Below are 138,171 nucleotides of genomic sequence, written 5' to 3'. Positions count from 1 at the left end.
TTTGTGTTGAAATTATGCAAACCATTTAAATACAGAGAACAAGCCGACTGTCTTTTTTTAGAAACTGCTAGCGTGATGGCGACCTTCCATTACCATAAACTCATATCCTTCTTTTTTTAAATTTAGAATACCCAATTCATTTTTTCCAATTAAGGGGCAATTTAGCGTGGCCAATCCACCTACCCTGCGCATCTTCGGGTTGTGGGGGCGAAATGCACGCAGACACGGGGAGAATGTGCAAACTCCGCATGGACAGTGACCCAGAGCCGGGGTCGAACCTGGGACGCCGGTGCCATGAGGCTGCAGAGCTACCCACTGCGCCACCGTGCTGCCCTCCATAAACTCATATTCGTAATGACAACATCAAATCTTGTTCACACAGGGAACAAAATGTCAAACTATTCACCTTTCGCAGAACTGTCATGGCGCATTTGGCCCATTGTGTCCGTGCTGGCTGTCCGAATGAACAACTCAACTAAGTAACATTTCCCCTCCTCCCCATAACCCTGCACATTCTTTGGGTATGTGCACTTTCAATATTCCTCCCCGATTAAAGTTTCCACTAAAATTATGTGATTCAAACAACTTAGACATTTCTAATGGAACCTTTGAGAAATTGTCAAAGGTCCTCACTCCAGCTCTGAAGACAACAATGGTGAAATCATTGGCTGATGGTTCAGATCAAAGAATTACCCCCTTCCAAGCCCAGCCTACCTTGAATGAATTCATCTCAAACCAGTGATATCTGGGAAAGATTCCAATTGTATTTCAGCATTCACAGTCTTTAGAGAGGGGAAATCGCAGGCAAGATTTCTATTCCTGACTGCAGACCAATAGTCCTGCTGCAAGTATGTATATGTGGAAGGTGCTTAAGAGCACGATTAGATTCTGCTGACGTTGGCTGACATTTAAGGCTGGATTTCCCCCTGGGCTGTGGGACCCAGACAAAATAGGGGTCTTAAGCCGATGTATGTCAGTAGGGAGATTGGCATAGTGATATTCCCAGAGGCGGCCTCCTAACTAGACATCTCGGAGCTCTCCGTCCTCACTGATGCTGCTGGACAAAACCTTGCCAGCTCTGCCAGGAGAGGTAGATATGCTGAGGCAACAGGTCAAAGGGTGGGGGGGGGGGGGGGGGGGGTAAAGTAGTTGACTCCTTGGATTTGAAGGGGAAACAAACCTGGGTGGCCAGTTGGGGCAACAGGGTATGCCTTTCCTACCCTCTTTGGGGACATAGTCACCCAGACTGGTGTTAAACTGGCAGACCATGGACATGGTGGTGAGTCAGTTTGCCACTGGCCGGCAAGCCCTCTAAATTGCCCCGAACTGGGGCCTTAAAGATCTTAATTGAAGTCTGCTTTGGTGGTGCAGGCAACTAATCCACATTCCTGCCTATCTGCTCTGTCAGCCACCTCATGAGTTTGAACATCTCTATCAAATTACGTCTTAGCCTTTTTATCTCCAAGGTGAACAGTCCCAATATCCCAAACTATCCTCATAACTGAGGTTTCCCATCCCTGGAACCAGCCCAGAACTGTACAAAATGTTCCAGCTAAGGTCTAACTCGTGTCTTGTATAAGTTTAGCACAACATCTTTGCTATTGTACTCTATGCCCCTATTAATAAAGCTATGCTAAACAATAGTATGCGTGTTTTATTAACTGCTCTCTCCACCTGGCTGCCACCATCAATGATCTATGCATATATACACCCAGGTCCCTCTGATCCTGCACCCCTTTAAGAATTTTACCCTCACATTATATTGTCTGTCCATGTTCTACCTAACAAAATGCATCACCTCACACTTCTCCGCATTGAACTTCATCTGCACCTATCTGCCCATTCCACCAACTGTTTATGTTCTTCCGAAGTTCCACACTGTCCTCTTCACAGTTTATAATACTTCCAAGTTTTGTGTCATCCACAAACTTTTAACTTGTCTCCTGCACACCAAGATCATTAATATATGTCAGGAGTCCCAATATCGACCCCTGGGGAACACCAATACAAATGTTCCTCCAGCCCAAAAGATATATGTTCACCATTATTCTCTGTTTCTTATTATTGAGCCAGTTTTGTATCGACGCTGCCACTCCCTTTTATTCCACGAGTTATAACATTTCTCACAAGTCTATTGTGTGGCACTGTATCGAATGCCTTCTGAAAAGTCCATCAATATAATTTCACCACTACATCAACATCTCCCCAAGGACGAGAGGGTTGTGTTTTGCTGAGACGCTAAGTACATTTGCCCTTTATCCTCTGGAGATTTGAAGAGTGAGAGGCGATTTCATTGAAATATGCAAGATTCTGAAGGGGCTTGACAGGATAGAGGCTGAGGGATTGTTTCCACTGGTTACAGAATCTAAAACACAGGGTCACAGACTCAGGATGAGGATCCGATCATTTAGGACCGAGGTAAGGAGAAATGTCTTCACTCAAAGGGTTGTGAATCTTTGGAATTCTCCACCCCAGAGAATCGTGGATGCTCCATCGTTGAATACATTTGAGACTGGGAGAGACAGATTTTTAGTCACTTGGGAAGCAAGAGGTTTGGGGAACGGTGGGAAAGAGGAGTTGAAGCTCAATCTGAGCCATGATCTGGTTGAATGGCAGGGAAGGCTGACAGGTCATATCGTCTACTCCTGCTCCTATTGTGTTTCTGGGTTGTGAATGACCTCATGTTTATGGAAAACCAGTCAGGATTGCATTGGAATAGTCAAGACAGAGCTAACAAATTAATATGTGAGTGGTTCAGTGGCAGCTTAGTTGAGGCAGGGGTGGAGTGGGACAATGTTATGGAGATAGGTGATCTTAGTAATGATGTGAATATATGGATAGAAATTAAACTCAGGAAATATGTGACCAACGTTGTGAACAGTTTGGATTTACCCTCAGACAGTTGCAATGGAGAGGGAAGCAAAGTTGTGGGCTGGGGCGGGGGGGGAGGGGGGGGGGGGGAATGGGGTGCAAAAATAATGGCTTGATTCTTCCCAATGTCAATATTTAGATTGTGGAAATTTCTGGTCAATCAGTTCAGGAGGTTGAACAGCCAAACGATTTAGAGACAGTGGAGGGGTTGAGAGAGGGGAGAGGTCGAGCTGTCATCAGTGCATATGTGAACATGCTGTGTATTCAGATGACATTCCCGAGGGAAGTGTGTAGATGAGAAATAGAAGTGGACCAAGGATAGAACCACGGGGAACTCCAGATGTAATGATCTGGGAGCAGGAGGAGAAGCCATTGCATGTCATTTTCTGGCCATATCTGCATAGATAAGTATGGAACCCCGGCTGTGCAGCCCACCCAGTTGTACATCATTGGAGAGGCCTTGGAGGAGGGTGTGTGATTGATCATTTCAAAGTGCTGCAGGCAGGTTGAGGAGGGATAGATTAGATTTCTCACAGTCACATAGGATATCATTTGTGACAACTAGACCACTGGGTCAATATACCGGAGGATTATGGATGTCCATGGAACTTTGTCCAGGCAGAAATCAAGATGAGAAGTAAGTGATTTAAAAATAAGTTTAACATGGGAATGGCTGGGAAGGGATTGTACTGAGGTTAAAGAGAGAAGAACATGAAGAAATGTGACCAAGCATCCAAATTCTAAGGTACATAGACAGAGAATTGATCAGGCAATTCATGTTTTTTCCTATCTCTGTCGCCTGGGGGAAATAAAATTCTTGTCAACTAGTTTGCACCTCTGCCCTGCCCCTCCTGATTTGATCTGAAGTTTTAGATTGATTTCACTTTTCATACAAAATGACATTTATACTCACATTTATATTTTAATATTTAATTTGTAATTGTACCAATTATTTTGCATTCCAATCAATAAATGCTCATGTGTTATTCTTTCGCTAATCACAAATTGTGATCAATGTTTATGAAGTCCAAATTAAAAAATGCTTCCTACTAAAGCTCAGATTTTATGTTTTATTGTTTCTTCGTTGTTATTTTATTTCCTTGTTGTTTAAAATTTGCCAACCTGTCAAATAATTTATTCATCAAATAACACAGCTCGATGTAGTCCATCCCAATATTCTTCCTCTTCTCCAATATCAGGTGCATGCACTCTGGTGGGCCAGTGTCATATTTTTTCATTCTCCACAACAAACACCCTTAGTCGCCTCTAAATGACATCATCATTTAATGGCAGTAGATCTATTCACACTAAGAACAGCACCATCATTCATTTTGTATTGAATCTTGATAACAGAAGACACTTCCATTAGTTTAAGTTGAATTTAGAGCCAAGGAAAAGGCTACCATGTAAAGCTGAAGTTGACTTGTCGTTGTGCTATTATTGTTAGGCAACAGATACAAAATTCCCGACCAGGAACACACTATCTTGTCTCTGACCATTCACCAGGAACAGACAATCTTGTCTTAACCATTCACCAGGAACACACTATCTTGTCTCTAACCATTCACCAGGAATACATTATCTTGTCTCTGACCATTCACCAGGAACACACTATCTTGTCTCTGACCATTCATCAGGAACATACAAGCTTGTCTCTAACCATTCACCAGGAACACACTATCCTGTCTCTAATCATTCTCAAGGAACATACTATCTTGTCTCTAACCATTCACCAGGAACATACTATCTAATCTCTAACCATTCACCAGGAACATGCTATTGAGTCTTTAAGCATTCACCAGGAACATACTATCTTGTCTCTAACTATTCACCAGGAACACACTATCTTGTCTCTAACCATTCACCAGGAACACACTATCTTGTCTTTAACCATTCCCCAGGAGCACACTATCTCGTCTCTAACCATTCACCAGGAACACACTATCTTGTCTCTAACCATTCACCAGGAACATAATATCTTGTCTCAGACCAATCACCAGGAATACATTAGCTTGTCTCTAACCATTCACCAGGAACATACTATCTTGTATCCAACCATTCACCAGGAACATACTATCTAATCTCTAACCACTCACCAGGAACATACTATCATGGCTTTAACCATTCACCAGGAACATACCATCTAATCTCTAACCATTCACCAGGAACATGTTATTGAGTCTCTAACCATTCACCAGGAACACACTATCTTGTCTGTAACCATTCACCAGGAACACACTATCTTGTCTCTAATCATTCACCAGGAACACGCTATCTTGTCTCTAACCATTCACCAGGAACACACTATCTTGTCTTTAACCATTCACCAGGAACACACTATCTTGTCTCTAACCATTCACCAGGAACACACAATCTCGTCTGTAACCATTCACCAGGAACATACTATCTTGTCTCTAACCATTCACCAGGAACACACAATCTTGTCTCTAACCATTGACCACAAATTGCTGCAGTTTTCAAGCCATTCATTTCATTATCAGTAATTTAAGCAGATGTTCCAGTAATAACCAAATATAAGGGACTATTTTCAGAATGCTCGTTCCTGGTGTTCCTTGACCACTCAGCATGCTCCATGCCGATTCGCTATTAATTAATTTTAAAGTTTATAATTTGGAAGGTCCATTTGTGAGAATGATAAGAACAATCTTGTATTGGAATTTTTTTGTTACCCTCAAGGTAGTCAATTCTCAAGTTCTGTTTTAGGGTATTCAGTAACATCTGTCTGAGGCCACAATCTCAGGCAGTGCCCGTATCCAGTTTGGCAAAACTGAAGAGCAATCTCTGTGGAGCTTTCAATCTGGGTGTAATAACAACAGACACAGCTCACAGTTCTCATGGCATTCATGCACTGAATAACTAATGCAGACTGTCATGTATAGGGTTTCATTAACTCAGTCACATATTGGCCGAAAATCTTAGGTTAAAAAAAATCAGCCAGCATTCTATCAGGAATGTTGGGTGGGATTCTCCGTCGGCTGGCGTGTAAATTGGGAAACGCAATTTGGGCGGAGAACCGGTTCCGGCGCTGAATTTGGGGCGTGTGCCTGTTTCACAGCAAATCGCAATTCACCGGCACTTCGACAGCTCAATACGCTCCAGAACGCAAGTCCAGTAAACACCGTTGGCATATCATTAGTGGGCCCAACCCGGTGTTCTCAGGGTCCTCCGCAATTCTCCGCCTCCGATGGGCCAAATTCCTGACGGCACGGTTCACTTGTGCATTTAAAACCCGTGGTGATGAGGGAGAGAGAGAGGAGGTAGGACACAGTGAGGTGTGACCGTGGGCTGACGGTCCAGACACTGGTCGGGCTGGCTGGAGTGAGGGGGTTGCTTCCTGGATTGGGGGGGGGGGGAACGTGACGGGTGAACTGGCTGTGGGCCGGGGTGACCCCCGCGGCAGTACCCCGGCACGGATGGCCATTGCCTGCAAGGCAGCCATCTTGCTGTGCATCCCACTGACCACCCACCTTGGCCCCTGGTTCTGCAGAGAGACATCAGCCGTATGGGAACCCCCACCCCCGCAATGCACCCTCCACCATATCACCCCCAACCTACCGTCACCACTGGGAGGGACAGCAGGTGGCCCACCCCTGGCGAGGGCATCGGTGGTGATGGGCACCGACGGGGTCAGAGGTGGGGGGGGGGGGACATGAGGGGGCAGTCTCCGCAGTGCCAACTGGGGGAACACGTAGCCCGTTGCACCTGGTTGGGAAAGAGGTACGCACCATGCTAATATGTCGGCCTTTCATCCCCTGCAGATAATGGATATTGGAATTCAACCAGCAATGGTGGCCTTCGAGTTGCCGCAGCCTCGGGGGATACCCTGCGGCTGTACGAGCTTGGGCTGCTCAAGAAGGAGGAGGAAGCTGCAGCAGTGGAGCATGCCAAAGAGGAACAGAAGGCAGCCATCCAGAATGGAGAGCCGGCCGCTCAACAGGCCGAGGAGGAGGAGAAGATGCAGAGAAGCCGCGGCATGAGGCCTCGCGTGTAACGACAGCGCCTGTCATTTGAAAACCTGCCAGACCGGGCATGCCGTCGAAGACTCTGGCTGAGCAGGGGGCAGTGCGACATATCTAACAGATCATGGCGCAGCTGGCACTGCTGGCGTATGGGGGAGGAATCCCGCTCCCGGTGGCCGTCAAGGTGACGGTCGCCCCGAACCTTTACAGAACGGGATCCTTCCCGGCGCCGAGTGGGGACCTGTCTGGGATCTCACAGACCTCGGCGCACAGGTGTATCCGCACCGTCATGGAGGCCCTATATGCCCAGGAGGCACAATGCATCCAACTGAATGTGGACCGAGCCCACCAGGCTGCCCGGGAAATGGGGTTCACCTCCACCGTTGACATGCCCCAGGTGCAGGAGGTGATTGATGGGTTGCATGTCGCCCTACGAGCACCTGCAGATGACAGGCCAAAATGGGTTCCACTCGCTGAACGTGTAGCTGATATCGGACCATAAGCTGAACATCATGCACGTCTATGCCCAATACCTGGGCACTGTGCACGGCGCTATTATCCTGGCACACTTGATGATTCCTGACAGCTTCGAAATTCCTCCCTGGCTGGGGGATTGACTCCTGGGCGACAAGGGTGTCCACTGCGGTCGTGGCCTATGACACCTACTGGAGGCCACAGACTGATGCAGAGATCTGCTATAACCATGCCCATGCAGTGACCAGGGGCTTAATCGAGCGGTGCATTGGCATCCTGAAGATGGAGTTCAGGTGCCTGGAATGCTCTGGAAGGGCTCTCCAGTATGATGCTGAGAGGGTCGCCTGTATTGTGGTGGCCTGCTGCGACCTCCCCAACAGCAGAGTGGTGATGTGCTGGAGGAGGAAGATGAACACCAGTTCTCATCCAATGAGGAGGATGTGGGGCAGGGCGAGGGTGGGCAGGACATGGGGCCCAGGCAGGCACGGGAGGCCGCACGATGTGTGCGCCAGGGCCAACATGCACCCGAGGGTCTGATTGCTCCCAGGTTCACCGACTTGGGGGCTGGGGGGGGGGGGGGAAACGGGACGTTGGGGGGGGATTGGACAGGGGCACGGACACCGCATACCACCACCCCCACCCCCCCTCAAACCCCCACCGCCAGCCTGCAACCCCCTCTGTGCCACATACCTGCCGCACTACATGGTATTGGCCCTGATGTGGCAGGAACGCCATGTGTGGTCCATGGGATGGAGGATGATGACAACCCGCTCTGCAGTGAGATCTGGTGCTCCGCACTGTATGACAACGTCTGACTCCTGTCCATGGTAGCAATTTCCACCATGGTGATCTCTGCATGCGAGCTGGCCATTCCATCGGATCCCTGGGGTGACAGTGGCGGGGACGGTCGAGGGGAGGATGGGGAGCCCAGGCCACACACAACATCCACCCATTGCAACAACCCCCCCATCCTCGCCCCATCTCTGGCCAGCCCACCCCTCACACCCACCTGACAGAGCACCGGGACAGGTTGTAACAGTGGTAACGGGTATTTGTGCGCTAGCCCCTATAACTGAACTGTGCCCTGCACCCGTGCCAACTTAACTAGTGTCTAACTTCCTGACCTTACGGACCCTAATGCTACATCAAGGTGAATCCCCAGATGGTACATCTGGAGTGGAGATGGCCTGCTGCGATTCCTGCCCTGCTACCTGAGTCCCTGTTGTTGGCCATCTTGTGGGGCGACTGGGCCTGGATGGGCCCCGCTGCTGCTCAGGTGTCCCAGGTGGCGTGATGTCGCCCTGTTCTGCCTGCTGCCCACCAGATGCACCAGGGACAGGAGGGAGTCCGAGGTGCTGCAGTGTTCCGGCACCTCCCCTGCAGGAATCACCAGCATGGGCCCCATCACCTCTTCCTCCCTCGGGGTGACCGATGGCCTCAGTGCGATGCCATGGGATGGCGGTGCGAGCCGAGCTATCCCCTGAGACTCCCCCGGCCAATCCTGGAGTCCCACTCTGGTCTCAGCCAGAGTCTGTATGGTCACAATCATTGAGCACCGGGAGTGGACCATTGCCGTCTGGGACCGCGCCCCATCACCCATTGAATGTGCCACCATCTTCTGGGTCTGTGTCACATCAGCCAGTGACTGCGCCATCTCCCTTGGGCACTGGGCTGCCACCTTCCTCTGGCACCAGGTCTGCGCCATGTCGACCAGTGCCTGGGCAATGTCGCCAACATTCTCAGCCATGGCCCGCTGTGTCTGGGCCACGCTCAGGAGCGCCGTTGCAATTTCCAGGTGGCTCTGCCACGTGGCTGCCTGACCTATCAAGTGTGCTGCTCCCTGCAGGAGAAGATAGCCCATAATAGACGGAAAGGGCCATGAGAGGGGATGGGGTTTGAATCCCAGAGATTCGAGTCCTCACCGTCTATGAGGAATGAGCCCTGAAAATCATGGGGTTGTTTGAGGAGAGAGAAGTGACCGACAAGAGAGGTTGGTCTGCGCCAGAGAGATGAGGATCCACTGTTCCTTCACACAGATGACCTGAGTTGTTGATGTCAGAAAAAATGATCCTTCCCTCTCACTGACCACATGTCCATTGTCTCATAGGATCTCCATCTGATGAAGCCGGGCCATGCAGAGTCATTCCCCCACCCGCCCAGCGCCCAAGAGAACACTTCGGAGGAGAGCTCCGAGAAGACCATTGGTGAGACGTCACGGCTATCACCTGCCCCTCCCACTAGCACAGAGATACACACTTTGGTGGGTGACATTAGTGGACTGGCTTCTGGTACACAATCTGGTGAGCAGCCCACAGTTCCTTGTGCACTGATGCGACCATCAATTCATGCGAAACAAAGAGTAGAAGTAAACTGTGGCTTTAAAAGACTAGAACAGTGCCTGCCTGTGACTGCTCTGCTACTGAGAGCCGCCTACAGGGCTACTGATCTTTATACCTCCCCTCAAGGAGTGGAGCTAGGGGCGGAGCCCACAAAGGCACCAACATGGTTTATTACAGGTAATACCTTACAATGGTCCATAGGTGGATCCCTCATGGGCAACAGCGTGCATGGTGAATGGTTAATGCAATACGTTCACCACATTCACCCCCTGTTAAAAAAATGAAGTCCGGCGGGGGTGAAGGGTTCACAAGTTCAGCCTGTCCGGCGCCCGGATCGTGCGCTGTGATCGCCGAAGCTCTGGTATCACAGCTGGCCTGGGTGCCGAAGTCATCCGTGTGGGCGTGGGTAGTGAAGTCGCCGGTGCGGGCACAGATGCGGTCTCCGGGACCGTGTCTTCTGGAGCTTCATTCCTGTGGGTCGGTGAAGGGGGAATGGAGGGCGGGAGGGGATGCGGGTGCCATGTAGAGATGGGGGCACTGGTCAGCGTACGTTGGGCGAGGTAAGTTGGGGTGGTGATGGTAGTGGAACCTGCGGGTGCCAGGTCCCGGAGGGAAACCGTATGCTGCCGGCCTTCGGGGTGTACTGGGGATTGCTGTGTAGGAGCTGGACCCTCTCGACCAGGGGGTCGGACTTATGGCTCCTGACGTGTTTGCGGAGTAGGACGGGCCCCCGTGTCTTCAGCCAGGACAGGAGCGAGGCCCCGGGGGTGAATTTCCTGGGGAAAACAAATAGACGGTCATGAGGGGTGTCATTTGTGGCCGTGCAAAGGAGGGACCTAATAGAGTGGAGTGCGTCGGGGAGAACCTCCTGCCTGTGGGAAACTGGGAGATTCCTAGACCGTAGGGCCAGGATGACGGCTTTCCGGACTCTCGCACTCTCCTTCTCTACCTGCCCGTTTCCCCGGGGGTTATAACTGGTAGTCCTGCTGGAGAAGATGCCCTTACCGAACAGGTACTGACGCAGTTCGTCGCTCATGAACGACGAGCCCGTCACTGTGAACATACGTGGGGAAACCAAACAGGGTGAAGACACTATGTAGGGCTTTAATGACGGTGGCGGCGGTCATGTCGAAGCAGGGGATTGCAAAGGGGAAGCGGGAGAACTCGTCAATGACGTTGAGGAAATACGTGTTGCGGTTGGTGGAGGGGAGGGGCCTTTGAAATCGATGCTGAGGCGCTCAAAGGGCCGGGATGCCTTTACCAGGTGGACCTTATCCGGTCGATAGAAGTGCGGCTTGCACTCCGCGCAGATCGGGCAGTCCCTGGTCATGGCTCTGACCTCCTCAGCGGAGTAGGGCAGATTGCGGGCCTTGATGTAGTGGAGAAGCCAGGTGACCCCTGGGTGGCAGAGGTCATCGTGGATAGCCTGGAGTCGGTTACCTTGCGCGCTCGCGAATGTGCGCGGGACAGGGCATCTGGGGGCTTGTTGAGCTTCCCAGGACGATATACTATATCGTAATAATAGGTGGAGAGTTCGATCCTCCACCTCAAGATCTTATCATTCTTGATCTTGCCCTGCTTCGTATTATCGAACATGAAGGCTACCGACCGTTGGTCGGTGACGAGGGTAAACCTCCTACCAGCGCGGTAGTGCCTCCAGTGCCGTACGGCTTCCACGATGGCTTGGGCTTCTTTTTCGACCGAGGAGTGTCGAATTTCGGAGGGGGGTAAGGTTAAGTGAAAAAAATGCTACTGGCCTGCCCGCCTGGTTAAGGGTGGCGGCGAGGGCGACCTCTGACGCGTCGCTCTCCACCTGGAAGGGGACGGACTCATCCACCGTGCGCATCACGGCTTTGATGCAGCTGAAGGTCTGGCAGGCCTCGGCCACCAGTGGGAAGATGGTGGCCTTGGTTAGTGGGCGGGCTTTGTCCGCATAGTTGGGGACCCACTGGGCGTAATAGGAAAAGAACCCGAGGCAACTTTTCAGGGCCTTGGGGCAGTGGAGAAGGGGGAGTTGCAGGAGGGGGCGCATACGTTCGGGACCGGGTCCTAGAACTCCGTTTTCCATGACGTAGCCGAGGATGGCTAGTCTGGTTGTGCGGAAAACGCATTTCTCCTTGTTGTAAGTGAGGTTAAGGGTTTGGACAGTTTGGAGAAATCTCTGGAGGTTGGTGTCGTGGTCCTGCTGGTTGTGGCCGCAGATGGTGACGTTATCCAAGTACGGAAATGTGGCCCGCAGCCCGTACTGGCCCACCATTCAGTCCGTCGTTCTTTGGAAGACCGAGACCCCGTTTGTGACGCCGAAGGGGACCCAGAGGAAGTGGAAGAGGCGGCCGTCTGCCTCAAAGGCCGTGTAGTGGCGGTCCCCTGGGAGCTGGTGGTACTGTCATGTGAGAGTGCCTTTGAGAGTTGGATGTTTTGGAAATGTACCTTTGAGAAATCAAGCTGATCATATTACCGAAGTGATGTCACAGGGGGGAGCTGAGCTCACTTCTGCTTTTTGGGAGTTTTAGTTTCAGTTTGAAGAAAGCTTGGGTGTGGCTGTGAGCTGCATTGCTGGCGATCTCTGCCATGAAGGACTATCTCTTAATCCTTTGGTGAAATCGGAATTGTAAAAAGGTCTCAGTATTGAATATAAATCTAATGTGCTTCTGTTTGAAGGATTTGTTAAGTCTTTTGGATGTGTAAAGGAACAGTTTGCAGGATTGGGTAGTATTGTATTATTTTCGGGGTTATCTTTGTAGTAAGGGGTGTTAAGAGATCCAATGTTTATTTAAAAGGTTAATTTGAGTTCATGGAATAAACATTGTTTTGTTTTAAAAACCACGTGTCCATAATTGTAATACTATACCTGGAGAAAAAGCCGTGTGCTTCAAAAGGAACAATCCAGTAAAGGTGGGGTTTGGTTGAACTCCGTGATACATTTTGGGGTCCTGAAAACACCTCTCCCCATAACAGTACGCAGACTTCAGATCCACCGTGGCAAACACCTGGTAGTGTGCGATCTGGTTAACCATGTCCGCTATCCGGGGAAGGGGGTACGCATCGAGGTGCGTGTACCGGTTTATGATTTGCTGTAATCTACAACCATCCGATTCTTTTCCCTGGTCCTGATGACCAACACCTGAGCTCTCCAGGGGCTATTGGTAGCCTCGATGATCCCTTCCCGCAAGAGTCGCTGGACCTCGGACCTGATAAATGTCCTGTCCTGGATGCTGTACCGCCTGCTTCTGGTGGCAACTGGCTTACAGTCGGCGGTGAGATTTGCAAAGAGCGGGGGAGGGTCGACTTTTAGTGTCGCGAGGCTACATATGGTGAGTGGGGGTAGGTGCCCGCCGAACTTCAGGGTTAGGCTCCTGAGGTTGCACTGGAAGTCCAGGCCCAACATAAGAGGGGCGCAAAGGTCGGGGAGTACATATAATTTAAAATTGGCTTACTCGGCACCCTGTATTGCTCGGGTTGCGGTAGTGCACCCTCGGATCTGCACCGAGTGCGACCCAGAAGCGAGGGAGATGGTTTGATGTGCCGGGAAGATTGGGAGCGAGCAGCATCTGACCATGTCTGGATGAATGAAGCTCTCCGTGCTCCCAGAGTCGAACAGGCAAGGTGTTTCGTGTCCATTTACCCGGATGGTCATCATGGAGCTCCGGAGGTGTTTGGGTCACGACTGGTCAAGGGTGACCATGCTGAGTTGCGGGTAGCCGGTGTGGTCGGAGATGCTGGGGCGGTCCCAACATGGCTATTCCCGTCGGTCGCACGTGTCGGGCGGCGTTGCAGATGACGGACCCCGTCGGTCACACGTGTCGGGCGGCGAGGAAGATGGCATCCAAGATGGCGGCCCCCAAGAATCGCACGTGTCGGGCCGCGTGGCGAGGATGGCCAAGATGGCGGCCCCCATGAGTCGCACACGTAGTGCGGGCTTAAAGATGGCTGCCCCCACGGACAACATGAGGCCGATAACGCGTCGGGGGGGGGGGTGGGGGGGGGGGGGGGGGGGCCGAGTCGGCAGGCAACTTGCGACACTGCGGGCCTGTGAGTCTGAGGGTCGGGCCTGCGATTTTGAGGGTTTGGACCTGGCCAGGCAAACCTTAGCGAAATGTCCCTTTTTTCCGCAGTCACTGCAGTTCGCGTTCCGGACCGGGCAGCGCTGCCTGTGGTGCTGATGATGGCTGCAGAAATAGCAGGGTAGCCCCCCCGTGTTGGGTGGGCAGCTGCGTGGCACAGGCCTGGGGTACTCTTTGGTCGGGGGTCCACGAGGGGGTCGCGTGATCAGACGGGAACGCGTTGAGGCTTTGGAACGCTACTTCTAGGGAGGAGGCTAGCTTTACTGTCTCTTTCAGGTCTAGGGCACCCTTTTCGAGTAGGGGCTGTCTTACGTAGCTGGACCTGACTCCAGCCACGTAGGCGTCCCGGACGGCAAGGTCCATATGTTGAATGGCCGTAACGGCCTGGTAGTTGCAACTTCGCGCAAGGACTTTGAGGTCGCGTAGGTAATCCTCCAGCGATTCCCCGGGGCGTTTGCGGCGAGTAGTGAGGAGAGGCCGCGCGTACACCTCGTTCACTGGCCTTATGTATAGACGCTTCAGCACCGCGAGGGCGCCCGCGTAGGTGGAAGTTTCCTCGAGTTGAACAGAGATTCAATGGCTCACCTGGGCGTGGAGGAGGCTCAGCTTCTGATCGTCGGAGGCGGAAGGCGAGGAGGAGGCGGCGAGGTAGGCATCGAAACAGCAGAGCCAGTGCGAATAAATCCCTTTTGCTTCGAGTTCCAGTCGGTCAGGTTTGAGGTCCGATTCCATTGTGGTGTTGTACTGCTCTTTATACCTTCCCTCAAGAGGTGGAGCCAGGGGTGGAGCCCACAAAGGCACCAACATGATACATTATAGGTAATACCTTACAATGGTCCATAGGTGGAGCCCTCATTGGCAACATCGTGATGCAGATACATACATGGTGAATGGTTAATGCAATACGTTCACCACATGCTCATCAGGTGGAGGAAGGGTAATCCAAGGGAGACAGCAGTCGGAGATCTGCTGAATCGCAGGACTCAGCTGAGTCTCAGCCAGATGTCGAGCCTCTGGACAAGGTTCCCAGAGCTGATGCAGGAGAAAGGACACAACCGTGAGATTCAGAACGGGGTGTCAGTGACATTCCAGTGACTGCAAGGCCGATTGGAGGAGTCCCAAAGGCAGCAGACACAGGAAATCATGTTGACAATGCGTGGCACCGAGGCTAACACTGCTAGGGCGCTGGCCGCAGAGGAAAACCTGGAGCATAACACCCGTATCTGGAATGGTGGTGTCCGAGGCATGGTTCAGTCTGTGACGACCATGGCTGAGAGCCTCAAGTCCCAGTCGCGGAGGGATGTGTCCCAGACACAGATGGACATTGCCAAGGCACTGCAGAGCATGGCCCAGTCACTGAGGACCATCGCTGAGGGTGTAAACACCATGGTGCAGACAATGGGGAGGCACCAGGGCTGGCAGAGCCAGAAGACTCAGAGGCTTCTGGAGCCCACTCCAGCTGCCTTCATCCCATGGATTCCCCCCCAAGTCCCAAAGGACACTGTCAGAGACTAGGAAATGCTGAAGGTTAAGATGGAGCCTGCCGCCAAGGAAACTACAGCAGCCTCCATTTTTTCTGAACCACCCCTACTGACACCGCGCATCTCACGGGCAGTGGGTAGAATAGGGTGGCAAAGGGCAGCACGTTGGCGCAGTGGGTTAGCCCTGCTGCCTCACGGCGCCGAAGTCTCAGGTTTGGTCCGGGCTCTGGGTCACTGTGTGTTGAGTTTGCACATTTTCCCGTGTTTGCGTGGGTTTCGCCCCCTCAACCCAAAGATGTGCAGGATAGGTGGATTGGCCATGCTAAATTGCCCCTTAATTGGAAAAATTTAATTGGGTACTTTAAATTTATTTTTTGAAAAGAATAGGGTGGCACAGCGATGTCAGTGACACCGGTAAGTTGGTTGAGCCCTCACCTCTCCAGGCCCTGCAGAGGACGACCGCCAAGGGCATCAAAGGACACAGGGCACAGAAAGCAACAGGCTGCCTCCACCTCTGATGTGCATCCTAGTAGTACCACTAGACCACAGAAGGTCAAGAAGAGTGAGGAGCACTGAGTAGGCATTGCGGGAGTGGGTGGGAGGGGGGTGCGGTCTCTATCTGCAGCTGGTGGGGGGGGGGGGGGTGGGGAGCAAATGGAAATCTCTCACAGAGAAATGCTCACTATTAAAATGTGTCACACCTCATGAATGTGAAGTCTCTGCCAAGGTAATCTTCACAGGGGGCCTGGCCACACCCCTGCCCCCCCCCCCCCCCCCCCCGTTGCCCTCTGCTCTCCACACCCCCAACCCGGGCACAGTGGTCCAAGATCAAAAGAACCTGTGCAGGCCCCATTCAGTGGATGCGTGTGAGTGGGCTGTCAGCAGAAAGTCAGGTGTTGGACTTTTGTAGAAACTGAGGAGCACCAGAGCTTAGACATAACGTGAGAACATAAGAACTAGGAGCAGGAGTAGGCCATTTGGCCAGTAGGCCAGTGACCTTTTATCCTGACTACTTCTAGTTTCCACCCAAATGGATTCAACCTTTTTCTCTATATCATCTCTCACTATTGCCCTGATGTTATCCTGAAATATCAGTGCTACACCACCTCCCTTACCTTCCTTTCCGTACTTCTGAATAATCTGTTACCCCATGATATTTAACTCCCAGTCATGACCATCCTGCAACCATGTCTCTGTAATTGCCACTAAACTATACTCATTTGTGATGTAAACTCATTTACCTTGTTTCAACTAGTACGAGCATTCCGGTAAAGTACCCTTATGCTAGTTTTTATGCCTTCTTTTTGAAACTTAACACCTTCATTCTTCCCTTTAGCTTTTTCATAATTTTCCATGTAATTGAACCCACCTCCTCATGTGCGAACCTGCTGCTTTGCTTCCCATTAACTTTTTTAAATTTTTTTAGAGTACCCAATTAATTTTTTCCAATTAAGGGGCAATTTAGCCTTGCCAATCCACCTACCCTGCACATTTTTGGGTTGTGGGGGCGATACTCAAGCAAACACGGGGAGAATTTGCAAACTCCACACGGACAGTGACCCAGAGCCGGGATCGAACCTGGAACCTCAGCACGTGTATGGCCTCAGCATGGCCGCAGTGCTGCCACCATGCTGCCCTTGCTTCCCATTAATAATTACACTTCCCGTTTTACCCTTCCCTTCCCCCCATTTGTAAGTTTAAAGTCCTTGTGACCACCCTGTTTATCCTTTCCGCTAGAACACTGGTCCTAGATCGGTTCAGGTGGAGACCGTCCTAACGGTACAGATCCCTCCTGTCCCAATACTGATGCCAGTGCCCCATGAAAAGGAATCTCTCTTTCCTGCACCACTCCTTTATTACTTCCCTAATTTTCTCATCCCTATTCCAATTTGCACGTGGCTTGGGTAGTAATCCAGAGATTATAACCCTTGAGGACCTGTTCCTTAATTTAGTTCCTAGTGCCTGATAATAATAAACTTTTATTGTCACAAGTATGACGTTACTGTGAAAAGCCCCTAGTCGCCACATTTTGGCGCCTGTTCGGGTAAGCTGGTACAGGAAATGAACTAGCGTTGCTGGCCTAGTTCTGCATCACAAACCAGCTGTCTCACCCAGTGAGCTAAACCAGCCCTAGTCCCACAACAGGCCCTTTTTCTTAGTCTCACCTAAGTTGTTTGTCCCAACGTGGACCAGAACAACTGGATCCTCCCTCTCCCTCTCCAATATCCTTTCAAGCCGGTCAGGGATGTGCCTCACCGTGACACCAGGCAGGTAACATACCATGTGGGACTCTCGATCCTGCTTACAAAGGATGCTATCTATTCCCCTAATTATAGAATCCCCTACAACTGCCACTTGTCTTTTTCCTCCTCCCGCTTGAATGGCCTCCTGTACCACGCTGCAGTGGTCAGCGAGCTCATCCTCCCTACAGCCCTTTTCCTCATCCACATAGGGAGCAAGTACCTCGTACCTGTTGGACAAGACCAAGAGCTGAGGCTCCTCCATTCCTAAATTCAGGATCCGTCTACCTGCCTCACTTGCAGTCACACCCTGCTGTACCTGACCACTGACCGAATTTGAGGTACTTAATCTATTTGACCGCCTCCTGAAACAAAGCATCTAGGTAAATCTTCCCCTCCCAGATGTCCAACAGTGTCTGAAGCTCAGACTCCAGCTCATCAATTCTGAGCCGAAATTCCTCAGTCAACACCTGCTGCAGACGTGGTCACTGCAGCTTGCAATGGGATCTGCCAGCTCCCACATCATGCAGCTACAGCATATCGCCTGGCCAACCATCTCGACTTAGTTCATTCATTTATTAGTTTTGCAGTATGGGTTTTCAAATTTAGCACAGATTCCCCACAAGTTGGGCAGCACGGTAGCATAGTGGTCAGCACAATTGCTTCACAGCTCCAGGATCCCAGGTTCGATTGCCGGCTTGGGTCACTGTCTGTCCGGAGTCTGCATGTTCTCCCCGTGTCTGCGTGGGCTTCCTCCGGGTGCTCCGGTTTCCTCCCACAGTCCAAAGATGTGCAGGTTAGGTGGATTGGCTATGCTAAATTGCCCTTAGTGTTGGGTGGGGTTACTGGGTTATGGGGATAGGGTGGAGGTGTGGGCTTGGATAGGGTGCTCTTTCTAAGAGCTGGTGCAGACTCGATGGGCCAAATGGCCTCCTTCTGCACTGTGACTTCTATGATAACAGGTTCCTGTGACGTCACCTATTCAGTTTCTTTTCAGCTTCAGTGGAATCACATTGGGTTATCATCACTCTCCTGCCTTGTGTAGTGACCCACTGACAGAACCAACACAGGCCCACCACCCTGGAGACATGTTACATAGACCCGTGGAGGGGCATCAGGCTGGTCGCGGAGGGGGTGGGTGGGCTTGCGGAAATGGGTGGGGAGGGAAATGGGGGCTGGGAAATGGGCGACAGGGTGGGAGGGGGGTGTTGAACTGATGGGCACAGCTTCGTACTTGGATAATCTGGGGACAATGAGGGCCTCCCTGGCCCTCCTCGCATGTCGGACCCTTGCCGCTGCCTGTCCTCCATCCTCCAGCTCTTCCATGCAAAAAGACAAGGAACCATCTTTAGCTTGAAGTGGCAAGAGGACAGTCTAACTTGGCCTCCTTGTGAGATCCCCAGCATCACAGATACCAATCTTCAGCCAGTGTGATACTCGTGAAGTGACCAAACACACCAAAGGCTGTATCCCAGCTTGGGTAGTGAATATGTGAGCTCTGAAATAAGCTGTTCCAATAGAGCTAGAACACTGGTATTTACCCCAAAAAATGGAACATCGCCCAGGTATGTCCTGTCCTGAAACAGTGGGTTTAGTCTACCATTAGTCTACTCCCAATCCTCAGCAAAGTGATGGAAGGTGTCACTGACAGTACTATCAGTGACGGGCAGGATTCTCCTTTCCGGAGACCAAGTCCCCACGCTGGTGGGAAAACCGGCGCAAACCACTCCGATGTCAACAGCCCCCGAAAGTGTGGAATTCTCCGCACTTCTAGGGCTAGGTGGACGCCGGAGGGGTTGGCGCCTCGCCAGCCGGCGCCGAAGAGACGGCGTGATCTCGCGCATGCGCGGAACCGCCGGCGTGTTTTGGCACATGGGTGAGGGCTTCTCTTCTCCGTGCTGGGCGGAGCCCTACAGGTGCCGGTGCGGAAGGACGGCCGCTCAGCCCATCAGGGCCTGGAGAATTGCCAGGGGGGCCGCTGCCAACGGCCCCCGATCTGCGTGGCGTGAACCCCGTCCACTTGCCTGAATGAGTGCAGCTCTCATATCACTCTGGAAATTTAACACCTACCAGGACACTCATTCCCTCCACCACTGGCACGCAGTACCATCTACAATATGGTTCTGTTAACGGCATCTTTCAAACCCACAATGTCAGCCACCTATTAGAACAAGAGCTGCTGACACATGACAAACAAAAAGCATCCGTGATGCTGCTTTTAAAAATTTGTTCTTGTGTATCCATCGGTCGCTTTGCTCTTTTCAGTTACAAAGGCACAGGTGATGCTTCTGACTTCTCTCACATTTATCTGCGTTAAAGTTCATTTGCCACTTAACCAAAAATTTGTACGTTTTCTAAGGCCCCCTGGTGTTGCTTCGAATGTGTTTATTTTAAGACACATGGCTCCTGAGGTTTGCCAATGGTAGATACCAGGTGAGTTGGCATGGACAAGGTAAGGTGAAAGTGTGTTGGGTGGTGGAATGGGTTGGTATGAGTTTACGCCAAGTTTGGCATCAGGGTCTGAAACAAAAATCTGAACTGCAGGCCTCCAATTTTAAAGGTTGGGTTCAGAGATTTGGAGATTCTCCCATCAATGCACCCAGGCTGAGAGTGAAAATTGGATCACTGACTGACTCAATGCCATTACTACATTCAAAGCTTTCAAGTAAATTACAAGGAGTAGTGATCCTGTCACAGACCCTCGTGAAACACAGCTTTCTGCCATCTTCAAATTTGCCTAGCTACCCATTACTCACCCCCCCATTCCTATTTTGAGTTTAGCTAATTTTGTTATCCATGGGGGTGTTGGGGGGGTGGTGTGTGTGTGTGGGGTGGGGGGGGGGGGGGTGTTGTTGGGTTACGGGTATAGGGTGGATACGTGGGTTTGAGTAGGGTGATCATGGCTCGGCACAACATCGAGGGCCGAAGGGCCTGTTCTGTGCTGTACTGTTCTATGTTCTATATAAGAAATGTTGGTGTGGCTGATGTTATCCATCATCTAAAACAAAGTGACAGTAGAATCTATCGTGGAATTAAAATACCGTATTATTGGCAGGAATTAGTTTGTTAACATGAGGGCACCCTCCTCCTGTTAACAGCTTGCTGCTAAAATAGTTGGTTTTCGTTCATAGGGAACATAAGATTCCCCTATGGAAACTGCAACCTGTTATGAACTCAAATAAAGAGTTGGTACATAGTCAAAATTATAACATAATTTTGGTAGGGTGGCAGTGGTCTTCAGGCTAGGTAATAAAATTTATTTTGTGCGGCTCAGCATTTTGTATTTACATACCAAGTGGCGGCACGGTAGCACAGTGGGTAGCACTGTTGCTTCACAGCGCCAGGGTCCCAGGTTCGATTTCCGGTTTGGCCCACCGCCTGTGCGGAGTCTACACGTTCTCCCTGTGTCTGCGTGGGTTTTCTCCGGGTGCTCCAGTTTCCTCCCGCAAGTCATGAAAGACGTGCTGTTAGGTGAATTGGACATTCTGAATTCTCCCTCAGTGTACCCGAACATAGAACGATACAGCACAGTACAGGCCCTTCGGCCCTCGATGTTGCACCGACATGGGAAGTCAAAAACTAAAGGCCATCTAACCTACACTGTTCCATTATCATCCATATGCTTATCCAATAAACTTTTAAATGCCCTCAATGTTGGCGAGTTCACTACTGTTGCAGGTAGGGCATTCCACGGCCTCACCACTCTTTGCGTAAAAAACCTACCTCTGGCGTCTGTCCTATATCTATTACCCCTCAATTTAAGGCTATGTCCCCTCGTGCTAGCCACCTCCATCCGCGGGAGAAAGCTCTCACTGTCCACCCTATCTACCCCTCTGATCATTTTGTATGCCTCTATTAAGTCACCTCTTAACCTTCTTCTAACGAAAACAACCTCAAGTTCATCAGCCTTTCCTCATAAGATTTTCCCTCCATACCAGGCAACATCCTGGTAAATCTCCTCTGCACCCGTTCCAAAGCTTCCACGTCCTTCCAATAATGAGGCGACCAGAACTGTACGCAGTACTCCAAATGCGGCCGTACCAGAGTTTTGTACAGCTGCAACATGACCTCATGGCTCCGGAACTCAATCCCTCTACCAATAAAGGCCAACACACCATAGGCCTTCTTCACAACCCTATGAACCTGGGTGGCAACTTTCAGGGATCTATGTACATGGACACCGAGATCCCTCTGCTCATCCACACTGCTAAGAATTTTACCATTAGCCAAATATTCCGCATTCCTGTTATTCTTTCCAAAGTGAATCACCTCACACTTCTCTACATTAAACTCCATTTGCCACACCTCAGCCCAGCTCTGCAGCTTATCTATGTCCCTCTGTAACCTGCAACATCCTTCCACACTGTCTACAACTCCACCGACTTTTGTGTCGTCTGCAAATTTGTGTCGTCTGCAAAGTCCCAGGTATCAACCCATGCTGCCAGTTCCCCTACCTTATTTTGTATACTCCTGGCATTGAAGTAGACACACTTCAAACCACCTACCTGAACACTGGCACCCTCCTGCGAAGTCAAATCTGTGCTCCTGACCTCTATACTCTCAATCTCCCGTACCCCAAAACTACAATCCAGGTTCCCATGCCCCTGCTGAATTAGTTTTAACCACCCCAAAGAGCACTAACAAATCTCCCCCCCAGGATATTGGTGCCCCTCAGGTTCAGATGTAGACCATCCTGTCTATAGAGGTCCCACCTTCCCCAGAAAGAGCCCCAGTTATCCAGAAATCTGAATCCTTCCCGCCTGCACCATCCCTGTAGCCACGTGTTTAATTGCTCTCTCTCCCTATTCCTCATCTCACTATCACGTGGCACGGGCAACAACCCAGAGATAACTCTGTTTGTTCTCGCTCTGAGTTTCCATCCTAGCTCCCTAAAGGCCTGCCTGACATCCTTGTCCCCTTTCCTACCTATGTCGTTAGTGCCAATGTGGACTATGACTTGGGGCTGCTCCCCCTCCCCCTTAAGGACCCGGAAAACACGATCCGAGACATCACGTAACCTTGCACCTGGGAGGCAACATACCAAACGTGAGTCTCTCTCGCTCCCACAAAATCTCCTATCTGTGCCCCTGACTATTGAGTCCCCAATTACTAATGTTCTACTCCTTTCCCCCCTTTCCTTCTGAGCAACAGGGACAGACTCCATAGTGTGGTGACGAAGGGATTTTAACTGTAACTTCATTGCAGTGTTAATGTATGCCTACTTGTGACAATAATAACAATTATTATTATGCATTTGGCTAACTAGTTAAGTCTGCTACATAATGTGATTTCCCATTAACATTCACAAATAAAAGCATGGACAGCCAAATGAGCTTTACACAGCTTCAAATCTTTATTAGTATTTTAAGTACAGCAAATACAATCCATAATTCTCATCATAATGCATCATAAAATTATAAAATTCATAAGGCACTTGAGGTAAGTGATTATACAAAGGCAAATTGTTAATTTACTTTCACACCCCTGAGACATGCAGAACATACATTCTTCTTTAAACACAGATTGTACACTTTAATGCTTTTAATAATTCTATGGAAAAATATTGTAACACACAAAAGGTCATAGGTTACGAGAATAAATGGGTATGTGTCAGAAATTAAGTTCTACATGAGTCTGATCATGGGGTTTTATAAATTAAGAGTGAATTTGTCAACTGAACAAATCTAGTCCGTCTAGGATTGAGGTGAATGTGTTTTTCTAACCCAGTCAAAAGCCTCCACTGGTGTTTCTGAGTGAGTGAGCGTGCTGCTTGGCATGGCTTTCCGCTATGAAAAGCTTGCAAGCCACATGTTGGATCACTTCTCTGTGCTGATGTAGCTGCTCTTACCCAAGGCACTGGTGAAGTCAATGCTCTCAAGCTGCTGGTGGAGCAGGTGTGGAAAAAAGTGGGATACGATGGTGAAAAGGGAAAAACTTTAGATAACAATGAATTTAATGACAATTATCAAATGATTGTAAGCCAATATTTAATTTGATCTTTAATTTGAGATTCTTTCTATACCCAGTGTAAATTAAAGATATTAAAATAAGGAAGAGTAGACCATTCAAAACATTGTGCACGTTCCTGCCATTTAGTTATTGCCTGCCTGGTTTCTATCTCCCCCCCCCCCCCCCCCCAAGTGGTTCGGCAATTTCCTCTCTTGCCTCCTTCAGTATTCTGGGGTAGATCCCATCAGGCCCTGGGGACTTATCTACCTTAATATTTTTCAAGACGCCCAACACCTCGTCGTTTGGATCTCAATGTGACCCAGGCTATCTACACACCCTTCTCCAGACTCAAAATCCACCAATTCCTTCTCTTTGGTGAATACCGATGCAAAGTATTCATTTAGTACCTCACCCATTTCCTTTGGCTCCACACATAGATTCCCTTGTCTGTTCTTCAGTGGGCCAACCCTTTCCCTGGCTACCCTCTTGCTTTTTATGTACGTGTAAAAAGCCTTGGGACTTTCCTTAACCTTATTTGCCAATGACTTTTCGTGACCCATTTTAGCCCTCCTCACCCCTTGCTTAAGTTCCTTCCTACTTTCCTTATATTCCACACAGGCTTCATCTGTTCCCAGCCTTCTAGCCCTGACAAATGCCTCCTTTTTCTTTTGACGAGGCCCACAATATCTCGCGTTATCCAAGGTTCCCGAAATTTGCCGTATTTATCCTTCTTCCGCACAGGAACATGCCGGTCCTGAATTCCATTCAACTGACATTTGAAAGCCTCACACATGTCAGATGTTGATTTATCCTCAAACATCCGCCCCCAATCTAGGTTCTTCAGTTCCCACCTAATATTGTTATAATTAGCCTTCCCCCAATTTAGCACATTCACCCGAGGACCACTCTTATCCTTGTCCACCAGCACTTTAAAACTTACTGAATTGTGGTCACTGTTCCCGAAATACCCCCCTTCTGAAACTTCTACCACCTGGCTGGGCTGATTCCCCAATACCAGGTCCAGTACAGCCCCTTCCCTAGTTGGACTATCTACATATAGTTTTAAGAAGCCCTCCTGGATGCTCCTTACAAACTGCCCCATCCAAGCCCCTAGCACTAAGCGAGTCCCAGTCAATATTGGGGAAGTTAAAGTCTCCCATCACAACAACCCTGTTGTTTTTACTCTTTTCCAAAATCTGTCTACCTATCTGCTCCTCTATCTCCCGCTGGCTGTTGGGAGGCCTGTAGTATACCTCCAACATTGTGACTGCACCCTTCTTCTTCCTGATCTCTACCCACATAGCCTTGCTGCCCTCTGAGGTGTCCTCCCGTAGTACAGCTGTGAGATTCTCCCTAACCAGTAGCGCAACTCTGCTACCCCTTTTACATACCCCTCTATACCGCCTGAAACATCTAAATCCTGTAACGTTTAGCTGCCAATTCTGCCCTTCCCTCAACCAGGTCTCTGCAATGGCAACAACATCAGAGTTCCTAGAACTAATCCAAGCTCTAAGTTCATCTGCCTTACCCGTTATACTTCTTGCATTAAAACATATGCACTTCAGGCCACTAGACATGCTGTTTTCAGTAACATCGCCCTGTAAGCTCGTCCCCAGAGCAATACTGGCCCTATTCCCTAGTTCTCCCTCAATGTTTTCATCGTCTGACCTATTGCTCCGGTACCCACCCCCCTGCCATACTAGTTTAAACCCTCCCGTGTGACACTAGCAAACCTCATGGCCAGGATATTTATGCCTCTCCAGTTTAGATGCAACCCGACCTTCTCATACAGGTCACACCTGCCCCGGAAGAGCTCCCAGTGGTCCAGATAACGGAACCCCCCCCCCCCCCCCCCTCCTGACACCAACTGTTTAGCCACGTGTTTACCTGCTCTATCTTCCTATTTCTAGCCTCACTGGCACGTGGCACAGGGAGTAATCCCAAGATTACAATCTTAGAGGTCCTTTCTTTTAACTTTCTGCCTTGCTCCCTGACATCCTGCTGCAGGACCTCATGCCCCTTCCTGCCTATGTCATTAGTACCAAAATGTACAATGACCTCTGCCTGTTTGCCCTCCCCCTTCAGGATGCCCGCTACCCGTTCGGAGACATCCTGGACCCTGGCACCAGGGAGGCAACATACCATCCTGGAGTCTCTTTCACGTCCACAGAAGTGCCCATCTGTGTCCCTGACGATAGAGTCCCCTATGACTATTGCTCTTCTGCGCTTTGACCCTCCCTGCTGAACATCAGAGCCAGCCGTGTTGCCACTGCTCTGGCTGCTGCTTTTTCCCGATAGGCTATTCCCCCCAACAGTATCCAAAGCGGTATACCTGTTCGAGAGGGGGACAACCACAGGGGATTCCTGCAATGACTGCCTGCCCCTTCTGGTGGTCACCCATCTCTCTGCCTGCACCTTGGGTGTGACCACGTCTCTATAACTCCTATCTATGACCCTTTCCGCCACCTGCATGCTCCTAAGTGCATCCAATTGCTGCTCCAACTGAACCACGCGGTCTGTGAGAAGCTGCCATTGGTTACACTTGCTGCAGATGTAGTCGACCGGAACGCTGGAAGTGTCACAGATCTGCATCTCACAGTTGGAGCACTGCACCCCGCTGAGAGATATTTAAGCACCAATTAATGAATTTAAAAGAAACTCTTGAATTATTGTTAGATTGAGTTACAATTAACTATATGGTCCTGACGCTAGATGATTTTTGCTGTAAAATTAAATGGTAAATACCGATCACTGCCCTCAGGTTTAGTTACTCCACTATCTAGTTAATCAATTAATTTGTTTTGCAATATTATTTTTTTCACATTTAACAGATTCCCAACGAGCCAATTGGGTCACAGCTTTACTGTGATGTCCCTTCAGTGTCCCCCCCCCCCCCCCCCCCCCCCCCCCCACCACACACAATTTGAAAAGGTAATAAAAATCACTTATCCTCCCAGGATGCGCTCTGGTTCTCTCCCTGCAGATTAACAGTTACAGGCCAGAAGAAAGAGAACAAAACGGTAGGGAAAAAGCACCTTCTCCCATTCTGCACCAAATTACCTCACTGCACCAAATTACCAAGTTCCAATTCCCACTCTAGATGTGTCTCACTAACTCAGACATCATGATATCGCTTGGCACAATCTATTGTATTGGCCACCAACTAGTGGGAAAAATGAAAAGGACTATTTTATTTTTAAAATGGGCTGTCTCTTTCTGAAAACTTCAGGACAGCCTCTAGCTAAAACAAAGCAATCAGTTACAGACCTTGCATCATATTTTCATTTAATGGCAAGTTAATTCAGAAATGTTCACACCCTTCCTGTAAAGGGAGCGTTATGAGAAAGTACTAATAAACTAACAATCTCTACAATTTAACAGTTATACAGATGCTATTTCAGTGCAAGGAGAGGGGAGTTAGCACTTTACTTCAGTAAATAGGTATGCACATTTCTACAGAACGTGAACTCATCTGCATGAGGTGATGACTGCTATCTGATGGTTACTTGTCTAAATTTACTGTATGGAAGTGTAATATCAAGCGTTTGACATGATAAAACATGCAGGCTTATCCACTCATGGATAGCCAAAAAACTGTCGAAATGAAGCAAGAGAATTATTTAGTAAACAGGTTTTCATATTCTTTGATGCACTAAGACAGTTGTTCAAGATGTACACAGACTGTACTGAAGTTTTCACAAGACCCAACAGTGTTGGTTCACCTTGTCCAGCAGCAACCTGGTGATAATCCTGCTGGGATTTACAAAGTTTGGTGGTCAGGAAGAGTCACATCCAAATAATGTAAAAGCCGCTTAAAACCCAAACTGATACCGGAGTGTAGTAAAGGGGGGTATTTTCCAGGCCCGATTGCCGCGGGAATAAATCCTGTTATGGCTGCTAACTCTTGTGAGGGGACCATTAAGGGATTTGCTCCAGAGCGATCTCGGAATAAAATCCCCCCCCCCCCCCCCCCAGCGACGTAATCAGGTTCACAGCCACGCTGACTAACGTCAATTTGAATGGATTAACATACGACTAAACGGAATAACGGTGTATCTTCCGTGGATGTCTGACGTCACACCAGTGGGAATCACGACTGCTCTCCAGCAGTTGAGATGGCCATGGCGGGGACGTAGAAGTCAGTGTAGCCCCCGGGTGGTCAGGGACATGGCAGGGCGCAGAGTCTCCATGGAACCCCTTTGGGGGTGGGATGCCTGCGGTGGTTGAGCAGCACTGAAGCCCCAATGCCGCCAATGGTAGGTGGCGGGGGGGCCTTTCCTTCCACATTGAGATCGGGGTACCCTTTTTGAAATCTGCAGAGCTGGACTTGCCTGTATCTTTAGGCCCTACTCCTCAAGAATGGCGAAGCACACTGTCCGTGTGGAGTTTGCACATTCTCCCCATGTCTGCGTGGGTTTCGCCCCCATAATCCAAAGATGTGCAGGTTAGGTAGATTGACCACGCTAAATTGCCCCTTAATTGGAAAAAAAATAATTGGGTACTCTAAGTTTAAAAAAAAATAACGATGCAAATCACGCCCCCCCCACCCCCGGTTTTTTTTTTTTGCAGAGGTTTCAGAGCTCTGGAAAGAAAATCTGATTGCCACAAGTGGCAGAGTAACAGGTAATATTTCTTTTTCATTCTGTGCCTGTCACTGATAAGGCCAACTTCATTCCAATTCTCTTCCCGTGGTTGGTTTACAAGTGCAACAGGTGATTAAGAAGGCAAATGGAATTTTGTCCTTCATTGCTAGAGGGATGGAGTTTAAGACTAGGGAGGTTATGTTGCAATTGTATAAGGTGTTAGTGCGGCCACACCTGGAGTATTGTGTTCAGTTTTGGTCTCCTTACTTGAGAAAGGACGTACTGGCGCTGGAGGGTGTGCAGAGGAGATTCACTAGGTTAATCCCAGAGCTGAAGGGGTTGGATTATGAGGAGAGGTTGAGTAGACTGGGACTGTACTCGTTGGAATTTAGAAGGATGAGGGGGGATCTTATAGAAACATTTAAAATTATGAAGGGAATAGATAGGATAGATGCGGGCAGGTTGTTTCCACTGGCGGGTGACAGCAGAACTAGGGGGCATAGCCTCAAAATAAGGGGAAGTAGATTTAGAACTGAGTTTAGGAGGAACTTCTTCACCCAAAGGGTTGTGAATCTATGGAATTCCTTGCCCAGTGAAGCAGTTGAGGCTCCTTCATTACATATTTTTAAGGTAAAGATAGATAGTTTTTTGAAGAATAAAGGGATTAAGGGTTATGGTGTTCGGGCCGGAAAGTGGAGCTGAGTCCACAAAAGATCAGCCATGATCTCATTGAATGGCGGAGCAGGCTCGAGGGGCCAGATGGCCTACTCCTGCTCCTAGTTCTTAAGACAGACTTTGTCTGGTCCCATGGTTAGTTATTCCTGGAACAGGTCCCAAGAGGCTTATATAGATTGAGGGGCGCCACTACACATCAAGCATGGCTGACCAGGAGTCTCTCCTGCACTTACCATCAGCTAATGGCATGTTGGACGGATTTTCAAGTTAACACACAACCTGTTGGCAGTACCATGAACCTTCCTTGGCTATCAAGTCCTGAGGTGGAACTCTAACCTGGAGCTATTAGCTCAAAAGCAGAGACGCTACCTACTGCACAAGATCTCCCTTCCAGCATTTACTGCCCATCCTTAATTGCCTTGAGTGGGAGGGGTGAGGTGCCTTTGTGAACTGCTGCAGTCCATGTGGTATAGGTACATCCCACTACTGTTAGTAAAGCAGTTGTAGATTTTAAACCCAGCAACAGTAAAGTAGCCGCAATACCGTTTCAGGTCAGGACTGTTTGTGGTTTGGAGGGGAACTTGTTAAGTTGTGGTATTTTCTGGTGTCTGCCGCACTTGGCCTTCTGGGTGAAAGACGTTACAGGTTAGGAAGGTGCTGTCAAAGGATCCTTGGTGAGTTGCTTGTGGATGGTACTCACGACTGCCACTGTAGTGGAGTTAACGTTCAAGGTGGTGAATCAAGGGGGCTGTCCTCGCCTGGATAGTGTTGGGTTTCTTGAGTTTTGCTGGAACTGGACTTATATGAAGAGGTGAAGATTATTTCTTCACACTCCTGATTTATATGCCTGGTAGATGGTGGACTGGCCCGTGTCAATATTTGTATTTCATTCTGCTGCCAAAAAAGTTACTTGCCTCAATTATACACTTAAATAATGTTGACAATAGTGCAGAATTTCTGGGCCTAAAGATATTAAACTAACGAATATAAGCTGTGACATCAAGCTTGAAATCAAGTGCCGACACTTCGCTGAAAAGAGAGATTTTGCTGAAACTTTTCATCCTGGACTAATCAGGACAAATGCAAGATTGTCAAATTTCAAATAATCCCAGCAATTTATACCACTGAGCTGATTGGGTGGTAAATCAGCTCTGGTTGGTCGAGACACTGCCATGCAGAAAACAATGGGGAACTGTAGGCTCCTGCGCTTCCAGGTTATTCTTTCTTCGCTGCACTAGCACTCTACAGTTCCGGCCCAGCCCAGAAATGGGAATATATAAACAACTGTCCCACTCCTACAGCTGGTCAATTTTTGTTAAAGATTTTTCAAATTTACTGGGCTGGATTCTCCGAAATTGCAGAACGCGATCGGCCGGCGAATCGGCTTTGTCGCTGATTTCAGATTCTCTGGACCCCCCAACAAGACGGAATCGCGGCGCCCGCCTTGCGACCCAGAGAATCGCATTAGGTGCCCCGCCGACTGATTCTCCGGGGCCTGAGCGATTCTGCGGCCCAGATGGACCGATTTCTCCAAGGCGTGGCTCTAACCACCTGTACAAAATCATGATACCGGCGTGCTGGGTGAGGTGGCTGCGAGAGGAAGTAGAAGTTGGTGTGGGGGACTGCGGGCTCCCATAACGGACACCGGCCGTGGTTTCTGTGGGGTGGGGGCTCTGCCAGGGTCCGGGGGGGGGGGGGGGGTTAAGGGTGCGGGGACAGGCCGAGCAGTCGGGGAGCCCCCTCCATGACAGGGCGGTGCCCACGTAACGGGCTCCTTTAAGGCAGCCATCTTGTTGGCCACCCACCCTGGAACGGCCTTATGAGTGGGTGCCCCCCCTGCCCCTGGCCACCCCACTCAAACAGCGGCACCCACCGAGGGGGGGGGGGGGGGGGGGGGAAGGTCCACGGTCACACCGACAGCAGCCCCCAGTGCGGGCAGTGCCATCAAACAGTGGCCCTGGCAGCAGGGAGGGGCGCCAGGAGTGGGGGCACCGATGGGCAGGGCCAACTGGGGCGAACATGTAGCCCATGGCACCTGGTTGTGCATGGGTCCATGCACCATGATGACATGTTCTCCCCTCACCCCTTGCAGATTACCATGCTTGGGAAGCAACCAGCAATGTTGGTCGCCGTGGTGGGAGCAGCCGCCCTGCATGCAGCCCTGTGGCAGCGTCAGTGGAAGCGGCTGAGAGAGGAGGCGGAGGCTGCAGCAGAGGAGTGGGCAGCAGAGGGGCAGGTGGCAGTCCCCCAAGCTGGAGGGCCGCCTGCCCAAAAGGCCGAGGAGGTGGAGGAACGGGACGAGGAGGAGGAGCAACAAGACGAGGACAAGGAGGCGGAGGTGGTGGTGTCAGGGAGGCGCCTGATGAGGCCTCGCGTGTACCAGCGCCGCATGATCATTCAGGAACTCCCGGACCAGGCATGCAGGAGGAGGCTGTGGATGAGCCGGGAGACTGCTGGATACATCTGCCACATGATGGCACACCTAGCACTGCGTGGGAGTGAGGGGAGGACACCCGCTACCGGTGGCCGCCAAGGACCATGGGAATTATGGCCAAGCCAGGACTCAGACAGATACACAGCCTATGCGTATCTAAAACACAGGTAACCAGACCTGACCGAAACCACCACTCGTTTATATTTCAATGGCCCATTTTCCCAGGACAATAGAACTCCAATCAAGCAACCAGTACAGCCACAGACTGATCGTCGCCACTCCCTTGATCAGAAAGCACAACTGCCAAGGTCAATGACCACTAAGGACTCGTCCAGCTACCAAGGCACCCGCCCCTTTATTGGCCAAAATCGAAGAGAGTGACTAGAGCCCTGACGAACTATTGGGTCCAAGGTTAAGGACTGCCACAAAGAGCGCGAAATCCCAGAGGGATAAAAAAGAGCGCAGCCATATGTTCGTCTCTCATGGATCCTGCCTGTGCCTACCCAATTGCAGCAGGAACAGCCAGCCAAGTTCAAGACCAACGATCGCTACCTGACGGATGAGCCCAGCAGAAACAGAGCCACTTTCTTCGAACCAGCCAAGTGTAATCCAGAGAAAGGCCTTTATCCATTTGCACAGTGCCGGTCGCCCTTGGTGCCGCCCAGTTCTGGGGTGGGGGTGGGGAGAAGAGTCCGAGGTGCAGCGCTGTTCCGGTACCTCCCATGCAGGAGTACCCAGCACAGGCCCCAGCACCTCCTCCTCCCTCAGGGTGCCCAATGGCCTCCGGGCTTCTCCATGGGTCGGGGGTGCAAGCGCCGCCAATCCCCGAGGCACACCCGCCACCTGGCACTGTCAGTCCTGGATGCCCCTTCTGGTGACTGCGCCATCTCCCTCTGGGTCTGTGCAACACAAGCCAGCACGTAGGCAATGGCGCCAATGCTCTCAGCAATGGCCTGCTGAGCCACACTGAGGAGCATCACTGCAATCTGCAGCTGGCTTTGGCACATGGCTGCCTGCAAAAGGGCAGTCCTGTACTGGGCCACAGCCCCCGCCTACACAGATTGCCCCAGGCCTTGCATAACCTGACCCATGTCCACCCCCACTGCCTCCACCGCGGACGCCACCTGTGCGGCATTGGCCTTGGTAGCATGCAGGCTGGCTTCCAGTACCTGCAGATGCAGGTGGAGGAGTCCAACCGCTCCTGCAGGCAATTGGACTCCTCCACCTGCGTCTGCAGGTACTGGAAGCCAGCCGTCATCCCCATCTCTAGTCTCTGACTGCACCTGAACTATGGGTGGTAATGGATATTCCAGGAACCCGGACCCATCTGGGCGGCAGCTGGTTGCCGGGAAAGGGTGCCCTCCAACCGTCCGGCCCCTCAGCTGCTCCTACCACCACCGGCTGTACCGGTGCGCACCAGTGAGTGTTCCAGAAGACTCTCCACTAAATAACTCCCAACCAAGGTGATAGTCTCTGAGACGGTGGATGATATTGGAGATAGCAGTGCCGGAAAGTCTATGTCCTCATCGGATCCGTAGTCCGGGGTCTCCTGTGTCGTGGTGTGCTGTGCGTCCGTCCCGTGTAGTGGTGTGTTGTGTGTCCGTCTCCTGTGTCGTAGTGTGCTGTGTGTCCGTCCCGTGTCGTAGTGTGCTGTGTGTCCGTCCCGTGTCGTAGTGTGCTGTGTGTCCGTCCCCTGTGTCGTAGTGTGCTGCGTGTCCGTCCCCTGTGTCGTAGTGTGCTGTGTGCCCGTCCCCTGTGTCGTAGTGTGCTATGTGTCTGTCCTGTGTCCTGGTGTGCTGAGTCTGTCCCCTGTGTCCTGGTGTGCTGTGTGTCCATCCCGTGTCCTGGCGTGCTGTGTGTCTGTCCCGTGTCCTGTGTCTGTCCCCTGTGTCCTGTGTGTCTGTCCGGTGTCCTGAGTCTGTCCCCTGTGTCCTGGTGTGCTGTGTGTCCGTCCAGTGTCCTGGCGTGCTGTGTGTCTATCCCGTGTCCTGTGTCTGTCCCCTGTGTCCTGTGTGTCTGTCCCGTCTCCTGAGTCTGTCCCCTGTCCCCTGGAGTGCTGTGTGTCTGTCCCGTGTCCTGGTGTGCTGTGTCTGTCCCCTGTGTCCTGGTGTGCTGTGTGTCCGTCCCCTGTATCGTAGTGTGCTGTGTGTCCGTCCCCTGTGTTCTGGTGTGCTGTGTGTCCGTCCCCTGTATCGTAGTGTGCTGTGTGTCCGTCCCGTGTTCTGGTGTGCTGTGTGTCCGTCCCCTGTCTTTCTGTCCCCTGGGTCGTGGTGTCCTGGCTCGTCTCTGGCAGAGGGCTGTTGTTCCGGCTACCCTCCCCATCGGTGCTTGGGTACCTGGGGGACACTGGCCCTGGCACTGGCTGGGGGCACCGGATGGGCTGGCACTGCAAGACACAAGTCTCCTCATATGACATTCCTGCCATCAGAGGTATCAGTCTGGTGAAACTTCACTGCACTCCCTCTATGGCAAGAATATCCTTTTTAGATAAGATCATCAAAACTGCACATAATACTCCAGGTGTGATCTCACCAAAGCTCTGTATAGCTGCAGCATGACATCTTTGTTCCTGTACTCAAGTTTTCTTGCAATGGAGGCCCACATTCCATTTGCCTTCCTAACTGCTTGCTGTACCTGTAAGTTTGCTTTCAGTGACTGGTGTACAAGGGTCCCTTTATACATCACCATTTCCCAATGTATTCCCGGCCATTTCCCAATCTATTTAAATAACCCATTTAAATAACATTGTGTCGTTCTGGGCAGGATTTAACTAAATGGGAACAAAGTCCAATGGTAAGCACATTTAACCACTCGCGTGTTTCCTGGCGTCCACAGCGCCGAGAAACACAGCCATATAAAATGGTACCCAGATTAGGTAGGGGTCTCAGCGGAGAATGCGCAACCAAGGCCACACATAGCCCCGTTTTGTTCACTGAGAATCTCCGCTCGCTGGAACTCCTCAGGTGTAGCGAGAGATCGGAAATTGGCGTTCCAATCTCTGAAGCCCCTGAAGCGACCCCCCCAAACCCTGGCCCAATCGCCACCACGCACAAAAATGCCAGCTTGGCAGTGCCAACCTAGCACCATGGCAGTACCCCTGCCAGTGCCACCTGGGCACCTTGGCAATGCCAGGTTGGCATCTAGGTGGCACTGCCAGTGTGCCAAGGTATCACCCTGCCCAAAGGGCATACAGCCGGGGGCCTCTAACCCCGCCGCGCCAGATTTCTGGTTCAGCATGCTGTCGGGATTCTCTGTTTCGCTGGCTGGTCAATGGGGTTTACACCTTGTTGGCCAGCCCCACGCCGTCAGGAATCCCACGGGCTGCTGCCAAAATGGAGCATCCCGACAGCAGAGAATTTAGCCCCATGTCTCAATAAGGTCACCTCTCATTCTTCTAAACTCCAATGAGCATGGGCCCAATCTACTCAACCTCTCCTCATAAGAGCACTGTACACTCTAACTGTGGTGTGACCAGCTGCCATCCACAGAGATCTTATCCTTGCGGATGCTCCAATGACTCCAGTTGCAGTTGCAGCTTGAAACAGGCTTAGGAAATAGGAGCAGGAGTAGGCCATTTACTCCTTCAGTCAGTTCTGCTATTTAATGGGATTACTGCTCTCATCACTCACTAAGACCACACAATGCCCTTATCACACAATTATCAGCTCACAATTACGGCAAGTTACATGCAAGGGAAAAGAATTTGAGCTCAAGAGCGGAGTTAAAAGTCTAATAGGGTGTACTATGAAATGGCTCACTTCAGCAAATTCTAGGCCAATGTTTTTAACATCCATGAAGTGCTATAAAATTGATATGTTGCATATCTAGTTTCAATGCCTTGCAACAGGCTTAGGAAATAGGAACAGGAGTATGCCATTTACTCCTCGAGTCAGTCCCGCTATTCAATGGGATTACGGTAAATTGTCACAGTAACTTCAATGCAGTGTTAATGTAAGCACTTGTGACACTAATAAAGATTATTATTAGGATACCTGTTTTGGTTCTGTAACCTGAATGGCCTTACCTCACAAATCCCATCAATCTCAGTTTTGAAACTTTGAATTGGCTGAGCCAAAACAGCTTTTTCTTTGGGCGGGGGTTTGGGGGTGGGTGGGTGTGCAGTGCGGGGGGAGGAATAATTAGTGGGGGAGATTTCCAGATTTCTACTGCCTTTTGTGTGAAGAAAAGATTTCTGACATCGTCTAATTTTAAGGTTTTACCTCTTATGCTTAACACTGCCATTAGAGGGAACAGCTCCTTGCTATCTATCCAATCAACTCCTTTAATTATCTCAAATACCTCAAAGTTAATCACCCGTAATCTTTTATAATAGAGAATACAAGCTCAGTTTATGCAAATTATCATAATTTACTCCTTATAGCCCCAGTATTATTCTTGCAAAAGTGTGCCAATCCAAAGCCGATAAACATTTCTCATATCTGTACTTCTCTTGTGATTGGATAAAATTCTTGATTGGAGAGTGTGACCTCTTCAGGCTGCTCGGAAAGGAATGTTCTATTGGTTACCCAGTGGTGTAGTTTCATGTCTTCTCTGCTGGTTCGGAGGACTCTCTTTAACACTCTCACCTGGGGAGGACAGAGTGCAGAAAAAGCTCTTTGATCTTCAGAGACATCCAGGATTCAATGAAGCATGCGTGATACGTTATACAAGATGTGAATCAGTTTTGAATTTATATGCCTTGCTCGATGGATACAATCTGCTTACACTGCACATCAGTCTGCATGAATGCAGTTAAATACAAGGTGACTTTTAAATAAAAATAAGATGCACATTTTTTTTTAGTAGCTCAGGTACATTAATTATTCTGGGGAAACAACGGCATGGTGGTTTTCTCACTGTACTAGTAAACCAGAGATCTGGGGCAATACTCTGGGAACCTGGGTTCAAATTCTACCACAGCAGATGATGAAATTTGAATTCAATTAACAAAAATCTGGAATTAAAAGTCTAATAGTGACTATGAAACTATTTTTGATTATCGTAAACCCCGTCTGGTTCACTAATAGCCATTAACCCATTGGGGTGGGAGGATACAGTGGCACTGCTGCCTCACAGTGCCTGGGACCTGGGTTCAATTCCGGCCTTTGGTCACTGTGTGGAATTTGCTCCCATGTCTGCATCGATTTCCTCCCACAGTCCAAAGATGTGTAATTTAAGTGGATTGGCCAGGCTAAATTGTCCAAAGCTGTGCAGGTTAGGTGGAGTTATGGGAATAGGGTGGGAGGAGTGAGCTAAGTATGGTGCTCTTTCCAAGGGTCGATGCAGACTTGATGGGCTGAATGGCCTCCTTCTGCACATTCTATGATTAAGGAAAGAATTCATAGAATCCAGACAGTGCAGAAGGCCATTCAGCCCAAATGCTGTCCCCTGCATTCAGCTATTCTTCCAACACAATTGCCAAGACTAATATGATAAATACGATATAGGATGGCACGGAATGAGATCAATGCATTAATTGACATGTGACGGCGAAAAAGGAGGAAAATAACACAGGAATAGGATCAAGCTATTCAAACCCTTGAGCCTGCGCCTCCATTCATAAGACGTAGGAGCAGAAGTAGGCTATTCAGCCCATCGAGTCTGCTCTGTTATTCAATGAAATCATTACTGATCTGATGGAATAAACTGCAACTTTCCCACCTTACCCCATAAACCCTCGATTCCCTTACTGATTAAAAATCTGTCTATTTCAGTCATGAACATACTTAATGACACAGCCTCGACAGTCTTCTGCGGTTAAGAATTCCAACCTCAGATTTCTACCCTCCAAGAGAAGAAATTCCGCCTCAACTCATACTTAAATGGGTGACCCCTTACTCTGAGATTATGCCCCCTAGTCCTAGACTCTCCCAGAACCCGTACCAGCCTCCCCGAACAGGCGCCGGAATGTGGCAACTAGGGGCTTTTCATAGTAACTTCATTTGAAGCCTACTTGTGACAATAAGCGATTTTCATTTTCAGAAGGGCAAACAACCCCTGTGACACTCCACTAAATATAGGTTGCCATTTTGAAAATGTCCCTCTCATTCCAACCCTGTCTTCTATCCGTTAGCCACTCCTCTATCCTTGCTGATATATTACCCTCAACACCATGAGCTATCCCATTAACCAGATTTCGTGCGGCACCTTATCAAAAGCTTTTTGGAAATCCATGTATATTACAACTACTGGTTGCCGGTTATCCATCTTGCTCGTTACCACATCTGTCATGTGAGAGTACCTTTAAGAAATGGGTGTTTAAGAAATGTACCTTTAAGAAATGGAGCTGCTCATGTTACTGGAGTGATGTCAGAGTGTGGGTGGAGCTGAGCTCTACTTCTGCTTTTTAGTTTCAGTTTGAGAAAAAAGCTTGGGTGTGTCTGTGTTTTTCATTGAGCTGCATCTAGAGTTTAAACAAAGCCCTGTACTGTTGATCTCTGCAATCCAAAGACTATCTATGGAACATTTGGTGAACCCAGAATGAATAGCCTACTTCTGCTCCTACGTCTTATGAATGGAGGCGCAGGCTCAAGGGTTTGAATAGCTTGATCCTATTCCTGTGTTATTTTCCTCCTTTTTCACCGTCACATGTCAATTCATGCACTGATCTCATTCCGTGCCATCCTATATCGTATTTATCATATTGGGTAAAAGGTCTCAGTGTTGAATGTAAACCTAATGTGCTCCTGTTTGAAGGTTTCTTAAGTCTTTTGGATGTTAAAAGGACAGCTTACAGGGTTACTTAGGGTTGTAGTCTTTGGGGTTGTATTTGAATTAATGGTTGCCTAGATGTTCACTGTTTGTTTTAAAAAAAGGTGAACTTGCGTTCATAGAATAAACATTGTTTTGTTTTTTAAAAATACTTATCCTTTTCTGCTGTACCACACCTGTAGAGTGGGCCATGTGCTCCCCATACCACAATCTATTAAAAGTTGTGGGTCAGGTGAACTCCATGATACACTTTGGGGTTCTCTAAACCCTGATCCATAACACATCAAAGAATTCTAATAAAATTGTCAGGCATGATTTCCCCTTCATGAAGCCATGCTGACTCTGCTTGCTTGATAATGTGATGCATTTCTAAATGCTCTGTTATTACATCCTTTATAATGGACTCTTAACATTTTCCTAATGATAGACATTAAGCTAACTGGCCTATTCAACCCCCCTATTTGAAGCCCCCAATTTTAGGTCTCCCTTTTTGAATAAGGCATTGACAGTTTTCCAATCCTCTGGAACTTTTCCAGGATTTAACGATTCTTGGATGATTACGATCAATGCATCCACTATCTCTGTAGCTACTTTTTTTAATATCCTGAGAGGCAACCCACCATGCCCAATGGACTTATCAGCCTTTGGCTCCATTAGTTTCCCTTTGGCTTATGACGAAACTTTGCTACATTGTATGCTTTTTCTTTCAGTTTAATACTATCTTTAATTTCCTTACAGCACCAGGTTAAAGCCCAACAGGTTTGTTTGGAGTCATTGCTGCGCTTCGAAAGCCAGTGATTCTAAACAAACCTGTTGGTCTTTAACCTGGTGTTGCAAGACTTCTTACTGTGCCCACCCCAGTCCAACGCCGGCATCTCTACATCTTAATTTCCTTGGTTAACGATGGTCAATTTATCCCCTTCCTAGAATCCTTCCTCTCCACTGGAATACATCATTGTTGTGAGTCATGAACTATTTACATTGTCTTTTCCAATAAATTTCTTTCCCAGTCCACTCCAGCCAACTCTATCCTCATTCCTTTATAATCATCCGTACTTAAGTTTAGCAGTCGCTTCTGATCCAGGCTATAGTATTTGTGGCCGTCTAGACGTTTCTGATTAAAAGCTTATGTAGGAAGCATCTGGACAACTTTCTTGTGCAGTTTGTCTCCTTCTAACTACTAATTCGCCCTGGTGCATGTTCTAATGTGTCAGAAGACAACCCACAATATGAAACAATGGCTTTGACACGAGTTCAAACTATAAAAAGGATAATACATACCAGAAAGGGTAAACGTTTACTAATGCAAGTCTCTGCCATCATGGGGAGATGTTGAAGTTGAATGCGGCAGCATTATTTTTCCTTGGTATGGCTCTCTCTGTACTGGTGTAGGCTGACAAACCTGGATTTTAACAATACCGATGAATTTGGGTTAATATTGACGGTAGCACATTTACTGCTACTTTTAAATCATGATTTGAAAGGAGGGGGGAATTTTACGTTCATTATGCTGAAGGATGTTAGTTGTGGAGAGTGAAACATTCTTTACTGTTTTGTACATCAAGCATTCCCAAATCAAATGTAGCACAGTCATATTAGCCATTCTGACATTGCCTCTAAAGGTTTTGAATGGTGTGGAGGTGGGTATGCAAGCCTCAATACAGGCAGTGCCATGGCAAAGTATACCTCCCCAGACAACACAAATAATAATAATAGCCCCATGCTAAAGTAAGGGGCTTAGCCAAATTAACATGCAATCCCAATTTAAATAAATGTTTCCAGAGTTCCAGCCGAAAATTCACCATCTGGTCAACAGATGCGGAAATGGATTTGACGACAGGAGGCCACAGACTGGAACATTTGGACGGCCACAGGAATACACTGGCCATCAGACATAGAATCCCTACAGTGCAGGAGGAGGCTATTCGGCCCATCGAGTCTACACCGACCCTCTAAAAGAAGACCCTAACGTAGATCTAATCCCCCACCCTATCCATGTAACCCCACCAAGGGACAATTTAGCATATCCAATCCATCAAACCTGCACATTTTTGGACTGTGGAAGGAAACCCACGCAGACACGTGGAGAACGCGCAAACTCTGCACAGAGTTTCCTGAAGTCGGAATCGAACCCGGGTCCCTGGCACTGAGGTAGTAGTGCTAACCACTGTGCCACCATGCCGCCCAAAGTCAAAGCATCGCTGGAAGAAACCTGGAGAGGAATGAGAGGGAGAGTTGGAGAGTAAATATAGAGGAGAGGGTAGGAAGCAAGCAAGGTTCAAGTCCTGATTCTCCTAGCCACTTAGGAAACAATTTTCTTTTCTTAAATCTACCTGCTGGGTCATGTCTGGCCTTCACCCACCTCCCCAAACCTCATTCATCGCTGTATCAGGTTTGCTTCCTGAAGGTGTTTAGTTTATCGACTCAGAAGAGCAGTTTAAGATTGAAAAACAGCAGGAAGGCAGCAGGATCAGAGGTGGTACGCGGCTCGCCCCATTTTAATATCAACACTGCTTGATTTCAGTGAGGCAGGGCATTAGAAGGTAGCTAAAGTCAGGGCCAATTTGTGCTAAGTTAGGGACATTTTTGGGCTGCAGATCCATAACAACACGGGATGTTTACAGCTGGTAGGGAGATATGACCACAGAATCCGAAAAATGAAGGGACATGTTTAGGGCTGCATTTCCACTGAGTCGGGTGACTCAAGACCCCTTTAAAATGGTGGTGGGAGGCCCAACTCCATTCCCAGGGTTTCTGATTTTCGTGAGTGCCTTTTAAGGGCCGCTCCAGGTCCCAAACTCTCACCCTGCAATTCCGACCTGGCTGGTTCCATTGCGGAGACAGACATGCCATAATCCTCTGCAATTTTCATACAATTGGGTAAGCTTTTCAGAGTTAGGTTCACAGTGCAGTGTCGTGGACCATAGGTGCATGAGGGAACCTTTTAAAAGTAAATTCAGAAGTGCCCCCTCGTGCATCCCCTTACCCTGCCATGGCAAAGTATACCTCCTCAGACAACACAAATAATGATCATAGCCCCATGCTAAATTAAGTTCCACCACCCACACCATCAAATGTGGACAGGCTAGGCCTGCATCCATTGGAGTTTAGAAGAGCGAGAGATGATTTTATCAAAACATTTTAAGTGGATGCTGAAAGGATGTTTCCCATTGTGGGAGACTAGTAGGGGGCATAGTTTAAGAAGTCTCCCATGTAATATGGAGTTCAGTAGAATTATTTTCTCCCAGAGAGTTGGAAGTGTTTGGAACTCTCTTCCCCAGGGAGCATTGGAAGCAGGGTCACTACATATTTTAAGACAGAGGTAGATCCTGGGGGTTACCTTTGACCAGTAAATGAATTGGACTAACCATATAAATACTGTGGCTACAAGAGCAGATCAGGGCCTAGGAATCCTGCAGTGAGTAACTTACCCCCTGAACCCCCAAAACCTGTCCACCACCTACATGGCACAAGTCAGGTGTGTGATGGAATACAGTCCACTTGCCTAGATGAGCACAGTTCCAACAACACTCGAGAAGCTCAACATCATCCAGGTCAATGCAGCCCGCTTGATTGGCACCCCTTCCACAAACATTCACTCCCTCCACCATTGACGAACAGTGGCAGTTGTGAGTACCATCTAAAAGATGCACTGCAGGATTTCATCAAAGCTCCTTCGGCACCTTCCAAACCCACGACCACTGCCATCTAGAAGGACAAGGGCAGCATGGGAACACCACCACCTGGAAGTTCCCCTCCAAGTCACTCACCTTTCCGAGTAGAAATATATTGCCATTCCTTCACTGTCACTGGGTCAAAATCCTGGAATGCCCTCCCTAAGAGCACAGTGGTGTACCTACACTACATGGACTGCAGCGGTTCAAGAAGGCAGCTCACCACCACCTTCTTAACAACAATTAGGGATGGGCAGAAAATGCTGGCCTAACCAGTGAAGCCCACATCCCATTTTTAAAAAAACGAATAAACAAAAAAGATAGCTTGTGACTGACAAGTTAGTCAAAGGTCATCAAAGATAAACAGAATGTGGAGCTGAGCCACAATCCGATCAGCCATGATATTATTGAATGACGAAGCAGGCTTGAAAGGCAGGACCTATTCCCGCTCCTAATTCATTCGTTTGTATGTAAACATGTTAGTGCTGACAGCAAGCTGGAAAAATCAGCATCTGGGAAATGACTCAGCCACAATGTGAGTAGAGATTTCAACGCTATGTAACAATTTTATTTAAAAGCAATCACTGACCTGATCACGTTGCTTGATTCGTTTAAAGACATACTCTGCAAAGGGTTTCCGTGGAATATACTTCCCGTCCCCCGGCTCAACATGTAGAATTCCATCTTCATACACCACTTTACCTCGTGAAATGGTAACCAAAGCGACTCCATGGCAGACTAGACCTTCAAAAATGTTGAAATCAACAGCCTGGTGATGTGTTTTGGCTGAAATAGTCCTATTTGTAATTGAAATATCAAATAAAAACTACAGTAAACTGAAAGGGAGATGAAAATTGCACCACTGATATAAGTAGAAATGAAAAACGGCCTGTTGAAGTTAGCAATAGATTGAACTCTTAGCTAGCCAATTATTGTTGAAAAGAGAGACAGTTATCAGCAAGGTTGAAGTTCTAGACTATCAACCAACTTAGCCAATTGCGAATAAAGAATCTCCAGCAAAGGCATTTTTTTCCCCATCCCTACACCATTACCTTCAGTTCCCCAAGACTCTAGCCTTCGGTCTTTGTCCTTCTTCATCTGTGTGCTGCCACTTGGTAACACCAAAGATGTAGGCCATTGTTTGGCAAAACCCAACTCTACCACTTGTCCGGATTCCTCACTCTCTTTTCAATTTCATTCCCCTGCCCAGATTGTGAGCTGGATTGTACGAGGAGCCTACTGCTCGCCAACCTCCCTTCTGGAAGACTTTTAAAAAGCCTGCCCTACAGCAATAATATGCTGGGGCAGCATAAACACACTGATGGTTGCTCGTCCGCTCCTGCCTCAGCACAAAATGGCACCCTCGGGCGTTGGCTGATTTGATTGGCCAGCTGCTGGGGTTGCAGAATTCCCACAAACGTCATCGATGGCATCTGGAGGGCAGCAAGTCCCAAGAGTTTAGAGTGTGAAGGAATTGGGAACCCAATGGAGGGGGATCGGGGAGGGTTCAGAGGTTAGGCATGGAGGAACGAAGCATGGGTGCCCGTTGCCAGGTGGCACAAGTCCAGTCCATTGTTTCAGGGTGACTTAGACTTTTTGTTTTCCTATTTGATACTGTTGTCAACTTTGAACTCCAAAGTCTCTCCATCACAGAGTGATTATTTTTAATACCACAATATCACCCACTTCTGCCCCATCTCATCCCATGTTCCACTGTAACAATCATCCATGCCTTTATCATTGCCAGGCTTGATTCCGGTCTTGCTCTCCTTTCCCTCCCTCCCTCATAACTATAGCTCAGCCAAAACTCTGCTCCCCTATCCTATCATCTGTCCACCAATCACTCTTGTCCTTCCTGATTGGCCTCATCACTCCCTATCTCTTTCTTATAACTCTCTCCAAACTCTTCAGTCTAACTTCTGCACTCTTGCTCAACCCTACCTCATTTTACAAAGGGTGACAACATAGATAGTAAGAGCTACATTAAGGGAGTATGAAATTTATTTTGCGAGCATCTCAAAAATCAGCACAGAAAATGTTTACAACTGTATGAGGAAATGGAGATGGTCATGCTAAATACGGACACAGGCATTCTTAAGGCTGACAGGGAAAGCTGATGGTGTGTTTAAATAAATCATGTGGGTTACTTGCATGAGCAGAGAAACAGAATATAAAAGTGATCATGCTCGAACTTCATCGATCACTGATTAGTCCTCTGCTGGAGTATTCTGGGCACCACACCTCAGGGAAGATGTAAAGGCCGTGGTAAGGAATACAGAGGAAAACTCTAACTGTTGATTTTGCATAACTATAGGTTTACCAGGGATGAAGGGCTTTAGTTACAAAAGACTGGGTAATTTAGGATTGTTCTTCTCAAGAGGGAGGTCAAGAGGTGACCTAATAGTGATTCACAAGATGATGAGAGGTTTTGATAAGACTAGGTATTGAAAGGCTATTCCCTCGGGGAACCAATGTTTCAATAACCAACGGTCATTGATTTAGAATAACCATCTCAAGAGATGAGCAGAAATTCTTTCACTCAGCTGTCAGAATCTGGAACGCTGATTCCATAAATAACTTACAGGGAATTAGCCAGGTACTTCAGGATGTTGAGTTTAGAAGGATTATTATGCACATAGAGCTGGGTCCATGGGACTAAGCCTGACTTCTTGTTCAACGTGCCAGTGTAGGCACAATGGGCCGAATGGCCTTCTTCTGTACTGTAAATTTCTATGGCTCTGTACTTAGTTTTAGTTGGTAGGCACCGAAGAATTCTGAGCAGGTGGAGCCCTGCTCGTTCGGAACCAATTTTTCCTACGGGTCCTTAAACATGGATTAGGGCCTATTTAACAGATTCAAAAGGATCGGATACTTGTTTTAGGCAACCACTTAAAAAGTGAACCACACCGATTCAGCACTGGAACCAATATCAGTGTAGAGTGGGCGCAGACCGTCTCACTGCTAAATCGGAGTCCTTTGCCCCCATTGTATTCCCAAAATAGGTGTCCAGTGCACACCAATTTCTCGCCCAATGGTTTCAGCAAAAGGAACTGCAGTTCTCCTCTCGTCAGTTAGCTTACCTGACAGCACACGGGTCCCAGATTACAATATCAGCATCAGAGCCTTTGGCTATTTTTCCTTTCCTGGGATAAAGGTTAAAAATCTTTGCTGCATTGGTACTGGTCACAGCCACAAACCTATTCTCATCCATTTTACCACTGTGCTGAAAGGAGAAAGGGATAGAAGTTTGCCAGTTCTCTCAAGACCTCCTAACAAAAACACAAAAATTAAAAATTTTACTACGCGATGCATCAGTAATGGAGTGTTATTGCTGGCAAATAGAAAACTAAAGTTAACCTGATCTCACCTAACTGTAGGTGGCTCTCACTTTTAAAGTGTCTTTTTGCAGTGGTTTGAAGGATAATACACTCAGTGCAAATTCACACTGGCAGCAATGAGTCATGTAATGACCACAGCCGCTTCCACCACTGATGCTGCCGAAATCATTTTGATTCAACACAACAGGGATGACATCCTGTATATTCATTTTAAACAAAAACAATTGTTTCGGTTGGACTCTGATTTGAGACACCGGAAGCGCGAATCGCGATCAGACAGAGAATTGCGAAAAATTGAAAAAGGTTTGCTACAGGCGAGTAAAATGAATGTGTTTCCACGATTTGTTTATTTTTCAATGTGTGGTAAACCACTGTTGCACCTGTATTTGGTGATGTAAGGTAGGACCTGTATTACATGTTCGCCGGTAGCCCCTGCCTGCTGGCTCCGCCCAGGAAGAGGAGTATAAATATGCGTGTCCTCTATTCAGCAGCCATTTCGCCAGCTGCTTTAAGAGGCCACGCATCTTACTACAATAAAGCCACAGTTGTACCCAATCTGAGTCTTTGTACAATTGATCGTGCATCAATTTATTGCAGTAAGATTTTCTACAAGACGGACCTCCGAATCAAACCAGATCGCCTGCAGCTGGATCCGCAATCAGCCGACGCCAGAAGAGACTTTAATCAGTGGCTAGCTTGCTTCGAGGCTTACATAAACTCAGCGACCAACACACCGACGGAGGCTAAGAAGATACAGATCCTGTATTCAAGATTGAGCTCCAGTGTGTTTCTGCTGATCCAGGACGCCCCGACTTATGCGGACGCGATGGCGCTCCTCAAAGAGAACTACGTGCAGAAAGCGAACTCACTCTTCGCCAGGCACGTACTCGCCACTCGCTCTCAACTCCCTGGTGAGTCCATTGAAGACTTCTGGTGGGCCCTAATCCCACTTGTCCGGGACTGTGACTGTCAGGCCGTCACGGCCACCGAATATTCTAATCTCCTCATGAGCGATGCTTTTGTAACGGGGATTGGGTCGGACCTTATCAATATGGGGATTGACATATTTGTTACTGATTATTGTTTATTAGTGATTACTGTTTATTGTGGGTGGGTATAAATTTGGGAGAAAATGCAAAAAAGCAGGAGAATAAAGAAATTTTTTTTTTTTTTTAAAAGAAAAAGGTTTGCACCTGTGCCAATCCTTCGCTGGCAAGAAAATGGACGTTTACGCCCCGTGCCAGCAGATCCACGAAAAACCATCATTTGCATGGATTTCAATATTAGTGTGTTGGATATTTCATGCGCCACTCTTCAATGAATGCTCCGCCCCTCTTAGGTGGAAGACACACGGGTGCAAATTGGTGCAAGTATTTAGAAGCAAGGCCTGGCGCCATGTCTACTGAGGAGCAGCGAGAAGGTAAGAAAATTCTTCAAATACTCTACAAAATTGTTAGGCTTACTGGAGGGTGGCTTCCTGGGCCAGAGGGGAGTAGCAGGGAACGACTTGGTCAATGGACTGGGGGTGTCCCCGAGAGTGGCCTGGCTCAGACTGCCATTGCTGCAGTATATGTTTTAAACACACCCATTTGGTGCTACTTAGAGGACCCTGACTGTTCACTCTGCTGATTGCTCAATGTGTCCTGCAAATGTTCAGAGAGCCTCTGGTCATCTGGGAGTCCACCCAGGTCACCCCTCTGGGAACCCGTGGCCACAGCTGACCCATCAATTGGGTGGGCGTGGCCAAGGTCAATCAGTGGCACACAAGGTGCTGCCACTCCTCAGTGCCCTCATCAGAAGCAGGGGAATAGCAGAGCTCACAGGGCAGCACGGTAGCATTGTGGATAGCACAATTGCTTCACAGCTCCAGGGTCCCAGGTTCGATTCCGGCTTGGGTCACTGTCTGTGCGGAGTCTGCACATCCTCCCAGTGTGTGCGTGGGTTTCCTCCGGGTGCTCCGGTTTCCTCCCACAGTCCAAAGATGTGCAGGATAGGTGGATTGGCCCTTAGTGTCCAAAATTGCCCTCAGTGTTGGGTGGGGTTACTGGGTTATGGGAATAGGGTGGAGGTGTTGACCTTGGGTAAGGTGCTCTTTCCAAGAGCCGGTGCAGACTTGATGGGCCGAATGGCCTCCTTCTGCACTGTAAATTCTATGATAATCACCCCAAACAAAGGACACATGCACCTTGGCCTTTGGCACCCTCCCTTGCATGCCACCCCTCTCAAGTTAGAGGCTTCACCAGTGACACTTTCAGCTAGCCCACACCTTGGGCAGCACAGTAGCACAAGTGGATAGCACTGTGGCTTCACAGCGCCAGGGTCCCAGGTTCAATTCCCCCCGGGTCACTGTCTGTGCGGAGTCTGCACGTTCTCCCCGTGTCTGCGTGGGTTTCCACCGGGTGCTCCGGTTTCCTCCATTGGCCATGATAAGTTGCCCTTAGTGACCAAAAAGGTTAAGAGGGGTTATTGGGTTACGGGGATAGGGTGGAAGCGAGGGCTTAAGTGGGTCGGTGCAGACTCGATGGGCTGAATGGCCTCCTTCCACACTGTATATTCTATGTTCAGGACCACGACCTGCCATCAAATCCTGCTTGTCCACCGCGAACCTGTTCCCATCCATTCTGCCCCGGTCAGGTTGTCACAACTTGTGTGTCACACCCAAAGCTCTCATCATACTGCAGCTAAGTTCCCAGTGTAGATGCACACTTCCCTTGCTCACCCCCATCTGTAGGACCTTCCCACATACAAGCCTCTAAGTTGGAGGTGATTGGTGACACACGGTGACCTTTTCCACAGCACAACCAAGTGCCCCCTGCTGGCAGGATAACACTCGGCCCACCCTATGAGGAAACCCACAGTAGACCCTACAGGGGGAAACAGGACAGGGGCAACAGAGCCTATTGCTGACATGGGTGGCGGCAGCCACCGGTACCCCTGCTGACAGGGATGGGTGGTGAGGTTAGAAGCTCCCCACATCACAGGTCAGGTGCCACTCACTGATGGCACAGGGGCAGCTTAGACAACAACATATTGGGGGGCCAGGTGAAAGGTGGGGTGGGGTTGGGGCGGTGGAAATGTGTTGAGGGTGGTATAGCAGTAGAACTCAGGGTGACTATGTAACCTTTTGGCTTTGGATGGGCAAGCGAATACTCATCTTGCTAACATATCTTCTCCTTTCCCCCTGCAGAGAATGAGTTTCGATAATAAATGCTTACCATCTATCTGGCTGCAGCTGTCATTGCTCAGGGAGGACCCTGCACAACAGAAGAATAGGGGCTAGCTGGTGAGGCTCAAGTGCTGGCTGTCCAACAGGACGTGCGAAGGAGGAGCTGCATCAGGGCACATATGTGATTGGCACCTGTCCTTCGAGGAGCTGCCAGACCGGCTGTGCCGCCAAAGTCTTTGGCTAACCAGTGAGGCCATGCACCACCTATGCCTGACACCACGGAGGTTTGGAGGAGGATGCATGCTCCCGGTGGCTGTCAAGGTGACGGTCGCCTTTAATATTTTTGCCTGTGGCTCATCCCAGGGCTCAAGTGGGAACCGGTGTGGGATCTTGCAAACACCCACATACAGATGCATTTGCGACGTGACAGATGCCCAACGTTCCTCGGCAGCAGACTATATGACGTTCAGTCTGGACCGATTTGCCAACTAAGAGGCCTGGTCATCGGCTACTCCTCCGCTCTGCCCCACCTTTCCATCCACCCCCCTGCCTCCTCATCCACCCTTCAACATGGAACTCCCTTCCCCATACTCGCTCACCCCTCCCTGACCCTCAGCCCTTCACTCCGCCTTCCCTGTCCCTCAGCCCTTCACTCTTGCCCGCTACCACAATTTCTCCCTCCCCTCTCCAAGGGGATCAGTATCGCCCCTCAGATTCCTGACGGTTTTGAGGGAGAGCAGCTACGAGAGGGATGGCTCCTTGGAGACAGTGGATAGCCACACAGAAGGTGGCTGATGACAGTGTGGAGGATACACACCTGTGGAGACTCTCAATAAAGAGTCGCATGCTTCAACGTACCTGTTGGTTGAGCAGTTCTAGTGCCCAGCACCTGCTGAATATTCAGTGCGGGGAGAAGCAAGGATTTGCTGATGAAATGCTAATGTGTAAAAATGAAGTTCCTGGGCTCCCGCAACATGATTCACACCACTCCACCGGTGAAGGTGGGGGGGTTAAAATTGCAAATCACAATCACGTCGGAGAGAATTGTGTTTTTAGATTCTCTCCGGATTTTAAGCCCGTGCTGTGTTTCTCACTGATGGCTAGTGCGAGCTCAAAATCTCCCCCATTAGCTCCCAACATTTAAGTGACACTTACCACTCCTTTCTCCCAAATGATGGACATCCTGTCCTCCACACCATTCACCCCATTTGGAATCTTCGTAAAATCATCTTTCCCAATGGCTTTCTGACAGCCATTGAATGTGCAGTTGTCTGTTCCTGTCAAAGTAAGGTCTCCGCTAAGATGAAAGAAACAGAGTGACAACACAATCAAAATGTCCTGCACAGTAAAGTCTGGCATTGCACTGCTTTATTTTTTATTTTATTTTTTAATTTAGAGTACCCAATTATTTTTTTTTCTAATTAAGGGGCAATTTAACGTGGCCAATCCACCTAACTTGCACATCTTTGGGTTGTGGGGGTGAAACCCACGCAGACACGGGGTAAATGTGCAAACTCCACATGGACAGTGACCCAGGGCCGGGATTTGAACCTGGGTCCTCAGCGCCGTAGGCTGCAGTGCTCACCATTGTGCCACGTGCCACCCACTGTAGATAGCAAGGTAGCACAATGGTTAGCACAGTTGCTTCACAGCTCCAGGGTCAGGTTCGATTCCCGGCTTGGGTCACTGTCTGGGTGGAGTCTGCACGTTCTCCCTGTGTCTGCGTGGGTTTCCTCTGGGTGCTCCGGTTTCCTCCCACAGTACAAAGATGCGCAGGTGAGGTGGATTGGCCACGCTAAATTGCCCTTAGGTTAGGTCGGGTTACTGGGCTATGGGGATATGTGGGCTTAAGTGGAGTGCTCTTTCCTAAGAGCCGGTGCAGACTCGATGGGCCAAATGGCCTCCTTCTGCACTGTAAATTCTATGTACTGCTACAGATGATATCTGATTAAGAAGGAACTATAATCCACAAAACATATAAATTTTTTCCCAACCGGACATTGGAGAGAGGGGTGGGGTGAGGAGATGGAAGACAAATCAATGTGACATCAGTGCCAAAATAATGTTCCATCAAGTGGGTGGCTGGACAGAATTTACCTCGGTGGCCAGCCCAATATCGGATCCAAGTTAAAAGCACAAGTCACACCACTTATTCCAATTGAAAATAAAGTAATTATTTCCTCCAGTTCCAGACAAAGGGCATGATCTACTAGCCGTGTTCCGCCTGCCTGGGGGTGTGTGCGGCTGGTAGATCCCGGGAGAGGTCTACCCCGGGTTCCCGACAGCTACTACGCCTTGCGAGATCTAACCAGATCCTGCGCGACATCGTGATTGTGGGGGAGATCCAGACTCGCAGAGTTAAAGCTGACTTACCTCTGCCATCGCCGGATCGAACGGCCACCCAGCCCAGTATCTGCCGGCCTCACTGAGAAGACTCCAGCCGGGTGCCTTTCAGTACTGGTCCCCACTAACCAGGCGGAACGGTATCTGGGGGGGGTCTCCCAGGTGAGCAGAGGCTCCCAGGTGGTCGGCCTCTGGGCGGGGTTGCATCCTGGCACTGCTGATGTCGCCCGGGCACCTTGGCACTGCCAGCGTGACACCCTGGCTGTGCCACCTGTGTGCCAGCCTGGCAGGGGCAGTCATGGTACTGAGGTGGCACTGCCAGGCTGGCAGGGGCACTGCCAGGATAGCACTTCCAGGGGGTGCTCTGCCCCTGTGAGGTGGGATGTAGGGGGGTGGCCAAGGACCGTCCTACAGATGATTTGGGCGTTCTGGAGTTGTGTCAGGGGGTCGTGAGATCAAGGCACCATTTACAAATGGTGTCCCGATCCCTTCCTGAACTGAGGAGCTCAATTTTATTTTGGTTACATCGCACACAAAGTGTTGACCAGAACTGCTGACCGTGATTGAAACTGCAGGTGTTCCTTTTTACAAAGCCAGGGCTTCCTGTCTTGTATGAAGGAGACAGCATGCAAGTAAAGGTGAAAAAAATCTTGGAATAGTTTTTAAAAACTGAAAATTAAATATATGGTAAAGTACATTTTATAGAATTGCAAGTGCAGCCTCGTAAGATAAGTAACATTTTCTATATTTTTAACATTTCCGATTGATTTATTCGGCAGCTATTGCGAATAGCATATCAGAGGTAAAATTGTTTATTTGAGGGACTAAAAGACTTCTAGGACGCATTCCAAACTTTTGAATGGCTTTAGAAATGTTGATCCGAGTTTGCACAGCTGCTAGTATTCCTCAAATTGTTTGCTTTGGGGAATTAAAGGGCTCTCGGATGCATTACAGCTTGTATAACAGGTCTTGAGTTTACTTTTTAAAACAATCTGAAGCTTTCTGGATACAGTTTCTGCTGTTAATCACTAACAATCCAGGACCTATGCTTGAAATTTGAGTATCTTGGATTAAGTATCTGAGTAAATTCAGGGCATCTAGCCCAAGTCTACAATGGAGGGGTCTGAAGAAGTGTCACTGCCCTTTGGAAACTTGAAATTCCTGGGTATGTCAGAACTTCCTCTGGGTCTTAGTCTGCAACAATGGTAGGGTCTTAGTCTGCAACAATGGTAAGTGACTGGACTTTCACCTGTCATTCCATTGGAAGATGCAAACCATCATTCCTATGAATTTGCTGACTCAGTGCTGCTTGTGTATTCCCACAACTCATCACAATAGGAATGGAGAAAATTCTTCAAGAAGTGCTAGAGTGAACACCAATTTAAAAACAGCAAACAGAGCTATGATAGTGGCCAAAAGTAGATCTTCTGCCAGTTTGAACACAACCAATTATTCTCATGTGTAGCTGAAATCAGTCTTTGAATTTTTTAAATTCTGTCCATTTCCCCAGCATCTTTAAAAAAAAATAATTCTTATTAAGATTTTCACAAAATATAAACAACAAAACAATATTAACAAAGCAACCATGGTAAAAATCCAAGAACAACACCCACCCAACTACAAAAGCAACTGCAAAAAAAAACAAACAACAGGGAAAGAGATAACACCCGCCACATCCCACAAACCCAGGTACACAGTTCTCCCTCCAACCGAACTAAACGCCCCCCCCCCCCACGGGTTGCTGCTGCTGCCGGCCTATTTCCCTACCGTTCCGCCAGGAAGTCTGGGAAAGGCTGCCACCGCCTAAAGAACCCTTGTACTGATCCCCTCAGGGCAAATTTCACCTTCTCCAATTTGATGTCCCCGCCATATCATTGATCCAGGCCTCCACGCTTGGGGGCCTGGCATCTTTCCACTGAAGAAGAATCCTCCGCCGGGCTACTAGGGACGCAAAGGCCAGGACACTGGCCTCTTTCGCCTCCTACATTCCCGGCTCCACTGCAACCCCAAAAATTGCGAATCCTCAGCCTGGCTTGACCCTGGATCCCACCACCCTCGGCACCGTCCTTGTTACCCCCTTCCAGAACTCCCCCAGCGCTGGGCACGCCCAAAACATATGGGCGTGGTTCGCTGGGCTCCCCGAGCACCTAGCACACCTGTCTTCGCCCCCGAAAAACCTACTCATCCTCGTCCCAGTCATGTGGGCCGTATGCAGCACCTTGAACTGTATGAGGCTAAGCCTCACAAAGGAAGAGGAGGAATTCACTCTCTCCAGGGCATCCGCCCACGTCCCATCCTCAATCTCCTCACTCAGCTCCTCTTCCCATTTACCCTTCAATTCCTCCACCGAGGCCTCGTCTACCTCCTGCATTTCCCGGTATGTGTCTAAAATCCTCCCTGCTCCAACCCACACCCCCGAGAGCACCCTGCCCCGTACCCCACGTGGGGGCAGCAAGGGGAACCCCTCTACCTGCTGCCTGGCAAACGCCCTAACCTGCATGTACCGAAACATGTTCCCCGGGGGAGCCCAAACTTCTCCTCTAACTCCCCCAAGCTCGCGAACCTCCCCTCCACAAACAGGTCCCTCAACCTCCTAACCCCTACCCTGTGCCAGCCCAGAAATCCGCCATCAATGCTCCCTGGGACAAATCGACGGTTCCCCCGATTCGGGGCCTCCATCGAGCCCCCCACTTCTCCCCTATGCCGTCTCCATTGCCCCCACATTTTGAGGTTAGCCGCCACCACCGGGCTCGTGGTATACCTCGTTGAAGGGAGTGGCAACGGCGCCGTTACCAGCGCATCCAGGCTCATGCCCACACAGGACGCCACCTCCATCCTCTTCCATGCTGCCCCTTCCCAGTCCATTACCCACTTACGCACCATCGCTGCGTTGGCAGGCCAGTAGTACCTACAGAGGTTGGGCAACGCCAGCCCCCCCCTATCCCTGCCCCATCCAAGAACACTCTTCTCACCCTCGGAGTCCCATGCGCCCACACAAATCCCGTAATACTCCTGTTGACCCTCCTAAAAAAGGCCTTCGGGATAAGGATGGGGAGGCACTGGAACAGGAACAAAAACCTCAGGAGCACCGTCATCTTAACGGACTGCACCCTCCCCGCCAGTGACAGCGGTAACATATCCCACCTTTTGAACTCCTCTTCCATCTGCTACACCAACCTTGTGAGGTTGAGCTTGTGTAGGGCCCCCCAGCTCCCAGCCACCTGGACTCCTAGGTACCTGAAGCTCTTCCCTGCCTGCTTCAGTGGGAGCCTACCAATCCCCTCCTCCTGATCCCCCGGGTGCACCACGAACAACTTGCTCTTGCCCAGGTTCAGCTTATACCCAGAGAAGCCCCCAAATTCACTAAGAATCCTCATCACCTCTGGCATCCCCCCCACCGGGTCCGCCACATACAGCAACAGGTCGTCCGCATAAAGCGACATTCGATGCTCCTCCCCACCCCGCACCAGGCCCCTCCAGTTCCCTGACTCCCTCAACACCATGGCCAGGGGCTGAACTGCCAACGCAAAGAGCAAAGGGGACAGGGGACACCCCTGTCTCGTCCTCCGGTACAGCCGAAAGTACTCCGACCTCCTCCTATTCGCGGCTACACTCGCCATCGGGGCCTCATAGAGCAACCTCACCCAACGGACAAACCCCTCCCCAAACCTCTCCAACACCTCCCACAGATACCCCCACTCAACCCTATCAAAACTTCTCTGCATCTAATGCCACCACTATCTCCGCCTACCCTTCCACAGCCGGCATCATAATAACGTTGAGGAATCTTCGTACATTTGTATTCAACTGCCTTCCCTTCACAAACCCCGTCTGGTCCTCATGAATGACCCCCGGCACACAATCCTCTATTCTTGTGGCTAAGATCTTTGCCAGCAGCTTGGCATCTACATTTAGCAGCGAGATCGGCCTATATGACCCACACTGCAGAGGGTCCTTGTCCCGCTTCAGGATCAAGGAAATCAGCGCCCGTGACATAGTTGGGGGCAAAGCCCCCCCCCCCCCTTGCCTCGTTAAAGGTCCGGACCAACAGGGGGCCCAACAGGTCCGCATAACTTTTATAAAATTCCGCCGGAAACCCATCCGGCCCCGGCGCCTTCCCCGACTGCATGCTCCCTATCCCTTTAACCAGCTCAATCGGCGCCCCCAGTCCCTCCACCTGCCCCTCCTCCACCCTCGGAAATCGCAGCTTGACCAAGAAGCGCCCCATTCCACCCCCCTCCACCGGGGGTTCAGACCGGTAAAGTTCCCCATAGAAGTCCCTGAAGACCCCATTAACATCTACCCCGCTCTGCACCACCTTCCTAGCTCTATCCGTCACTCCCCCAATCTCCCTGGTCGCGTCCCGCTTCGGAGCTGGTGTGCCAACATCCTGCTCGCCTTCTCCCCAGATTCTCCCCTGTGCTTTCCTCCACTGAGCTTCTGCCTTTCTGGTAGTCAATAGGTCGAACATGGCCTGAAGGCTACGCCTCTCCCCCAGCAATCCCTCCTCCGGAGCCTCCGCATATCTCCTATCCACACTCACCATCTCCCCTATCAGTCTCTCCCTCTGCTTCCCCCTCTCCCTATGGGTTCGTATGGAAATCAACTCCCCTCTACTCACCGCCTTCAATGCCTCCCAGACCGTCTCCACTCGGACCTCCCCGTTATTGTTGGCCTCAAGGTACCTCTCACTACACCCCCAAACCCTCCCGGCCACCTCCTCATCTGCCAGCAGCCCCACCTCCAAGCGCCAGAGTGGACATTGGTCCCCCTCCTCCCCCAGACCGAGGTCCACCCAGTGCGGGGCATGATCTGAAATGGCAATGGCAGAGTATTCAACATCGTCCAGCCTCAAAACCAGCCCCCTGCTCAGGACAAAAAAAATCAATCCTCGAATAGGCCTTATGCACGTGGGAGAAAAACGAGTACTCCCTGGCCCTTGGCCTTGCAAACCTCCAGGGATCCACCCCTCCCATCTGATCCATAAATCCCCTCAACACCTTAGCCGCCGCTGGCCTCCTACCCGTCCGGGACTTGGATCGATCCAATGGGGGATCCAGCACCGTGTTGAAGTCCCCCCCGACCCCCATGATCAGGCCCCCCCACCTCCAGGTCCGGAATGCGGCCCAACATACGCCGCATAAACCCCGCATCGTCCCAATTTGGGGCGTAAACATTCACCAACACCACCCGCTACCCCTGCAGCTTACCACTCACCATCACATACCTCCCGCCACTGTCAGCCACCACATTTAACGCCTCAAACGACACTCTCTTTCCCACCAGGATCGCCACCCCCCGACTCTTCTCATCCAGCCCGGAGTGAAATACTTGACCCACTCATCCCTTCCTCAGCCGAACCTGGTCCGCCACTTTCAGGTGTGTCTCTTGGAGCATGGCCACATCCGCCTTCAGCCCCTTCAAGTGCGCAAACACCCGGGCCCGTTTGACCGGCCCATTCAGCCCCCTCACATTCCAGGTTATCAGCCGGATCAGAGGGCTCCCTGCCCCCCTCCCCTGCCGATTAGCCATAACCCATCCCCTGCCCAGCGTCCCCCGCTCGGCCAGTTCCCCACGGCGGCAACTCCCCCCCCCCCTCCACCCCAGCACCCCCTGCATCCTCCAGCTCCTTCCTGACCATTTCAGCAGCAACCCGGTACCCCCCCACCCCCCCCAAAACCAGGCTAGGACCCCTCCTAGCCGCGCCCCTCCCTTCATAGCACTCCCGTGAGCCAGCTAACTTCTGCTGACCCCGGCGACTCCCGCCCCAGCTCCGACTCCTCCCCACGTGGGACTACTCCTCCTTCCTGCCCATCAGCAGGCCCTCCTTGCCCCCCGCTCTTGCGTGGGAAAGTAACAGCCAGCAACGGCCCGCGCTTCTCAGCCCCGACTCCGCCCCCATCATCCCACAGCGTGGGAAACCAGAGAAAAGCCTGCGCTTTCACCCTGCCCAACCCCGCCTCCTCTAGGGCAACTCCCATTGCCAGTCCCCCCCACCAGCTCCCCGCACTCCCCATTTACCTCCCTGCCCGAACCCGTCCACCAGACCCATACAAAAAGACATAACGACATCACCCCACCCACCCTAAAGCAACCCACATCTTGCATTAAACAGAGCAAACACATTATCATACAAAATCCCCCATCTTAGACCCTCAGTTTGAGTCCAGTTTCTCGGCCTGCACAAAGGCCCACGCCTCCTCCGGGGACTCAAAATAATGGTGCCGGTCCTTGTAGGTGACCCAGAGACTCGACATGCAATATGCCAAACTTCTGTCTGTGGAGCACCGCCTTCGTCCGGTTAAACCCGGCCCTCCGCTTCGCCACCTCCGCACTCCAGTCCTGGAAGATCCGCACCTCCGTGTTCTCCCACTTGCTGCTCCGCTCCTTCTTGGCCCACCGGAGCACGCACTCACGATCCACGAACCGGTGAAACCGCACCAACACCGCCCGCAACGGCTCGTTCTGCTTGGGCCTCCTAGCCAGAATTCTGTGGGCCCCCTCCAACTCCAGGGGCCCCTCGAAGGACCCAGCTCCCATCAGCGAGTTCAGCACAACAACCAAGTAGGCCGCCAGGTCCGACCCATCCAGCCCCTCCGTGAGGCTCAGGATCCGCAAATTCTTCTGCCTCGACCGGTTGTCCAGCTCCTCAAACCGCTCCTGCCACCTTTTATGGAGCGCCTCGTGCATCTCCACCTTCCCCGCGGCGCCCACGGCCTCATCCTCCCTTTCGGAGGCCTGCTGCTGCAGCTCCTGGATCGCGGCCCCCTGGGCTGTCTGAGTCTCCATCAGCTCTCTGGTGGTAGCCTTCAGCGACTCCAGCAGCTCCACCGTAAGCTCCTGGAAGCAGCGCAGCAGAGTCTCCTGCTGCTCCTGCGCCCACTGCCTCAGCTCCTCAAGGCCTCCGCCGGCCGCCATTTTGTTTCTCTTCCCCCGCTTTTCCAGGGGTGCTTCCACCGTTTTTCTTCTTACCCCACTCCTGGTCCGGACCATAGGACCTTAGGGATCAACTCCAGTCCCCTTCCCACGTCGGGATTCGTCGACAAAGTTCCGTTGGGGGCCCTGAAAAGAGCCCCAAAGTCCGTTATTCGCGGGAGCTGCCGATTGTGCGGCTTAGCTCCGCATTGCCGCCACCGGAAGTCTTCCCCAGCATATTAAGGGCATAAATAAGACAACCGTGTTTTATGACATACTGAGCCTTCAGTCCTGCGGCCGAGTAAGATCGGACCATTGGACAACTAACGGGAGGAGGCGGCTCCATGAACTTTCTCATCCTCAATGATGGCAGAGCCCAGCATGCGAGTGCAAGAGACAAGGCGTTTGCAACCATCTTTAGCTGAAAGTGCCCCTTGCATGATCAGACCTGGCCTCCTCCTTATATTCCCACTGTCACAGCTGCCTGATTCTGCAAGTTAGATTCCCTTCACATGATATCCAGAAATAACTGAGTGCACCAGATACAGTTCAGCCACAACAAGATCAGGACATTGCTGCCATCTGTTGCTAAGGAAGCATTAACCAGCCACTTAGAAAATCATAATAGCGGAGTCAGCATGGTTTTATGAAAATAAAATTATGTTTGACTAAACAATATGAGTTTTTATATTGAGGATGTAACCAGTAAGGGTGGATAAAGGGACCAATGAATATACAGGTAGTATATTTGGGTTTTCAAAAGGCATTCACTGAGGTGCCAAGTGAAAACTTATTACTCAAGATAGAACCTCCTGGGGGTCAGGATAATATAAGAGTATGGTTGCTGGATTGGTTGAAGATCATACAACAGAGCAGGAACAAGCAGGTCATTCTCAAACTGACACTAATAGGGTTCCAGAAGGGTTGGTGCTGAGGCCTCAGCTCTTTACAATGTAAATTAATGACTTTGATGAAGAGACTGAGTTTATTGTAACCAGGTTTTCTGATGATACAAAGCTAGGTTAGAAAGCAAGCTATGAGGAGCTCACAAAGCTCGGTTCAGGGCAGCACGGTAGCATAGTGGATAGCATAAATGCTTCACAGCTCCAGGGTCCCAGGTTCGATTCCCGGCTGGGTCACTGTCTGTGCGGAGTCTGCACGTCCTCCCCGTGTGTGCGTGGGTTTCCTCCGGGTGCTCCGGTTTCCTCCCACAGTCCAAAGATGTGCAGGTTAGGTGGATTGGCCATGCTAAATTGCCCGTAGTGTCCTAAAAAAGTAAGGTTTGGGGGGGGGGGGGGGGGGGGGTTTGTTGGGTTACGGATATAGGGTGGATACGTGGGTTTGAGTAGGGTGATCATTGCTCGGCACAACATCGAGGGCCGAAGGGCCTGTTCTGTGCTGTACTGTTCTAAAGGGGAGCTCACAAAGGGTTGGATTTTAATCCCCCAATGGATGCAGGTTCAGATGTTGATGTGTCAGCAAATACACATGCAGTCCCGTCTCCCAGTGATTTTGGCGGAGAAGCATAGCATATTGGGAATCATAACCTGCGGAAAGTGGCAAATTATCAATGAACAACTGGAGAGCTCAATGCAGGGCTGTAATAGACATTCGAGGAATGCATGGGGAGCTCCCTAGTTCAGCAGCACTTCAAATGAGATGAAGCGGCTATGTAGTGTAGAGTCAGTCAGAGCAGCAGGAACCATCCTAACACTGCATAAATGGTGGAAGGAGAAGAAAAGAAGCTCATGCTTTGGCACACGATGGCCCCAATATTTATGGGGAGCGTGTTTCAGCTGAGAAGCTGTTTCCTCAGATTGTAAAGCCTACACAGCCCATGGCATAGTCTTAAAGGAAAGGGTCAGCTACTTCGGAGAAATTTCAAAAGTGGTTTGTGAACCTTTAGAGCGCTGTTGAAGCTCAGTCATCGAGCATATGTAAGGCTGAAATTGATAATTGTTTGCACTGTAAAGAAATTGAAGAAGGATGTGCAGTTCAGATAGGGAAGTGGATTTGTGGTCAAAGATAAACCGTGTGATTACAGAGCAGTATCAAGGGGCCATATGGCCTCCTACTGCTCCCATTTCTTATGTTATATTCTAATCAGTAACAGAGTTGAATGCCCTGCAGTTAATGCATTATTTGAAATTTGATCTTCAGAAAAACAATGGCCCCAATATTTACGGTGAGGGAGTGGGGGACAAACCTGGAAGTGAATATAACTTGGAGACCTTACAGAACCAAATGTATATACATACATAATACACTATCAGCACCCTTCTTAGCCTTAATCACCCCCATTTACGTTCCTTTTGTCTTCTGCCCTCGACAACTTTGTCAATACCACCTATCGCTGGCCCCCTATCTAACCCCGCAGCTCCACACCCCCCAACTACAGTATAAATCAGACCCCATTTCCAGTTCTCTATAGCTTTGACGATGAATCATCCAGACTCTAAACGTTAGCACCCTTTATTCTTCAGACACTGTCAGACCTGCTGAGTGTGATGTTATACAAATGTACAGTACGTGAAGAGTTAATGGTTATGTTGAGCCTAGTCACGAGAGGGAGCTAAGGGACAGTATTATAAATATATTGCACTGGCTCTTGGACTTCTGGGGGAGAGTGGATTAGAGCTGAAAAAATGAAAATCGCTTATTGTCACAAGTAGGCTTCAAATGAAGTGACTGTGAGAAGCCCCTAGTCGCCACATTCCGGCGCCTGTTCGGGGAGGCTGATACGTGCTGCTGGCCTGCCTTGGTCTGCTTTCAAAGCCAGCGATTTAGCCCTGTGCTAAACAGAAGACAAGATTAGAAGGGTATTGCAGAGCTGGTTAAGATATTATAGTCATAGTTAGTAGATAAAGATAGCATTATGTAGTGTAGTTTAATTCTTATATATATATATATATATATATATATATTTATTTATTTATTTATTTATTATTTGAAATAAGTATCAAATTTAATTTATTAAAAGTAGCTTCAAGTGTCTTTGTGATCATTACACCTTCCGTCCTAGAAACCTCTCACAAAGATCACCAGTATTTTCTGTTTTTGTTTCAGATTCCAGCAGCCGCTGTAATTTGCTTGTTTCTACTTTTTTATTATCCATTTATTGGCCAGATTTAGAGGTTGGGAACCAGAGTAGGACGAGAGAGATGAGAGGCCGTGGAGAAGTGAGGTGCGATTGCAGAAATAAGGGTGGGAAGTGGGGCGGGCAGTAGTTGCGATCATAGGGTAGGTCCAATTGCAAGGAGGCCAACAAGATAGTTTGAGGGGGTGGTGGATAGGAATTGCTTCTTCATCTGTTGCCCATAAGTGCTATGAAAAGCACTTATCTTCGGGATTGTCTCCCTTCAGCTATTAGATTTCCAATATCTGGGAAAACCAGTCCACAAAAAACTAGGATAAAATAGGTGGCAGACAACCGCATTCAAGTGTTTATAGACCTACCTCAGTTAAAACAGTGTTTTTTATTTGAGCATGGGATGTGGGTGTCACTGGCTGAACCAGCATTGGATTCCCATCCCTAATTGCCCTTGAACTGAGTGGCTTGCTCAGTCATTTCAGAGGGCAGTTAAGAGTCAACCACATTGCTGTGGATCGGAAGTTACATGTAGGCCAGACAAGGTAAGGACAGCAGATTTCCTTTCCTGAAGGACATTAGTGAACCAGGTGGGTTTTTACGATAATTGGCAATGGTTTCATGGTCATCATTAGACTGCTAATACCAGATTTTTATTGAATTCAAATATCATCTGCCGTGGTGGCTTTCGAACCTGGGTCCCCAGAGCATTACCCTGGGTTATCTGGATTACTAGTCCAGTGACAATACCATTACCGCACTGCATTTTAGCCGGGTTGGAGTCAGGTTTCCTATTTTTTAAATTTTAACCCATGCCAATTGGGGTGAGGGTTAATATTTTCCCCAATAAATGGTGCCCAGAAAAAAATACAGGAAATATTTGCCTTGGCCAGCAAGGTTATTTTCAAGTGTGAAGTAAATATAATCTGACAGGGCAGTTGATGATTAATTGAATAGAAACAATATGCAGGGGTACAGGGAAAAGGCAGAATTATTGCACTAAGTCATGATGCTCATTTGGAGAGCTGGTGCAGACATAATAGACGAATGGCCTCATTTTGTGCTGTAACAATTCTGTGATTGTGTGACAGGGATAAATGAGGAAAGGAAAAGAGTTCAGAATAGGAGCCATTGGACTTGCTTTGTTTTTACAGCGCAAGGTTAAATTGTGGGTTCTGCCTCAAACATCTCTGTAAAGGACCCCAATTTCATAGAATACATAGAGGGGAGGAAACATTCAGGCTCATGAAATCTAGCAGAATGCGTTAATCGGAGAACAAAGGCATTGGAACAAACACAGAAAACAAAAAAAGGGTCAAGATGGAGGAGAAAGTTCACAGTCTAAAGTTGTTGAACTCAACGTTTAGTCCAGAAGGCTGTACCGTGTCTAATCAGAAGATGAGGTGTTGTTCCACCAGTTTGCACTGGGTTTCACTGGAGTATTGCAGCAGGCCAAGGATAGACATGTGGCATGTCAGCATGTCTGCTTTTATGTTACTTTCCTTAACAATCTAGAAGATTGCAGAAGTCACAATAGCATTGACTGTGTTGCTTAATAAGTTGGAATGTCAACAGTGATTCAAATTACTGATATTGAAGTACAGTCCTTTTATTCATTCTTCAAGTAAAGTTAACATTCAGAGTCACCCAACAATGAAATGTGATTTCACAGTACTCACTTCGCCAGCAGGTCCATGAGGTATCCTGGTGTTGTGGGATCAGGTCTTAGTGGAGGTCCCATTACATATGCTGCAGCTGTGCGCCAATCTTTGTTCCAATAGTGAGTCCCATCTGTCCCAAGACTGGCTGCAATGGGTTCCCCAAAGACAACCTTCCCTAGAAATAAAAATTTTGGTTGGAGAGCATTTTTATTGAAGCATTGACTTTAAAACAACACAAAAGGATTATGCTATGAAGTAAAAAAGATGGTTGATGAAGGTATTGTAGTTGAAATGAAAATTGCTTATTGTCACAAGTAGGCTTCAAATGAAGTGACTGTGAAAGGCCCCTAGTCGCCACATTCCGGCGCCTGTTCGGGGAGGCTGATACGGGGAATCAAACCGTGCTGCTGGCCTGCCTTGGTCTGCTTTCAAAGCCAGTGATTTAGCCTTGTGCTAAACAGCCCCTGCTGTTTGTTGATATGAACATGGACCATTAAATGACGTTTGATGCAGTGACACATTCAACTTGTCACCAGTAAATAGAGAGTAGTAATGTGGATACAAAACAGACTGAGACAGGAAGCAAAGAGCAGTGAAGTGTCATTGTTTCTCGCACAAGGGTCTCTACAATAATAATAATCTTTATTATTGTCACAAGTCGGCTTACATTAACACTTGCAATGAAGTTACTGTGAAAATCCCCTAGTCGCCACAGTCCAGCGACTGTTCGGGTACACTGAGGGAGAATTCAGAATGTCCAATTCACCTAACAAGCATGTCTTTTGTGACTTTTGGGAGGAAACCGGAGCGTCCGGATAAAACCCTCGCAAGACACAGGGAGAACGTGCAGACTCCACACAGACAATGACCCAAGCAGGGAATTGAACCTTGGACCCTGGTGTTGTGAAACAAGTGTTAACCACTGTGCCGTCATTATTACGAACACTGTTTTTTTAAATAAACATTAGTGGCCCTGACAGGTTATTTCAAAACTTCAGAGGCTTGGAAATGCAGTAAATAATGCAAAGTAGCAGAGGTTTAGCAAAGGTATTCAAATTTCAAAGTGACTTTGATAGAATAAAAGAGGAGAAAGTATTTCCAGTGGCAGGAATATTGGCAACTGGAGGACAAGGAATCACGGTAATTGACAAATAAAATGGAAGGTGGGCTGAGGAGCATTTTTGTTTAAGTAGTAAGTTACTCTAGTCTGGAATGCACTGCTTGGATGGGCGGTGGAAATAGATTCAATAATAATTTCAAAGAGAGAACTGAATAAATACTTAATAGCAAATGTTTTTAAAGTTATGGGGAACGTGGACAGGAGTGTGAATAATTGAAGTGTATCTTCAAATAGCCACACAGGCACAATTTTGTGCTGCATCACTATGACTCCAAGGAAGTTAAGACTTAGAGGATTAAAGGTTACGAGGAGATTTAATGATGTGCTGAGGAGACATTGAAAATTGAGAGGGGTCTTAATAGGGAGAAACTGGGGCCAGGTTTTACAGCCCCTCGCGCCTGGCGGCATATTAATGTCCCGCCAAAGTAAATGATAACTTAAATGGCTCGCCACATGTACTGGTGGGAGATATGCCATGGCAGGACAGTAAAATATTGATTCCATTCTTGATCATAATTTAACTCCTGATTAATAAAGCATGGCATTGAGAATAGTGTGTGACATTCTACAGATACATTAGTGTTTCCTGTACACAACCACGACCTCTGATGGGAGACAATGCAATGTTAAAATTACAATATTGTTCCAAATTCATGTTGCAAATTATTTTACAGGAACTGTTCATATAAAATATGTATATTAAATATTCCAAATATTTTCCTGACCTTCTTTAATTTAGCTGTTTCCTGGACCATTTGCCAGTTTTAAAGGTGGGAATTAATCTCTTTTAGTCCTCACTTTCTATGTTGCTAAAGAACCCCTCTTTAATTACTCATTCCCTGGCATCCCCTTCAAAATATCGTATGGATATCCGACCCAAAATTGTTCATGGACACCAGGATTTAGCCACATGTAGGCGGTCCTACATATCACATGATGTCCAAGGTTCCTCAGAGATCCCCTGCGGTTCAGCTTGGCAGCATAGAGCGCCTAAAGATTCCACAAAGCAACACTACTGGGGGTCTTGGTGATGCAAAGACTGCGTACTGTCTAGAGCGATTATGAATTTGGCTCCCTCTATCTCTGCAGGGTGCTAAGCCAGTGGCAACAACTCTGTAACTGTACTTAGTGCGTAACATCACCCTGTGGCAAAACCACTGACACCCACAGAGCTCTACTTGGCTGGTTAGAATAGCGTCATTCATAACAGAACAGTTTTTGACTTTTGAACAGCATCCATCGGATGCATTTTTAATTAGGATGTGACGTCCTTGACTGTCAATTAGGTATCTGGTTCCCACACAAGATCATAAACGGCACATAATCTTTACTGTAATAAACATAGCATGCATGGTAAATTCATTCTACAATTAGTGTTAAGGTCCGATATGTTGAAAGCTAATTTCTCATCAAATTTCATTTAAAGTTAATATTTAACTTTACACATATTTACTGACATGCTACTTTAATGATACATCCCTGTAGGAACACAAGAAATAGGAGTAGAAGTAGGCCATATGCCCCTTGGAGCCTGTTCCACCAAACCATTCAATATGAGCTTCCACCACTCCCCATAATGCTCAACACCCTTAATATCCAAACAAACTAGCAATCTCGGTCTTGAATGTATTTAATAACTGCGTCAGCCATGGCTTAGTTAGTAGCACACTTGCCTCTGAATCACAAGGTTCTGAGTTTAAGTCCTACTCCAGGCTTGAACACAAAAAACCATGGCTGATACTCTAGTGAAGTGCTAAGGGAACATTAGTGTGGGAGGTGCCATCTTTCCGATGAGATATTAAAACAAGGCCTCACCTGACTGCTCAGGTACATGTCAAAGATTCCATGGCACGATTTCAAAAAAACAGGGAGATGTCCCCAATGTTCGGGCCAATATTTATCCCTCAATCAACATCACAAAAAACAGATTATCTAGTCACTGTCATATTGTTGTCGGTGGAAGTTTGCTGAACAAAAATTGGCTGTCACATTTCCTACATTTCTAGAGGTTTTGAGACATCTGGTGGTCGTGGAAAATACTGTAAAAAATGCAAGTCTTTCTTCTTCTCTATCACTGGAGTGGAAAATTGCAAAGAGCCACAACCCTTCCACTGAAGGCATTTTTCCTCACCTGAATTCTATCCAACACATTAATCTCCCTTTTTGCAGTGCATTTTTAGATTTTTTACATGTTATGGTTCAGTTAGTAAAAACGTTTACAGCTGATTATTTTTATTGACAGTGTCCATATAAAAGGATTTGTTAGCCACATTCTATGCAATATTTTCTTATGTTCTGTTGGAAACTTAATTTGCCGTTAGTGATAGATTACATCAAATGAAGGAGAAAGTGGCATTTTGACAGTTCACTTGTAACTGTGCTTAATTGCCACATCGAATTAGAGAATGATACAGCACAGGAGGCCACCTATGATGTCTCTTTGAAAGAATTCTCTAATTAGTCCCACTAACTTCACAATGTGCATCCAGTCCCTATCAATTAGTTGTCTTCAAGTATATATGCCCAATTCCCTTTAGAAAGCTATTATCAAGCAGTACAATCTAGATCATAACTCACTGCACAAAAAAAATCTATATGGTGTATCTAGTTCTTTTGCCTATCACCTTAAAATCGCTTTTATATTAAAACAAACTTTAATTTGAACCCACAATTAAGCACATTAGCAACAAAGAGGTAGCTTTACAGTTAACGGGTGCAACATCCCAACATGCTTCTGGAAATCTGCCTTTACTTTCCAATTGCAAAATCACTTTTAATCACACCTCTAGCAACATTAAGCTGTCGCTCTAGTGAAACGAGGCCGGTGAATAGCGGGAGAGGTTGAAAACGAGAACCATGCCAGGCGCCAAGCCAGTTTGTGATGTAACCGGCCCGCTCCCGTAGGAGAAATCGGTATCTCGCCGTCGCGTGGCTAGAAACCAATTATCACCACTTAAGCCCAATTTCCATACAATTAACGGGAGCCACCCCATATCCCAACAGCCTCCTGCCATTCAGATGCCTCATCAGCAAGTGGTCACGCTAGTGCCAATTAGTACTCCTTTTGAAAAACGTGAACCTGGCGGAAGGGCTCCTGTGGAGAGCCGAGGAGGTGAGTAACCAACTTTACTCACAGTTGCTTTCTACTCACCCATGCTGCCCGGTGTAGGTAGTTGACCTTCTTCCTGCATTGAAGGCCTGTCCTCCTGGTGACACTCCAAGCTCACAGCTGCCGTCACCTCATCCCAGGCAGCACTGGCTGCCTTGTGGCTGACTCTCTGGGACCCTGGGGGGGGGGGGGGGGGGGGGGGGGGGGGGGGGGAACAGGACATCCCTCCTGCCTCCACTGTGTCCAGCAGTCTCCCCAGATCAGCATCCCTGAATCTTGGGGCAGGTCTCCCTCGGCGCCATTATTGCGAGCTGGCTGGGGTTGGCTGAGCAAGCAAATTAAGAGCTGCTCGACCTTGTTAGCGGAGGGTTGGCAATTGCGGTGCCGGCGAATCAGCTGGCGAGCCTTCATTTGCGGCGAGAAGCCAATGAGGCCTCCTTAAGTGGACTAATTAACATTGAATTGCGTTGTCGGCCTCGCTGGGCCGAGCACTGGGAAGCTCGCGGTAATTCCTGCTCGCTAGCACACTTAGAAATCTTTCTGAAGAATTATGCCCATACAGTCTATAAACATTTTAAGCTAGATTTTTAATAATATTACTATAAAAACACAACCTATGAGGTTTGACAATTTCTGATATTCATCACAATACACGCAATATAGTCCCCAGATAATGACAGTGAAATTACATGTGCATTTTGTTGTTGTAAAAGCATTTGAAGGTTTCGCTGTTTGGGTTTTGCAGGGTTGAACTGAACAGATCCCTGGGATAATGAAAAAACAAAATGAAAATCGCTTATTGTCACGAGTAGGCTTCAATGAAGTTACTGTGAAAAGCCCCTAGTCGCCACGTTCCGGCGCCTGTCCGGGGAGGCTGATACGTGATAATGGTCACGGCTCCGGAGGAGATTAATAGAGCCTTTGGGGCTTTCTAACGAGGGATGTACAAATGTGAGCCACCAGAGGGGCCTTCGATATGAAGCGATTCCTGGATGGGCTGGATTTTCCTTAGGTGCGGGGGCGTGGGTGGAGGAGGAGCAGGGAGTGGAGGCGCTGCTGGGACTATAGGAGGTTATGGAGGGTATCAGCTCTATGCAGTCAGGGAAGGCACTGGGACCGGATGGTTTCCCGGTAGACTTCTACAAGCGATTTGTGATAATGTTGGTGCGACATCTATTGGGGATGTTCAAAGACTCACTGTCCCAGGGTTTTTGCCGCCCTCATTGGCAGAGGAGGAATCAGGCGAGTGAGTCTCATGGATGAAATGCACCTGCAACCAGAACCTGGAGACCCACGTGTGGGAGTTTAAAGGCTGGAGAGAAACACATTCAGATCAGTTGTGATCTCAATGCATGGCGGCAGAGCAGACGCAATGCACCTAATGACATAGATCCGCTTCTACGTCTTATGGCCACTGTATCCAGCAGGTAAAGCCTCTGCAAGAACCCTCCTGTAGTTACCAAGAGAGCCAAGCAGGCAAGAGCAGTAGCAGGGTGCGCATCAGGTGAACAGTAATGGTTTTGGATACAACGCCGCAGGTGGTTCCACGGCCTGCAGCAATCAGGCAAGGCGGGTTGTTTGAACAAAGTATGAATTTCCATTTGGTTTGGGTGCCACAGGAATGAGACATCAGATGGGACACAATTGGTACCTATTTCTCTATCGTCAAGGGTGGCCGAATAGCCATGACACTTTATGACCAAGCATTTATGGGGTGGCCATGGAATGTCTGTTTTGATAGACTACCGAATAAATTAGGCTCGTGTCTGGATGCTGGAAGCAATGTTGTTAAACCTGTCTTTATTGATTACTTGCAGGAGAAGAGAACGCAAAGGAAATGTAACCAACTGGGAGGTGGGAGTGCGAAGTAGAGAAAAATTTATGCAGTAAAGGAGGGCCACGCAAATTGCACATGCACTCTCCCAGGTGGTGCCAAAGGCAGTATTATACACATCTTGGAGAATGGCTTCATTGGGGGGTTCTGGGAGTAATGGCTATTCAGCACTGGGGATAATGGGTAACCAGTGTATGAATGAACTGAAAATCACTTATTGTCACAAGTAGGTTTCAAATGAAGTTACTGTGAAAAGCCCCCAGTCACCACATTCCGGCACCTGTTCGGGGAGGCTGGTACAGGAATTGAACCGTGCTGCTGGCCTGCCTTGGTCTGCTTTAAAAGCCAGCGATTTAGCCCAGTGCTAAACCAGCCCTGTCTTCCAGTGACCACAACTGCCCCTACAGAAGTGCAGGTAGGTTCCCAAAATGTACCTGCACAAAGAAGCCAGCCACAATGCTTCTTAGTGCCTTATAGGCAGAGAGGCAAGCAACCTGCATTGGGCAGCACAGTGGCACATTGGTTAGCACTGCTGTCTCTCAGCACCAGGGACCCAGGTTCGATTCCAGCCCTGGGTGACTGTGTGGAGTTTGTACGTTCTCCCTGTGTCTGAGTCGGTTTGCTCCGGATGCTCCAGTTTCCTCCCCTCCCACGGTCCAAAGATGTGCGGGTTAGGTGGATTGGACTTGTTAAATTGCCCCTTGGATGAAGATACGGGGCAGAGCCACCAGGACACTTGAACGTCCGACCTGGCTACACCCTCAGAGAGAGGTGGCAGGGAACAGGACAAGTATGAGGTCGCCTTGTATGACAGCTTACCCAGCGAGTGGCCTGTCACCACTCATCATCTCCATATCTGCTCTCCTCCGCAATCCCCCCCGCCTCCCAAATGATATACGAGCCTGTGAGATAGACTGGCCAGCAGACATCCAGGGATCACATGGGTGGATAGTGGAAGGTGATCCTAAAGGCAGGAGTCCCCTCATAGCGGGTTGCCTCCGTCCCGTGCACATGACCCAATGATACTGCCAACCCAGGGCCAACACCCTGTCGTGATGCTTGTAGGACCAGCAAGGGGGGAGGGGGGAGAAACTGGGGTGGTGGGATGGAGTGAGTTCTAATCGAATAGGAAAGGTACAGTAAAGGCAAGAGGGACAGGAAGGTGCAGTGAAGGAATGAGGGACAGAAAGGTGCAGTGAATGGAGGGGAGACGGGGAAGATGCAGTAAAGGGAAGAGGGACGGGGAAGGTGCAGTAAAGGGAGGAGGGACGGGGAAGGTGCAGTAAAGGGAGGAGGGACAGGAAGGCGCAGTGAAGGAAGGAGGGACAGAAAGGTGCAGTGAAGGGAGGAGGGACAGGAAGGTGCAGTGAAGGGAGGAGGGACGGGGAAGATGCAGTAAAGGGAGGAGGGACGGGGAAGGTGCAGTGAAGGGAGGGCGGACGGGAAGATGCAGTGAAGGGAGGAAGGACGTGAAGGTGCAGTGAAGGGACAAGGGACGGGGAAGGTGTGAGCGGCCATGGGAAAGGGATGGAGAGGTAGGACAGAGCAACAACAGCTGCCGGTAGCCAGGTCTCTTAGTCGGTAAATTGATAGGTGATGATATTGTCCAGTGTGCAAAGGCCCTGGAGAAATGTAGGGCAGTCTGCCCTGCCAGCCTGTGCTTCATGTCCGTTTCTTCCAAGACATCCTCCTCGGCAGCTGAGGCCTTGCAATCTTCCACCTCCTCCAGCATGTCTCCCTCTGCTGCGCGATGTTGTGCAGGACGCAGTGGGCCAGTACAATATTGACAACCCTCCTGGGGCTATATTGGAAAACCCATTGGAGCAGTCCAGGCATCGGAAGCACAGCTCATTGACGCTCCTGGTTGCTGCATGGGCATCATTATAACTGAGGCCTTTGGACAGGTGTCATTAGCCAGGACTTCAGCCGGTAACCCTTAGCAGGAGCTGGTTTAGCACTGTGGGTTAAATAGCTGGCTTGTACCTTTTGAAAAACGTGAACCTGGCGGAATCTCAAAGTGTGCCACGGCGCATGTGTCATGCACACGCAGAATTGCATCATGTGCAGCTTGTATTCACATAACTGCACATTCCGGGAGTGGAACACCTTCTTATTGATGACAAGCACTCCTGACAAGTCGGTGCTCATAATGACATTCTTGCCATCGATCACCCCCTGGACATGGGGCATGCCAGCAATGGCGGCAAATCCGGCTGCCCAGGCATTCTAGTGTGCCTGGTCCAAACTGAAATTAATATAGTCTGCTGCCCAGGCACATAGAGCACCTGTCACAGCGCGGATGCACAGCCTCTGCAGCCAGGTAGACAGTGAGCATTTGTGACTGTACCCAGACATTCATTCTCCGCAGGGGGCAAAAAGACAAGACATGTTAGCAAGATGAGTATTCCCTTGTGCATCCAAATGCAACAGGCTGCATGGTGACCCTAAGTTGCACTTCAATTCCACCTTCCACATATTGCCCCCTTGTGTCACACAAGTTGCAACAACCTGACTGGGGGCAAGATGGATATGGGTATGGGCATGATGGGCAGGCAGGGCTTGGAGACAGCTGGGGGTCCTGAAGGGTGGGCTAATTGACAGTCATGATGTGGAGATGCCAACGTTGGACTGGGGTGAGCACAGTAAGAAGTCTTACAACACCAGGTTAAAGTCCAAGAGGTTTGTTTCAAATCTCTAGCTTTTGGAGCACTGCTCCTTCCTCAGGAGAATCACTAATTGATAGTGTCACTGGTGAGGCCTCTGCCTCGAGAGAGGCAGTGTGCCAGGGAGGGTGTTAAGGGCCACGGTGCATGTGTCCTTTGTTTAGGGCGAGTTCTGCTATTCCCCTGCAGTGGGGCTGCGATTCTGATGAGTGCAACTGAGGAGTGGCAGCATCTGGTGGACCACTGATTGACTTGGCCACGCCCATCCCATTGATGGGTCAGCTGGGGTCAAAGGGTTCCCAGAAGGGCAGACTGGGTGGGTTCCCAGATAATCAGAGGCTCTCTGAACATTTACAAGACAGTGAACAGTCAGCACAGTCAGGGGCTTGTAAGAAGGGGTGCATTTAAATCACTTACTGTAGCAATGACGGTCTGAGCCAGGCACCCCAACCCCGAGGGGAACACTCCGAGTACACGTTCGCATGCCGTGATTTGCGTTTTCGGCGTCGCGAACCGGAGAATCCAGCCCACGGTCTTATGTGGCTGTGATCACTTCCTCCCCCCATAGCGCAATCGTATGTCACTAATTGCAGGCTAGATATAAACAGGGGTATAGGATTGTTGTCTGTGAAGCCATAGGATAAATTCCTAATTCCAGCGATTCATCCTAAAGCTTCAAGTGAGGGAAGATTCAGAAAGGATGTGTGATCAGAGATAAGCAACAAGCACTGATAATTGCTCCCAGTGGGAGCTGTTAGGACATCCATGAATGAACTTGATAACTATAACACTGTCATCGAGATAGATATGAAGATCAGAAATTGGGAGATAAAAGTCAACATTTAATATTTATCGACCAGCGTTGTGAGAAGGAATAAGGATTAAATGTGCAAGTTTCTCACCTTCTCTCCGTGCACTGACAATCACATTAGCAGCGGATTTACTCATTACATGGACTATATAAAGTGGGCAGTTAATACAATTGGCTATTGTGATTGCTCTTTGTGTGGCTTCAGCCTCCACTTCTTCAGGTCGACAAAGTTCATGACCTTCAGGCCCTGTGATACCCTTGGAGAGCAACTTTTTTGCACCCTGCAAAAAAAAAAAAAAAAAAAATTGTGTTGTGTAATTTTAAGGTTTTTCTCTGATATTAATGTGAAATGTTTTATAATCTGGACTCCCACACATTTTATATTGTATCTGGAGATATTAATTAGAAATTGAAGGGTACAGGGATCGCTCAATATTCTGATTTCCTACAATCCCACTAATTAAAGACCATTGCCAGCTGATGTCATGCTTTTCCACTACTTTTTGGTCTCCGAATGTTTGTATATTTTTCAAATTGTACATAGAACATTACAGCGCAGTACAGGCCCTTCGGCCCTCGATGTTGCGCTGACGTGTGAAACCCCTCTAAAGCCCATCTACACTATTCCCTTATCGTCCATATGCCTAACCAATGACCATTTGAATGCTTTTAGTGTTGGCGAGTCCACTACTGTTGCAGGCAGGGCATTCCATGCCCTTACTACTCTCCAAGTAAAGAACCTACCTCTGACATCTGTCCTGTATCTATCTCCCCTCAATTTAAAGCTATGTCCCCTCGTGCGAGACATCACCATCCGAGGAAAAAGGCTCTCAATGTCCACCCTATCTAATCCTCTGATCATCTTGTATGCCTCAATTAAGTCACTTCTTAACCTTCTTCTCTCTAACGAAAACAGCCTCAAATCCCTCAGCCTTCCCTCTTAACATCTTCCCTCCATACCAGGCAATATCCTGGTAAATCTCCTCTGTACCCTTTCCAATGCTTCCACATCCTTCCTATAATGCTGCGACCAGAACTGTATGCAATACTCCAAATGCGGCCGCACCAGAGTTTTGTACAACTGCGACATGACCTCATGGCTCCGAAACTCAATTCCTCTACCAATAAAAGCTAACACACCGTACACCTTCTTAACAACCCTCTTGACCTGGGTGGCAACTTTCAGGGATCTATGTACATGGACACCGAGATCTCTCTGCTCATCCACACTACCAAGAATCTTACCATTAGCCCAGTACTCTGTCTTCCTGTTACTCCTTCAAAATGAATCACCTCACACTTTTTTCTTTTAAAATATTTTTATTCTCCTCCTTTTTCACAATTTTTCTCCCGAATTTACACCCAACAACAATCAATAACCAACAACAAATATCTCAAACCCCATAGGCTGGTTTAGCTCACCAGGCTAAATCGCTGGCTTTTAAAGCAGACCAAGCAGGCCAGCAGCACGGTTCGATTCCCGTACCAGCCTCCCCGGACAGGCGCCGGAATGTGGCGACTAGGGGCTTTTCACAGTAACTTCATTGAAGCCTACTCGTGACAATAAGCAATTTTCATTTTCATTTTCAGTAACAACGATCCCATCCTCCCACCATACCCAGACATCAGCCCGCATGTTAACATAAACAAATGACAAAGAAAAAAAATAGGAATCAGGGATTACCCATAACCAAATTCAACATACACAGCCCCCCTCCCCCCACCCACCCTTCCCCCCCAACTAATGTTCGATGTTATCCAGTTCTTGAAAGTGCATAATAAATAGTGCCCATGACTTGTAGAACCCCTCCGAGCTTCCCCTCAGTTCGAACTTAACCTTCTCAAGGGTCAAGTATTCCAACAGGTCCCCTCGCCACGCCAGGGCATAGGGTGGAGAGGCCGCTCTCCATCCCAGCAGGATCCGCCTTCGGGCGATCAACGAGGCGAAGGCTATCATATCTGCCTCTGCACCCGTTTCCAACCCTGGCTGATCCGACACCCCGAATATGGCCTCCCGGGGACAGCTTCACATGCACCACCTTGGAAATTACCCTAAACACCTCCTTCCAGTACTCCCCAAGCTTTGGACAGGACCAAAACATAAGAACGTGACTACCCCCCCCCCCCCCCCCCCCCCCCCCCCCCCCCCGCGCAACGTTCACACACATCTTCTAGCCCTTCAAAGAATCGGCTCATCCTTGCCCTGTACACCACCTTCAGCGCACATGAGGTGGAGGCATTCACTCTCCGGAGCACCTCACACCAGACCCCCTCCTCTATAACCTCTCCCAATTCTTCCTCCCACTTCGCTTTGATCCCCTCCAGTGGTGCCTTATCCTTTTCTAACATAGCTCCGTATACCACTGACACTGTCCCCTTCCCGCCAGCACCTCCTCCAGCAATGTGGAGGCCGGTTCCTCCGGGAAGCTCTGTATCTCCTTCCTGGCAAAGTCCCGAACCTGCAAATACCTAAACACTTCTCCCTTCTCCAGCCCATACTTCGCTTCCAGCTCCCTCAATCATGCAAATCGACCCCGAGGAAACAAATCTTTTAGAGTCTTAATTCCCTTCTCTTCCCATTTCCGAAAGCTTCCGTCCCACCTCACTGGCTCAAATCTGTGGTTCTCCCGGATCGGCATTTCCCTCGACCCTGCCCCCAACCTGAAGTGTTGGCGAAACTGCCTCCAGATTTTCAATGAAGCTATTACTACCGGACTCCCTGAGTATTTCCCCGGAGCTATCGGTAGTGGGACCGTTGCTAGTGCCTTCAGCCCCGACCCCCTGCACGAACTCTCCTCCATTCTGACCCACTGGGAATCAACCCCTCTGACCCAGCTCCGCACCTTCTCCACATTCGCCGCCCAATAGTAGTACATCAGGTTAGGGAGACCCAAACCCCCTGCCTGCCTTCCACTCTGTAGCATCACCTTCCTCACTCTGGCCACCTTCCCTTCCCATATAAACGAGGTAATCCTCCCCTCAATCTCCCTGAAAAAAGAATTTGGCAGGAAAATCGGTAGGCATTGAAAAATAAACAGAAATCGCGGCAACACATTCATTTAACCGCCTGCACCCGAACCCCCAGTGACAGAGGGAGACCATCCCACCTCGCCAGGTCGGCTTTCACTCTCCCCACCAAACTAGTGATGTTGCATCTGCGAAGCCTTCCCCACTCCCGGGCAACCTGCACCCCCAAATACCTAAAGTGAGTCCCTGCCCTACGGAATGGCAGCCCCACCACCCCTGCCCCCACCCCTGGTTGAGACACCACGAAATACTCACTCTTGTCCAAGTTCAGCTTGTACCCAGAGGAAGACCCAAATACCTGCATACCTCCAATAGATATTCCTCCTATCGACGCACTCGGCTCCGACACATACAGCAGCAAGTCGTCAACATAAAAGGAGACCTATGCTCTATCCCCCCCCTCACTATTCTTTTCCATGCTCCCGAACTTCTTAATGCGATGGCCAACGGCTCAATCGCAAGCAGCAGGGGCGGACATAGGACATCCCTGCCTCATTCCACGGTGGAGAGAGAAGTATCTCGAACTGATATTGTTCGTGCGGACACTCGCCTTCGGCTCCATATATAATTTTACCCAGTTCACCAATCTTGGTCCAACCCCAAACCGTTCCAGCACTGCCATCAGGTACCCCCATTCCACCCGATCAAACGCTTTCTCAGCGTCCAGTGCCACCACCACCTCTGTTTCCTTTCCTTCCGCCGGTGCCATAACGACGTTCAAGACCCTCCTAATATTCAAAAACAGCTGCCTCCCTTTCACGAACCCTGTCTGATCCTCACCTATCATCTTCGGGAGGCACCCCTCCAGCCTACCCGCCAGTACCTTTGCGTCCACATTAAGAAGTGAAATGGGCCTATACGACCCACACTCCGTCGGATCCTTATCCTTTTTAAGCAAGTGAAATCACCTCACACTTTTCTGCATTAAACTCCATTTGCCACCTCTCAGCCCAGCTCTGCAGCTTATCTATGTCCCTCTGCAACTTGTAAAATCCTTCTGCACTGTCCACAACTCCACCGACTTTAGTGTCATCTGCAAATTTACTCACCCATCCTTCTACGCCCTCCTCCAGGTCATTTATAAAAATGACAAATAGCAGTGGCTCCAAAACAGATCCTTGTGGTTCACCACTAGTAACTGGACACCAGTCTGAACATTTCCCATCAACCACCACCCTTTGTCTTCTTCTAGCTAGCCAATTTCTGATCCAAACTGCTAAATCACCCTGAATCCCACGCCTCCGTATTTTCTGCAATAGCCTACCGTGGGGAACCTTATCAAACGCTTTACTGAAATCCATATGTACTACATCAACTGATTTACCCTCATCCACCTGTTTGGTCACCTTCTCGAAGAACTCAATAAGGTTTGTGAGGCAAGACCTACCCTTCACAAAACCATATTGACTATCTCTAATCAAATTATTCCTTTCCAGATGATTATGCATCCCATCTCTTACAAACCTTTCCAAGACTTTGCCCACAACAGAAGTAAGGCTCACTGGTCTATAGTTACCGGGGGTTGTCTCTACTCCCCTTCTTGAACAAGGGGACATTTGCTATCCTCCAGTCTTCTGGCACTATTCCTGAAGACAAAGATGACTTTGTCTTGGGGGTTACCTATCTATTTTAACACTTTCCAGAATCGCTAACACCTCCTCCTTATGTACCTCAAGCCCTTCTAGTCTAGTAGCCTGTATCTCAGTATTCTCCTCGACAACATTGTCTTTTTCCTGTGTGAATACGGACGAAAAATACTCATTTAGCACCTCTCCTATCTCCTCGGACTCCACGCACAACTTCCCACTACTGTCCTTGACTAGCCCTACTCTTACCCTAGTCATTCTTTTATTCCTGAATTGTAGGCAATAAAACCTCGAAATATGACAAAATTATTTTGCACAGGACTGTTCCATTTGAGGGGACAAATATACATGGTTAAATGAAAACACATTTTTACCTTTTTCCCTTCTATACTTTTCTTTCATTTCCCTGAATCATGCACCATTTCCTGACCACCTGACCAGGCAAGAATTGTAGTCTGAAGCCCTTTGCTCACAGCGTCCTGAATCCAACTGCTGGGATGAACACTCAGGTAGCTCACATTAATTGACTTTCGCCCTCTCTGACAGGAAGCAGAATTCTGTTTAGCCGTTCTCCAAAGAACTAATCCGCAAAACTGATGGGTTTTGTTGAAGATGTCTGATAAAGTTCACAGATCTGAAACGTTTACACTGTTTTTCTCTCCACGAGATGCTGCTCGACTTCAGTATTCCAGCATTTTCTGTTATATCACAGCCAGTCAACATGATGTCCTTACCAAGTGCAATAATAAATTTGCACCTTAGCACTATTCGATGAGCTGGAGTGCTAAGTTCCCAAAGTGTGGGGCTTAACATTCTCTGAAAGCCAGGGGTATAGGGACTGATAGGCAGACCTCGGAATCATTCCCTGTCATTCATTTGATTGAAAGTAAGCACAAAATCCCCCGATTACTGTCGAAAGTGCTAGGTCTGGATTATAGCAAGGAGGAGCCACTGGCATAGATGTACTTAGCGGACTATCGAGAAGGCAAACCCCCCCACCCCTCGGGGCAGCCGATCAGCTTCTATAGTACCCAGTATACTGCCTGATGTCAGTGCCACATCACCATGTGCCCCATAGATTAGCATACACATTCTGTTAACCCGTTGTACTGCAGGCAGTAAGGTGTATTTTGAGATGCCATGTGAATGATGGGTATGAAGGCAGAGCAACGTACTGTAGTGAGAGCACTGTCACTTTTATACAGCACTAATGTAGAAGGTTTCAGGTTAGACAGGCAGCATGGTCGGCGCAGGGTCAAAGGGCCTGTTCCTGTGCTGTACCTTTCTTTGTTCAAGAGTTGCACTTACATAGTAATGCAGTCTTCCTCTGGAATTCTCCAGGGATGCATGCTTGGCTCCTTTCCCTACTCAACTTCATGCTGCCTCTTGGTGACATGATCACAAGGTTAAAGTCCATATATCAACATCTTGGGGGTTACCATGAACCCTTGGTCCAGGCATATACATACTGTGAATACAAAGTATACATACTGTGTATACAGCAAGATGGCGCCGGAGCGAGGCGACTCTGCGAGCTCTCCCTAACAGATCCTCTTTTTATTCATCTTATACTCGTTATAATCTTTTAAAATTTAATTCTAAGACTAACATTATTACTAACCTCTCTCTTTTATCTTTTCTTGCAGGCTTGAACATCCTCAGAGGCCCGTGGAGACCTTTTGACCCGACCTGATCTCCACGATCTGGAAGCGGATCGGGCCCAAACCAAAAAGTGAAGCCCGGACCTCGGAGCTCCCAACCCGGCCTAACAATCGACACCAACCTCCAGGTCACCTGGCCCAGTTCCCGGAGCTCCCAACCAGACCCCCGACGACGAGACTTGGCCCATCTCGACCCCGAGAGACCCGCCCAACGACCCAACCCGGACAGGCCCGCCCAGCAGCCCGACTGACCTGGAGATGGAAGAAAGAAAAATCCAAGTGGAGATCCGACTGGGCCTACTTCAAGACCTGATCCCAGGAACGCCCAGGGAGGGAACAGACCACGGGACTCAGCCCAACCTGCCTCAGGAAGCCGCTGCCCACGACTCAGGACCCCCAAAATGGCGGAGATCCCGCGCAAGGACCCGAACACGCTGCAAGCTATTCCTGTGCCCACAGAACGCCGGGACCCGTCGGGATTGCAAACCCTTCTACCTCAACCAGCATCCAGGACCCTGCCAGACGCAACCCCGGAAATGTAACCAGTTGCCCTACTAGCAACCTGGACCCCGCCAGACACTGCCACCTACCTTCCACAAGGGCTGACGTCTCCCATCGGATCCCGGCACAGTCCAGCCGCAGCCGCTGACCGAGGAAGCGAGGGAAACGTGGCAGTCTGCAGGTGAGACTGAAGCAACACGGTTTCAAGACCCCTCTCCCCATCATACTCCTGGCAAACGTCCAAGCGATCGAAAAAATGCTGGATGAACTCAACGCTATACTTACCTCCCAGAGAGAAGTAAGAGACTGCTGTGTGCTCTGTTTCACAGAGACATGACTCACCCCAGCCTCACCGGACTGTGCCATACAAATTGAAGGTTTCTCAATTCACCGGGCAGACTGCACCACGTCATCAGGCAAAGCAAAGGGTGGAGAGGTTTACCTCCTCATCAACTCCTCTTGGTGCTTGGATGTGGCGACCTACTGCCCTCCGGGGAATACATGACCATGAAGTGCCGCCCATACTATCTTCTATGTGAGTTCACTTCAGCCATTATCACAGCGGTCTACATCCAAACCCAGGCAGAAGCGAAGAAGGTGCTGGGCGAACTGTACACAGTTAAACAGAACACCCGGAGGCGTTGTTCATCGTGACTGGGGACTTCAACAAGGCCAACCCAATCGCACTTTAAGAAATGTTTGTCTGCTCATGTTACTGCAGAGAGTGTGGGTAGAGCTGAGCTCTGGCTCTGCTTTTTAGTTTCACTTTGATAAAAGCTTGGGTGTGTCTGTGTTTTTTGGTTTGGTTTCAGTGTTGGAGCTGCAGTCAGCCACAGAAGGTGTAATGTTGTTCTCTCTGCCATGTAAAGACTATCTCTTGATCATTTGGTGAATTCAGAGTGATAACTGTTCTCAGTAGTGAATTTAAACCTGATGTGCTTCTGTTAAAAGTTGTTTTTATGTCTTATGGATGTTAAAAGGAAAGCTTAAGGATTACTTAGTGTTGTATTCTTTGGGGGTTGTATTTGAATTGATGGTTGCTAAGATGTTCACTATGTTTTAAAAAGGTTAACTTTAATTAATAGGATAAACATTGTTTTGCTTTAAAAATTACTTTTTGATTTCTGCTGTACCACACCTGAACAGTGGGCCGTGTGCTCCCCATACAACAATCTAGTAAAAGTCATGGGTCAGGTGAACTCCATGATACACTTTGGGGTTCTCTAAATCCTGGCCCATAACAAACCTCAAGAGTGTACTGCCAAAATTCCACCACCACATTTCCTGTCTCACCAGGGGGCGACAACGCTCTTAACCACTGCTACTCAAAAATCAAGGGCGCCTACCGTTCCATTCCCCGACCGCACTTTGGGAAATCAGACCATAAGACGGTACTCTTTCTCCCGCATACAAGCAGAAACTGAAACGGGAGAATCCAGCTAAGAAGGTCATGGCAGTGCTGGTCCGAGGAAACAGAAGAGCTCCTATGTGACTACTTAGAGACAATGGACTGGTCCATATTTAAGAACTCAGCGACCAACTTAAATGAGTATGCCACCACCGTCAGACTTCATCAGCAAATGTGTGAATGACTGCATGCCAAAGAAAGCAGTACGTACGTTCCCCAACCGGAAACCATGGCTCAATCGAGAGATTGACTCCCTACTGAAGGACAGATCTGAGGCGTTCAAGTCAGACGACCCTTGCCGATACATGAAATCCAGGTACGACCTCCGCAAAGCTATCCAAGATGCCAAGAAAGAATATCAAACCAAGATAGAGGCACAGACAGACTCTCGGCGGTTGTGGCAAGGCCTAAACAAAGTGAAGCCGAGCGGTATCTCCAGCAGCAGTATACCCCTCGCCAATGAATTCAATGCTCAGTTCGAGCAGGAAACCAACAATCCGCTGTCGAATGCCCCAGCAGCCCATAACTCACCCATACCCACCTTCATAGCTACCAAAGTCAGATAGGCCTTCCCGAAAGCGAACCCTCGGTAGGCGACAGGCCCGGATTGCATCCATGGCCGTGCACTCAGAACCTGCGCGGACCAGCTGGCAGATGTGCTCACGGACATCTTTAACCTGTCCCTACTCCACTCCGAGGTCCCCACCTGCTTCAAGAAGACCACCATCATATCGGTGCCAAAGAACCAGGCAACGTACCTCAATGACTACCGTCCGGTGGCCCTGACTTCAGTCGTAATTAAGTGCTTCGAGAGGTTGGTCATGAAGCGCATCACCTCCAGACTCCCAGTATGCCTTGATCCACTGCACTTTGCATACCACCGCATCCGGTCCACAGCAGATGCCATTTTCCCTTCCCTACACTCATCCCTAGAGCATCTTGACAAGGACTCCTACATCAGACTCCTATTTATTGACTACAGCTCCACCTTCAACGCCATAATCCCAGCCAAGCTCATATCAAAGCTCCAAAATCTAGGACTTGGCTCCTCACTCTGCAACTGGATCCTCGACTTTCTGACCCACAGACCACAATCAGTAAGAATAAACAACAACACACAGCAGTCCTCAAGACATAGGCCCCGCAAGGCTGTGTACTTAGCCCCCTACTATACTCCCTGTACACACAACTGCGTGGTAAAAGTTGGTTCCAACTCCATCTGCAAGTTTGCTGACGATACGACCATAGTGGGCCGGATCTCGAATAACGACTAGTCAGAATATAGGAGGGAGATAGAGGACCTCGTGGAATGGTGCAGCGACAAGAATCTCTCCCTCAATGCCACCAAAACTAAAGAGCTGGTCATTGACTTCGGGAAGCAAAGTATTGCACACACCCCTGTCAGCATCAACGGGACTGAGGTGGAGATGGTTACCAGTTTCAAATTCCTCGGGTGTACATCACCAAAAATCTGTCCTGGTCCACCCACGTTGACGCTACCACCAAGAAAGCACAACAGCGCCTATACTTCCTCAGGAAACTAAGGATATTCGGCATGTCCACATTAACTCTTTACCAACTTTTACAGATGCACCATAGAAAGCATCCTATCTAGCTGCATCACAGCCTGGTTAAAGCAACTGCTCGGACCAGGACCGCAAGAAACTTCAAAGAGTCGTGAACACAGCCCAGTCCATCACACGAACCTGCCTCCCATCATTTGACTCCATCTACATCTCTCGTTGCCTTGGGAAAGCGGGCAGTATAAAAAGACTCCTCCCACCCAGCTTACTCACTCTTCCAACTTCTTCCATCGGGCAGGAGATACAGAAGTCTGAGAACACGCACGAAAAGACTCAAAAACAGCTTCTTCCCCACTGTTAGCAAACTCCTCAACGAACCTCTTATGGACTGACCTCATTAACATTACACTCCTGTATGCTTCATCTGATGCTGGTGCTTACGTAGCTACATTGTGTATCTTGTGTTGCCCTATTATGTATTTTCTTTAATGTATTTTCTTGTTTTCTTTTTATGTACTTAATGATCTGTTGAGCTGCTCGCAGAAAAATACTTTTCACTGTACCTTGGTACACGTGACAATAAATAAATCCAATCCAAAAAGCAGATTAGAGGCTGGGAATTTTGTGGTGAATAATTCACATCCTGACTCCCCAAAGCCTGTCCACCACCTACAAGGCACAAGTCAGGAGTGTGATGGAATTCTCTCCACTTCACTGATGAGTGCTGCTCCAACAACACTCGAGAAGCTCGACACTATCCAAGACCAAGCTGCCCACTAGATTGACACCACATCCACGACCATTAACATTCTCTCTCCACCATCAATGCTCAATGGCAGCAGTACGTGCCATTTAGAAGATGGAATAATAATAATAATAATAATCTTTGTTGTCACAAGTAGGCTTCTATTAACACTTCAATGAAGTTACTGTGAAAAGCCCCTAGTCGCCACATTCCAGCGCCTGTTCAGGTACACTGAGCGAGAATTCAAAATGTCCAAATGACCTAATAGCACGTCTTTCAAGACTTGTGGGAAGAAACCGGAGCATCCGGAGGAAACCCACACAGACACAGTGAGAACGTGCAGACTCCACACAGACAGTGACCCAGCGGGGAATCGAACCTGGTACCCTGGAGCTGTGAAGCGACTGTGCTAACCACTGTGCTGCCCTGCACGGTATCGCAGCAACTGGTCAAGGGTCCTGCAACAGTACCTTCCAAACCCCAGGCCTCCAGCACTCAGAAGGACAAGAGGAGCAGATGCATGGGAACACTGCCACCTGCAGTTTCACTCAAGGCCACACACCATCCTGACTTGGAACCATATTGCTGTTCCATCACTGTTGATGGGTCAGAATCCTGGAACTTCCTTCCTAACAGTGCTGTGGGTATATCTACACCACTTGGACTGCAGCTCGCAACACCTTCTTGAGAAATTAGGAATAGGCAATAAAGGCCAGCTGAGCAGGCAATGGCCACACTCCATGAACGAATAAAAACAAATACGGCTTTCCGCCGCCTCTCCTGATTGTTCCACTATCGCTATGTTTTTAAACTGATTGACCAACTTTCTTCCTGCTAATCACTAAAACTTCCAACTTTGGCCCCCAACATAAGTGTTACTAATTCAATCCCCTTCCCAACTCCTGACTAAGAATGTACTGCAGTTTGCAACTGCACTGTCCCATTCAACCTGAGGTTATGTTTCCTAACCCATTACCTCTATCATTAAGACTGCCAAATGCCGCCACCTCATCGTGGCAATTTAGCCCATATCCTGTTGAAATTTTCATTCGAACTTATATCACGTCTTACATTTTTTCTCGTCTGCCTTTCCTTTACTTTGGATCATTTAAAACTCTGTAACCCACAATCTTTCCTGTATTATTTTCGTGTTGACAAATATTGGCTTGTAGTCCCCAAAAACATGGTCTTGTCCCTCCCATCTTTGAAACTTCCTCCAGGCCAACTAGCCCTCTCCACAAACTCTGGTTGTTTGGCTTGGTTTCTTGTGCCCTTCCCTCCGCAGCACTATTGGCAGCCGTGCTTCTTGCAGCCGAGGCCCCAATGCTCTGGAAGTCCTTCCCTAAACTCCTAAACATTTCTTGAAAACTCAGCTCCTCCAAATATTTGGTTAACCCTCACAATATTTCTTTGGCTCATCAAGTACAGCACACAAGAAAGTAATTAACTTCATTATGTATGTGCTCCCACTTTACCACAATAACTCAAACTAATCCCACTGATTTTACTCCCATTATCTTTCATCCTCTTCTGCTTAACTACTTAACAATTTATCCTTCAAAGAGCAGAATTAGTAGGAATAGAGAGCCCAAAACACAAAATGATTCATGTTCTTGCACTGCAAATATAGAAAACCAACCTGTTTTGAAATGTGGAAAGTGCCAGATTTTCATTTGAATTCCTTAAATTGTAACAAAAGTCACTTTAATCTTAAAAAGAAAATGCAGCATTTGTCCGCCACGTTGACATTGTCGCCCCACAGCGTGCCGTTCGCTGGCGACGGAATTCTATACTCCCGCCTCTTGTCAATGGGATTTCCCATTGTAACCACCCCACTCCACCAGGAAACCCGCGGGCAGGAGTGGACGGCTGAAGAGAAAAGTGAATCGATAGTTTATTATACACACAAGGTCACAGTTTGGTTACGACTCACCTCCTCTATTAAATGTCCGTTTTCAGCGTGAACCTGAGCAATTGCTCCCAATTCCTTACAACGGCAGAAAACAGAGTACAGCTCATTATCCTGAAGCATAAAGACACCTTTATATGCCATAAACATCTTAAAGGAATTCACGCCTTTCTCTTTGACTAGAATTTCCATTTCATCTTTCACCTGTGAAAAAGCAGAAATAATGAGAGAGTTCATCACTCATCGAAAGAATAGCAAGAGCTGAAAAACCCCAAATACAAGATTTGTCTTGGGAGATGGCCAGAGGTTTATTATTATTTTTGTGACCAAGCTCATTCCCCATTTTTTTTCCAGCTGTCTCTGCCTTTCTGTTAATTATCTTATTTATCAAGTCAGACCTGTCTAATGCTAGTTTAAATTGACTCTTGAAGCTGTGCAAGCGCACTCTTGGTCTGGGGATGATCAATCTTTTCCTCGAAAAGAAGCATGTACTAATCAATTGTTACAGTGTATGGCTGTTGCAGGTCAGGTTCAGAATCAAGCTCCCAAAGGAAGGGACACACTTTCAGGAATAGTAAAAGGGAAGTGTCAGAGAAGGCACCCACAATTTTCTTAAAAGCTGAATAAACAGGTTGACCACGAACCTTGCCGACTGAAAATCACACAAAATGAGCTGGGATCGGGAGAGGAACAATAATGTATTAAAATGCAGGGCAGAAATCCCCTTTCGATATAAAATTTTGATTTAGCCAAGTCGGAAAATCTATTGATTGGGAAGTCTAAATCATTATTGTCAATTGTGAACAACAGCAGTCCCAGCACCGGTCCCCACAGAACGCTACTTCCCAGCTTTTGTCAAGCTGAGTAACTATTTAAATCCTTCTCTTTGTTTTCTGCATTGTAGCCAGTTTCCTAACCATTCTGTTAGTTGCGCCCCAATTCCATTAGCTCTATCCTTAATCATTTATCTATTATGTGGAACCTGATCAAGGCCTTTTGAAACATTCCAATATTTTACATCATGTAATTCTTCAAAAATTTCAAAAAGAGATTAGCCATGTAATACCTTCAGGTTTGAAATCTATGCTATGACCACTTCAATACATTTGCAGTTTTGAGCTGTTAATTAAGAAAAATGGTCTCTGGATATGTCCGATCAATCGGAGTACAAGATGCTGCTTGGGTTGCAAGCTTCACCATGATGCCAGGTGCCATTGATTGTATACACATTGCCATGCATGTGGCTCATTTGAACTTGGCCACTTCCCAAGAACCAAAAGGAATTTCCCTCCCTTGACATCCAGCTGGTATGAGATTCTATCTGACATTGGGGACCACCAGCGCCAGATGACGCAGGGACAGCCGGGGCTCAATCCAGCTGCCCCTCGCCCCAAGGTGAACCCCATGGCACTATGGGCACCAACCGGAAAGATGGGGTTCAGGGTGGCAACCCAGACCCATCCTATGGACTGGCGATGGTGGCCACCGGCTCCCCAGAGTTCCATCCTGGCTGCCGCCAAGTGTGCTGGGGCACTCCAGCCCCAGAGGACGCTTGCCAAGTAGCATGCTGGCTGCCTTCACCTCTGATGAGCATCCTGGGGATACACTTAGACGTAGCGATAGAGCAAGGAAGGCCAAGCACATCAAGGATTACTGAGAGGGCACTGTGAGCGGAGTGTGCGTGGAATTGTGGGCTGGCACCGTCGGGAGACTGGGGCAGTACTGTACGAGAAACATTAAATACTACAACCAGTCTGGCTCTTTGTTCCACGATGCGGGCCGATCGCCAATCTCAAGCCCCCCCCTCCACCACCCCCCGGCACGCCCTGCCCACGCACAACCGGACATATATCAGGGCTGGGGCCCATTCTCTGGGTGATCGAAGGTTGGCTGCTGCGTGTGTGGTGTTGCTTTCCGCAGTGCTCAAGCACAGTGTCCATGCATAAAGGTGTGATTGGGATGCTAGGCATTGAGCATTGAGCCCCACAGGCTACATAGCCCGCCCACCCACAGGGATCCACTTGGGATGTGTGAAGTGTTCACTTAACCATGATTGCCAGTTCCCTAATAGCAATAGCCGTTAGCTGCAAGGCCAGAGCCTCTGTGGTCAGTGGGAGTTATGGGTGGTCAGTGGGCAAACAGGCAGGGGCTAGGGTTGCCCCCGGAATGGGAACACACGGTCCAGGGATTGGCATGGAGGACCCGCATACAGTCTACACTCCCCATCATGGCCCCAACCCTAGTTGCACCTGCCCCCGAGCACAGGGGGAGCAAGCCAGTGCCCCCTGGCTCATTGCCTGTGAGCGAAGGTGGCTGCTCACCTTCTCTGCTCCCCCAGCAGTCCATTCGCCAGGCTCACGTTTTTCAAAAGGAGTCAGCACCAGGGTGACCACTTGCTGCGGAGACCGCTGGATCATGGAGGCCATTGGATATGGAGTGACTCACGTTAATTGTATGGAAATATGGCTCAGGTGGTGATTATTGTTTTCCCGCCATGCTACTGCGGGATCCTGATTTCATCTACGGGAGCAGGCCAGTTGCATCGCAAACCGTTTGGAGCCCGGCGCGGTTCTCGTTTTCGGTCTCTCACACTATTCACCGACTTCATCACACTCTTGCTCAAATGCAATGAGGCCACTGAATTGCGCTCTTGTGTCATCTTCACTACTTGCCTTCCCACCTGTTTTTGCGTCATCCATATACTTAGCAATAGTACATTCACTTCCCTCATCCAATGTCATTAATATATTGTAAATAATTGTGGCCCCAGCACAGATACCAGTGGCACTCCACTCATTACAGCTTGCTATGCTGAAAATGCCCCTCTTATTCCAACTCTTCTATCAGTTATAGACAATCTTCTATCCATGCTAATATACTACCCCCTACACCATGGCTCTTAAGTGGCTTTTGTACAGTACGTTATCAAACGGTTTTTGGAAATCCAAGTATATTACTGGTTCCTCTTTACCTATCCTGCTCCTTACCACCTGAAAGAATTCTAATAAATTTGTCAACAAGAGTTAACTACTCGTGGCATGGCTATATCCAGTCAGGAAACTACACATGCACCGACGCACATACAAGCATGCGTATGCACGCATGCTCAGCAGATCTACAAGGGCCATGCTGCCACAGGGAACATATAGAACAGACCATAGGCATCCTCAAACAATGTTTTCACTGTCTTGACTAGCCTGGAGGACCCTTGTAATCTAGATGAGTGGGGGGTGGGGGGCAGTGGTCAAGGGGAAAGCTTGTCCCATAATTTACCAATTTACTAATGGAATTTAGAATTGGATTGCTTTTCAATGTTAAACTCATACCTTCAAAATAAAAAATGATTTAACATGTGCAGATTCCCAAGTTACCCGCGGCGAGGCATGGAATCACTCTCCCCTGCCTCAAGAGACCTCGGCAGGCGTCATTCAGTACTGGTCTCCGTGGATGGGGACCAGACGGAACGGCGCTCACGGGGATCTCCCAGGGGATCGGAATGTGCCCTTTGAGTCCTCATGCTCTCCCTTGCTCTGTGCAAACTTAAATTAAAATATGCAAACTTAACTTAAAAAGACTATCCTTCATAGTGCTCAGAGATCGTGGTGAGTCCAGCTTCGAACACGTTTAGAATGTGATTTATACGTACTGAAACCCAGGATGTGGCAACAAGCCACTGTCTTAGTTTTAAATCCCTGCATGCCTTACTCTCATTGGATGCTGTGGGGTACTTGACTATTGAGATTTGTTTTAAAAGTCCTGATTATTCTTGCTAAAATAGACTACAAATCGTTACAACCATGAGTAGGATTTTGCTCCTAGTGAAATAAATGTGTTAATCAGCACTTTTCACTGTACCTTTGCACTCCACCAGGTTACGGCCACATGAAACGAGTAATCACAACAGACTTTAGGATCTGCCCAGCTTCTCCATTTGTCGTAGGATTCCAACAAAGAGACACCTTTGTGGGGCACCACAAAGTCTAATATCATAGTGGTACCTCCAGCCACAGCAGCCTAGAAAAGAATGAAACAGTAGTTACCTTTACTGAACATATTTAGGTAAAACTAACCCTCAAGCAAACCGCTTTCAATTTCATTTTGCATCACAGTTAGTGTTATTTTCACTGTAGCGATGGAATCGAAGAGTTCGGTAAAGAAATTTAATGTAACTTAATGATATCAAGACCTTTCCTATCTTTATTTATCCAGAGATGTCAACGGTAGGCCGTTTCCAATAAAATACGTGATCCAGATTAGTCGTTCATAATAATCTCCTTTCCATTGAATGAGATTCTGAACCCTTTCACACATTTTTAAATTCTAGGTCCACCTCAATGGCACAAATTTAGAAGTACTTTGAAAAAGTAAAAAGAAAAGAACTTTCAAAAAGTAACGGCCAAACTATATTGCTGAAGCCCTGTAACTTCTTTGCTGACAAGCATCTGAAGTATGACATTTTGTGAAAGACATGGGAGGTACAAATTTGTCTGGGTGAGGATTAGCCTTGCATAAGCAATGCTGCCCCAGGGACCTGAGGTTCAATAGAAACAGATCCTCTAGCCTTACCACCATGGTCAGACAAGCAGTTGATGCTGGTTACACCTCCACAAGAAATATCAACTTCAAACTGCCCGCCCCAGAGAATTCCCCATTCTTGTTCAAATAGATTCTTTTAGTTCGCCTAAAAGGGCAGACAGGACAGAGACAGCCTCAGGTTAAAGTCTCATTCAAAAAGTAGCACTTCACCAATGCAGCACTCCTGAACTGGGGCATAATGCTGGATGATGTGGTCAGGTCTCTAAAATAGGATTTGAACACATGACCTTCTGATTCCAAAGTGAGACTGCTACTACTGAACAACAGCTAACACCCACAAAGGATTTTCATTTAAAAATAATTATTATGTTTCATTCAATAGTAGTGCAGAAGATCATTTAGCCCATCACATCTGGGCTGGCTGTTTTGAAAATCAATCGAGTTAATCCCACTCTTTCCTCAAATCCCTGCAATTTTCCTTCTTGAAAGTGAACCCGCAGAAAGCGACGGGCCCCAAAGGAGTCCCTGGGGGAGCATGGAGAGCCTGCACAGACCAGCTGGCGAGTATATTCGCAGATATCTTCAACACCTCACTCCTCCACTCAGAGGTCCCCACCCCCTTCAAGAAGACTACCAAAATACCAGTACCAAAGAACAAGGTAGCCTGTCTCAAATACTACCGACCGGTGACCCTTACGTCTGTTATCATGAAATGCTTCGAGCAGCTAGTCAAGAGACGTATCACTGCCAGCCTCCCAGACCGTCTTGATCCATTGCAGTTCACCTGTCACTGCAACCGGTCCACAGCAGATGCAATTTCACTGGCTCTACAATCAACATTCAAACTCCTCAACAAGGCACCTACGTGACACTGCGCTCGTAGGCTACAACTCTGCCTTCAACACCATTATCCCGACCAGACGTATAATCAAACTCTGCAATCTTGGACTTGACCCCACCATGTGTAGCTGGATTCCTCACCAACAGACTGCAATCTGTCAGGATAGGCATCAGCATCTCCTCCACAAGAGTCCTGAACACCAGGGCCCCGCAAGGATGTGTGCTCAGTCCTCTACTGTATTCCCCATACACACATGACTGTGTGGCAAGATTCAACTCGAACTCAATCTATAAGTTTGCTCTTGATACGGCTGTGGTGGGCCATATCTCAAACGACGACGAATCAGGTTACAGAAGGGAGATAGATATGGTTGCATGGTGTACCGAAAACAACCTCTCTCTAAATGTTGGAAAGACCAAGGAACTGGTCATCGACTTCAGGCTGCATCAATGGCTCCGAAGCGGAGATGGTCGATAGCTTTAAGTTTCTGGGGGTCACCATCACCAACAGTCTTATGGTAAACACCACTGGTCATACACTACGTGCTGGCTCCTCCCAGCAGGCGCTGTATAAAAGTGTATACTCTCCTGCGCTGCTTCCATTCTGGTTCTAACTGCAGGAGGCTTAACATCAAGCACAATAACGCCTCAATAGTTTCATCATGTCGTCTCGTGGTCATTGATGGTACATCAATTTATTGTGCTAGAATTTTAAAGATGAACGTCTTAATCAAGCCGGATAGCCTGGAGCTGAATCCTCACGCAGCCGAAGCCACAGCCACCTTCGAGCACTGGCTCGAAGCATCCACAGAAGTCCTCTCAGACCCGCAGAAGCTCCAGATACTCTACGCACGGGTGAGCCTACAAGTTTTCCCCCTCATTCGGGACGCGCCCACTTACACGGAAGCGATGGCAGCACTAAAAGGACAGTACATCAAGACTGTGAATCAAGTGTTCGCCAGGCGACTCCTGGCCATGAGACAGCAACTCTCAGGACGATTTCTTGCGTGTGCTGCAGATACTTGGCAGGAACTGTAATTGCTAGGCGGTGTCGGCAGTCCAACACATGGAACTGATAATCAGAGACGCCTATGTCATAGGCATGAAGTCCAATTACGTTCGCCAGCGATTATTGGAAGGGGGTACATTCGACCTTACAGAGACTGTACAGCTCGCTAACTCCCTAGAAGTTAGAGTGCGACATCTCTGACAGCGCGGCACCCTCGTGGGCGTCATGGGCCCCACCATCTTCCGACCCGGGTACGCCGCAAGCCTGCGCTGCGCGGCAGCCAGCTAACTCCGGAGGCCCAAATGCTATTTTTGTGGCCAGAACAAGCACCCCAGACAACGCTGCCCAGCGCGGAGCGCGACCTGCAACGGGTGTGGCAAGAAGGGCCACTTCGTCTCTGTTTGCCAGGCCCGATCAGTCGCTGTGGTTTCCAGGCCCAGCATCGCTACACCCTCCACGTGCGACCCAGGGGCGCCGCCATCTTCACCGCCGGCCGTCACGTGCGGCTCGTGGGCGCCACCATCTTGGATGTCGTCCGCCATGTGGGCGCCTCAGGACCACTGCTCGCCTGGCCGTTCACGGGCCATCGATACCGCCGCCACCGCCGATCAGTCCAACAACTCCCAACAACTTCTGCAGCTCGCTCCCATCACCCTTGATCAGTCTCGGCCCCGCAACCTCGCGACCACTACGACGACCGTACGGATCAACAGGCCCGAGACGACCTGCCTCTTCGACTCCGGGCGCACGGAAAGTTTCATCCACCCTGCTACGGTAAGGCGCTGTTCCCTCCCGGTCCTCCCCATCACCCAGAAAATGTCCCTGGCCTCCGGATCCCATTCTGTACAAATACGGTGGTACTGCGTCGCGACCCTCTCCGTACAGGGTGTAGAGTACAGTAACTTCAGGCTCTACATCCTCCCCCATCTCTGCGCTGCCCTGTCACTAGGTCTCGATTTTCAGTACCACATCCAGAGCCTTACTCTGAAGTTCGGCGGACGCCTGCCCCCCCCCCCCCCCCCCCCCCCCCCCCGTTACTGTCTGCGGCCTCACGACCCTCAAGTTCGATCCGCCCTCACTTTTCGCAAACCTGCCTCTTCGACTCCGGGCGCACGGAAAGTTTCATCCACCCTGCTACGGTAAGGCGCTGTTCCCTCCTGGTCCTCCCCATCACCCAGAAAATCTCCCTTGCCTTCTTCCAGACCTTTCCATTGGGCAGAATAGCTGGGAGATTAGCTGGAGCTGGGGGTAGCTGTGCCGGCAGGGAGTGTGGAGGGGGGTGGGGGGGGGGACGCGGTCAGTGTCTACTGATGGAGTGGGGGTCCGGGGAGGCATCAGTGGGGAACAAGCGGGTGCCAGACCCCGGAGGGAAGCCGTGTCTTGCCTGCCGTCGGAGTGCGCGACATGGGCATATCGTGGGTTCGTGTGTAGCAGTTGGACCCTCTCGACCAGGGGGTCCGTTTTATGGCTCCTCGCATGCCTCCGGAGAAGAACAGGTCCCGGAGTCATCAGCCAAGGTGGAAGCGAGACCCCAGAGATGGACTACCTGGGGAAGACAAACAAGCGGTTGTGAGGGGTCTCATCCGTGGCCGTGAATGGGAGTGACCTAATGGAGTGGCGGGCATCGGGTAGGACCTCCTGCCAGCGGATGGTTGGGAGACTTCTCAACCATAGTGCTAGAAGGACAGCCTTCCAAACTGTTGCGTCCTCCCTCTCCACCTGCCCATTTCCCCGCGGGTTATAACTGGTCGTTCTGCTCGAGGCATTGCCCTTGCTGAACAGATACTGACGCAGCTCATCGCTCATGAACAATGTACCCCGGTCGCTGTGGATATACGCGTGGAAACCAAACAGGGTGAAGATGCTGTGCAGTGACTTTATCACAGTGGCCGAGGTCATGTCGGGACAGGGGACGGCGAATGGGAAGCGGGAGAACTCGTCGATGACGGTTAGGAAGTAGATATTGCAGTTGATGGACGGGAGGGGACCTTTGAAGTTCGCGCTTAGTCGCTCAAAGAGCCCCGAGGTCTTTACAAGGCGAGCCTTGTCTGGCCGGTAGAAGTGCGGTTTGCACTCCGCGCAGATCTGGCAAGCCCTGGTGATGGCCTTGACCTCCTTGGTAGAGTAAGGTAGGTTGCGGGACTTGATAAAGTAGGCGAGCCGGGTAACCCCCAGGTGACAGAGGTCATTGTGGATGGCTCACAGGCGATCCTCCTGCGCGTTGGCGCACGTGCCGTGGGACAGTGCATCTGGGGGCTCGTTGAGCTCCCCTGGACGATACCTAATATTTACGTGGAGAGTTCGATCCTCTACCTCAAGATTTTATTATTTTAATTTTGCCCCATTGTGCATTATCAAACATGAAGGCTACCGACCGTTGGTCGTTGACGAGGGTGAACCTCCTACTGGCTAGGTAGTGCCTCCAGTGCCGCACAGCCACCTTGGCTTGTGCCTCCTTTTCGACTGCAGAGTGCCGGATTTCGGAGGCGGTGAGGGTCCGGGAGAAGAATGCTACTGGCCTGCCTGCCTGGTTGAGGGTAGCAGCCAGGGCGCTGTCTGACGCATCGCTCTCTACCTGGAAAGGGATAATTTTGTCCACCGCGTGCATAGTGGCCTTGATGATGTCGCCCTTGATGCGACTGAAGGCCGACCGGGCCTCAGCCGTCGGGGGGGGAATGTCGTGGTCTTTATGAGTGGGCGGGCTTTGTCCGCATATCTGGGGACCCACGGCACAATAGGAGAAATGCCCCAAGCACCGTTTGAGGGCCTTGAGGCTACAGGGGCGGGGGAGTTCCTTAAGGGGACGCATGTGGTCGGGGTTGGGACCTAGGACCCTGTTTTCCATGACTTAGCCGAGGATGGCTAGTCGGGTTGTGAGGTTCGTGTCATGGTCCTGCTGATCATGGCCGCAGATGGTGATATTGTCCAAGTACGGGTAAGTAGCCCTCAGGCCGTACTGGTCCACCATTTGGTCCATTGCCCTCTGGAAGACGGAGACCCCATTTGTGATGCCAAAGGGGACCCCGAGGAAGTGAAAAAGCCGGCCGGCTGCTTCGAACGCAGTATCGGGCCGGTCTTTCGGTTGGATAGGGAGGTGGTGGTAGGCAAATTATAGGTCGACAGTGGAGAATACACGGTATTGAGTGATTCGATTGACCATCTCTGCTATGCGGGGAAGGGGGTACGCATCGAGCTGCGTGAAGCGGTTTATGGTCTGACTGTCTCGTCCACAACCATCCGTTTCTTTTCCCCCGACCGTACTACCACCACTTGTGCTCTCCAGGGGCTGTTGCTAGCCTCGATGACCCCCTCTTCCAGTAAACGCTGGACCTCTGACTTGAAAAAGTCATATCTTGGGCTAAAAGATGGCCGCCGCCAAGATGACCACCCCCATGACTCGCACGAGGCTGATGACGCATCAGAAAGGGGCGTGTCCGACCAGTGCGCAGCCGCGTTGTGGGGCCCGCAGGCCTGTGAGCTCAATTTACGAGCCTGGTGAGCTTTTTGTTTCTGGGCCTGGCCAGGCAGACCCTCGCGAAATGCCCTTTCTTTCCACAGTTGCTGCAGATGGCAGAGCGGGCTGGGCAGCGTTGATGTGGATGCTGGCCCTGCCCACAGAAATAGCACGGTGTGCCCCTGGTCTGGGCAGGTCGCCGTGCGGCGCTGGTCCGTAGCTTGGTCGAGTATGCGGAAGTCCGAGGGGGGCTCGCAGGGTCCGCGGGGTACGTTCCTAGGTTGTGGCAGGCCACTTCCAGTGAGGTGGCAAGCGTTACTGTGTCCTGAAGGTCTTTAGCTCCTGCTTAGAGTCGTCGCTGCCCGATATAGGTCGAATGGATGCTGGACACGAAGGCGTCTCGGATGTGCAGGTTCATGTGGATTTCCCGTCACATCCTGATGGTTGCGGTTACTGGCGAGCGCGGTGAGCTTTTCCACGTACTCGTTCAGCGTTTCCGGTGAGCGCTGCCGGCAGGTAGAGAGCAGGTGACATGCGTGTACCTCACTTATGGGTTTGACTAAACGCTTTCGCAGGATCTCGATCGCCTCATCGTCTGTGGTCACCTTCTCGGTCATGGCGGAGATTCTCTGGCTCACCCAGGCGCAGCTTGCGAGGCCCTAGGATGGGAGCTTCCGATAATTCCAGGCAGGCCACAAAGCAGCAGAGCCAGTACTAAAAATTTATTTGGCCTCAGGTGTCCGTGCTTCCAGGTTAAGCTTTTCTGGTTCAAGAACGGCGTCCATTCTAACGTAGTCTGCTTATTAAATTGTAGTACCCTCAATAACGACACAGGAGTATGGAATGGTGAATGAAGGCTTTAATAAGCAGAGAACTAGCCAGCTACAGAGACGTGTGCTTACCGAGTGCCGCCTACAGGGCGTCACCTTATATACGGCTCCCTGGTGGGCGGAGCCGGAGTCCCCCAAGGTTCTAAACCCGGTCTTAACACCTACGTGGTGTTCAGGGTACAGTAACCATTCATCACATACTGTGTACGTTCCCTTGGCCACAAAAAAATACTTTTCACTGTACGGTACATGTGACAATAAATCAAATCAAAATCAAATTTCTTTCTATTCAATCTTTATCCAATTCCCTTCTGAAGACTACTACTGCATCTGTATCCACCATCTCATTAAGCAGCGCATGCCAAATCCTAACCACTTGGCCATAAACAATTCCCCACATGGTGCCTCTGGTTCTTTTCCCTGACAACTGATTATCAACGCTTCAACTATTGAAAACAGTTCCTCCATTTACATCTTGCATGATTTTAAACATGTATCAAAACTCTTCTTAGCCTTCTCTATTGTGAGGAGAACCTCAACTTCTTCTTAGACTCCACGGCGGTGCCAGATAATTGGAGAATTACAAATTAATAGTCACAAGGACAAATGCTAAGTTAATTAAGGAAAGCCAGCAGGGACATGCGAACTAAAGTGGAGTTTTTGATGAGTAACAGAGAGGTTGATGAGGATAATGTTGCTGATGTGGTATACACGGACTTCCAAAAGGTATTCGGTACAATGCGGCACAACAAACAGGTGAGCAAGTTACTGCTCATTGAATAAAAGGAACAATAGCAGCATGGGTATGAAATTACCTCAGGGTTTTCAAATTCAGGGTTGTGACCCGAGGGTGGATCACGTGCATACCAGATAGTGCCCAGGAGCCTCTTAACTAACATGCCCAAGTGAGGTGAGTATCTCTGGGATGGTGGAGAGTGTTGGAGACAGCGAGATGGGCAGTCCCTGGACTGGTGCTTCAGGGTGTCTCGAGCTGTGCTTTGAGGGTTCCCGCCAGTGTCCTCCTTCGGGCAGCTGTATGGGTGCTTGCAGGTGGTGCAGAGTGGAGATTCGGTGGCCCCTAGGTCGTCCTCCCATCTCCCCTCCCCCACCTCCCACCCCGGAGGTAGGGGAGGGGGGTTGGGTTTATGGGTGTGTGGGACAGGCATTAGTGCCACGGGAACAATGCTGCCTAATCACCCTGGCAGGCCGGAGTAGGTTGTGTAGTTTCTTACCACACTGCTGGCCGGTCCTGGCGCTCATGACTTCTCACACCTGTGACCAAGCACAGTGCACAGCGGTGGGTGGCAACCACCTCAACGCCCCAGAGTACAGGGGAGCCCACCTTTCCTCCACTGCATCGAGTCGGGTCTCCAGCTCAACTTCTGTAAATCGGGTGCTGCTCTCCTTGCTGCCATCTTGTTGGCTGGGATGACTATGTGTGGGGAGTGGAGTGCTTATATGAGGCTGTAGATCATCAGCCTCTCGCGTGTCAATCCTGACGCGGGCGAATCAGACACCCTTTTTCATTCGAATGGGTCATGTTCCATGTGGCCCCCGTGCTAGCCCATTAACGATTGGTGGATTGGTCTTGGAACTATGCCAATTTTGCTTTCGTAGAACACCGCCGATTCAGTCCCATGGTCAACACTACAGTTTCTGGCACGGAGAATTCCGCCGCATGTCTCTCTCAATCAACCGTTGCAAGGATCCGTTCTCAAAGCCGTCGTGTCTAACACCGTATGTCGATAACCTGTTGTGACAAACTGATTGAAAAGCATTTTAAATTATTAGATGAATTATTGAAACTTCAAAAAAAAAAATTTAGAGTACCCAATTCATTTTTTCCAATTAAGGGCAATTTAGCCTGGCCAATCCACCTAGCCTGCACATCTTTGGGTTGTGAGGGTGAAACTCACACAGACATGGGGAGAATGTGCAAACTCCACACTGACAGTGACCCAGAGCCGGGACTGAACCCGGGACCTTGGCGCCATTAGGCAGCAATGCTAGCCACTACGCCACCGTGCTGCCCTGAATTATTGAAACTTGACCTTTCTTGGGTTAAAAGCAGATCCAAAATAGGTACCAAAAAAAACACATCACATATTTGGGCACTGTGATGAAACATGCTACTTTAAAACTACCACTCCCTACAGATGTGAGGTCTTTATGATTCGCTTTGGGATTGGTTGTATTACTGTTGAAATCACATTGATGGGTTTGCCACAAAGGCAGCACTGTTGTCCAAAACTTTAAAGAAACGAGCCCAGTGGCAATGGATATCCAGCACACAGGCGATTCAGGAGTTCAAACAGGTTCTCGTACAGGCACCACCAGCCTTTCAGGCTCTCGACCCAGAACTTCCCTTTGCACTGAAATTAACAGCAACTACCTCGACAAGCTCTGCTGTTCTGGTGCCGGAACGACATGGCAGACTTATGCCCATCGCCTATGCTTCACAGCAATTAACTTCAGTGGAACAGGTTCTCTGTGCGTGAGCGCCACCTTTTGACAATTATTTTGGACTGTCCAGTATTCTAATTACGTTGTAGTTCAAATCCCCTCACTATCCTGACATCATATTCAACTTTTATTGGATGGACGTATAAAAGACAGTGCAGACAGCCACGCAGCCACAACCGCAATTGTTTGATGGATTCTGTTTAAATTTTTTAAAATTAAAGTCCATTGCAACAAATCCCCACAGGGAAACAGAATAGCTGATAAATTGGCAAAGGAAGGAAGCTCAGGAAAGAATTCCCTGGACACCAGAAATTGCAAATGAGCTGGAAAGAAATACTGAGCCTGTCTGCGCAATGATGGTTAATCAGACGCAAGTCAGTGGCCTAACTGAAGCTCAGAAAGGGGGACGATAATTTAATACAATTGGCTGCAGGAATCACACCCTCATCGCACAACATATGGAAAGAAAAGATTCAGGAGAAAGATGGATTTGGGCTAAAAGATAATAAATATGCAGTCCCCACACAGAATTGGAACCAAATTATACATCAATTCCATGATTTACAGGGACACTAGGGAATTGAAAATACAGTTGAAAGAATAAAGAAAAGGTATACTGGACCATTCCATATTGTAGATACAGGGCGCGATTCAACTAATATGGCCACAAATTGAAAACGATGCAAAGTGCATCATAGAAAATTGAATAATTTGTGTTCAAAACAACACCAGCCACTATGTTAATAAAGCAGCCCTCAGACATACTCAACCGGTGGAGGTCCATGGACTAGTCTCCAAATTGACTATGTGGGTCGTCTGCCACAGTGGGGGGGGGGAGAATGGGTTGAAGCTTTTCCTACAACCTCAAACAGGGCAATGCTCACTGGTAATATTCTGGTCCAACAGGTAATATTCTCGTCCAACAAGTTTTCTTACTCAGTGGGGGCTGCCTCCGGTATTGAATCTTTCCCACCCAAGTTATGCAAAACACCTAAGCAACTGCTAGTGATTGATGAGAAATTTGACTCTGCCCAACACCCACAATCGAGTGGAATTGTGGAAAGGATGAATCGCACTTTGAAAAAATATGCTCAGAAAAACGGTGCAGCGAAACAGCTCCATCTGGAATACAGTACTGCCTTTTGTACTCATGATCGTTAGAAACACGACCACTATATCTACAGGTATATCCCACATATGGTAGTGACCGACGCCCCACGAGAGGGTTAGACATGACTGAACCAAGAGGTACAAAGACAGTTCAGCACGAATTGGAAATTGTTAAGGCAGCAGAAAGGGCTCAGTTAAAATGGGAAAGAAGAAATGAGTAAAGCTCGTTTTATGCTACAGTCAATTTTGTAGAATTTGAAGTAGGCCAGAAAGTTAGGATCAGAATCTATCAGCCTGGGAAATTCTTGTCACAAAGGTATACCGGACCATTCCTTATTGTAGATACAGGGCGCGATTTAACTAATATGGAACAAAGTCCCAAAGTGAGTGCGTTTAGTCGCCTGTTTTCCAGCGCTCTCAGCTCCGAAGTGACCCGCCCTTCCCAGCCCAAACACACGGTGGGAGCCTCTTAAGAAAACCACCCCCCGCCTCCACATCCTCCCCAACACCCATGCAGGGCACCCCCAGCCCGATCACACAGTGGCACAAAATGCAGCGTGGCACCTTGGCAGGTGGCACCAGCAGTGCCAAGGTGCCACCCTGCCCAAAGAATATGCAGCTGGGTGCCTTCGATCCCATGGGAGACCCCCACGAGTGCCGTTCCATCTGGTCCCCGTTTGTGGAGACAGTACAAATAGCGCCGTCCAAGGTATCCGAGGCAAAGGGGATAAAATCCCAAAGCCTCAGGTATCTTGGGAATCTGCACATTAAAGTAATAATAATAATCTTTATTGTCACAAGTAGGCTTACAATAACACTGCAATAAAGTTGCTGTGAAAGCCCCCAGTCACCACATTCTGGAGAGACAGTGAGACTAGCTGTCAAAGATCAAAGAAGAATTACAGCACAGGAACAGGCCCTTCGGCCCTCCAAGTCTGCACCGATCCAGATCATCTATCTAAAACTGTCACCTATTTTCTAAGTATCTGTATCCCTCTGCTTCCTGCCCATTCATGTATCTGTCTAGATACATCTTAAATTACGCTATCGTGCCCGCCTCTACCACCTTCGCCAGCAATGCGTTCCAGGCACCCACCACCCTCTGCGTAAAGAACTTTTCACGCATATCTCCCTTAAACTTTTCCCCTCTCACCTTGAACCCGTGACCCCTTGTAATTGAGTCCCCCACTCTGGGAAAAAGCTTCTTGCTATCCACCCTGTCTATACCTCTCATGATTTTGTAGACCTCAATCAGGTGCCCCCTCAACCTCCGTCTTTGTAATGAAAATAATCCTAATCTACTCAACCTCTCTTTCATAGCTAGCGCCATCCATACCAGGCAACATCGTGGTGAACCTCCTCTGCACCTTCTTCAAAGCATCCACATCCTTTTGGTAATGCGGCGACCAGAACTGTACGCAGTATTCCAAATGTGGCCGAACCAAAGTCTTATACAACTGTAACATGACCTGCAAACTCTTGTACTCAATACCCCTTCCGATGAAGGAAAGCATGCCCTATACCTTCTTGACCACTCTACCAACCTGCGCAGCCACCTTCAGGGTACAATGGACCTGAACACCCAGATCTCTCTGTACATCAATTTTCCCCAGGGCTTTTTCATTTACCGTATAGTTCGCTCTTGAATTGGATCTTCCAAAATGCATCACCTCGCATTTGCCCGGATTGAACTCCATCTGCCATTTCTCCACCCAACTCTCCAATCTATCTATATGCTGCTGTATTCTCTGACAGTCCACTTCACTATCTGCTACTCCACCAATCTTAGTATCATCTGCAAACTTGCTAATCAGACCACCTATACCTTCCTCCAGATCATTTATGTATATCACAAACAACAGTGGTCCCAGCACGGATCCCTGTGGAACACCACTGGTCACAGTTATCCATTTTGAGAAACTCCCTTCCACTACTACTCTCTGTCTCCTGTTGCCCAGCCAGTTCTTTATCCATCTAGCTAGTACACCCTGGACCCTATGAGACTTCACTTTCTCCATCAGCCTGCCATGGGGAACCTTATCAAATGCCTTACTGAAGTCCATGTATATGGCATCTACAGCCCTTCCCTCATCAATCAACTTTGTCACATCCTCAAAGAATTCTATTAAGTTGGTAAGACATGATCATCCCTGCACAAAACCATGTTGCCCATCACTGATATGGCCCATTTTCTTCCAAATGGGAATAGATCCTAACCCTCAGTATCTTTTTTCATTTCATTTTTCATTTCTCCAGCAGCTTCCCTACCACTGACGTCAGGCTCACCGGTCTATAATTACCTTGATTATCCCTGCTACCCTTCTTAAACAAGGGGACAACATTAGCAATTCTCCAGTCCTCCGGTACCTCACCCGTGCTCAATGATGCTGTAAAGATATCTGTTAAGGCCCCAGCTATTTCCCCTCTCACTTCCCTCAGTAACCTGGGATAGATCCCTTCCGGACCTGGGGACTTGTCCACCTTAATGCCTTTTAGAATACCCAACACATCCTCCCTCCTTATGCCGACTTGACCTAGAGCAATCAAACATCTATCCCTAACCTCAACACCCGTCATGTCCCTCTCCTCGGTGAATACTGATGCAAAGTACTCGTTAAGAATCTCACCCATTTTCTGACTCCACGCATAACTTTCCTCCTTTGTCCTCGAGTGAGCCAACCCTTTCTCTATTTACCCTCTTGCTCCTTATATATGAATAAAAGGCTTTGGGATTTTCCTTAACCCGGTTTGCTAAAGATATTTTGCCCTTAGTGTCCAAAATTCTATGATTAACCTAGGACAATAGTTCGGCACAACATCATGGGCCTGTTCTGTGCTGTATTTCTCTATATTTGATGACCCCTTTTAGCCCTCTTGACTCCTCATTTCAGATTGTTCCTACATTCCAGATATTCTTCCAAAGCTTCCTCTGTCTGCAGTCGCCTAGACCTTATGTATGCTTCCTTTATCGTCTTAACTAGTTTCACAATTTCACCTGTCATCCATGGTTCCCTAATCTTGCCATTTCTATCCCTCATTTTCACTCTAATCAACCTTTCTTTAAAAGCCTCCCACATATCAAATGTGGATTTTCCTTCAAACAGCTGCTCCTAATCCACATTCCCCAGCTCCTGCCGAATTTTGGTATAGTTGGCCTTCCCCCAATTTAGCACTCTTCCTTTAGGACCACTCTCATCTTTGTCCATGAGGATTCTAAATCTTACGGAATTGTGGTCACTACTCCCAAAGTAATCCCCAACTGAAATTTCAACCATCTGGCCAGGCTCATTCAAAGAATAAAGAAAAATTAATCTTTATTGTCACAAGTAGGCTTACAATAACACTGCAACGAAGTTGCTGTGAAAGCCCCTAGTCACCACATTCCGGAGAGACAGTGAGACTAGCTGTCAAAGATCAAAGAAAAATTACAGCACAGGAACAGGCCCTTCGGCCCTCCAAATCTGCGCCGATCCAGATCCTCTATCTAAAACTGTTGCCTATTTTCTAAGGATCTGTATCCCTCTGCTTCCTGCCCATTCATGTATCTGTCTAGATACATCTTAAATGACGCTATCGTGCCCGCCTCTACCACCTTCGCTGGCAATGCGTTTCAGGCACACACCACCCTCTGCGTAAAGAACTTTCCACGTATATCTCCCTGAAACATTTCCTCTCTCACCTTGAACTCGTGACCCCAAGTAATTGAGTCCCCCACTCTGGGAAAAAGCTTCTTGCTATCCACCCTGTCTAGGATCCCCTTCGACCCAGCTCTCGTTGTTGGGTTTCGTGAGAAACAGATCTTCGATGGAATGATACCCAACCTCCTATCCCTGGCATATTACTGATACGTGGATGATACATTTGCAATATTTAGATCTGCAGCTACAAGTAATAATTTCCTTGATTGTCTTAGTGATCTCCATCCTGTGTTCCAATTCACCTTTGAAACGGAGCAGTCAAATTAACTCGCTTTCCTTGACGTAATAGCTGAGAAATCTGCCAGGGGGTTCTCTATTGCAGACCTATTGCAAGCCTACCTTCACTGGTCAATACAAGAGTTGGGATTCTTGCAGCTCCATGTGCTACAAGATTGTCGTTATTGGCAACCTCATAAATAGGACCCAAGCCATTTGCTCACCATACAAGCTTGATGCTGAAATAGGAAAATCAAAGAAATCCTGCAGGATACTGGCTACCCTTATCAGATAATTTTGTGCTGTATATCTCGCAAATGCATGAACAAGCCTACGGCCATCAAATTCAGCCTTGATGTGTCCAATCTACCTCAGATTATCCTAGAAGGACAGATACCTCAAAAGATTTGAGCAAATTAAGATAGCTGTTTCATGCTACTATTATGCAGTTGCAACACAGATACATAATAGAAAATAGGAGCAGCAGGAGACCTTTTGATCCTTCGAGCCTGCTCTGCCATTCATCACAATCATAGCTGATCATCCAACTCAATAGCCTAATCCTGCTTTCTCCCCATAGCCTTTGATCCCATTCTCCCCAAGTGCTAGATCTAGCCGCCTTTTGAATATATTCAAGGTTTTAGCATCAACTACTTCCTGTGGTAATGAATTCCATAGGGTCACCACTCTTTGCGTGAAGAAATGTCTCCTTATATCTGTCTGAAATGGTTTACCCTGAATCCTCAGACTGTGACCCCTGGTTCTGGACACACCCATCACTGGTAACATCTTCCCTGCATCAACCCTGTCTAGTCCCATTAAAATGTTATAAGTCTCTATGGGTTTCCCCCCTCATTCACCACTAACAGGTTATCGTAAAGCTAAAAGGACATTTTGCCTATCGCACAAATGAGTAACGTGGTGTATGAATTTCGTGCCAATGTGATGTTAGGTATGTAGGCTGTACATCCCAATGATGGCAGATCATAAACAGCATGTACCTTCTCCACTGTTTGCAGTGGACAACTGCACACCTTACACAACCAGCGTCTGCGTGCAAAATCGGTGATTGGACAACATTTGCTAAATGATCCTCAATGCGTTAAGAATTATGCTGACAACCAATTTCAAATGGTCAATTGGGCTCATATTTGCATGTACTGGAAGCTACACTTTAATGCCCAGAGTCCTGTTCTTTGCAGACAAAGAACATTTACAAGCATTGCACCTGTTAGAGCTAATCAAAAAAGTGACAGCCATTCGCTGGTTCATTCCTCCCCAACACCAGGTCCAGTATGGCCCCTTCCCAAGTTGGACTATTTAAATACTGCTCTAGAAAACCCTCCTGGATGCTCCTTACAAATTCTGCTCCATCCAGACCTCTGACACCAAGTGTATCTCAGTCAATATTGGGAAAATTAAAATCTCCTATCACCGCCACCCTGTTGCTCCTACATCTTTCCATAATCTGTTGGCATATTCGTACCTCTATCTCACACTTGCTGTTGGGAGGTCTGTGTGGTGATATGCATCATTGTAAATACACAAGGGGGTAATGTAAATACATGTAGTCTAGATAGACACTAGAGGGAGCACCAGAGACATGACACACAGACATTCAACCAATAGGCCAGTAAGATAGGACACGACCAATGGGCATTCACGACAGACACAGAGGTGACACTACCACAGGAGGGCATTACACCAACCCATATAAAAGGACACAGCACACATGCTCAGTCTCTTTCCAGTGGAGACACTTAGTGAGTAGACAGGGTTGATTTGAAACACATCACACCCACCACCTGGATTGTAGCAGACTGGTTCATCAGTCTGAGTAGCTATAGCAGGATTAACAGGAGAGTGGAATCCAAGTAGGAGAATCGTTAACAGTTTAATAAATGTGTTAAAGCTATCTCCAAGTCTGAACCTTCCTTTGTCAGAGTGCACATCAAGGAAGCAGCTTATGCCAAGTCAAGAGCATAACAAAACATGGTACCAGTGAGTGAACTGTTTAAATCCTTATAGTTACAACTCAGCAGACAGTGACTACCAGCAGCAGCACCCTGGCACGATGATGTTCGAGATTCTGGTTCCACAGCAGCTCAAGTACCACGGCAAACTCAGTGAAAACTGGCGTGCATTCAGGCAGAGATTCGAGATCTACCTGGTAGCGTCCGACTTAGGTGGCGTGGCGGGTGCAGAGAAAATAAAGCTTCCACTTACCATCGCGGGTCCAAGAGCTGAAATCTTCCAGACCTTCAAATACTCAAAGGGGAAAAACAAGAGCGACTTCCAGGCAGTCCTGGACACATTCCAAGAATTCTGCGAGGAACATACAAGAAAAAACAGTAAAAGAGGCGCCAACACTCACCACGAGGCGAAGGTAGGATTTCCATTGAAGAAAACGGCAGTTTTAATTGGCTGCCATCTTGGAAAAGGAGCCGCACATGCGCAGTTGAGAAAAAGGCCCCAAGTAAAGGAACAGCGATCTGCGCATGCGCAATCGCATCCTGCGACCTACATCACACGCTGAATGATGTCAGAGGCAACGGACCACTCCTACTTAAAGTGGAAATGTCCCAAAACACGGGAAAAAAGTTTTAAAAGCCGTAAAACCCGATTCTTTCACCTGGAACGACAGCACAATGCCCAAAATTCGACCAGTAGCTGAAAGTAACCTCCACAGAACCCTGCAACAAGCAGTCAGCACTGCCCAAAGAGATGATACAGTCCTTGAAGACTATGACTCTGACCTTAAATTCTTCTTTGAACATCGCGAGCCCAATGCTAGCTCCGACACAAAACGTAATGATATGGTCCTAGAAGACAACGACTCAGACGATGATTTCATCTTGGGAGGTGGCTACTCCAGTACCAAATCCGAACCGCAACTAGAGGTGTTGTACATTGAAGACCCCGACGATGAGTTCTTCGGATTGCGGAATCTTCAGCCCAGCATATACGACATCCCGACTCTTGAGTGCAGGATTATGCTGCGGCCTGACGCCAAGAGACAGAGAGCGGTACAACCCCACAGAGAGCAGCCTGCTGCCACACAGAGTGGTCCACGCACCGCAAAGAGTCCCTGACTCCACAGAGAAAGCGATGAAAGACTCCACAGTGAGACAACTGCACGTCTCCACACAGAAAGTGACACAAGCCTCCACAGCGAGCGCGTGGACAGCCTCCACGATAGAAGCAACTAGCAACGTTAGAGCCAGGAGATCATGTATGGGTACAACCTACAACTGGAGGATGGTCTTGCATGGCACGTGTGATTCTCTAGGCAGCTCCACACTCGTACATCGTTCTAACAGAGGGCGGTTCAATCCGGTGAAAGATTCGTAGAGTGCTTTTCAAAGTGAAGACAGCTCAACCAGTTGATGAGGGGGAGCCAGTGCATGTGGTTTATTTGGACTTTGGCTTTTGACAAAGTTCCACATAAGAGAGTGGTGTGTAAAATTAAAGCCCATGGGATTGGGGGTAGTGTATTGAGATGTATAGAAAAGCAGTTGGCAGACAGGAAAGAGGGAAAGAGTAGGAAAAAGTGGGCCTTCTTCCGAGTTACAGGTAGTGACTAGTGGGATAGCGCAGAGATCAGTGCTAGGACCCCAGCTATTCACAATATATATTAATGATTTGAATGTGGGAACTAACTGCACCATCTCCAAATTTGCAGCTGGGTGGGTGAACTGAGAGGAGGGTGTAGAGATACTTCAGTGTGATTTGGACAAGTTGAGTGAGTGGGCAAACGCATGGCAGATGCAATATAATGTGGATAAATAGGTTATCAACTTTGGTAACCAAAACAGGAAGGCAGGTGATTATCTGATTGGCTATAAATTGAGAGAAGGGAATGTGCAACAAGACCTGGGGGTCCATGTTTTCAAAGAATTTCATAGAATTTACAGTGCAGAAGGAGGCCATTCGGCCCATCGAGTCTGCACCGGCTCTTGGAAAGAGCACCCTACCCAAGCCCATACCTCCATCCTATCCCCATAACCCGGTAACCCCACCTAACACTAAGGGCAATTTGGACCCTAAGGGCAATTTATCACAGCCAATCCACCTAACCTGCACATCTTAGGACTGTGGGAGGAAACCGGAGCACCCGGAGGAAACCCACGCACACACGGGGAGAACGTGCAGACTCCACACAGACAGTGACCCAAGCCAGGATTCGAACCTGGGACCCTGGAGCTGTGAAGCATTTGTGCTGTCCACAATGCTACCGTGCTGCCCAGCAGACAAAAGCGTGCGGAGCAGGCTAGAAGGGCCATATGGCCTCTTCCTGCTCCTATTTTCAAATCTTTGAGAGCTACATATTCAAACAGCGTCTACAAGGTAAAGATGAATATTTCAATGCCTTCTTAACTAACCTCCGCCTGCTAGCGTGTCCTGCAACGTTGGTCATATTGCTGACTCCATGATCAGAGATCAAATCGTTTTTGGAGTTCACTCTGATCCTCAGAGAGCAGCTGCTGAAAATCAAGCATATGACCCTGCCAGTCGCGACTGAAACATGCACAGTCCATGAGCACGCCAAAAATCGCTACGCCCAGTACAAATCGGCTGACAATGAGAAGCTTGCCTCCCACGAGGCAGAGAGTGTGCAGGCCATCTCCCAGATGCAGCGCCTCAGCATTGATTAAAGCGGTCATTTCGCATGCTTTTCCCAGGGCCCCACGCATACGCGATACGAACGGGTAACGAAGCGGCCGACACCTGCACTGCGCATGTGCGACGACGCGCGGAACATCAGGACGCCGACGTCATCGAACTGCGACAACACCCTCTTAAAGAAACACTGCCCTGAAAGAGGCAGGCGATGTTTAAACTGCGGGAAGCCTGGACACTATGCAGCCTTGTGCAGGTCTGCACCACCAGTCAGGGGCCAGCGCTCCCAATTCTGACGATGGCATGTTCAAAGTGTGCAACAACGATTACAGGATTTTGATCCTGGCAGCACAACGGATCTAGAGGAAGAATGCCTGGACTCCGCCTACTGTGTGGGCATCATTACCAAATGTGAATATGCCACATCCAACTCATCAGAAATTCAATCCATCCTCGCTGTGGATTTTGCGGACAAATGGCATGCGGTGATGCAGGTCAACCACTGCTCCATCCAGTTCAAGCTGGACACAGGTGCTTCTGCCAACCTCCTCTCACAGGCAGATTTCAAACGCATGAAGAAGCCCCCCCAAGGTCCTTCCAGCAGCCTGCAGGCTCCTGGACTACAACGTAAATGCCATCACGGCACTGGGAATTGTGCCATCTACTCATCTCCAACCGGAGCCCCATGCACGGTTACGTTTTGAAATTGTCAAGCCAGCCAGGGCATCCCTACTTGGCACGCATGCCTGCAAGCAGCTGAACCTCGTGCAGCGGGTTTACATAACAACATCCTCCAATGTGGATCTTCAGGCCAGCATTGACGACACCCTCGCTCAGTATCCGGAGGTGTTTGACGGGATGGGTATGCTGCCATAGCGATACAAGATTCTGTTACAACCTGATGCCAAGCCAGTGGTCCATGCACCACGCCGGGTCCCGGCTCCGCTGAGGGAGCGCCTGAAGGCACAGCTCAAGGATCTTCAGCAACAGGGCATCACTGGGTCAGCTCGATGGTATGTGTTAGAAAGCCTTCGGTAGATCTGCGCATCTGCATTGATCCCAAGAATCTCAATAAGAATATAATGCATGAACACTACCCCATCCCGAAGCGGGAGGAACTCACCAGCAAGATGGCACACACACATTTTTTCACCAAGTTAGATTCGTCACATGGATTTTGGCAAATCCAGCTGGATGAGTCCAGCAAAAGGCTCTGCACCTTCAATACACCATTTGGCAGGTATTGCTATAATCGTATGCCATTTTGCATTGTCTCGGCATCAGAGATCTTCCAACGCATCATGGAGCAGATGATGGAGGGCATTGAAGGGGTTCGTGTGTACGTGGACGACATCATGATATGGTCCACGACCCCTGAGGAGCATGTTTCCCGTCTCCAGCACCTATTCCGCCGTGTCCATGCCAATGGCCTGAAGCTGAACAGGTCCAAAAGTTGCTTTTGCATGTCGACACTCAAGTTCCTAGGTGACCAGATCTCTCAGCAGGGCGTGCGCCCGGACACAGACACGGTTAAGGCCATCGGAGCCATGAAGGTCCCTGAAGCCAAGAAGGCGGTGTTGCGCTTCCTGGGCATGGTCAATTTTCTGGGCAAGTTCATCCCAAACATGGCCTCACACACCACGGCCCTACGAAACCTGGTAAAAAAGTCCACTGCCTTTGAGTGGAAGGCAGCACCTCAAGCACAGTGGTTGGAGCTGAAAGCCAAGCTCACCACTGCACCCACCTTGGCATTTTTGACCCAGACAGGGAGATGAAGATCTCGACAGATGCGAGCCAGGATGGCATCGGTGCGGTGCTGCTTCAACGCAATGACACTTCATCCTGGCCACCAGTAGCCTACGCATCGAGGGCCAAGACGCCCACCAAAACAAAGTATGCACAAATAGAGAAGGAATTCCTGGGTCTTCTCACTGGCATTCTCAAGTTTCACGACTATGTCTATGGTCTGCCGACATTCACTGTCGAGACGGATAATAGGCCTCTGTCCACATTGTCCACAAGGACCTGAACGACATGACGCCTCGGTTGCAGCGCATCCTCCTCAAACTCAGAAGTACGACTTTGACTTAGTGTACACGTCTAGCAAGGAGCTCATCATCGCTGATGCATTGTCCCGCTCCATCACCTTGCCTATTGAACCGCTGGAAATCATACGGCAGATTGAATCACAGGTGCAGCTGTGTGCTAGCACCCTCCCGGCGTCTGATGAGAAGGTAGTTTGTATCTGCGAGGAGACAGCCAAAGACTCCCTCTTGCAGCATGTCATGCACCACCTCGCCAATAGCTGGCAGAAAGGGCAGTGCCCTCAATTTTACAATGTAACGGACGACCTGACAGTGATTGATGGTATCCTCCTCGAGCTGGACCGGATTGTCATTACACTCAGTCTCCAGAGCTTGGTGCTCCGCCAAATCCATGAGGGACACCTGGACGTCGAGAAGTGCAGACGCAGAGCCAGGCAGGCTGTCTACTGGCCCGGTATTAGCCAGGACATCTCGAACATGGTCCTCAACTGTCCGACCGATCAACGCTTCCAGCCAGCGCAGAGCAAGGAGACGCTCCAGCAGAATGAAATAGAGACCTCTCCGAGGTCCAAGGTTGGCATCAACCTCTTTCGTGCGAATGGTCGTGACTACGTGTTGATTATTGACTATTTCTCCAATTACCCAGAAGTCGTGAAGCTCTCAGACCGTCATCAAGGCCTGTAAGGAGACGTTCTCCAGGCATGGTATCCCACTCACTGTCATGAGTGACAATGGCCCGTACTTCAACAGTCACAAGTGGTCATGTTTGTCAAGTCATACCATTTAAACATGTCACTTCCAGCCCACACTATCCGTAGTCCAATGGGAAGGTTGAAAAAGGGGTGCACATTGTGAAGCTCATCTGCAAGGCCGCGCTGCTTGCGTACAGGTCGACCCCACTGTCCACTGGCATGTCACCGGCTCAACTCCTGATAAACAGGGACCTGCGGACGACACTTCCAGCCATACACTTGCCCAACCTGGATCACCTCCCAGTGCTGCAGAGGGTGCAGCAGCTCCAAAACCAGCAAAAGCAGGGCTATGATGCTCATGCCACCGATTTGCCCATGTTATCCTGGCAGACACTGTCAGGATCAAGATACCGGATGGTGGCTGGTCTGCTCCAGCTGTCGTTGACGACAGGCTGCGCCCCGCCCGTATGTTGTACGTATGGCCGATGGTTCCGTTGTGCGATGAAACAGACAGGTACTGCGCAAAGTTGCCTGCCCGCAACCGCTTTCTTCTCTGTTTCCGTCCGTTGTTTTGCCACCTCCTGATACCTCGAACTACGAGGCCACCAGTCAGGCTTCCATCCTGCCTGTCAAGGAGCCGTCGTCCCCACCACCACCTCTCTGACAGTCGACAAGGATCAGACGCAAGCCCCAGAGACTGGATTTATGAACATTTGTTTTGTTTGCTATGTTCTGTTTTCTCACATTAGACAGCTGTCTTCACATGTAAATACGTTCACATATGCCAACGCTTGTAAATATGTTAATATATGCCACCACATGCAAGTACGTTCCCATGTGCCAACAAAACATAAAAAAAGAGGGGAGATGTCATGATATGCAGATAATGATATACAGACAGGCAGCTAATGAACACAGAGAACAGGTCATGACCAATGAGCAGGCAAGACACTCAGGGGTTGTATCTCACTATAAAAGGCACGAGGCACTCACACTCCGCCTCTTCCCACTGATGAACATCTACAGAGTGAGTCAGGGTGTATGTACAGTATCACACCTCCAGCATGTGGCTAAGAGCTAGTCTGGTTCAGTCAGACAGAGTAACCACACTTAGGTTAGCAGAGAGTCGAACTCATAGAGAACTGTGCTAACTGTGCTGCTGGTCCAATAAATCAGATTGAACTAACTTCAAGGTCTGGAGTATCTTTTGGTTAAAACTGCATCCAATTGCAGCCTGTGTTATCCCAGAGTACATAACATATCAGTCTCCAGTCAACCAGCTGGGTGGAGGGACTCTCGTCTTGTTCCTGTCTTATTTAACAAAGCCAGAGTATCACAGAGTTATATAGGGCACAGAAGGAGGCAATTAAGCTCCTTAGGTTCATGTAGCTCTCTGTAGAGTCCATTGGCCTGCTTTAACCCTTTTTCAATGAAAGTTTATTTCCTTCAAATGCTCATCCACTTCTTTTTAAAATCACTGATCATCTCTGCTTCCAACACCCTCGTGGACAGTGAGATCCTCGTCATTACCAATCGTTGCATGACAACACTCCTCCTCCCGCCCAATCTTAGCACCAACAGTTAATGTGAAGAGTTTTTCCTCGCTAACCTCACCCAAAACTATCATAATCTTGTTTGACTCTATCAAAGCTATGTGGAAGGCCATTTGGCCCATCATGTCTTCACCAGCTACACGAATAAGGAATTCTGAAATGCTATTCCCAATTTCTCCTCAAATGTTTCCTTTTTTGATTACTCTAATTCAATTTTGAATGCCTCAATTGAACCTGCCTCCACCACACTCAGGCAGCACATTCCTGACCTTAAATGCTCACAAAGTGAAAAAGTTTTTCCTCATGCTGCTTTTGCTTCTTTTACCAATTACTTTAAATCTGTATCCTCACAGACTCATGATTTTGAATACGTCTATCAACTCTCCACTCAGTCTTCTTTTCTCCAAGGAAAACAGTCCTAATTTATCCAAATTACCTTCATAACTGAAGATTCTCATCCCAAAAGTTCCTTATCCCTGGAATCTTTCTTGCACACTGTCTCCTTCTCATCTTTCCTGCATTGTCCCAACTGAGATCGAACTTGTGTCCTCCACAAGTTCAGTGGTACTTCCTTGCTCTCTATGAACCCCTTACTAAAGCCTAGGATACTGTGTGCTTTATTAACTGCTCTTTCAATCTGTTCTGCCATCTTCAATGACTTATACCCAGACAAGTTCAGGTCCCTCTGCTCCTGCACCCTCTATTTATAATGTCTCTCCATGTTCTTTTTGCCAAAATGAATCACTGCATTTATTTTCATCCGCTACCTATCCGTCCATTCCACCAAAGAAGTTTGACACTACCCTCATCACAAATCAAGTCCAGGTTTCATATAGTCTGCAAACTTTGAAACGATTCCCTGGAAAGGAGTCCCAACACTGACCCCTGGGGAATTCCACTACAAACTTTCATCTGAAATACATTCATTAATCAGTACTCTGATTCCAGTCACTCAGCCAATTCCGCATCTATTTTGCTCCTGTCCCTTCAATTCTGTGAGCTATAACTTCTCACAAGTCTGTTGAGCTGCATTCTATCAAATGCCTTTTGATAGTCCATGTACACCACAACAGCATTATCCTCATTGACCCTGTCTGCTACCTCTTCAAAATTGAATTGTTTAACACAATTTTCCCCTCAATAAATCATTTTGTGGAGGGAGGGGGAGGATCCAGGTGTTGTAGTACATGTTGGAATCAACAACATAGGCAAGACTAGGAAAGAGGACCTTTTCGGCCCAGGTCATCAAAGGTTATATTCTCTGGATTTTTACCTGAGCCACATGCAAACTGACGTATGGATGAGAAAATTAGGGAAGTAAACACATGGCTAAAGGAGTGATACAGGGGTTCCATTTCATGGGACATTGGCATCAATATTGGGAAAGGAGAAAACAATACCATTGGGACGGTCTCCACCTGAACCAATCTGGGACCGTGTCATAGCGAAGGGAGAGGCCTCAGGGAAAGTCAATACAGTTCCAAAAACAAGGAGGGCAGATAGTAAAGAAATAGTTAGGAACCAGACTTCAGGAACTGCAGGTAATGGAAAAACTACAAAGTATATTGGTTAAATCAGAGAGGATTAATAAACAAGCGAATAAAGCACAAGTGCTGATGGACAGGGTTTTTCAAACTCGGGGTCGAGACCCGCGGGTGGGTTGCGGGCAGGTGTTCCTATGCAAGTCCACTTGAAGCCTCCTTGCATCCTCCTCCCAACTTGCATTCCCACCCAGTTTGGAGTCATCAACAAATGTGAAAACATTACCACTGCCCCCCACATCAAAATCATTTAACCAGATTTTGAACAACAGTGGACCCAACATTGATCCTGGAGGTACCCCATTATTGACAGCCTGCCACCCCGAGAATGAGTTGTTTATTCCTACTTTCTTTCTGCCTGTTAACCAATTCTCAATCTGTACCCGTATAATTTCCCAATCCCATGATTTCCTAACCTCCTGCATGGGACCTTAAAAAAGCTTTCTGAAAATCCAGATACACCACATTCACTTTATCAATGTTACAAGTAATGTCGTCAAAAACCTCCATCAAATTCTTCAAACATGATTTCCATTTAAAAATCCATGTTGAAGCTGCCTAATTTTACCATTCTTTTCAAAATGTCCAGGCATCACATCCTTCATTTTCTATACTATTGACGTCAAACTAACAGGTCTGTTTTTCTCCATTCTCCCTCGTTGTCCCTTCTCAAATAGCAGGATTACATTTGTTACTTTCTAATCTGCAGGAACCTTTCCAGAATCTATAGAATTTTGAAACGTAGCGATGAAGTTCACCTGGTCCAGGAGATTTATCAACCTTCAATCCAGTTACATTTTTACTTACTACCTTTTTACTAATACTAATTTATTTTAATTCCTAGTTTTCACAAATCCCTTGGTATAGTATTTCTATATTTTTTTGGATCTTCTTGCATGAAGACAGACATGAGTAACCCATTTAATGTCTCAGCCATTTCGCTGTTCTGCACAAATTTTCCTGTCCCCACCTGTGATGGGTCCACGACTGTCCTAATCTTTTCCTTTTCACATACAAAGAACAATACAGCTCAGGAACAGGCCCGTCAGCCCTCCAAGCCTGCGCCGATCACGTGTCCTATCTAGACCAAGCGCCTGGATTCTTCTGTACCCAGCCTGTTAGCGTGACTATCCAGTAAAGTCTTAAAGGTCGCTAACATATCTGCCTTAACCACCTCACTTGGCAGTGCATTCCAGGCCACCACCACCCTCTGTGTAAAAAAAACTTGCCCCACACATCTCCTTTCCCCCCTCATCCTGAACTTGTGCCCCTTAGTAATTGTCATTTCCGACCTGGGAAAAAGCCTCCAACTGTTCATCCTATCTATACCCCTAATAATTTTATAAACTTCTATCAGATGGCCCCTCAGCCTCCGCCTCTCTAGGGAGAACAATCCCGGTTTATTCAATCTTTCCTCATAGCTAATACCCTCCATACCAGGCAACATCCTGGTAAACCTTTTCTGTACTCTCCAAAGCCTCCACGTCCTTCTGGTAGTATAATGACCAGAATTGGACAGTATTCCAAATGTGGCCTAACCAACGTTCTATATAACTGTAACATAATTTGAGATTTTATACTCAATGCCCCGTCCTATGAAGGCAAGCATGCCATATGCTATCTTGACAACCATTTCCACCTGTGCTGCCAGTTTTAAGGATCTGTGGACATGCACGCCCAGATCTCTCGCTGTCTCTATGTTCTGATGGTTCTGCCATTTATTTTATAGCTCCCACCTGAATTGGTTGAACCAAAATGCATCACCTCGCATTTGTCCGGGTTAAATTCCATCTGCCATTTCTCTGCCAAATTTTGCAGCCTATCTATATCCTGTTGTATTCTCTGACAACCTTCATCACTATCCGCAACTCTGCAATCTTAGTATCATCCGCAAACTTGCTAATCAGACCCTCTGCATTTTCTTCCAAGTTATTTATATATATTACAAACAGCTGAGGTCCCAGTACTGCTCCCTGCGGAACACCACTAGTTACAAACCTTCATTAGGAAAACCGCCCTTCCACTGCTACCCTCTGTATGGCCAAGCAAGTTCAGAATCCATCCAGTTCATTCACCCGACCCAATATAATTTAATCTTTTGCACCAGCCTGCCATGAGGGACCTTATCAAATGCTTCACTAAAGTCCATGTCAACAACATCCACAGCCCTTCCCTCATCAATTATTTTTGTCACCTCCTCAAAAAAGTCAATTAAATTCGCGAAACATGACCTCCCTCGTACAAAACCATGCAGTTTGTCGCTAATAAGACCATTCACTTCCAAATGTGCATACCTGAAAAGGTTTTTTTACTGTCTGCCTGTATGTTCCTCCTTAGTTTGTTTTTCCCTTTCTTACTTAGTTTCTCAGTCCTCCTTTGCTGGAATCTAATCTGATCCCAATTCCCTCGCTTACCACTTTTTCTAGCATTCTCAAGCCACTTTTGTTTTGATCTAGTGTGAGTCTAATGCTTCCTCTTCCTGCTCCCGAACTGTTCCCTGAAGGATCAGTCCTCTCCTTCTCTTATTTTTTCATCTATATGCTGCCCCGAGGCAACATTATGTGAAAGCACGTTTGTTTTCACATACCGACAACAGCCAGTTCCATCTTATGAGCACCTCTCTCGACTCCACCACTGTTGCTAAATTATAAAACTGCTCATGTGACATCCAATGAGCAGAAATTCCCTCCATTAAATACTGGGAGGACTAAAGCACTGGGCAGGATTCTTCTGCCCAGTCTGCCTGGCCACCATAAATTCCCACCAGTGACCAATGGATCCTTTCATGGTCCGCATCACGTCCACGGCTATCTTGCGGCAGGCAGGGCAATAGAAACCAGTCCTTGCTGTCACATTTGCTCCCAGCTGAGCTTCAAACCTTTCTGTTCATTCTATCTCAAGGACCCCTATTTCCATGCTCGGCCCATGTAAAAGCAAAGCTTAAGGTGGCCAGATATTCAAAAGTCGAAACCGGAACATGTTGTAAAGTCTTGTGAAGGCAGGGGTTTTGTGATGATTGACATGCTGGCAACTAATGGCAGGAGTCTGCAGGAGGGACAACTGAAGGTAGGTCATGTGACAGTTATGTAATAAAACAGCTTTCAAGTGCTACATCCGGCAACATTCCATTTTCTTCGGGCCCTCAGATAATTATAGTAAATTGTTCTTTCTGAGCAGACCTCAGCATTTTCTCTGCATGCTTACTGCTACACTGAACCTTAGAGCTACCAGTTCTCCGCATCAAATCACGATGTATGTAGCGATAAATTACAAGGATACAATGTGCAAACCACAAAACTCCATGCAGACCATAGTATTCAGGCAAATGACTCTGCACTTCCCCAATGGGAGTGTACTTTCCTTTACACAAAGATATATTCAAGGGTGGTGCAGCCCTGCCCAGGCTTTCCTGCATCCCCCTTGCCTGGAACCAGCTGACCAGCAACACTCACTCACCAACTGCTGCTGAGTCTGCCAGCTCCAGTATGCTGCTGGGAGGCGACAAGAATTTCTTCTGGATTGATGACCTGTTCTCTTCCTCCACTAGCTGGATCTGGCTCAAATGGTGCCGGTGTCTGTCTGTAGCCACGAGGGATTCCCGGTCACTCACCGTCCTCTGGGTTTGAAACTGCCGCAGCTCAAACTCCCCAATCAGCACACACGCTTCGAATTGAATGAAGCTCCCTCACAGGACCCACCGGTAGAAAATATTTGCTGGAGGCCCATCGATCAATTTCTGGTCATCAGCCAGCCCTTTCAAGGATTTACAATTCAAAAGGAATCTACAAAAGTTATGTTCTACTGTTGCGATCTTTACTTGCTCTAAATATGGCAGTCAATAAGGTTGCCCTTCTTTTATATAGATATGAATATGATATGCTCTCAGAGTCGCCAGGTATCAAATTATATCGCCACAAGGTTCAACCGGGTATCGATCAAAGAGCCAAACAACCAGTTAGTTAGTTCAAGATCAATGATACTTTATTTACACACAAGATTAACTTACACATGCAACATAAACACTGCGAGCTAAACTACCCTAACAACTATGACAACCTGTACTTAACTTCAGGCACCCTGCTTAGGTCAGGGGAACAGTGGCCTTTGTTTGAATCTGGATTGGCTGGATCTGGAGAAGTAACTGCGGTTCAGCCATCTGGTAGCGAGCATTGAACTTGAACTTGCTTCTGGTGGTGCTGCAGTTGGGAGTTGGACGTTGCCGGAGCACCAGGTCCAAAAGAGATCGAGCACATGGCAGTGCCTCTCTTTATCCTTGGGGGTTTTGCACTCTTTTGGGTGGTCCTTAGATTTGGACCCAAAAGTTCTCGATCGCTGCCTTCATTCTGAGCCAATAAAGGGGCGGGTGCCTTGATGGCTGGGCGTGTCCTAAGCGGTCATTGACCTTGCTGTTTATGCTTCCTGAGTAAAGGGTGTGACGCCGAAATGTATGGGCTTTTATCGGTTACCTGAGTTACAATCCTTTGTCTTACAGAGATGGGCCATAAATGCTAATCAGTTGGGTGTTTCAATGCTGTCTGAATTCTCTGTTCACGAATATACATACAGTGTTTGTGTCTACCTGAATCTTACATTGTCCATATTTCCCTTTAGGCTTTGCGAACGTCCATGTTTCTTGTTGCAAGTGGCCATCCCAGATGGCTACACTACTCTTATCAGTATGCTGCTGATGGGTAGGAAATTGAAGAGTGGTGGATTAAAGGGGAGGGACCTCAGCGGAGCTGAAAGCTGTCGGGACGCTGGGCTTGTTAATGAAAACCCCAGACTATCCCAGCCAAACCAGGAAGTAGTCACCCTAGCGAAGTTCATGGAGTACACACGGGGGAAGAGATTGATAAAGATCCTGAGATTTCAGAACCATCTTACAAGGTTGCAAATTAGGCTTAATTTTACTTAGAAATCGCTTCTCCCTAATCAGCGATTTGGAGTGTATGATACACAGAAATCTCAACTCCTTCACCAGCAATGACTTAAAACAATTCTGCCTCGGCAGGGTAATGCATTTTAGATGCTAAGCACTGTCGGCATAGCCTGACACTTTCATTCAATAGAAATGTATTTTATTGAGCTTACTGCAGTTTTTCCATGTGTACTTCAATCATACAATATCACAACGCTTCTGTAGAAATACGATGATTCTGTGCCAAGAACTGAATGTGGACCCTGGCCATTTGTAAACACAGCTGCTCCTGCCCAAAATAAATGGATCACTTAAAGACACTAGAAACGGTAACATATCAGATTTTGGCTGATGTAAGCAACTGCTTGTTTTAAACATTTGACGGATCAATTGTGAAATTAGGTGGTGTTAGAAATATATCATACTGATTGCTGGCCGCAATCTGCTTACACGCAAGCTTGCATTATAGACAGGAGACAATTTGAGGCAAACGGTAGAGGATGCAGTTGAAAGGAAGCAAAATTTGGAGCCATGTTTCTCAAATATCTTACAATGTCAAGTACAACTGCTCTGGCACTCGGTTCTTCCAAGACTGAATGAGATTTGGATCTGACGGTTTGTGGGATCTTCCTGTGTGCAAACCAGCTACTGTATTTGCTCCCAATAACAGTAGTCATTATGAAGAGCTTTGGAACATATTTAAGCAAGCAGATAAAGAATTATATAAACCTTTGGCATCTTGAGCTCCCACCCATAGGTGGGCTTCATCCTCTGGCATTATCTCAAACAGGCTGCACAAACTTACTGCAGTAAGCCTGGTGTTAACAGGCACACTCCAACCAGTAACCAGAAATTTTGGCAGCTTGGTTTTATTTTTTAAAAGGCAATCACTTTCAGATAATGCATTTTTTAAACCAATAATAATAGATTGTAAATACACAAAGTTCTTAGGTGTTTCATTAAATTATTGCGTCAATTTTGGTTACAGCGTCCGAACAAAAATATACTGCATCTTGTCTTGTATTCAGAGTAATGGCCCATTAATAAGTATTGATTAATCAGCACTACCCACTTCCAGAGGTTCAAGGAAAATGCCTACCACTATCTTCCAACAAACCTTCGTGGGAGCATCACTGACACAGAAACTGCATTGGTTCAAGTAAAATGCCCGCTAGATAACAATCATTATTTGGTTAGAAGTAAAAAAACTAGGCCAGCTGAACCTTTCCCCTAAAAGGACGACAAGAGTTACAGAATCAAACAACATAAATAGGGTCAAGAGGCAACTGGATAAGCTTTTGGGGGGTGTTGAGAAATATGGGGCTGGACCCTCCATTTCGTTGGCAGCGCACTCACGCCCAGGAATTCCCGACACAATGGGAAACCCCATTGTCCGGCTGCCGGGACGGAGAATCCCACTGCCGGTGGGGGGGCACCGGACCAGAAAACGGGTGTGGCAGGACAGAGAATCCCGCTCGTAGTGCAAGTGCGGCCAGGTAGGTGGTGTCGATTGAGCAAAAACAGCCAGGCTCATTCAGCCACTAGAATCTTCCTGCTCTTACAAACTCAGAAGCTTCTTCAATCTACATCAAAGACAAGAAATAGTGATGGGCTTAATGGAACTAACAGGATTCTACTGACTCGTCACATTTTTCAAATGAGTGAGCAGAATCAAACCAACCTTATTTCAATAAAATAAAAGCAAAATACAGGCAGCATCAATTGAGAGTGAAACAGAGTTAACGTTTCAAGTCCATATGACTTCTTCGGGGGATGTTCTTCACTTTTGCTACACCTCACCCTCTCCCCATTCTCAACAGCAGAAAACCCTTTTATCTTCCTACCTCTCCTCAGTTCCAAACAGTCATTTTGAACTCTTAACTTTATTTCTCTCTCCCCACAGATGCTGCCAGACCGCATGACCTTTTTCAGCACCTACTGTTTTTATTTCTAATCCTACTTCACTAATCACTTCTAAAATATACATCAAGAGAAATGTGTGATTATTGAACAATCTCAAAAAGTAACCAGGCAACACAGAGCTGGTTTCAGCAGATAAGTCGCATATTTATTAAAGACGTTATAGTTGGGCACTTGGAAACATTCATGGCAAACAGGCAGAGTCAACATTGGTTTGTGAAAGGAAAATCATGTTTAATCAATTTATTAGAGTTCTTTGAAGATGTCACGGGTGTTGTGGATTCCTGTACTTAGATTTCGAGAAGGCAGTTGATAAGGTGCCTCATCAAAGGTTTTTGCAGAAAATAAAAGCTTATGGTGTAGCGGGTAACATATTGGTGTGGATTGAAGATTGGCTAGGTAACAGGAAACAGGAGTTGGCAGTAATGGGTCTTTTTCTAGTTGACAGGATGTAACGAGTGGTGTGTTATGGATCAGTGATGGGGCTTCAACCTTTTACAATTTATGTAAATGACTGGGATGAAAGGACTGAAGGTATGGTTGCTAAGATAGGTCGGAAAGTAAATTGTGAAGAGGACATAAGGAGATTACAATAGAACATAGATAGGTTAAGCAAGTGGGCAAAATTCTGGCAAATGGAGCATAATGTGTGCAAATCTGAAATTGTCCATTTTTGGCAGGAAGAAAGAATCACCTAAATAGCGAGAGATTACAGAGCTCTGAGGTGCAGAGGGATTTGAGTGTTCTAATGCATGAATCATAAAAGGTTAGTACACAAGTACCGCAGGTAATTAGGAAAGCGATTAGAATGTTATAGTTTATTGTGAGGGAAATTGAATACAAAATAGGGGGCTGATTCTTCAGTTGTACAGGACAGTGAGACCACACCTAGAGTATTGTGTACAATATTGGATTCCTTATTCAAGTATGGATGCAACTGCATTCGAAGCAGTTCAGAGAAGGTTTACTGAACCAATACCAGGAATGGGCAGGTTATCTAACAAGGAAAATGTGGATAGGCTCGGCTTGCATCTACCACCATTTAGAAGAGTAAGACGGGATTTGATTGAAATATACAAGATCCTGAAAGATCTTGACAAGGCGGTTGTTTCCCCTCTAGTGGGAGAACCGAGAACTAGGTTTACTAAGCTAATACCTGGAATGGGTGACTTGTCTTACAAGAAAAGTTTAGAGGTTAGGTTTGTGTTCACTACAGTTTAAAAGAGTGAGTGGTGACGATCAAAACCTTTTAAGATCTTGAGTGTTATTGGCAAGCTAGATGTGGGGAGGATATTTCCTCTTTTTAAAAAAATATTTTTATTGAAATATTTGTAAAATTTTATAACAAAAATAGAAAAAGAACAATAGGCGTTAAACATTAACATAGTGCAAAAATAGATATTTTCCTGAACGGCTCTGTCTTCACAGACCATCAAAAATAGCAAAAAACAAACACAACACTAACTCCCACCCGCCTCGGAAAGCTGCTATTGCCAACATTTTAAATTAAATTTCCCCAAGAAAGTCGATGAACGACTGCCACCTCCGGGTGAACCCTAACATTGATCCTCTTAAGGCAAACTTTATTTTCTCAAGGCTGAGAAACCCAGCCATGTCACTGATCCAGGTCCCTACACTTGGGGGCTTCGAGTCCCTCCACAATAACGGGATTAGTCTCTGGGCAACCAGGGAGGCAAAGGCCAGAACGTCGGCCTCTTTCACTCCCCGAACTCCCGGGTCTTCTGACACTCCAAAGATCGCCACCTCTGGACTCGGCACCGCCCGCGTACCTAGCATCATGGACATTGCCTTGGCAAACCCCTGCCAGAACCCTCCAAACTTTGGGCATGCCCAAAACATATGGACATGGTTTGCTGGGCTCCCCGCACACCTCAGTCTTATACCCCGAAAAACGTGCTCATCTTCGCCGCCGTCATGTGTGCCCAGTGTACCACTTTAAACTGTATGAGACTGAGCCTGGCACATGATGAGGAGGAATTGACCCTACTTAGGGCTTCCACCCATAGTCCCGGCTCCAACTCCCCTCCTAACGCATCATTCCAATTGCGTTTCAGCATCTCCACCGGGGTTTCCTCCACCTCCAACAGCTCCAGGTAGATGTCCGACACCTTCCCCTCCCCCACCCAAGTACCGGACACACTCTATCTTGTATCCCCCGCAGCGGCAGCAGCAGGAAGGCGACAACCTGCTTCCTCAGGAAGGTTCGCACTTATAAATACCTAAAGCCATTCCCTGGCGGCAATTTAAACTTGTCCTCCGGCGCCTGCAGGCTGGGAAAGCTCCCATCTATAAATAGGTCACCCATCCTTCTAATACCCGCCCTCTGCCAGCTCTAGAACCCACCATCCATCTTACCCGGTAGAAACCCGTGGTTATTACATATCGGGGCCCAGACCAACACTCCCTCCACCCTCTTGTGTCTCCTCCACTGCCCCCAGATCTTCATTGCCACCACTACCGCCGGACTAGTGGAGTGTCGGGCCGGCACGAACTGAGAGGAGCCATTACCAGCGCTCCCAAACTGGTGCCTTTGCATGATGTCGCCTCCAAGCTGACACGCCCGCCCCCCAATTACCCACTTCCTGATCATGGCAATGTTGGCTGCCCAGTAGTAGTTGCAAAAGGAGGATATTTCCTCTTGCCGGAAATCTGGAACAAGGGCGTCACGGTTTAAAAATAAAGGGGTTGGGATTCTCCATTTCTGAGACTAAGTGCTGACGCCGATGCGGACTTTCACGACAGCAGAATTGGCACAAATCCTGGATCGATTCAGCAACCGTGGAGGGGCTAGCATCAGCGCCACACGGAACTCAATCGATTCCAATGAAAAATGGTGCGCAATTCGCTGGGTCTGTGATTGACACTCAGGAAGCTAGCAAACTGCAGCCGCATAAACACACTTTACTCCCCACACACAGCATCCCAGCCAACAAGGTGGCGCTGATTGTTCTGGAGCGTGCCCATAGACCTAATGGGTTGGCTGGGACTAGAGGGCACCGAGGGGGACACTATACGACCTGTGACCCTATATTTACAGTGGGCTGTCAGCAGTGTGCACAGCTATCTGGCTGCCTTTCCGGCTGCGGCAATAGCGTTCCGTGTCCATCCACCCCAACCCCACAGCCGACTTCCTGGCCACCCCTGCTACTCTTTCTCTCTTCCACCCCCCCCCTGGGGTTGGCAGATGCCCTGCGGCCAGCAGCATTACTGTCAGCAAACTATGGCTATGTTGGACACTTTCCGTATCCCCTCTCTCGCCCTCAGCAGCCACAAAGCAGGTGTCAGGATTTTTAGAAGCACAAGTGAGCTGTTGGGACTTGGCCCATCGGAGGCGGAGCATCGCAGAGGGCCCCGGAGAATACTGGGTCAGACCTGCTAATGATATGCAAACGGTGTCTACTGTACATGCGTTCCGGACCACTTTGACGCCGCTGTCGAGGTGACAGAGAATAGCGATTTAGCATTAAATTGGCAGCCACCACGACTTTAGCGTCGGAACCTATTCTCCACCCAACCACGTTTCGGCGTCAGCCAACGGAGAATCCCGCCCGCTGTCTCTCATTTAATCTGAGAATAAGGGATCACCCATTTAGGACACAGAAACAAGGAGGAATTTCTTCTCCCAGGGGGTAGCAAATCTGTGAAATTCTTTACCACGGAGGGCTGAGGAGGCTGGGTCGTTGGGAATGTTCAAGGCTGAGAGAGAACATTTTAATCAGGATAGGCATCAAGGGTTATGGGGAGAAGGCAGGAAAGTGGAGTGAGGATTATTATTTCAGATCCACCATGGTCTCATTGAATGGCAGAGTTGAGTTGTTGAGCTGAATGGCCTACTTCTGCTCCTATGCTTAATATGCTGGGCAGCACGGTAGCATGGTGGTTAGCATCAATGCTTCACAGCTCCAGGGTCCCCGGTTCGATTCCCGGCTGGGTCACTGTCTGTGCGGAGTCTGCACGTCCTCCCCGTGTGCGCATGGGTTTCCTCCGGGTGCTCCGGTTTCCTCCCACAGTCCAAAGATTTGCGGGTTAGGTGGATTGGCCAGGCTAAATTGCCCTTAGCGTCCTAAAAAAAATAATGTTAATGGGGGTTGTTGGGTTACTGGTATAGGGTGGATACGTGGGCTTGAGGAGGGTGATCATTGCTCGGCACAACATTGAGGGCTGATGGGCCTGTTCTGTGTTGTACTGTTAATTCTAATAGTCGCTGAAACTCCAATTCAAGTGAATTTTGAGAAGAGTCTTTGAATATTTTTACGGCAGAGTTAGAGAAGATTATTGATTAACAGGAGGTGACGTGTTATCAGTAGGCAGGAATGTGAGGTTGGAGTTCAAAGCTGATCAGCACTGATTTACTGAATGGTGGTGCAGGCTCAAGGGGCCGAGTGGCCTACACCTGGTCCTACTCCTGTTTGTATCATTCATTTCAAGGGCATTTGTATGTCCAATTTTATCAATGTTTTCTGCAGTAATACTGTGTTTTTCTAATATCAATTCTATTGGAAAAATCACTGGTGAATTGTTTCACAAATTTTAGGAGTTGGAGGCGCAGCATGTATCTCACTGGGTGGGAAGGTAAATGACTGGAAATGTGACATGCTGTCCTCTGCAAACAAATGTCTGATCTTCTGTCCTGTCGACCAAATCTTTACACTGGGGGGTTTAGGATAGGGTGCTCTCGGGGACGTGGGTCGGCGAGGGCAGGATCTCTGCAATTTATCAGGTGATGCAGGAGGGGGAAGAGACCTCGGTGGAGGAGCTGAAAGCGAAGTGGGAGGAGCTGGGGGAGGCTATTGACGAGGGGACGTGGGCGGACGCCCTGGGGAGGGTGAATTCTTCCTCTTCTTGCGCACGTCTTAGTTTAATTCAGCTAAAGGTGATGCACAGGGCGCATATGACTGGGACCAGGCTCAGCCAGTCCTTTGGGGGTGAGGACAGGTGTGGTAGGTGTTCGGAAAGTCCAGCGAATCATACCCATATGTTTTGGGCTTGTCCGGCGCTGGAGGGTTTTTGGAACGGGGTAGCGGGGACCTTGTCCAGGGTGGTTGGTTCCAGGGTGGATCCGGGCTGGGGGCTCGCTATTTTTAGGGTGGCATCGGAGCCGGGAGTGTAGGAGGCGAGAGGCGCCGGTATCCTGGCCTTTGCGTCCCTAGTAGCCCGGCGCAGGATCATTTTACAGTGGAGGGACGCGAGGCCCCCGAGCCCAGAATCCTGGATCAGCGACATGGCTGGGTTAATTAAACTGGAGAGGGTCAAGTTTGCCCTGAGGGGGTCGGTGCAAGGGTTCTTCCGGCAGTGGCAGCCCTTTCTTGATTTCCTGGCAGAGTGTTAGAGGGTGGTCAATTTCAGCAACAACGGGGGCGGGGGGGCACTTTGGCTCTGTTATGGGGGTTTGTTCTTACGGTTCTATGTTTATTGCTCTTTCTTGTTGTTAATTTATTGCTTTGTATTGGGGGGTTCTGTTTTTTCTTTTTGTTTTCTTTGTTGGGATGAAATTTGTTGTTGAAAAATCTGAATAAAAATTACTTTAAAAAAAAATCTTTACACTGGGTGTGCTTACTTGCAAAACGTATCCAAACTTCTGCAGTCATGAACAACATATCAGCAGAACAACATCAATGAATTAGAGAGGGTTCAGGAAGACAGGCTGAAAAACAGAACTTTAAGAAAAAAAGATTGCGAGAAAAAGGGATTGAAATGTTTTAAATGTTGAGAGGCATCAGAACATAATTGTAAAAATTATTTGAATTTTGATTGGATAACAAAGACATCAAGCCAGAATCAATATCCATTGTGAGAGGTACATAAAGAGGAATGTTGATTTTGTCACCAGAGTCATCCACCTCTGGAATAAGGCCCTCGAGGTAAAGCAGTTTACATTGCATCAATGATCTGCTTTGAAGAGGAACAGATGAGTATATGCTTAGGAACAGGTAAAGAGCTGGGGACATAAACGTTAAGATAATTGAATATTGTTCAGGACATGATGAACGACTATGGAGAGACTAACACCAGCGCCACGTGGAACACAATCGATTCCAATGAAAAAACAGTGTGAGATTCGTTGGGTCCATGACTGATACTTGGGCGCCTGATGGATCTCGGAACCGTGGATATGCGTTATCCCTTCTTAGTTTCCCAAATAACAGAAATTCCAGACTGAACTTTTTGGAAAATTTATTTAAAACTTTGTCAGTTTTTTTAGTGTATACTGGTGATTCAATTTCAGTACAAAATTAAGAGAAAGTTCCAACTAACCCTGCAGCAAGCTAGTCAGATTGATTGCCTTTAGCAAGTACAGTAGTTCAATTCAAAATACAATTATATTTCTTGGTAATTTCTTTGAATCAAGATGTACAGTACCAAAAACGACTGAGTGATTTAAAACAAAAGAAAATGGCGATTTTGCAAAGCAAGCAGAATAGGTTTCAGAAAATAGGTTAGGAGTGATTCTGGAATGAGTTTTCTTTTAAGGAGATTACTATCTTAAAGTTTCGCCCTCTTTACAGCTCTGATTGGCTTTAACCAATTTAAAATTCACTCAATTCGGCCGAACTATCTATCCGTCAATTTAAGAGATAAAGGATTTGAGTGTGATTTTGTAATTTTCCATAATCTGGCTTGCCAATTATGCCTCTAACATTAATTAGATGAACAGTTTTCAAAAAGTCATTATGACCCTGACTGACTGTTACCATGGAAACAGATCTGTCCAGGCCTGGGAAGGCATCTGCCTAGAATGAAGTATTTTGTCACTGGCCTTGGATTCTGGCCAGTCTCGAACAACTTAAAAAATATGAACATTTTAAGTCTTATCTGATTAATTCCCTGTTAGTCAGCTTCTCTTACTCTCATGGTTAATATGATTCAGTCAATTACTCCCAATGACTTCTTATTTAAACCCCCTATCTACCTCATCTATAGCTAACCACAAAATCTGATTTCTATCAGAGCCTGACAAGCTGTAGCCGCACATACACAGATGTTACTGGATTATGGGTCTGCTGGGGCCAGAGGGCACTTAGAGGGGTGACCTGGCAGGACACCCATACAACACATGGCCTCAAGTTCACAGTGGGCTGTTGGCAGCCTGTGCAGCTGCATGGCTGCCTTTCCGGCTGTGGCAATGCTGTTCCATGCCCGTCGATCGCAACCGCACAGCCCATCTCCTGCTGCTGCCACCCCCCCACCCCCGGCAGAAGCCACCCCAGCCAGCGGCACAACTGTCAGCAAACTATGGCGATGTTGGACACTTTCCATATCCCCTCTCTCTCCCTCAGCAGCTACGACGCCGGTTTCACAATTTTTAAAAGCAGAAGTGAGCCACGCTGTCGGGAGCTCGGTCCATCAGCAATGGAGAAATGAGAGGCCCCAGAATGCCGGGTCAGGCCCACTAATGATATGCAAGCTGTGTTTACTGTACGTGCGCTCCAGGCCGCATTGCCACCATTGTCGAGGTGACAGAGAATAGCGATTCGGCGTCAAAACCTATTCTCTCTATTCTCTGCCCAATCACGTTTCACCATTTCGGCGTCAGCCAACGGAAAATCCCGCCCAAAGTTTTTCCTCAGGGATTAAAGGAAGCCAATTTGCAAACGCCCACAAATACAAATCAGCTCTAAATAACTAATAACTGGTCTAATTTCTGCCAGAATGGAAAAGCACTAAAGTTATTCATAGGTTCATGTCAAGTGTAAAATTCTGAAAGTTTTCAAAGAATCTCTAAATGCATTGTTAACCAATGCTAAGAGTGAAAGGGAATGGGGCAAAGATGAGGCAGGCAAAATCAAAAGTAAAGGGAACCAGTGGATTGAAGATTGAAGATCCGATTGAAGTGGATTCCCAAGCTGCTTGTTCTAAGTTCTGCTGAGAAAACATGTGCTAAAAATATACAAAGGGCTGGCTTGTCATGTGATCTTCCTTCTCCAACTGTGGATAGAATTAAAAAACAATACATTGTCTGCATAGTTCAAAGATGACAGGGCAGCACGGTAGCATAGTGGTTAGCACAATTGCTTCACAGCTGCAGGGTCCCAGGTTCGATTCACGGTTTGGGTCACTGTCTGTGCGGAGTCTGCACGTTCTACCCGTGTGCGTGGGTTTCCTCCGGGTGCTCCGGTTTCCTCCCACAGTCCAAAGTTGTGCAGGTTAGGTTGATTGGCCATGCTAAATTGCCCTTAGTGTCCTAAATTGCCCTTGGTGTTGGGTGGGGTTACTGGGTTATGGGGATAGGGTGGAGGTGCGGGCTTGGGTACGGTGCTCTTTCAAAGAGCCGGTGCAGACTCGATGGGCCGAATGGCCTCCTTCTGCACTGTAAATTCTATGATCTATGACTTGATTTGCTCCTGTCTGGAAGCTAACTTAGCTATGGTCCCACTGCTCAAGCGAATAGTCTTAATGGCCCAACTCCAACAGTTGAATACCTCAGGTGATTGGCATAGATGCCACCCTCATGAAACAGGAGAAGCAAGTCCTTCATACGTCCTGAATCAATGTAGGAATGAGAAATAAAGTTGCAGAATCAGTTATGGAGCCACATCAAGAATCAAACAGCGGAAAAGTATCAAGGAATGGAGTGGCAGTGAATTACTAACCAGGTTCCAGGAGTGAAAAAACTAGCTGTTATATTACTGGTTCCAGTTGATCAAGTCAGAGGATAAAACATGTAAAGCATGTCTCAGGCGGACTCTTTTAAAATTAGGGGTCGCCCTTATAGGAGCGACGAGGAGAAATATTTTCTCTCAAGACAGTTGCGCAACGTTGGAACTGTCTACCTCAGAAGGCAGTGGAAACAGGATCATTGAATATTTTTAAGGTGGGGTAGATTGATCCCCTTGTCCAACAAGAATCTCCGGTTATAGAACATAGAACAGTACAGCACAGAACAGGCCCTTCGGCCCTCGATGCTGTGCCGAGCAATGATCACCCTACTCAAACCCACGTATCCACCCTATACCCGTAACCCAACAACCCCCCCCCCCTTAACCTTACTTTTTAGGACACTACGGGCAATTTAGCATGGCCAATCCACCTAACCCGCACATCTTTGGACTGTGGGAGGAAACCGGAGCACCCGGAGGAAACCCACGCACACACGGGGAGGACGTGCAGACTCCGCACAGACAGTGACCCAGCCGGGAATCGAACCTGGGACCCTGGAGCTGTGAAGCATTTATGCTAACCACCATGCTACCGTGCTGCCCATCAGGAGTGACATAATATGCACTCATGTTCATAGTGAGATACAGACAGGCAGTGATGGACACACACAGGAACCAATCACCACACAGAATACAGAACAACCAATCAGCAGGCAGGACACTACAGGGTACATTATCAGTATAAAACACACGACGCAGGAAGGCTCGGCCTCCTCGTACTGGTGATAGCTGTAGCAACAATCAGGTGCAATGTACAGTCAGCACCTACTATACATGGCACAGAGCAAGTCTGGGCCAGCCAGACCAAGGTTAGCAAGCTTAGATTAATAGACTGTCGACTCACAGCGAACAATGTACATTACTCGGTTCAATAAAGCAATGTTGAACCATCTACAGCGTTGGAAGCTTGTTTTCAAGTGATCCTGCATTGAGTTGCAGTCCGTGTTAAGCCAACATAGATAACACATCAAGGGGTAGACGGAGAATGTGGAACTCAACACAAACGGATCAACCATCATCTTACTAAATAGCTGAGCAGGCTTGAGGGGCCGAAGAGCCTGCTTCTGCTCTTCGTTTGCATGCCTGTTTGGATAGACCAACAAGTTGACAATTGCTGGGACAGGCAGACCTATAGGATCTTCCTGGATGAATGGACAAGACACCACAAATTAGCCACCTTCATCCATAAAAGAAATAGTGCATAGTTTTGGGATCAACATGTTGAGACAATAGGGAGAGATTACAACCATGATGCCCAACATCATGGATAAACTACACGTGGAGCGGATGCTTCCTCTTGTGGGGCATTCTAGGACAAGGTCATAATATTAGGATAAGAGGGAGCAAATTTAAAACAAGAGTTGAGGAGAAACTATTTCTCCCAAACGGTTGTGAATCTGTGGAATTCACTACCCCAAAGTGCAGTGGAGGCTGGGACAGTGAGTAAATTTGAGGAGCTGAGACAGATTTTTAATTGGTAATGGGTTGAAGGGTTATGGAGAATGGACAGGGTGGTGGAGTTAAGGCCAGGATGAGATCAGACATGATCGAATGACAGAGCAGACTCGATGGGCCAAACGGCCTAATTCTGCCCCAATAACTTATCAACTAACATGGCGAAATGCAAATACAACAAAATATTTGAAAATAATTGATTATTTTTGTTAGAACAGAGGGGATTAAGCAGTGCGTCAAATTATGAAAAGATGAAACTGTGGGCAGAAACAGGCGATTTCCAGAGAGTGAGAGTCAAGAATAAAAGATAACCAATACAAGATTAACTGTACAAGATTTAGGTTAGGACAGAGAGAACAGGAGAAATCTTTTCTATACACAGTTGTAACACTGTCAGATGCATCATGAGAGTTAGTAAAGGAGGTCAATATTTATAAATAAGTTAGTTATGAAGGAGGGGACAATAAAGGGGCATAGGTTGTGATTAGGGCCACTGCTAGTGTGGAAACAAATGACTGGTTGCTTTGATCCACGTGTTTTTGTGTTGTAATTGTGTAATTCTATTAAGGCAAATAGCCAGAAAACAAACAAAACTGTGTTTTCGGCTTCATAGAATCAGAGTCCCTACAGTGTAGGACAGGGGTGGGCAAACTTTTCCGTGCAAGGGCCACATTCAGAAATTCACAATTCACAAAGGGCCGCATAGTATATTAAGTAAAATAATTACTTCACCCGGTTATGATTCTGGGCGCCTCATATAGAACATAGAACAGTACAGCACAGAACAGGCCCTTCGGCCCTCGACGTTGTGCCGAGCAATGATCACCCTACTCAAGTCAACGTATCCACCCTATACCAGTAAGTAACCCAACAGCCCCCCCCCCCCATTAACCTTAAAAAAAAATTTAAAAAAAAAAAAAAAAAAATTTCTTTAAAAAAAAAAATTTTTTTTTTTAATGACTTGGTGGGCCGCAGAAATACCTTTGGCGGGCCGCATGCGGCCCGCGGGCCGTAGTTTGCCCACCCCTGGTGTAGGAGGAGACTATCCGGCCCATTACGTCTGCACCGGCCCTCAGAAAAAGAGCACCTTGCAGGGCAGCATGTGGCACAGTGGTTAGCACTGCTGCCTACAGCACCGAGGACCCGGGTTCAAATCCCAGCCCTGGGTCACTGTCCGTCTGGTGTCTGCACCACATTCTCCCCTAGTCTGCGTGGATTTCACCCCCACAACCAAAAAGATCTGCAAGTTAGGTGGATTGGCCATGCTAAATTGCCCCTTAATAAGGAAAAACAGAAGAAAAAAAAGTGCGCCCCAACACAGGCCCACTCCCCGCACTATCCTTGTATACCCACCGCACCTTAGTGTCCAAAGGGCAATTTAACATGGCCAATCCACCTAACCTGCACATGTTTGCACTGCGGGAAGAAACCGGAGCAAACCCAAGCAGACGCTGAGTGGAATGTGCAAACTCCGCAGAGGCAGCCACCCAAGGCTGGATTGAACCCTGGCGCATGGCGCTGTGAGGCAGCAGTGCTAACTAACCACTCTGCTACTGTGCCATCCATAATTCAAGATTCAATTTGCCCCAAAGCCCACGCCCCAGTGGAAATTGAGAGGTCTGGCCAGTTGGAGAAGGCTCTTCATATTGCATTTGTTTTCAAGTTTCTTCACATTAACAAACTGCTTACACCAATAAATGGTTGTTGCCCTCTGCAATCAGGTCAGTCACAGGTGGAGACTGTAAATGGTGCATCTCTTCCTGCAGTGATGCCTGCCTGAGCTTTTCTAGCTGTTTTATTTTCACAGTAACCTCATTGCAGTGTTAATGTAAGCCTACTTATGACACTAATAAAGATAATTTATTTATTTCAGATTTCCAGCATTCTTTGGTTTTTAGTTTATTGATTAGTTTTGGTGACAAATTCATTTTCAGTTGAACAAATAAAACCGCATCCAGGTATCTCTGAAATACACTAATGGATACTCCATTAAATGACAATTATGATGAGGTCTCTGCAAATTGTGCAGGTTTGCAAAGGATTTAAGTTTGTGAACAAGCGGACATTTTCAGCAGAAACTTTGGAAAGAGTCCGCAACACAACCTGACTCACTTTTTAGCAGGTTGGGAGCCTTGTGCTGATCTCGTTCATTTTCTAAAACCTTTTCAGGAGAAAGAGGGGAAATTTTCCCAAGTGGAAGATATCTCAAGATTAATCCCCCAACAAGATTCAAAAGGACGAGTCGTGCAAATGAAAGAGTGAAAGTATCCTCCGCCCGGCGGCGGGATTCGCCGTCCCGCCGACCGCACACCCGCGGGCTTCCCGGCGGCGTGAGGTGCACACAACGGGAAAGCCCAGCGGCGAGAACAGAGAATCCCGCTGCGGCGGGAAACGCACGGTTGTGGAGAACTACAAAGAACACAACTTTCACAAAAGAGTTGTGCCTTGGCTTCACATGTTGTAATTATACCGAGGTCTCGAGTTACTGCACTTTCGATAATTTCCCAGCTGAACTGTTGTGGAAAGTAACTTTACTTTTAACACATTAATAAAGTTGATCTTTGGGGGAATGGGGGGTGGATTTGTACCTTGGTTCCGTGATAAAAATCATCCACTGCTTCATAGCCCATGAAGGGGAACTGCATATGGGTGTGGGTGTCGATGCCTCCTGGCAGCACCAGCTTGTCGGTGGCATCGATCACCCTGCCCCGCTGTGGGACCGGCAGGTTGGTGCCCACAGCCTGGATCAGCCCATCTTCAATGTAAACATCCGCGAGGAAGGAGCTTTCCTCATTCACCACCTTCCCGCCTCGAATCAGGATCCCGCTGCCGCCGCTCATGTTCTTTATCACCGGTGAGGGAGACGCTCAGAAACACACTGACCAGTGCAGCAAGCGCCCTTCGGCCCTATTGAGACGTTCCCACAACGAGGCTTGAACCGCGCCTGCGCAGCCCCCGCTGGACCCTGTCACGTATGCGTCGGACGCCCAATCCGCGGAGTGCCGGTAGGCGCGCATGCGCACGCACTACTCCATCAGGGACGCTCATGCGGACTGGTTCCACTGCGCACGTGCGCTGTTCCCAAACTGCCGCGCACTGAGCGCGCATGCGCACAATCGTACCTCGTTGCGCAAGCGTACCCAGGCCTGAGCGCCTCGTGCGTTTCCACCTGGGTCTAAGAACAGTACAGCCCAGGAACAGGCTCTTCGACCCTCCAAGCCTGTGCCGACCATGCTGCCCGTCGAAACTAAAATCTTCTACACTTCATGGGTCTGTATCCCTCTATTCCCATCCTATTCATATATTTGTCAAGATGCCCCTTAAATGTCACTATCGTCCCTGCTTCCACCACCTCCTCCGGCAGCGAGTTCCAGGCACCCACTACCCTCTGTGTAATGAGGTCATGTCGCGGATGCGCGCTTCCATGTGCCTGTGCACTTCATATGGGGCAGGGATTGTCCGTTCCTGAGACTAAATGTTGACGGGGGTGGGGGCAGGATTCGTGGATTTTCACACAGCCGAAACTGGTGCCGCACCTGAACTGATTCAGCGACTGTGGAGGGGCTAGTATGGCGCCATGTGGAACACAATCGATTCCAATGAAAAACGGTGCAGGATTCGCCGGGTCCATGATTGAAATTCGGGAGGCTGACAAGCTGGAGCTGCACATACACATTACACTCCCCACACACACCATCCCAGCCAACAAGATGCCACTGGTTGTGCTGGAGCATGCCAAAGCAGCTGATGGGTCGGCTGGGGCCAGAGGGTACCTAGGGGGGTGGCCGGGGGGAGCACCTATACAACCTGTGGCCGTAAGGTCACAGTGGGCTGTTAGCGATGTGCGCAGCTGCATGGCTGCTTTTCTGGCTGCGGCAATGATGTTCCGTGTCCGTCCACCCCGACCCCACAGCCCACCTCCTGGCCACCTCCTGCTACTCCCTCCGGCCCTGGCAGAAACCCCCTGGCCAGCAGCACAACTGTCAGCAAACAATGGTGGACACTTTCCGTACCACCCTCTCCCCCCACCCCTCTCCCTCAGCAGCCACGACGCCAGTTTCATGATTTTTAAAAGCACAAGTGAACCGCGCCATCGGGAACTTGGCCCATCGAAGGCAGAGAATCTCAGAGGCTCTGGAGAATACCGAGTCGGGCCCACATTGAAGCTGCTGTCGAGGAAATGGAGAATTGTGATCTGGCTTCATATGGGCAGCCGCCGCAATTTTGGTGTCAGAACACAGTTTGGTTTCTTGATTTCTGCGTCAGCCATCAGAGAATCCCAACCATGTTGTCTGGATGAGGAGTGTGAACGGTCGTTGACTGGGAACTTTACAATGTTTTCTTGTCTAATTTTCATTCCTCACTTTCTGTTCCCTTTGCCAATGTTGTGCTCATCCTTTGCTGAATACACAATCCTCAGGCTTTTTGGCAACATTACAAATCTTTATAGGAACATCAGAACAGGAGTAGGCCATTCAGCCCGCCAAGCCTGCTCCGCCATTCAATAGAATCATGGCTAATTGGACATTTCAATGCCTTTTTACCCACACTGTCCCCATAACCCTTATTGTGTAGGTGAGTCGGACATTCTGAATTCTCCCTCAGTGTACCCGAACAGGCGCCAGAGTGTTAATGTAAACCCACTTGTGACACTACTAAAAATTATTATTAATCAGAAATCTATCAATCTCTCCTGTAAACATACTAAATAACTAAACTTTAAGACCCTTTGGAGTAGAGAATTCCAAATATCCACAACCCTCCGTGTAAAACAATTCCTTATTTTTAAATTATGCCCCCTGGTTCTAGACACCTCAAATAAGGGTAACGTCTAATCCTGTCTATTCCTTTCAAGTATTTTGCAGGTTTCAATGAGATCCCCTCTCATTCTTTGAAATTTTAGAGAATAAAGGCCCAGTTTACCCAATATTTCTGCAGAAGACAGTCCCGCCATCTCCGGAACAAATCTGGTGAACATTTGTTGCACTCTCTCTGTGGAAACAACATCCACTCTGAGGTAAGGGGACCGAAACTGCACACAGTACTACAGGTGCGGTCGAACAAAACTTCCATACAATTGCTAGCTTTTGGAGCACAGCTCCTTCCTCAACTGAGGAAGGTAAGAAGTCTTACAACACCAGGTTAAAGCCAAATAGGTTTGTTTCGAATCACTAGCTTTCGGAGCACTGCTGCTTCCTCAGGTGAATGAAGAGGTGGGTTCCAGAAACAGATATATAGACAAAGTCAAAGATGCAATACGATATTTTGGGAGTCTTTGCAGGTAATTAAGTCTTTACAGATCCAGAGAGAGAGGGGTAATCATAGGTTAAAGAGGTATGAATTGTCTCAAGCCAGGACAGTTGGTAGGATTTCACAAGCCCAGGCCAGATAGTGGGGGGTGAATATAAGGCAACATGAATCCAAGGTCCCGGTTGAGGCCGTACTCATGTGTGCGGAACTTGGCTATACGTTTCTGCTCTGCGATTCTGCGTTGTCGCACGTCCTGAAGGCCGCCTTGTTGAACGATTACCCCAAGATCAGAGGCTGAATGCCCTTGACTGCTGAAGTGTTCCCCGTCTGGAAGGGAACATTCCTGCCTGCCGATTGTCCATCACAAAGAAATCAATCCGGGTGCACATGTCAGAAGTACGAGAACTCCTTCGCCCTCGGCCTCCCAAACCTCCACGGGTACGCCCCCCCATACGATCCATAAACCCCCCCCCCCCCCCTCAGCTCCCGAGATACTGCCAACATCTTCGACAACTTAGGACTCGGCTGGTCCATCCTCCTATCCAGAACCGTGTTAAAATCACCCCCATTATCAGCCAGTGCATATCCAGATTCAGGATCTTCCCTAACACCAGCATGATAAAGTCCATGTCATCCCAATTTGGACATAAACATTCACCAGGACTACCGGACTGCCCTCCAGCTTCCTACTGACCATCACATATCTGCCCACCCGGATTGGCTGCAATGCCACCCACCTCGAAAGCCTTTTTCGTATTGACTAGTGCCGCCACCCTCCTTGTCTTCATGTCCAACCCCACTATTGATGTTATAGAGGGTAGATAATTGATAAAGCAGCTGAAGATGGTTGGGCCTCAGACATTGCCCTGAGGAAGTCCTGCAGCAAGGTCCTGGGGCTGGGATGATTGGCCTCAAACAACCACAACCATCTTACTATGTGCTAGGCATGGCTCCAACCAATGGAGATTTTTCCCCTGATTTCCATGGATGTCAATCTTGCTGGGGCTCATTGATGCTATAATCAGTCTAATGCTGCCTTCATGTCAAGGCCAATTGCTCTCACCTCACCTCTAGGGTTCAGCTCTACTTTCCAGGATGCAATTTGGTCAGGAGCTTTGGTGACCCTCGAGGAACCCAAACCAAACATCAATGAGCAGCTTATTGCTATGTAAGTGCCAATGGTTAACACTGTTGGTGACTCCTTCCATCACTTAGCTAATGACCAAAGGTAGACTATTGGGTGGGGAATTCACTGGGTTAGATTTGTCCTGCTTTATGTGGACAGAACATACAGGAGAAATTTTCCACATTATCAGGCGGTGCCAGTATTGCAGCTGTACTAGAACAGCTTGACGAGGTGCGCAGCTAGTTCTGGAGTACAAATCATCAGTATCATTGTTGGAATGTTATCAGGGCCTTTGCTGCATCCATTGCCTTCAGTAGTTTCTTGAAATCTCATGGAGTTTGAATCAAATTGGCTGAAGACTGGCATTTTAATGCTGGGGACCTCAGGAGGAGGTCGAGATGGATCATCCACTCTGTAGCATGTTTCCTTTTCCATGTTCAACTTGATGCCATGAGACTTACTAGATTCAGTGTTGAGGACTCCCGGAGCAACTCTCCCCTGACTGTACACCAACTCTGATGAGCCTGCACTGCTCGTGGGACAGGACATGCCCTGGATGCTGATGGTGATGGCTGCAATATTAGCTGCAAGATACGTTTCTATGAGAATGGAAAAGTCAGGTTGTTGCTGGACTGTTCTGTGCAACATCTCTCCCAACTTTGACCAGATGTTAGTAAGGACAGGTTTGCACTGCTGGCTGGGTTTGCTGTTATCCTTTCTGTTGCCTCGAACAATGCTGGGTGACCAGTTCTGTTTTATTCGTTGTTGACTTTTTTGTACTGGTTTTGTACAACTGCGTAGCTTGCTCGGCCTTTTCAGAGGGTAGTAAAGAATCAACCATATTGTGTGGATCAGGATTCACACGTAGGCCAGAATAGGGCGGGATAGCAGATTTCCTTCTCAAAAGGACATTAGTGAACAAGATGGGTTTTAAAAAGAGAAACATTACAGTGCAGAAAGAGGCCAGTCAGCCCATTGTGTCTGTACCAGCCAAAAGAGAGACAAAGAAACTGGCCGCTCATTCTAATCCCATTTTCCAGCACCTGGTCCATAGCCTTGCAGGTTACAGCACTTCAGATGCAGTTCCAGGTACCTTTTAAATGAGCATTTCAGCCTCAACTACAAACTTAGGCAGTGAATCCCAGATGCACACCATCCTCTGCATGAAAACATTTTTCCTTATGTCCCCTCTACCACTCTACGAACACGTTGGACGAGATTCTCTGTCGGCCGAAGCCAGAATCGCAAAATGCGATTGGGCGGAGAGCCAGCCTGTTGGACCTGGTTGGGCTTGGGCATGGAGGTATGCACCATATTAACATGGCAGCCTTCCATCTTGTGCAGACAATGGATACTGGAATTCAACCAGCAATGGTAGCCTTTCTCCTAGTTCCCACGACCCCAGGGGTGCACTGCAGTTGTATGAGCTGGAGCTGCTCAAGGAGGAGGACGCTGCAGCAGTGGAGTCCACCACAGAGGAACAGGAGGCAGCCGCTGAAGGTGGAGAGGGGCCTTCCAACAGGTCGAAGAGGAGGTGGAAAGGAGGTGCTGCATGAGGCCTCGCTTGTAGCAGCGCCTCTCATTCGAGGCCCTGCCGGACTGGCATGCCGCCGAAGAGTCCGGCTGAGCAGGGGGACATTGCGACATATCTGCCAGATCATGGTGCACCTGGAACCATGGGGGAAGACACCCACTCCCGGTGGTGTCAAGGTAACGGTCGTCCTGAACGTCTATGCCATGGGTTCTTCCAGGGGCTAAGTGAGGACCTGTCTGGGATCTCACAGACCTCGGTGCACAGGTGCATCCGTCATGGAGGCCTGATATGCCCAGTGGTCAAATACATCCATTTCAATGTAGACTGATCCCACCAGGTTGCCCGGGCCAGCAGGGTTCATCGCCATAGCCGAGATGCCTGGGTCCAGTGGGTGATTGACAGGATGCATGGCGTCCTACGGGCACCTGCAGATAACAGGCCGCTCTTCACAAACCAAAAGATGTTCCACTAGATGAACATGCAGCTGATGAATGTCCAGCAGCTGCGCATCATGCATGTCTGCATCCAATACCCGGGCAGTGAGCACAACACCTTCATCCTGGTACACTCGACGGTTCCTGGCCTCTTTGAAGCACACCCCAGCTCTGTGGTTAGCTCCTGTGTGCAGGGGATATCCACTGTGGTTGTGGTTCAGGTACCCGGACAAGTCTGGAGGGGCCCTCCAGTATAGCACTGGGAGGGTCTCCCACATCATGGTGGCTTAATTAGATCATCCCTTAGCCTCCTCCGATCTAAGGAAAACAACATTGGCTTATCCAAGCTCGCCTCATAACTGCAAC

The 138,171-nt window shown here is 48.4% G+C and overlaps 1 protein-coding gene across 1 annotated transcript; it reads right to left on the bottom strand.

Moving 5' to 3' along the window:
- Positions 1 to 34,438: 34,438 nt before the first annotated feature.
- Positions 34,439 to 132,394, bottom strand: dpys (dihydropyrimidinase). The gene is made up of 10 exons (XM_038809988.1): positions 132,050 to 132,394; positions 87,739 to 87,897; positions 83,908 to 84,087; positions 71,615 to 71,804; positions 62,005 to 62,161; positions 49,135 to 49,276; positions 44,556 to 44,698; positions 42,065 to 42,272; positions 39,083 to 39,203; positions 34,439 to 35,676 (listed from the first exon to the last, which is right to left on the bottom strand). The coding sequence occupies exons 1-9, from the start codon at positions 132,299 to 132,301 to the stop codon at positions 39,102 to 39,104; spliced, it is 1,533 nt and encodes a 510-aa protein (XP_038665916.1). The 5' UTR covers positions 132,302 to 132,394; the 3' UTR covers positions 34,439 to 35,676; positions 39,083 to 39,101.
- Positions 132,395 to 138,171: the final 5,777 nt, after the last annotated feature.

This window comes from Scyliorhinus canicula, chromosome 10 (genome assembly GCF_902713615.1).
Source record: "Scyliorhinus canicula chromosome 10, sScyCan1.1, whole genome shotgun sequence".
NCBI classification, from domain to species: domain Eukaryota; kingdom Metazoa; phylum Chordata; class Chondrichthyes; order Carcharhiniformes; family Scyliorhinidae; genus Scyliorhinus; species Scyliorhinus canicula.
This window is presented reverse-complemented; position numbering and strand designations above follow the sequence as displayed.

What these genes read in the sequence shown, in the direction of transcription:
- dpys (XM_038809988.1), bottom strand. Translation starts at nt 132,301, where the DNA reads ATGAGCGGCGGCAGCGGGATCCTGATTCGAGGCGGGAAGGTGGTGAAT. An exon ending in CTCATGGACCTGCTGGCGAA is followed by an intron (nt 49,277 to 62,004) that starts GTGAGTACTGTG and finishes CTTTCATCTTAG; the next exon opens with CGGAGACCTTACTTTGACAG. An exon ending in GAATCAAGCAACGTGATCAG is followed by an intron (nt 39,204 to 42,064) that starts GTCAGTGATTGC and finishes GTTAAAATCCAG; the next exon opens with GTTTGTCAGCCTACACCAGT.